This window comes from Rhinopithecus roxellana, chromosome 16 (assembly GCF_007565055.1).
Source record: "Rhinopithecus roxellana isolate Shanxi Qingling chromosome 16, ASM756505v1, whole genome shotgun sequence".
Taxonomy (NCBI): domain Eukaryota; kingdom Metazoa; phylum Chordata; class Mammalia; order Primates; family Cercopithecidae; genus Rhinopithecus; species Rhinopithecus roxellana.
This window is the reverse complement of record NC_044564.1, coordinates 32486227-32597808: the sequence shown is the minus strand read 5'-3', so window position 1 is coordinate 32597808 and position 111582 is coordinate 32486227. Positions and strand designations below refer to the sequence as shown.

Genomic DNA, 111582 nt, shown 5'->3' with positions numbered 1-111582 from the left:
TCCTCATGTCAGTGCTGCTGGGCCACTGACCACATTTTGAGGAGTGAGACTCTAAAGAGGGTGTTTTCCAAGATGGTGACCTTTGTTTTCTTCTTTTATCTCACAGCAATATCACTGTTAGGCTGATTATTAATGAGTCTATTTTCTAGTTCGGTCCTCTTTCTCATACTACAAAACCTTTATTTCTAACATTAGTGTCCATGTCTCTCTGGCTGTCTTGACAACCCTGTGAATTCTTAAAATGTCCAAATCTAAACTGATCTTCTCTCAAGAAGTAGCTCCTCCTTTCCTTTGTTTGTAATTGTCTCTTTTCAATCTTGCAATTATCTACAAACTCAAAACCTCCACTTTCTTTGATTTCTCTCTTCCTACCCACAATTAATCAATCAGTTGCCAAATTCTATAGATTCTGCATGCACATCATCTCTCAACCATGCTTTTTAAATTCCCCTGGCTGTCCCTTTAGGTCCGACTCATCATTACCTTTTACCTGGCCTACAGTTGAACTGTCAGTTTTTCCACTTCTAATTTCTGCTTCCCCTCACAGATAAATCAATAGCGCAAAGAAAAAAACCTCCTTTTCTTCCCCCAAACTTCTGAACAACGAAAACTCAAAATGCTGAATTAAATACAAATGCATCCATTTGGCATCTTAGGCCCCATACTCCTTTGTCTCTGCCACTTCTCAACATACCCTGGAGTCTTTCCTCTTTCCCCAACACAACTTCCACTGATTCGCCTTCATACATATTCTCGTGCTATCCCTTCTTGCTGTAAAACTCTCCCTGTCTCCTTCAAGGTCAATCCCAAATGCCTACTCCTTCATGCTGCCTTTCTTTCCTTATCCCCAAGACAGATATACACGGTTCTTTGATTCCTGGCAGTACTCTGCCACTTTTCACATGGAACCTATCATGGTTTGTCTTTTATTGTCTATTTTATCTTTGTTTTATGCCTTAGTTATTTGAAGGCAAAGGTATCTTCAACTCCCCTCTGTAACTCTGCAGCATCTTACTTGTGGGGCGTCTAATATTAGTTGAATCAGGGGGATTTATGGAGATAATGTGATGCGCTGCTAAGCTCACAGAATTGGAAGCCAGTACGGCTGGGCTCCGGCTCTCCCGTTTATCAGCTGTGAGGCTTTGGGTAAGTCACTTCACTTCGCCTGTAAAGTTAGACCACTACTACCTGATGGAGATAACGTTATAGCGCCCTGCAACTCTACAGGGAACGGAGAAATGTTAGTTATTTTCCTTACAGAGATCTGATGCAGTCTTGCTACTGGAATCTTGACTTGCAGGACCATCCCTACTTCACTGCCTGGAGGTCGAACCCCAAGTTGCAGGGAACCCGGGCTACCAAGGTCCCACCGCCCTTTCCACTCCAGGGCCCTCTAACTGCTCTCCGAGACGCAGGTGATCCTGCCTTGCTGTGGGGGAGTGGCCTGGAGTCTCATTCCCTCAGGAGGCCTCCCTCCTTCCACCAGCTCGAGGAGAGCCCTTCTCTTCCCTGTGACCCCGAAGACCGTGGCGCCGCCGCCTACGTGAGGCGTTTGGACCCTGCCCGGCCCCCGTAGCTCCCCTTCTCCAGCAGGTGGTTCTGGTCCTCTCCCCCAACTCGGGCGCGCACGTCACCGGCGAACCTCTAACCAGCGCCAGCGCCGCCACCAACCGCGAAAATAAACAAACCCCCGCGCACGGCGGACGCGCCAGGCCCCGCCCCCGCCCCGCCCCCGCCCCGAGGCTCTCACGCCGCCCCCTCCGCCCGGGCTTCCCTCCACCCTCCGCCCGCCCGCCTGCTCGCAGCCGCGCTCTCCCCGCCCCTCACCGCAGCCTGCAGCCGCGCTCACCGCCGCGGTCCGCCCCGGCGCCCCGGGACCCGTTAGTGACCAGCCCGCGGGCCGACCGCGACCCCAGTCGGGCGCGAGCCTGCCCCCAGCCCTGCCGACACTTGACCCAGACCAGTCTCAGCGCCCAGTGCGGCCGCCCAGGGAGCCGCGGGAGAGGCGGCGGCGGGGGGAGGAGGGAGAGGAGGGCCGAGCCGGCGGCCCGGGAGGCCCGGTGAGTACGCGGAGGCGGGCCCGCCTCGCGGGGGTCCGCTCCGGCGCCCCGGAGGCGTAGGCAGCTGCTCGACAGCGCTCCTCTCGGCGTCCCGGGCTCGGGTGGCGGGGACTCGGCCTGAGGCGACGGGCCCCACTGGCCGGAGCCGCTGGGCAGAGGGCACGGGAGGGCCGCTCCGCGGAAAGGGCCGCGGCCCGACGCTGGGCTCAAGGCTCGGGGCGGCGGAGAGGGACTCGCAGCAGACTCCCAGGCCGGCGGCCGCTGAGCCTCCTGAGACCCCGCGGGGGCCGCTCGAGTGACAGGTGCTACCGTCCCCTCCCCGCCGCTGGCGCCCGCGCTCCCTCTCGGGGAGCTGGGCGCTCGGAAATTTCTGGAGCAAAGACCTGACTCGTTTTCTCCCTTTCAGGTTTTGAAGCCGCACGAGTTAGGTTTCGCCCAGCGCAATTTCTTTCTCTATGTACTTTGCGAATAAGTTTCGGAGCATCGGTTAACAGCCTATGGGTGAAATTTGGCTTTCATTCATGAATGAGGTATAGTGAATTACTTTTTGAATATAGTGCTCCTCCTCCTCCCCCGCCAGCTATTGAAAAGTAAACGAACTTGATTTTTTTTCTTCTGTTGTTGTTTGGAACAGCCTTTGCGAATTTTTGTCAGATCGCGAGCATTAAGGTGCTTCATAAATATTGAACAGTAGTGACAAAAATAGTTTATCAAATTGATTGCCTTTTCTCTTCATCCTCTTTTTCACTCTTTTGCCAGATTTTTCAGAGTTGATGCTAATGCTTTAATTGGAAGGACTAATGAAAGATCATCTGTCTTACACTAAAAAGCCAGAGACAGTTTCCTTCACCATTTAGCATTGTCTGTTGTGTAGTAAATGTGCTTGGGATTGTAACTGGAATCATTTAATAAATGTGACTTGTAGTTATAAAAATATTTGAGAAGCTTTTTGGCTAATTAAAATATTAAAAATCTTCATAGAAATCTAGATCTCTTTTCTCAACAGATTTATAACACTACAGTAGCTTCAATTCTGGAGTAAGAGCAAAACCCAGAAGCTGACCAAAAGAACATTGTGGGCAAATGAAAATACATGTACTTTACTCGTGGGAGAATCCCTCAGGTCCTCACTCAGTACCTGCTTGTATTTTTTACTTAACTTTCTTGGCCTACAGAAAGTGGAAACTGCAGATTGGAGAGGGATGGCAGTACTTAACTATGAGGAGAAAATGGAGTTTGGGGCATACGCATTGGGTTTACTGTATTTACAATGTGTTTGGAGCAGAGCTTTAGTATGCACTTCACACTTGCTGATTGTGAACCCTTTTTTTTTCCCTCCTGAGGCGGAGTTTTGTTCTTGTTGCCCAGGCTGGAGTGCAATGGCGCTATCTCGGCTCACAGCACCTTCTGCCTTCCAGGTTCAAGCAACTCTCCTGCCTCAGCCTCCTGAGTAGCTGGAATTACAGACGCCCGGCTAATTGTGTGTGTGTGTGTGTGTGTGTGTGTAAGTGTGTGTGTGTGTTTAGTAGAAACAGGATTTTGCCTTGTTGGCCAGGCTGGTCTCGAACTCCTGACCTCGTGATCCGCCCACCTCGGCCTCCCAAAGTGCTGGGATTACAAGTGTGAGCCACCACACCCGGCCTGTGAACCCTAATTTTTAAGAAGCCAAAGTGAAAAATACTGTCTAGTTATTTGAAGAACAGAACATGAAATAACACAATTTTTTATTTCACCAGGTGTTAAATCAGTGATACTTGGTGCCATTTCATATTACGCTCAATTAATGTAGATCTAAGTTATGCCATTTCGTATTACGCTCAGTTAATGTAGATCTAAGTTATGCCATTTCGTATTACGCTCAGTTAATTTAGATTTAAGTTATGTTTCAGTGAGGCCACACTAATTGACATCTACATTGATACCTTTTTGGTCAGGCTAATTGGTAGTGTTAATATAAGATGGCTATCATTCATCTTATAAAAGTGATATATTTGGTTGTTCTTGATTTAAGGAGTTTATATATATAATTGTGTGTGTGTGTGTGTGTGTGTGCTGAAGTTCCCTAATTGTGGTCTTCTGGACTGAGATATGGCTGCTGCTGTCTGTCTTGATTCTAGTGAGGTCATAGTGTAGAGGGATAAGGTCATAATGGCAATGTGCCTCCAAACCTTGATAGAGGCCAAGACTACCAGCTACTTAGGAATTCTTCTGCTTAGTTCGGCGTAGTTGCATGTCTGTAATCCCAGCACTATGGAAGGTCGAGGCTGGAGGATTGCTTGAGCTCAGGAGTTTGAGATCAGCCTGGGCAACATAGTGAGACCCCATGTATACGGAAAGAGAAAAAAAAAAGAAATTCTCCTGCTTGTAGCTTAGGCTATTCATTTTTAGAAGCAGTTTACTTAAGCAACCAATGCATCCTAATTCTTTCAAATTAACACTTTTGTTTTTTGTTTTTTTGAGACTGTCTCTCACTCTGTTGCCAGGCTGGAGTACAGTGGCGCAATCTCAGCTCACTGCAACCTCTGCCTCCCAGGTTCAAGCGATTCTCCTGCCTCAGCCTACCAAGTAGCTCAGACTACAGGCACGCACCACCAAGCCCAGCTAGTTTTTGTATTTTTAGTAGAGATGGGGTTTCATTGCATTGACCAGGATGGTCTCGATCTCTTGACCTTGTGATCTACCCACCTTGGCCTCCCAAAGTGCTGGGATTACATGCATGAGCCACCATGCCCAGCTGGCATAAATCAACACTTTAAAACCATATATGTTTCCTAGACAAAATTGGTTGTGGCGATTAGTTTGTTAGAATGGTACTTACCATAATGAAACAACTTTGAACTGCTAATAATTGCTCATGCACATCTGCATTATGGGACTTGAGGATTGTCTATTGTGTACTTCATGTTTTTCTCTTTCTACTCGTAGAGCACGTCTTTCACTGCATAGATAGCTGTGTACTTGAAGAATGTAAACATGAAGAAAACACTAAGTTCAATAATGTGTCTTCTGTGTGTCAGGTCCTGTGGTGTTTGTAAGGGATAGAAACTCTTGTCTTTCAGGATCTTGAAACCAGGATCATAGGGGCTAGGCACAACAATAAAGAGATAATTTTTTGGAGTCCATTCAATAATAGTAAGTTTAAAATATGGAAATATGACAGAGGCGGGAATGTTTGACTTCAAGAACAGGTCAGAGAACGCTTCATAGATATGCTAGCACCTGAGCATGATTTTGAGGAATAAATGGAAGTTTTTCGTTTAAGAGATAGATGGCATCGTAGACTTTTGAGAACAGCAGAAAGATATGAGCAAGTAAACTAATTGTGTGTTCAAGAAATTTCAAGTTGTTTTTTCTTGGAGTACGTACAAAATCTGAAGAAAGAGAGTTGCTGTAGAAAGCGCTAACATATGCTGTTACATTTAATAAGTCAAATAATTGGCTTTTTGGGTATGAAGTATTTGGAAAATAGAGACTTTGTTATACTTTTGACATTGCTGTCATCTTTTTTTTTTTTTCTTTTTTGACAAAAGGTCTCAGGTTGTCACCCAAGCTGTAGTGCAGTGGCACCATCACTGCTCACTACAGCCTTGACCCCTAGGCTCAGGTGATCCTCCCACCTTAGCCTCCCAAGTAGCTGGGACCACAGGCATGCACTGCTATGCCTGCTAACTGTTGTACATTTTGTAGAGAAGGAGTTTTGCCATGTTTTCCTGACTGATCTTGAACTCCTGGGCTCAAGCAGTCTGCCCACCTCATCCCTTCCAGAGTACCAGGATTACAGGCATGAACCACCACGCCTGGCCTGCTGCCATCTTAAGTATAAATTAATAGTTTTTACTAGTGGTAGTCATTACATTGTGGAAGATAGTAGAATATATATTTATAAATGGTGAACTGCTTGCATATTGAGAATGTGTGTTTATTTCACATTTTACCCTGAAGCGTTTCTGTTTTTAAAATTATCTTGTAAATTTATTTTGTCTTCCTTCAACTATACATTATCCTTGAAATTAGTTTTATTATTTATTTTATGAGATAGGGTTTTGCTATGTTGCCTGGGCTGGTCCCAAACTCGTGAACTTAAGTGATCTCCTGCCTCGGTCTCCCAAGTTGCTGAAATTACAGGTGTGCACCACTGAGCCCAGATATCCTTGAAATTGGTTTTGAAAGAAACTCCAAGGGAAGAGGGGAAAAATATAAATAAAATAATCGTTAGAGTTCTGCACCAAAAACCTGATTTGTGTAGTATTTTAATAATATGCAAATGTTTAATATACAGTATTAGCCACCATATTCATAGACTAATGTATGTAACTTAATTGACAGTCCAGTGTATTTTCATTTGCATTGTATGCCTTAATTATTATGTGTATATAAATGACTGAGCATAGAAACATCTAACTTTTAAAGACCAAATGTATTTGAAGAAGTATAGAGAGGGAGGGAGAAGAGCTGTGTTTGAATCTGTTTATCCTAACATCTCTTAGATGTGACTGTATGTGGAGATGCAGAAGTTTAGGACACAAGACTGAAGGAATACTGACGTTACCTAGCCATGACCTGAAATATAGTATCTTTTAAAAACCTAATGTTTTCATGGTCTCCCTATTTATTTCTTTCTCATCAAGGTTAAAAAAAAAAGTTACAGAGGAATTCCTGGATTGCATAACATGACTATCTTTTTGAAAATTCTGAAAAATTAGTTAATGAGGGTAATGTTCTCTTAAAAGTATGCAACATATTAGTCTTCGATAGTTGCTCTCTGTCATTTGACTTCTGCATCACTGATATGAATGGCCAAAGGCGTCTTATTGTCAATTCTGGCCTTTAGTTGCCCTTTCTAAATGTTGACACAGGGCAAAAAAAATCAATATTGTATTGATTACATTGTGCTTAACTTTTTCAACTTGTATATAGATAACCATTTGTTCTTTTTGAGTTTTTTTTTTTTTTTTTTTTGGGAAGTAATATGATCATTGTAGAGCTGGGCATGGTGGCTCATTCCTGTAATCCCAGCACTTTGGGAGGCTGAGCTAGGGGGATTGCTTGAGCCTAGGAGTTCAAGACCAGTCTGGGCAACGTGGCAAAACCCTGACTCTGCAAAAAATTAGCCAGGCATGGTGTCACATGCCTGTAGTCCCAGCTACTTGGGAGGCAGAGGTGGGAGGATCACCTGAGACCAGGAAGTTGAGGGTGCAGTGAGCCATGATGACACCACTGCTCCAGCCTTGGTGTGGGAGTAAGACCCTGTCTCAGTTAAAAAAAAATATATATATATGTGTGTGTGTGTGTATATATGTATGTTATATGTATGTGTGTGTGTATATGTATATCGTCATTATAGAACATTTGGGGAAATAGTAAAAACTATAGAAAGGAAAATTAGTGAGTAATCCCATGTATTTCTTTCTTCTTTTTGGTATGTGTATAAATAATAGACGTATTTAGAAATTGGGGATTATTTTCATATTAAGTTTTAGTCCCTTCTTTCATTTAAAATTACATTTCCTTCTCTTCCACTTCTGAAGTGCTGGTCAGCGTACCTTTTGACATAGTATGTAGATTTCTGTCAAGGCTGTTGAGGTGGATGATGTGTTGATATGTTGGCTATTTTTTTTTAAATATAACATAGCACAGATGATTGAGCCCTTCCAGTTGTTTCATCTCCTATCCCCTCAGCTGCAGATTAAGTAGTAGTATTTTTTTTCTTTGATATTTACTGTTATGTAAAGTGTAATATAATGACAAGTGGCTGCCACTATCTTACTCTTTTTTTTGCACCTTACCCTGATCAAACAAGGGATCATTAAAGGAGCATTTCTCCCTTTCAGTTTTACCGTTTCAGAAGTTAAGACATGTTAACACATAGATTGCTGATGTGACATAGCATAGGTAGCTGCTTTACCAGAAAAATAATTTTGTCTTTTGAGTGTTTGTCATTGGTTCTTTTCTTGATTAACAGTATTTGTCATAATACTTTCTTTTTGCTTTGTCTTTCTTTTGTTCCTTTTCATTCATTCAAGAAACATTTAGTATCTGTTGTATGCCCACTATTTAAGATATAGTCTCAAATGTGACTCTTGGGTTTCTGGTAGATAGGTATTTTCCTTCTGTAGTATGTTATGTGTAATCTTTAGGTCTTTGACTCTTTTCAGTGGCTGACCACTCACCTACTACTCAATGCCTAAAAACTTTTTTCTTTTATTTCAAAGATTAAAGCCTTAGCTTGTATAGGGGCCACATGTTGTTTAAGTTTCAAAACACTTTGCAGTGGAGTCAGGCATGCTTAGTCAAATTTTTAAATAGTTTGTACCAATTCTATGTCTCATAGTGTCTCATGGCACATTTCAGTCTAATAATAATAGTAACACCCGTAAATGCTTATATAGTCATGTGCTGCGTTAACTATGTTTTGTTTTCGTCAATGATGGACATATAAAGCAGTATTTTTATTGTACCTTTTCTTTAGATACACAAATACTTACCATTGTGTTACAGTTGCCTCCAATACAGTCATATACTATACAGATTTGTAGCTTAGGAGCAATAGGCCATACCATGTAGCCTAGGTGGATAGTAGGCTGTACCAGTTAGGTTTGTGTAAGCACACTGTGTGATACTCACACAGTGATGAAATCACCTAATGATGCATTTCTCACAAGGTATCCCCACCTTAAGTGATGCATGACTGTATTGAGTGCTGCTGGCTACTGTTCTAAGTACTTTACATATATTAACTTTTTCAGTCTTTACAAAAACTCAGAGAGATCAAGTAGGTTGCTCAAGGACTTACAGTAAATAGCAGGTTGGGTGTGATGGGCATTCTGGCTCCAGGTCAGTGGTCTTGTGCTGATGTTCCCTGCCATTTGCTTTCTGCATTACTGACACAAAGAACCAGAGGCATCTCATTCTCCCAAAACTGGAAGAGATTTAAAGGTGTCTGTATTGAACTAGATGGAAAAAAATGTGAAAAACGTTCTTGTTATAGTATATGATTAGGATAAGTAAAACAATGTAAATTAATAGGAAAGATACTAAATGTTGAATTTCTATAAAACTTCAGACTCTTTTCAGGGTTTCTAATGAGAGAATTGTACTTGCTTCTGTGAACATTAACTTTTCATTTTTAAAATCAGTTTATCCACCAATGAAAATATTCAGTTCCTGATCTAGACTTTTAAATAATGATGTCTTAGGATTGAGTGTCCATTAAAGCTTCATTTGTATGAGGAGGTAATAAAAACAAACAATTTTTATCTAAGCATTCAGTAATTTGCAGCAGTTGGAATTCTTTTTAAATAATCTAACAGCTCTTTTCATCAAAAATGTAATAGAAAATTTCTTGTGATAAAGATGAAAAGATTTGGGGCAATTGCAGTGGCTCATGCCTGTAATCCCAGCACTTTGTGAGGCCAAGACAGTAGGATCACTTGAGCCCAGGAGTTCGAGACCAGCTTAAGCAACATAATCCCCATCTCTATAAAAAGTAGAAAAAATTAGCCAGGCATGGTGGCACACACCTGTAGTCCTAGCTACTCAGAAGGCTGATGTGGGAGAATCATTTCAGCCCAGGAAGTCAAGGCTGCAGTGAGCCATAATCAGGCTACTGCACTCCAGCCTGGGTGACAGAGCAAGACCCTGTCTCAAAAATAAACAAATGAATAAATAAGTGAATGACAGGATTTCAGATTCAATTGGCCTTTCTAATTTCAAGTGTTTAAAAGTAATGACAAAGTTCTGCGTGACAGAAAGCATATGCATTGTTTGAGCAGTCACCTTGCAGCTAGATTTGATGTTGCTGAAAATGGATGTCACTGGCAAATGGAGAAAAATATAATCAATACAGAGATTTAAGGCTGTTGCTTTAAGGAAACCTTGCTCACTAGATTTTGGGCTCCCCCGTTCTTGACTTCCTGCTTATTCTACTGTGTGCCTTGCTGTTTAGGCACCTTGAACATAATCTTCCAACAGTTTTACAAGCCTGTCTATAATAATGGGTAGCAGTGCATTCTGCAGTTGTCTGATGAGGTAGATTACTAGGACTTGGAGCACTTCCCTTTTCATAGTTGATGTAACTCCAGAGCGGCATGTGCAGGAGCTACCCACTGAGGAGCACCGGATGAGGTTGCTTGTTTCTGGAAGTGACTGGAACAGAGGCTCTTACTTTTTCAGGGGTTTCCGGCTGCCCCAAGGCCTAAGGGAAACTATCTAAGGATACCCTGGTAAGATAGCTCTGCCTTATGCTACAGAAATAAAATTTCTGTGAGCCTTGGAGAGATGTTTCAGAATAGAAATTTATGAACATTTAATGCATGCAAATAATCCATATATGAAATTCACAGTTTTCGTATCAGTCCTAGAATGGAAAGAAATTTCTTTGTGTAAGTTATAAGTCATGATAAGGCTTCAATAGCAATCTGAAAATATCAGTAGTTGAAAGCAGCAAAGTTGCTTTCTTGCTCAAGCTACATGTCCATCGCAGGTTAGTAAGGGGGCTTTGTTTATTGTGGTTGCAGACTTTATTAGATCTGGCTGATAGAGATTCCATCTCAGTATATGCTTCTACAATCACAGAAGCAGGGAAAAGAGGACACGTTGAACCACACACTGACTTGTAAAGCTTTTTGAAGTTTATATTTCACTGGCCAAAGTAAGTTACCTGGTTATGCCTGCCTTCAACAGAGAAGTGATGTATAGTATAATTCCCCTTCAGGGAGGGACAGTGAATATTTGCGAACAGTAATACAACTGCCACTTGCAATTAATAGCCCCAACATTTAAAATTGAATATAATGATAGTTGAACAGTTATATAGGATTATTGTACCTTGAGTGCTCAAGCAAGTAACATTTTATATAGGATTGTTATTATTTTTTTGAGAGAGAATCTGACTCCATTGCTCAGGCTGGAGTCAGTGGTGCAATCTCGGTTAACTGCAACCTCCACCTCCTGGGTTCAAGAGATTCTCATGCCTCAGCCTCTGGAGTAGCTGGGATTACAGGCGTGTGTCACCATGCCCAGCTAATTTTTTGTATTTGTAGTAGAGACAGGGTCTCACTATGTTGCCCAGGCTGGTCTCGAACTCCTGGCCTCCAGTGACCTGCCCACCTCAGCCTCCCAGAGTGCTGGGTTTACAGGTGTGAGCCACTGCACCCGGCCTATAGGATTATTTTAATAAAATATGTTGAGGTTGAAGCAGAATTCATCTTTTCCGTAATAAATCTGGAATTTCTTTTCCATTTTGAAACATTTTCTCCTTTGTCATAACTTATGAAACTTTCATTCCCATGCTTGCAGGAAAGATTGGAAGCAAAAATCTGTCACAATTTATCAATGTGGTATCATCTCTGTACATTGTGATATTTTGTCTTGATTTGCATATTTCTAGGCACAGAAACAATTTGTCTTGACATGATATTGTAATAAAAATGCTATGATTTAATGACGGCTAGACAGCATCTTCAGACATCAGTTCTTACTGTGATTTTTCTTCATTGTAGACCAAAAACTTGAAAGATTTCTAAATGTTTTTCTGGTTACTTAAGATGGAAGATTGAGTATGTGCTTCTCATTTTTCTTCCCTCCTGAAAACATACAAATGATAGTGTGTGGTTGGTTTTCAGAATGGATCTTAATAATCCTTACTTCTTAGTATTCACCTTTACAAAGCCCTTTCCCACAATGAGTAGGGTGGCCTGTGTGATAATGTGATGTACTAAGAAATATATATGTAACCAGTGGGATATTGTGGAAATGACAGCAGTTCATTCCGATATGAGCACTGTGAATCAAGACATAGGATAAAAACTATAAAGAAAAGCAAAGGAGTAAGTTATACGAAAATCAGGATACTTGTTACCTCTGGCTGTTGCAGTGGGGGAATGCAGTTGGAGAGAAGCATAGGAGTCAGTTAACATTTTGTTAACCTTTGTGCTGGCTACTTGGAGTGTTCATCTTAATTTTTTTCAAACTGAATGCTTTATTCAGTTTCTGTGTACCTGAAGCATTTCAAAATACAAATTTCTGAGTTGCCATTCTGTTAAGACAATCTGTGTCTTTTTTAATTGGAAGAGTGCTTAGTCTTCTGGTTGTTACAGGGCTTCTTAATTTGGACTTTCAGATTAAGGTTCAGCAAATCTAGGTCCAGGTGGAGACTCAGCCACTAACTTCTAGAAAGAACTGAGGGAAGTCACATAACCAACTTAAACTCCACTTACCTTAGCTGTATAACTAAAGGATTTGGATTAGGAGCTACTGGGGGACTTTTAAGATCCCTTCTAAGTCTAAACGGTTGTGGAAAAGCTGACAGCACACGGCATGAAGCTACACTCACCTATGCTTGCATGGAAGCTAGTGAACTAAAACATAATGCCGAAGGCATTTTGAAAAGTTTCCTTTGGTTGAGAGAATTTAAGCTCTTTATTTTTGCTGTCAGTTCTAAATCACAGTCTCCAGAATCAAACTTATGGTAGTATTTTATATATGATAAAGATGGTGTTCTGTCTTTACTCCTTTTTTTCTTGTATTGGAAGTTGGGAGTTAACATGTAGTTGGACTAAAGGTCTTTTTTTGTATATAATGAAAAAATGATACTCTTTTCCACTGTGAACCATATTGATTTAGGATATTCTTTATAAATATGTATATATTACAGAATTATTGAGAGAGGAAAACCATGCATTTTTCAAGTATACATGGAAAAATGAGCACATTATATCTGTGAAATCTTATATCATTTTTCTATTGTAAAATGTTACATTGTTTACTTAAATATAATAAAAATATACTGCTAATAGTGTTGTGGGTATTAATCCAAATTTACTAAAGCCAGTGTCAGAAGAAATTTACTTTATATACATATGGTTGTTTTAGAATCTACAACAGATTTTACTGAGTGTTTGTTTACCCATCTGCCTATTCTTCTCTCTCCCCACAGAAATTATTCTTGACAGAAGTATTTTAAAAGAAAAATCTTTACGATGGCCTCAGCAGTACTTAGTTCTGTTCCCACTACTGCTTCTCGTTTTGCCCTGTTACAAGTGGATAGTGGCAGTGGTTCTGATTCAGAACCTGGAAAAGGTAAAGGTCGAAATACTGGAAAGTCTCAAACTTTAGGAAGCAAGTCAACTACAAATGAGAAAAAAAGAGAGAAAAGAAGAAAAAAGAAGGAACAGCAACAGAGTGAAGCAAATGAGGTAACACTTAAAATTATTTGTGTTGTCTGCTTTCCCAATAGACAATAATCATCCTGAGAACAGATACTATCTTGTTCACCTGTGTATTCATTGTACCTGTTACACAGGTATTCTGTAAATATTCAATGAATAGATGTGAATTTGTGTATATTTAAAATCAAATGTAATGATCTTTTTTTTTTTTTTTTGAGACGATCTCACTCTGTCACCTAGGCTGGGGTGCAGTGGGATGATCACAGTTCACTGTAGCCTCAACCTCCTAGGCTCAAAGTATCCTCACAACTAGCCTCCTGAGTAGCTGGGACCACAGGCACACACTGCCATACCTGGCTAATTTTTGCATTTTTTGTAGAGATGGAGTTTTGCCATGTTGCATAGGCTGGTCTTGAACTTCTGGGCTCAAGCAATCTGCTTGCCTCAGCCTCCCAAAGGGCTGGGATTACAGGCATGAGCCACCACACCCTGCCTGAACATTTTTAAAATACATTTTTTTCTGACTGTGGAAGTTCGTGTGTTCATTGCATAAAGGTTAGGAAAGTCTTAAAAGGAAGCAAAGGTCACTTACAGATATAACCAGAAATATAACCAATTAATATTTTGGTATGTGTTTTCTGTACACATATATAAATTTATATGAATATATACGTGTATGTATATATCCGTGTTATACTTAAATGAAGATGGGATTATTTAATAGACTGTTTCATAACTGGCTTTTAAAAAATATTAGCCATGAGCGGTTTTCCATATTGGTAAATACAGATGTCTGTTATTTTAAATGAATCCACAGTTTACAATATTTAATTACATGGTTATTTCATACTTTATTTAATTGAACTCATGATAAGCATTTGGGTTGTTTCCTGTTTTCTACTGTTATAGGCAAAAATCATATGACTAGTTGTTTTTGTTTTTTTTTTTTTTTTTTTTTTTTTTTTTTTTTTTTTTTTTTTTTTGAGACGGAGTCTCATGTCGCCCACTGAGTGCATGCCGGATACCAACTCAAGCTCGCCTCCCGGTCACGCATTCCCTGCTCATCCCCAGTAGCGGGACTACAGGCCGCCACCTCGCTCTGTTTTGTATTTTTTATAAGACGGGGTTTCACGTGAGCCGATGGTCTCGTCCTCCGACCTCGTGATCCGTCTCGGCTCCCAAGTGCTGGGATACAGCTTGGCCACCACCGCCCGGCTGTTTTTTTTTGAGACGGTTCTCCCCAATTGGAATGCAGTGGTGCGTCTCGCTCCTACAACCTGCCCCGCGGCTCAAGGATCTCCACCTCACCTCCAAGCAACTGGACCCAGGACTCCACTACACCAGGCTAATTTTTTGTATTTTTGGTAGAGACAGGGTTCATCATGTTGCTCAGGTGATCTACCCACCTTGGCCTCCGAAAGTGCTGGGATTATAGGTGTGAGCCACCACGCCGGCCTCTCTCTGTTGCCCAGACTGTAGTTCAGTGGCATATAGCTCACTGTAGCCTCAAACTCCTGGGTTCAAGCAGTCCGCTTGCCTCAGCCTCCCAAGTAGCTAGGACTACAGGCAAGCACCACCACATGCAGCTAATTTTTTTTTTTTTGTAGAGACGGGGTCACAGTACGTTGCCCAGGCTGTTCTCAAACTCCCGGCCTCAAGCAATCCATCTGCCTCAGCTTCCCAAAGTGCTGAGATTACAGGTGTGCAACTGTCTTTCTGACCCTCTGTAACTCGCCTTGAATGTACATTTTTATGCATTCGATGGTCATTTTTTTTTTTTTTTCTGAGATGGAGTCTTGCGTTGTCACCCAAGCTGGAGTGCAGTGCCGCGATCTCAGCTCACTGCAACCTCCACCTCCTGGGTTCAAGTGATTCTTCTGCCTCCGCCTCCCAAGTAGCTGGGACTACAGGTGCCTGGCACCACGCCTGGCTAATTTTTATATTTTTAGTAGAGACGGGGTTTCACAGTGTTGGCCAGGCTGGTCTAGAACTCCTGACCTCGTGATCTACCCGCCTTGGCCTCCCAAAGTGCTGGGATTACAGGTGTGAGCCACTGCACCCGGCCTGTTTCTTTTCTTCAGAGTAAAAACTGTATAGAAGGCCGTTTTTTCCTAGACATCCTTAGCATTAGTTATATGACCAACATTTAATATGCCCATTGTTTTTAAAAGAAATGCTGAAATACAACTCTAGCATGTGTTTTGTTTTAATAGAAGGAGCAGTTGGGTATGTAAGGACCTTCCTTATTATTATTTAATGAAAGACGTAGTAAAAGTGTTTTATTCTCGTAGTAATGTCCCAAGACTTAGAAAAAAGCATTTTCACTTTATATTTTTCTATTAAATTTCCATCTCCATTGCTTTCTAAATATTCTTTAAAATGCTATCCACACAGTTACTTTAAAGGAAAGACATTTTCCTCACTGGATAATAACCTTTCAGAAGTCAGATCTTTCAGAACTTTTGATTGCCCACTATTTTCTTTTAGGAATTAAGATGATTTGGGGGAAACAGAAAATAAGGCAATAATGGAGTTTATATTAGAGAATAAGAAAATGTAAAACAGAATGAGTGTGAAGGATCCGCCCTTTGCACTTCAGCCATTTGCAGTTCTATCAGCCTTTACTTTCTGTAAAGCAAACAGCAGCCAACCTACCAGTGCTTCATTTCCAGCAGCATCTCCTCTTGAATGTCCTTTCCAAATCAGAAACCAGCTACTGGTGGTGTTTCTATCTTATTCCCTTTTGTAGAACAATGTACTTGGTAAAAACTGCAATTACTTTTGCACCAACCTAATATTACCGGTTAAAATTGTTAATCCACAATTGAAAGCCTCTTTATTAGTTTCTCAGGGCTGCCATAAAAAAATACAACAAACTTGGTGGCTTAAAACAACAGAAATTTATTTTTCACAGCTCTAGAGTCTAGTAGAGGTTCAAATCCACACGTCAACAGGGTAATTCTCTCTCTGAGACTCTGAGTAGAATATTTCCATGCCTCTTCTAGCTTCTGGGTGGCAGCTGTCAGTCCATGGCATTCCTTTGGCTTGCTGTGTCATCACCCCAGTCTCTACCTGTGTTGTTATGTGGCATTCTCTGTGTATCTGTGTCTTCACCTCTTTGTATAAGGACACCAGTCATATTGGATTAGGGCCCAACCTAATTCAGCATGACTTCATCTTAACTTGATTACGTCTGTAAAGACCCAAATTCCAAATAAGGTCACATTCACGGACACTGGGGGTTAGGGCTTCAAGGTATCTTTAGGGAGGATACAATTTGTTAAAAACTTCAGATAAATTAAATTGAACAGTACAAATACGCAAAGACCGATTCACAATTCAGCAGCCCCCAGAACCAGAATAGGTTCAGAGCTACTCCTGAGCTGTCAGATGGTCAGGTAGTATTTATGGACAGAAAACGGAAGTGAGGTACAGAAACAGCTGGACTGGTTACAGCTCCACCTTTGCCTCATTTCAACATGGTTTGACAGTTGGCCACCTGTGATTGGCTAAAACTGGGTGATTGGTACAAAAGTAGGTTATAGTTTGTTTATATATTGTTAGGTTACAGTTCACTATGTATGGAGAAACTTTCAAGTTGAACTTAAAATATGTAAGGAGGCAGTGGGGGCCAGGCGCGGTGGCTCATGCCTGTAATCCCAACACTTTGGGAGGCTGAGGCGGGCAGATCACCTGAGTCAGGAGTTCAAAAAGTAGCTGGGCGTGGTGGCATGCAACTGTAATCCCACCTGTTTGGGAGGCTGAGGCAGGAGAATTGCTTGAACCTGGGAGGTGGAGATTACAGTGAGCGAGGTCGCACCACTGCACTCCAACCTGGTGACAGAGCGAGACTCTGCCAAAAAAAAACAAAAAACAAAAAACAAAAAACAAAAAACATAAGGAGGCAGCTTTAAACTTTTTTTTTTTAACTGCTCATTGCAGAGCAGGGCTAGCTCATAGGCAGTATGCCCAGTCTGCTGGCTAAACTTAATTTAACAAATTCAGTTCATAACAGCCTCTCAGTATTTTTCTCTCTTGTTTCAACTACTTTGTCTCAGATTATTTTTATTGTTGGGAGTGGCTTGGCCCATACTGTTTTAGCTGATTATGTTACTTTGTGGACTAGGCCCTGTATTTTTCAGCACTAGCAAAGTAGTTGTCAGAGTTGTTTAGGCGATCTCTCACTCTTTAAACTTTTAAATGTGTATGCTTCTGAGCTATATTGTTTTGCATTTTATTTTATTTTTATTTTTGAGACAGGGTCTCACTCCGTCACCCAGGCTGGAGTGCAGTGGCATGATCACTGCTCACTGCAGCCTCAACCCCCCAGGCTCAGGTGATCCTCTCACCTCAGTCTCCTGGGTAGCTGGGACCACAGGTGCGTGTCACCACACCCGGCTAGTTTTTTGTTGTTGTATTTTTTGTAAAGACTGGGTTTTGCCACATTTCTGAGGCTGATCTCAATCTCCTGGACTCAAGCAGTCCACCAGCCTCAGCCTTCCAATAGGCTAAGATTACAGAGGTGAGCTGCTGAGCCCGGCTGTGTTTTGCATTTTAAGAGCACACTTGTTTTACTGTTTTCTACTCCTATGAACTTTTCTTTAGTAAAGAATGATTAAAATGGAGGTATAATAGAGGATAATACATTTTTCACTTAATCATTTCATATCTCTGCCAATATTATCTCAAATGCTGGCAAAATTAACATTCTACAAAGATTGTACAAAACACAAATAATAACTTTAGTTGTGTGAGTTAGCAAAATGAGTGGAGTAGAAGTATAAAAATACCTTTTTTTTAAATTAAAAAAATCATTAGTATTCCAGGATTGGTAAACTGAATTTAATATATTTTTTCTTTGTTTTATTATAGCTCAGGAATCTTGCTTTTAAGAAAATTCCCCAGAAATCCTCCCATGCTGTTTGTAACGCTCAACATGATCTTCCATTGTCAAACCCAGTACAGAAGGATTCACGAGAAGAAAATTGGCAAGAGTGGAGACAAAGAGATGAGCAGGTACAACTAAGTAAATAAAATTGCTGTTATTCATTGAATTTATGGATTTTTCAGATGGCAGTGCCTCTGAATTCATGTCACCACTGTTCTGAGAAGCAATTTGTATTGGATTAATTCACATTTGCTGCTTTTAATAAGGGGTTCTGTTTTTGATCTACTCAAAAACAAAATTGATACATTTGTTGTTTATGTTAGTTTTGGCAATACGAAGCAGTTATTTTGTGATTTTAAAAATCGTCTGCCTTTTACAAATCAAGGAGAGACAGGGAAGGTAGGGGAACAGTATTAAATTATTCTAAGTAAGAAAATCACGTTTGTAGGGCAGAGGTCTCTTGTTAAAAATACACAGTGACTAGGCTGGGAGTGGTGGCTCGCACCTGTAATCCCAGCAATTTGGGAGGCTGAGGCGGGTGGATCACTTGAGCCTAGGAGTTTGAGACCATCCTGGGCAACATAGCAAAACCCTTTGTCTGCAAAAAAATAGAAAAATTAGCTGGGCAGGGAGGCGCACGCTTGTGGTCCCAGCTTCTCAGGTGTCTGAGGTGGGAAGATCACCAGAGCTCAGGAGGTGGAGGCTGCAGTGAGCCATGATTTTGTCACTGCACTCCAGCCTGGGCAGCAGAATGAGACCCTGTCTCAAAACAAAAAACAAAACAAATAATACCCAGTGACAGTTAAAAAAGAAAGCTTTTGGGAAACTTTACTGTTGTTTCTTTAACCTGTTTACATGATATTTTGTTCTTCTATGTCTCTATTAAATGTCATTAAAAACCAAATAAAATAGATAACTCATTAAGACCAATACATATCTTTTTTGTGTGTGGAGTCCAGGAAAATAACATACTAAGCCTGGAATGTACTCTAGGAGATGCTGTGTGTATATAGTAAGTGATGAGTTATTTATTTGCCTGTCAGACTATCATTTGATACATTCACAATGAGTATCGTTCTAGCAGATACTAGGTCTAGTAGAGTGGCTATTTCTGTCATTCTTGGGTTATCAGTTTTAAAATAAATAGACTATTCTAAGTTATTCTCTTAACACAAACTATGCTAATTATAACATTTTCTTTAGGATTTTGCAGTGCCTCAGGCTCATCATTATGAGCATCAATTATTACTGTAGAGCCATGCAGTAGTGCTGTTCAAATGGCAGTTCCAGGCACTGGTATACTGGATAAATCATCTTGTACTGTTTCTAGGGGTTGATTCTTTTTTTCCTTATAAAATATTCATTATGACCAGTTCTTGTTTACAAATATAAATGTTTTAATGATATACTTGTTTAGTCAGTAATAGAATTTGCCAGTGTCTTCATTGGAGAGAATTTCTCCCAGTGGCCTAAAGTGCACTAGAGAACTAATGGAGGAAAACTACTCAAATTTGCACCAAAATAAATTTCATGCAACATGGGAACTTGATCACAGATATCTGATTGCCTTTTCTTCTGCTCCCACTGATTGCTGCTGAAATGAGCAGGTAATGATGAAAAGGAACTAGTCTAACTTGGCCCCGATCCTGTATAAGGATGCCATTGAAGTCCCAGGAACTTTGATGAATTTCTGCTGAGTATACTACTGATGGATCACTTAGGAAGACTTAGAAACTTATGTGGGAGCCTCACTTGGAAGAAAATAATGTGTGGAAGTAGAGCAGATCTTGGGATAATTACACTGAAAGGTGAGGAAGAGATAAGGGCAAGCCTTGCAACTGATGGACAATATACTGTTTGGAATCTATTTTATTATTATAAATAATAGATTTCAAAAGTAGCTACATTTCGAGGGATCAGGCAATGACTATATACTAGGCAGAAAGCACACAGTATGGTGGGTGTTCTTCCTGACACAGTATGAGAAATTTCGGGGATGGAGGGCTGAGCCAGACAGAAAGCTGGACATGGAAAACTTAGCTGTTATTTGGCTGCTTATGTCAAACACAAAAGAGAAATTATGCTAAGAACAAAGTTTCCTAATCCTACTTATTGATAATGCAAATTTACATCAACTAAGTCTCAGCATACAATCTGAGAGCTAGAATTAAACACCCAAGCAGATGAACAGTAGGAAAGCACCCAGTTCACCTGTTTATGAGCAAACACTAGATCTCAGTTCATCTCATGTCAATGGAAGAAAAGTTTCTGCCACATGAAGGAAAAGAATATTGTACTTAGTGTCTGGAGTGAAAGCACACCTTGAAAAAGATGTGCTGCAGGAAACGGAAGTTAATTTTAGATAGCACCTGTGTTTTGCTTTAATAAAAATCAAGAGGCTAGAACATTTTATAAAAGTTAAGGGGATAGTAACGTTATATAACAAGGTAAGATAAAATAATGAACTAAAATGAAAAAGTGACTGAGAGAAATTAAAAGGGAAATGGGTGAATTAAAAGTGAGACGGGACTGGGCACAGTGGCTCACACCTGTAATCCCAGCACTTTGGGAGGGAGGCCTAGGTGGGTAGATCACCTGAGGTCGGGAGTTCGAGACCAGCCTGACCAACAAGGAGAAGCCCTGTCTCTACTAAAAATACAAAATTAAGCTGGCGTGGTGGTGCATGCCTGTAATCCCAGCTACTTGGGGAGACTGAGGCAGGAGAATATCTTGAACCCAGGCGGCGGAGGTTGTGGTGAGCCAAGATCATGCCATTGCACTCCAGCCTGGGCAACAAGAGTGGAACTCCATCTCAAACAAAACAAAACAAAAGTGATATGGGTGAATTTTAAAATTTAGGAAATAAACTCATAGCAGATTAAAAACTTAATTAGAAGGACCAGAGTATCTACACAGCTGAGCCAATTGTGTGAAGGAAAATTTGAGATAAGTTTTGCTGATAAAATTGACATGATAGATTGGAACACTGAATTTAAATCCAATAGAAGCATAACTAATGTCCCTGAAACAAATAGAACAGAGGCAGATACTAAAGATTATGTTGATAGGCCGAGTGCAGTGGCTCATTCCTATAATCCCAGCACTTTGGGAGGTTGAGGCAGGAATATTGCTTGAGGCCAGGAGTTTGAGACTGGCCTGGGCAACATAGTGAGACCCCAGCTCTACAAAAAAGAAAAAAGATTATTTTGATAAAAATTTCCTTAAGCTTAAGACTTGAATCTAAGCTTGAAAAGAACACCAAATTTAAGTCTTTTAAGAATTAGATTCTAATTTTAAGAATGAGGAATAAGGAAATGGTAGTATAAATATATGCACAGGAGAAAACTTTGCCTACACAGGATGAAGAATCAGGCTGGCTACTTTAAATACCAGAACCAAAATGTTAGGACCAAGAATTCCACATCTAGCTTAGAAGTCATTTGTGTGAATGTGAAAGAAACGTACTCAGGCCCAGTGCAGCAGGTTATGCCTGTAATCCCAACACTTTAGGAGACCAAGGTAGGCAGATCACTTGAGCCCAGGAGTTCGAGACCAGTCTAGGCAATATGGCAAATCCCCATGTCCACAAAAAAATGCAAAAATTCACTGGATGTGGTAGCACATGCCTGTAGTCCCAGCTACTCAGGCTGCAGTGAGCCGTGATCATGCCAGTGCACTTCAGCCTGGGTGACAGAGCGAGACCCTATCTCAAAAAAAAAAAAGAAAAAAGACACTCTCAGACATAGCAATAACTGAGAGAGTATACCACCGTTATCCTTTGTGCAAATTTTTCTGAGATGTGCTCCTGCCAATTAAAAAGGAAATCTACATGAAGAGCACAAACAATAAAACACTAGTGGTGAGTAAGCTAGTTCAATAAATAATTAACTCTAAGTAGTAGCTAACTTGTATTTATCCCAGCACACTTCATTGTGGAAAAGTAGTCCACAATGAAGTAATTGGAATGGGTGTCATATGATATATGATGGATAAAATGACATGTAAATTATATCCCAGTAAAGCTGTTTTTCAAAAAAACATGTAAGGCATGGTTTTGACTTGGTTGTATGCATAATTTTCACTTAAAAAAATTTTTTTTTTGAGACAGAGTTTCGCTCTTGTCGCCCAGGCTGGAGTGCAGTGGCACAATCTTGGCTCACTGCAACCTCCACCTCCCGGGTTCAAGCGATTCTCCTGCCTCAGCTTCCCAGGTAGCTGGGATTACAGGCATGTGCCACCATGCCTGGCTAATTTTTTGTACTTTTTTTTTTTTTTAGTAGAGGCAGGATTTTACTGTCTTGGCCAGGCTGGTCTTGAACTCCTGACCTCAGGTGATCCCCCAGCCTCAGCCTCCCAAAGTGCTGGGATTACAGGCATGAGCCACCTTGCCCAGCCACTGTTTTTTAAATGATTAAATCAAGATCAAGAAACATATTGTTCACCGATAGCTATTGCCTATGAATAAATCTCTGTGTAAATTTTTTTAGGTATAATCTGTTTTATTCATGATGCACTGATATTATTGATTCCAGTGTACCTTTTTTTAAAAGTCATAACAAAAAATAAGTAGAAAAATCTCTTAAGGGTTTCAGTGATTAACAGACCAAATTTTATTGTGTATTTCTTCTGTTACTGTATTGATTCAAACTCTACACGTCACTGGTATTTTTCTCACTCTGATGTGAAATGTCTATTAGTATGTCCACAATAGCAAGTTCTCTCGTATGTGACATCCTTCAGTTCATTTGATAAAGGTTTTTTTCCAATAGCTTGTTCTGGTTTGTTTGTTCTTGTCATATTTATCATTAAGTGTGTGACTGGTGTAATAAATCCCTTGGCAGTAGTTTGACTACCTGGTTTCCTTATAAGGAGTATAAATTCAAATTAATCCATTGTATTTTTGGCTCTTTAGCAACAAAATTAATCACTTTTATGCTGGAAAGCATTACTTAGTAGTTGTTCTGGAAAGACTCCTACAGGTCCCTAGGCTTTGTTTGAAAGTGAAACAAAAACTGTGATATCTTCAGGCCACTGGTCTCCCCAGGTTTCTTTCTCTCTTTTTTTTTAAAATTTTCGTGTATTTTTTGAGACAGGGTCTCACTCCCATCGCCCAGGCTAGAATGCAGTGGTGCGATCATGGCTAACTGCAGCCTTGACTCCCGGGCTCAGATGATTCTCCCGCCTCAGCCTCCCAAGTAGCTGGGACTACAGGCACACTGCACCATGGCTGGCTAATTTTTTGTATTTTTAGTAGAGATGGGGTTTTGCCATGTTGCCCAGGCTGGTCTTGAACTCCTGGTCTCAAGCAGTCCACCTACCTCAGCTTCCCAAGGTGCTGGGATTATAGGCGTGAGCCACCACACCCAGTCTTCTGACCAGATTTCTTGACAGGTAGCTGGGAGCAAAAGATTGATGACTCAAATGAAAAATTTGTTCATTATCTTAATTTTCTATTTATAACTTTAAATTTGTGACTTTAAATTTAAAAATTTTAAATTTTATTTAACTTTATAAATTTAAAGTTACAAATTTAAATGTAAATTTCTGCTCCTTTTGTGACATCACTCTTGTCCTTACACATACACATTTATATTCTATGTTCACTGTATTGGAGTCCTGTTAATTTCAAAATTTATTGTGTTTTTATAGTTGCATTATTTACGGTTCTGTTTTCATTACTACTTTTAATTCTTTCTTGACTCATGAACCATTTTTATTGCTTGGAGGTATGATAAAGCATACAACAAAAATGCAGACTTAGTAAATGCAAACAGCACTCAGAAGACATAAAAATACATTAGCTGAGATGAACTGAATGTGGTAATGAATGTGAATGATATATGTCATTTTTGTGGAACTCTTGACAACCTTTGGAATAATTATGTTCAATAAGACTACTGTAAGATTTCTGGGAAAATAATGGAAAGATACGTAGTCTACACTTTGAAAATCGAATGGGTTAGAGGACCACTATGCACTACTGCTATTAAGTGTAATCAGTTGGCTATAAGTGTTAGATGTCTTCAGAATGGGGATCTTTTTTGTTTTATAATAACTGTATTTCCATGTTGCCTATGAGAATTGAAGACTGTTCATTTGGAATTTATTTTGTTTGGATTTAAATGGGTAAAATTGTAATGGTACTTAGACTTACAAATTAATTTTAAAAAAATGTTGGCACCAAAATATTTACTGTCCTTTAGGTTTTTCATTGGTTCTTCATACTCTTTAACTGATTGAGCTATAGGTTTGCTTAAATAGAAAAAAAAAATGTTTTACTACTAGATGGGGAGTAGGAGGCAATGAGGAAGTCAAGAGGAAGGGGATCTGAAGTACTCCATCTTGGGCACATGTAAGTATCTTCTTGAATTCTGTAGGCATTTTAGGCCTACTGTTTCCTCTTTTTCTTCCTTTCCTCCTCCTCCCATAAATAAAAAGAAAATAATAAGGAACTTACCATTTGCAAATTTAAACAAGGTACTTTTTTAAAAGTATGGTTTTATTTGCATTTTATTGCCTGGAGCCTGTCTTATAGGCCCAGTCTCTCTGTCTCCCTCTCTCTTTTACCTGTACATTTACTGATTAAGTAGATTGTCAGCTATATTTATAGCGGTCTTTGACAGAGAATAAAGATATGTTTAGAGAATTTCAAATCATGTTTTCTTTCTCTTTTCTGATATGTGTTGGTCTTGTGCTACCTTTCTCCCTATTATCTAAGGTCAAAAACCTTATCTTTGATTCTTTCACACTTTATATTGTCGGTGTTCCAAAACTTGATCAGTCTCTTCTTTATTTTCTGCACTGCTACATTTTGGTCCAGGTGCCCATATGCTGTCTGAGATTATAATGGCTTAGTTAGACACATTGATTCTAGGTTCTTGCTCTTCTAATATTCCAGTTTATGTCTTAAAAATTACTTTTATTTAATGTTAGCCTTCCTCTTTTGTCTGCCCTGTATCCTTAAATTTTAGGAAGTGTCTGGGACCTAATGCTGCCCTAACTAAGCAATCTTATTTTCTACTATTCTACAACATGGGAGGGTAATTCTAATTCATTTGGTACTGCTCTTATGCCAGGAACTGTGCTGGGTACTTCATACGTATTACAAGTTTAAATCCTCAAAACTACCTTGTACAGTTGATATCCCAATGTTCTTTTTAAATATTCTGAGATTCACAGAAGTTAATATAACTTGTTCAAAGTCACAACTAGCATGGATGGAATAGGAATTTAAATTATCCATTTCTGTGATCTCCCAAAGCCTGTGTTTTTTCCAAATCTTTTTCTTGTAATGTTTAAAATTCACTTTTTGTCAGAATGACTTTCCTTAGTATCCCATAGTATATCTTTTCTTGATATTGTAACATTAACATAATGTGGCTCTTCGTGCAGTTCTGTTTCTGCCTATCCAAATTGTATCTACATTTAAATACCAACGTAAAATTACGTTTGTTGTTGATCTTCTTTTTCTCAACTTCTGTGGCTCTTTTAATGTCTAATTCTATTTCCTGTAGCTCATACACGTTAATCTTACATCCTCAGCTGGGTAGAAATTCTTCAAGGGCAAAGACCAAATTTAAGCTGGTTCTTTAAGCCCCATAGGCAGGAGGGCACAGCCCCTAGAAGACGCTAAATGAATCCTTAGTGGCTCATTGATCATACAGTGACATTTTTGGAAGATTTGTTCTAGTTTCAAAAATTTAAATTTAAATCATTTTTGTCTACCTGCATTTTCTTGTATACTAGTTTATGTTAACAATTAAAAGGTAAATTTAAAGTCCAAACTACTATTAGAATCTGTTACTGGGAGGGCCATATTTTTTTACTTTAAAATTTCGGTGTCGTTCAGTTTTTATCAAGCTATTAGAATGAGCTGCCTTAATATTTAAATTCTGTGAGTTAATATGAAAAACAAAAATGACGTCTAACAAGACTTCCACTTCCTAACCTGTTCTGCTCAGTACCTTGTTTCTGGAATATCGTCAGACTATGTGACGTATAACAAATAATCTCAAATGCCCTTTCTATAATTAAATGCCATCAATAGGGATTAAAAGTTTAGTGGCAAGTTGAACCAACTTTGTTCAGAATAAACAAGTAGTTTTGTTACTCTTTCTTTTTTGAGATAGAGTCCCACTCTGCCACCCAGTCTGGAGTGCAGTGGTGTGATCTCAGCTCACTGCAACCTCCACCTCTGGGTTCAAGCGATTCTCCTGCCTCAGCCTCCTGAGTAGCTGGAACTACAGGCATGCACCACCATGCCAGGCTGATTTTTTTTTTTTTTTCAGTAGAGACAGGGTTTCACCCTGTTGGCCAGGCTGGTCTCAAACTCCTGACCTCAGGTGATCCCCCCATCTTGACCTCCTAAAGTACTGGGATTACAGGCATGAGCCACTGTGCTGGCCTAGTTTTGTTACTTTTTCTGTTAGGATGATTACTGTCCTTTAAGTGTAGTGAAACATTTTATATCAGTTTGCCATGAGGTTAGGTGGAGAAATTGATGTAAATTTCCTTTTACCTTATAACTGTTGAATACCCATGTACCTAAGTGTATATAATAAGCCTAAAAGATTAATTTATTACTTTTTCTTGCTAATTTCTAGTTTAGATTAATTTTTCACTTCTTTTCAGTTATTCCATAAAGTATGTATAATTCACAGTGGGCTTAATCTGATTTTCTAGTCCTATATATCCTTACTTACCATTTTAATTCTAATTGTATTTTTCTGAGTTAGATTGTTTTTCTGTGTGAGCTTAATCTTTTTTCCTCTCTTTTTATTGTATCAACATAGGATTAGATGAGATGCTTTCAAAGGGATGACTTTGTTTAGAAATGTTTAGTTCATAGTGTCCAGTATTAAGATTTTTCTAGTTTTTAAGGTGTCTCTTTGAAACAGATCACTTCTTTTTGGAGTTGGTTTCTAGTTTAGTTTAGATTTTTAAAAATTATTAAGCAACAGAAATAATTATGATTAACTTAGGTAAAAAAAACTTTTTTGAAGGATACTGAGTGATTCTCAGATTTGAATTAAAAACTAAATAATTAGGTCTTGGGAAAGCTGGAAACCAAGGAATTTGGGAGTGCTCAGAGGCATGAACTAGTAGATGTCATTTTTCAACGGTTATCATCAGATAATTAAACTCCACCTGCTTTTTCTTTGTTCTCAAAATTCCTGGGAGAAAAAAAAGGAATTGGATCACTTGCCCCCACCTTTTGTCATTGGTAATGATAGCTTGGGTGTTTGTGTGGTGTGGCAGTGCTTAGTGTACAGAATTATGTGACTGGCTGTCCTGCTGAGACCATGGGACTTTAGAATGAATTGCAGTTATTTAAAGGAATCGAGGAAGGGATTCTGGACTGATTAAAAAAAAAAAAAGAGATGCCCACTAAATTTATGCTTTTGTTACCCTGTACACATGGACACATACATGTATACAAATCCAGGATGTTTACACATGTCATGTTGCAACTGTCTTACATACAGCTGCAGACACACTCACTTTATGCCCAGCAGTGGACAACCCAAAGTTCCATCCAACTACTGCAGCATTCTGTTTGGCAATTAGGAAAAGTAAGTCCTGTAGAGATTAATTGGATTGGAGGGTGGTAAAAGCTAGATTTTAAAAAGTTAGGTGAGCTGGGCACGGTGGCTCACGCCTGTAATCCAGCACTTTGGGAGGCCGAGGCGGGTGGATCACGAGGTCAGGAGATCGAGACCATCCTGGCTAACACGGTGAAACCCCGTCGCTACTAAAAATGCAAAAAATTAGCCGGGCGTGGTGGCGGGTGCCTGTAGTCCCAGCTACTCGGGAGGCTGAGGCAGGAGAATGGCGTGAACCCGGGAGGCGGAGCTTGCAGTGAGCCGAGATCGTGCCACTGCACTCCAGCCTGGGCGACTGAGCGAGACTGTCTCAAAAAAAAAGAAAAAAGTTAGGTGAGATTGATTAGTGAAAATGAGGAACAAATGTATATCACAAAGAATCATTATTAGATGACTTAAAGCAACCATATAGTTTATCATTTGAGAGTGAAAAGATGCACTATGAACAATTATTCTGTAACGCCTGGCATATACCAGGACATATGGCAACCTAATTATGTACCTGTGGTTTTTTCTATATCCAGGAAGTGGTATACTGTGTTTAATAATGTTTATTGAGTTTTTTTTTTAGTATTCTTATATTTTTGAGTAATAATCACTCATAATTTTTGGTGTCCTAAACTGAATATTGCCTTTGACATCTATTATAGTGCCAATTATTTGGTAAGATTTTTTTTTTTATTAAGGTGAAAAGTAAGATTATATCATATACAACAGATAATTAACAATGAAGAGGAGAAATGAAAATCTCAAAATTGGAAGTGTGTGTTTTGATGTCTTCTATAGAATATAGGCTTCCTAGTTTGGCATGGTTAGATAACTTTGGAGAATCCATATTGTTTTTTAACGTATTTGCTTTCTTTTCCTCTCTATATAGTAATGTCTGTGGTTATTTTGCTCGTGTGATGTAATGATGTTGTCTGTTTATTGTGAAACTTTTTTTTTTTTAGCTGACATCTGAAATGTTTGAAGCAGATCTTGAGAAGGCATTGTTACTAAGTAAATTAGAATATGAAGAACACAAAAAGGTATTTACATACTTAATGATTTAGATATTTTAGAAGTTTAAGTGGTGAGGTTAAAATCAGCCTATTTGAATTTTACATAAAATTTCTTCTATAAAGTTTGTCCAAAAATTCATTACCGTAATAAAATATTACCAAGAAGTGTTTATAATAGGATTCCTTCTCAAGTTTTGAGATAGAACAGAAACAGTTGGACTAAAGCTTTGTCTGGCGACTTGGAACATTTAGTTAAGGAATTTCCCCACCCAAGATGAAGAGAGAGAATAAAATTCACAACAGATGATTTTAATTTATTTTTATTATTATTTATTCTTGGGACCGAGTCTCACTCTGTTGCCCAGGCTGGAGTGCAGTGGCATGATCTCACCTCACTGCAACCTCCGCCTCCCAGGTTCAAGCAATTCTCCTGCCTCAGCCTCCTGAGTAGCTGGGACTACAGGCGTGAGCCACCACACCCAGCTAAATTTTGTTTTTTAGTAGAGATGGGATTTCACCATATTGGCCAGGCTGGTCTCGAACTCCTGAGCTCTGCTGATTCACGTGCCTTGGCCTCCCAAAGTGCTGGGAGTACAGGCATGAGCCACCGTGCCCAGCTGATTATTTTAATTTTAAATGAACCTAGAAAATAAGTGGATTTAAAATTTTAATATGGGCTACTATAGTACATGGGCATTTTCTAGGAGACCTCTGCCAGAGATGCACTACATTCAAATAAAGTAGGAGGCCATTTCTGAAATTTTGGCCTTGAAAACTCAGCCTTTGTCACTGAGCTTTGATATTAGGTTGTGTGCTGAAATGCATTCTATAGCTTGTTATTGTAGGAGGATTTGAGTAAAAAGAAATGTTGTTTTCCAGTTTCTGTATTTAAGTTATGTGAGTATTCATTATATTAACATCACTTAACATTTTATTCGTTAACATTTATTGGGATTATTTTTTGGTTTATAAAATTTGTTCAAGCTGTGATTACTCAGTGGTTGACCTTAAATGGCCTCTGGTCATCCTTAAGACATTTTGGCCATGTCCTTGTACATTAGTGTCTTCATCCAAAATGAAAAGAAGCAAATAATTAAAATTCACAGCAGCTACTCAGGAGGCTGAGACAGGAGGATTGCTTGAGGCGAGGAGTTTGAGACTAGCTTGGGTTAACACAGCAAGACCCTGTCTCTAAATATATGTGTTTTTTTAATTAGCTGGGCATAGTGCTGTGAGCCTGTATTCCCAGCCACTTGGGAGGCTGAGGTGGAAGAATCCCTTGAGCCCAGGAGTTAGAGGATGCAGTGAGCTATGATCATCCCACTGTACTCCTCCTGCCTGGGCAACAAAGGGAGATCCCATCTTAACAAAAAAATTCACAGCATTGCTTTTGCTAGTTATTGAACTATAGTTCCAGGGAAAAGGAAAAAAGTTGCTAATAAAGTGGGCTGTGTATATTATATGTGTTTCATTTCCATATCCCTCTTTCCGTTACCCCAAATGACAAAGAATGAACTATAACCATTATTGTTACATAGCCATTTAGAGTCAAAGCAGGAAAATTACAAAAATTGATACAGCTAGTTTTACTATGATTTAATCATTTAAATGGACTGTCAGGTTACACTGGAGAAGTAATCCTGTTTTGCTCAATTAGGAGATAAAATTTATCAAATAGAATATTATACAAAGGTGACTTCTTGCTGTTAGATTTATGGCTATATGTCTAGATTCTAAAGCTAGAAGGATTACCTGTTTCCTTAGAGGAGAAATAAATAGTGTTGATAAAATGTCATACTGCCAGCCAGTGTTCTTTGCACAGTCATAGGTGTAATACTCAAAATCATTGATTTTAGCAGATAATAATGACTAAGAGAAGGGAGGAACTTCTTTTGTATGCAATGGGTAGTTTGATGGGATTGTATTGATGTGTAGTCATTGAGATAAAAGTCAATATTCAATAAAAAACTCTTAATACAATTGTTTTAGCCTAAGGATTTTTATAACAGATAACTAAAGTTTGGGATGGCATTTTCTTTTCTTTCTTTTTTTTTTTTTTGAGACAGAGTTTCACTCTTGTTGCCCAGGCTGGAGTGCAATGGTGCAATCTCGGCTCACCACAACCTCCGCCTCCCGTGTTCAAGCGATTCTTCTGCCTCAGCCTCCCGAGTAGCTGGGATTATAGGCATGCGCCATCACCCTGGCTAACTTTGTATTTTTAGTAGAGACAGGGTTTCTCCATGTTGGTCAGGCTGCTTGAACTCCTGACCTCAGGTGATCTACCCACCTCTGCCTCCCAAAGTGCTCGGATTACAGGAGTGAGCCACCATGTCTGACTGAGATGGCATTTTCTGTTCTTTCTGTCAGTTATTCACCAAATAATTATTGAATAGCCAAAATGTGCCCCTTGAGTGTAGTGGAGGGAGACATAGTGTATAGTATTGAAAGATGTATGTTCTCAGTGCAGTGGAAATTCAGAAAACTGGAAGGCTTTTCAGTGCCTTTAATGGGGATGGGTTTTAGGAAAGGATTCTTTAAAAAGAGTCTTATTAGATGTATTAGAAGTTCATGAGGTAGACAAGAGGAAAGTAGGCATTCTGAAGGAAGGAGTGGCAAGTATATAAGATGTATACATGTGAAAGAATATAGCATATTTGAAAACCTGTCATGTAAGGACCTAGAACTTCTGGAGATACAGCAAGAAGGATAGGACATAAATTACTTCATGTACTAGGCAAGGAGATTGGGTTTATACATCCATTGACAGAAAGCTGTTTAATCGGGTTTTTTTTGTTGTTTTTTTTTGTTTTTTGAGACGGAGTCTCACACTATTGCCCAGGCTGGAGTGCAGTGGTGTGATCTTGGCTCACTGCAAGCTCCGCCTCCCAGGTTCACGCCATTCTCCTGCCTCAGCTTCCCGAGTAGCTGGGACTATAGGCGCCTGCCATGACGCCTGGCTAATTTTTTGTATTTTTGGTAGAGACGGCGTTTCACTATGTTAGCCAGGAAGGTCTCGATCTCCTGAACTTGTGACCCGCCCACCTCGGCCTCCCAAAGTGCTGGGGTTACAGGCGTGAGCCACCATGCCCGGCCCTAATCATTTTAACTTTTAGATTGATTTTGGGTTTTCATTTTAGAAACTCATGTGTAGCAGTGTAGAAGATGGATTGAGGAGCTAAAATTAGAGACTGTTGCAGTATCCAAGCAAAAGGGAGTTGGGGAAATGACTGAGTGTACAAAGAACAGAGAATGAATTTAAGAGATCTTCAGGAGATAAGTTAAACAAGAGCTAGTAATTAATTGGCTGTAAGGTGTGTAGGAGAGTAGGCAAGGATACTCTGAGGTTTCCAACTTAGACAGATGTGCAGATGGTGGTGGCATAACAAGGTACTTCATAAAGGATCCAGTGGGGAAGGCAGGGTGGTGAGATGGAAAGATAGAATATATTTCATGTGGAGATGCTTATTGAACATTCCAGTTCAGTTGTCTGTCTGTAGAGAAATAGTTTATTGGTAGAACTTTAAACTTTGACATTGAAGAGCAGTGGGTATAAAGGTTAAATAGGTTAAGAGTGGGATAATGTGAACACCTGCTACACTTTTGAGGAGGTTGAGAAAAGAAGCCAGCAAAGGAAACTTAGCAGTAGTCAGAAATGTATTAAGAAAACCAAGAGATGCTTGAAAAAAAAAAGTGTTTTGGATTTGGTGATAAAGAGGAGGTTGACTTTAATTTTAGTGTCAGAGACCAGCAGAAGCCAGATTTCAGTGGGATGAGGCAGGAAATTGCTGATTATTGTCTTAAATTTGGTCTTGAAAGGAGGAAGGTAGCAACGAGGAGGGGGTTATAGACCAAGGTGTAACTTTTTTTGTTTTCATTTTAATGTTTAAGATGTAAGGGATTGAGTAAATGAATAAAGAGGTATCCCTTTATACAATTTGGCTAGCCTAAATTTTGGTTTTTTATTTGCCTTTTATTTTTTAAAAAAATAAACTTTAAGAAACATATTACCTATTGGTGAGTTTATTTTACAGTTTGTAAACTGAACTTAATTATTGTTGGTAATTCCTTTTAGGAGTATGAAAATGCTGAAAATACTTCAACTCAGTCCAAAGTTATGAATAAAAAAGATAAAAGAAAGAATCATCAGGGAAAAGACAAACCTCTCACAGTATCACTAAAAGATTTTCATTCGGAAGGTAATATATATACAGTGCTATCATGCTAAAAGAACTATTCTACATCTATTTTATATTTCAGTTGTAAATATCTTTATAATTTTTAAACAATAAGTAAAAGTTGTTCATGTATCATGTAGAATGTAAAAAATGTAAACCTGTGTCTTAGTTTGTTTTGTACTGCTGTAACAGAGTACCTGAGAATGGGTCATTTATAATGAATGGAAGTTTATTTCACAGTTCTGGAAGCTGGGAAGTCCAGTATCAAGATGCCAGCATCAGGTGAGGGCCTTCTTGACAAGTCATCACATGGCAAGAGTGAGAGCAAAAGGGGGCCAAATTTGCCCTTTTATTAACCAATCCCACCTGTGAGGGTGGAGCTCTGATGGCCTAATTCCCTGTTAAAGATCCCACCTCTTAATATTGTTACAATGGCAATTAAATTTCTTCTTCTTTTTTTTAGATGGATTCTCACTCTGTAGCCCAAGCTGGAGTGCAGTGGTGCACTGCAACCTCCGCCTCTGTGACTCAAGCAATTCTTATGCCTCAGTCTCCCGAGTAGCTGGGACTACAGGCCTGTGCCACCACGCCCAGCTAGTCTTTTGTATTTTTTAGTGGAGACGGGGTTTCACCATCTTCCACAGAGTGGTCTCAAACTCCTCAGCTCAGGAGATCCGCCCGCCTTGGCCTCCTGAAGTGCTGGGATTACAGGCGTGAACCACCACACCTGGTGACAATTAAATTTCAACATGAGTTTTGGAAGGAACAAAACTGTTGGGAAATAAACTAAAACCATTTGGGGTTTTAAAGTAATTTAAAATCAGTCATTAAAACCCCATAAAGCTTTAGTAAGAATTTATCTTTTTGTATTTTTGAGTTTGTCTCTTTTCTAAAACTTACTGAAAATAAAAATTGACATTTGTAGTTTGAGTCATCTTGAAACATATTATTTTCCTTATACATGAACTGAGTTGGCTTACACTAAGCCAGGAATAGTGTTTTCATATTTCAACCATTATTGGTCAATGTCTTCAAGTTACCTGGAACTGCATCTTAAAAAATGAAAATACAAATTTTAGAACAAGACTTATTACCAGAAAAGTGTTTGTAGTATCATTTGTATTTTTTATCAAATGGAGAAGACAAAAGAAATTTTTTTTTTTTGTTTTTGTTTTTTTTTTTTTTTTTTTTGAGACGGAGTCTCGCTCTGTCGCCCAGGCTGGAGTACAGTGGCCGGATCTCAGCTCACTGCAAGCTCTGCCTCCCGGGTTTACGCCATTCTCCTGCCTCAGCCTCCCGAGTAGCTGGGACTACAGGCGCCCGCCACCTCGCCTGGCTAGTTTTTTTTTTTGTATGTTTTAGTAGAGACGGGGTTTCACCGTGTTAGCCAGGATGGTCTCGATCTCCTGACCTCGTGATCCGCCCGTCTCAGCCTCCCAAAGTGCTGGGATTACAGGCTTGAGCCACCGCGCCCGGCCGACAAAAGAAATTTTACTATCCACTAAACTTTTGAAGAAAAACCACAAAGTACATTATTTTTAATGTGGGAAATGTTAAAAAATACTTAGCCTATGCTGTACAGTATGGTAGCTGCTATTCATGTGTGGCAATTTAAGTAAAAATTAAAATGAAAATGTAGCTTCTTAATTGCACTAGCCATATTTCAAGTGTTCAGTAGTCACATATGACTAGTGGCTTCCATGTTAGTCCAGCTATAGGACATTACTATCATCACAGAAAATTTTATTGAACAGCGCTTTGTCTATACCAGTCAGAATAGTTGTTCACCATATGGATAGCTGTTTGTTCATTGACAGAGCATTTTATTTGATTGATATGAATTCAGCCTTAGTACATTGGGCATTGTTCTGTGAGGATAAATATTACCTTAGCAATAATTTCAAAAAGAAAAAACTTAAAATACTGCTTTCGGAAATAAGCCTTTCTTTGAAAATCAGAGAATATGTTTAGAAGATTATATTGTTTTCCTTTGAGGATCAAGAAAGTTTTTCCCTGTAGGCTGCCAGTGATTAAGTTGCTTTGCTTTGGAGTTAAAAAAACAAATATGGCCGGGCGCGGTGGCTCACACCTGTAATCCCAGCACTTTGGGAGGCCAAGGTGGGCGGATCAGGAGGTTAGGAGTTCAAGACCATCCTGGCTAACACAGTGAAACCCCATCTCTACTAAGAATACAAAAAATTAGCAGGGCATGGTGGCACGTGCCTGTAGCCCCAGCTACTTGGGAGGCTGAGGCAGGAGAATCGCTTGAACCCAGGAGGCAGAGGTTGCAGTGAGCTGAGATCACGCCACTGCACTCCAGCCTGGGCGACAGAAGGAGACTCTGTCTCAGGAAAAAAAAAAAAAAAAAAAAAAAAGACATTTTATTAAAAACTAGGCAGAAACATGGAAATAATGGTTTCTAAAACTCCTGTTTTCCATATTTAATTTCTTAAGTAGTATGTAAATTTTAGAAAAACATCAGTATGGCCAGGCACGGTGGCTCACGCCTGTAATCCCACCACTTTGGGAGGCCGAGGTGGGGCGGATCACGAGGTCAGGAGATCGAGACCATCCTGACTAACACGGTGAAACCCCGTATCTACTAAAAATGCAAAAAATTAGCTGGGCGTGGTGGTGGGCACCTGTAGTCCCAGCTACTCAGGTGACTGAGGCAGGAGAATGGCGTGAACCCCGGAGGTGGAGCTTGCAGTGAGCCGAGATCCGCCAATGGCGTGAACCCGGGAGGTGGAGCTTGCAGTGAGCCGAGATCGCGCCACTGCACTCCAGCCTGGGCGACAGAGCGAGACTCTGTCTCAAAAAAAAAGAAAAGAAAAGAAAAGAAAAACATCAGTATGTTTTTGTTGTTGTTGTTGTTGTTTTTGAGACAGTCTCGCTCTGTCGCCCAGGGCTGGAGTGCAGTGGCGGGATCTCAGCTCACTGCAAGCTCCGCCTCCCGGGTTTACGCCATTCTCCTGCCTCAGCCTCCGGAGTTACCAGTATGTTATTAAAGAGAAGCTACACAACTTTTGCAAGTCATGATTAACACAGTTGAGGTTCTTCCTTAGGTTCTGGCTTCACATTGTATGCTAAATAGAACATGCTAGAAGAGTGACTGTAACTTACCAAGATTTGGTAGTTTGATCTGAAGTTGGTGATTTTGGCATTTACTGTGTTTATGGACACTGTTCTGATCAAGGAATTCTTTAGAGAACTGGACCAACTTTTAGATTCTGAGTCGTAAGAAAGTTGTATTATTTTTAGTCCTTGAGAATAGAAAACTTCTGCTGTAGACGAGAAGCACTGTTAAGTATTAGATATCCTGATCATCTCCAATTTAAATAAGAATACTTGCTCACTATTTGTACTTTATTTAGAGACAGAGTCTTGCTCTGTCGCCCAGGCCGGAGTGCAATAGCACGATCCTGGCTCTGTGCAGCTTCCGCCTCCTGTGTTTAAGCGATTCTCATGCCTCCGTCTCCCAAGTAGTTGGGATTACAAGCATGTACCACCATGCCTAGCTAATTTTTTTGTATTTTTAGTAGAGATGGGGTTTCACCATGTTGGCCAGCCTGGTCTCAAACTCCTGGCCTCAGGTGGTCTGCTTGCTTGGGCCTCCCAGAGTGCTGGGATTACAGGTGTGAGCCATCACCCCTGGCCTTATTTGTACTTTAAATTCCCTTACGCTTTCCTCATTCTGCTCTTGGTAATTGCTTTCCAGAAATGCTGTGTTGTTTCTAGGCCAGTAATTTCTTTCATCTAGATATATTTGTTATGGGTTATTTTTTGTGTTAATTGTATAAATATATATAAAGTTTTAGGTTTTTTTATAGTACTATTAAATCACCTTGATGTATGTTTTTAAAATAAAATAGCTAATAGTTTCAAAGGACATAAATTACTATTCTACCTTTTCGTTACACAAAAGCAGCAATCTGAACATTTTTTGTAGTTGTTGTAACCTGTGATTTGATTTTGGACATATTTGTGTCCCCTTAACTTGCTCCCCCCACCTCCCAAATTATGTGGAATCAAAAAACTAAATTATGTGGAACCTGTGGAACTCATATGCTTAAAATGCAATAATATCCCTTGATATGGGTGTCATTTACTAGGATAATAAGACTTGATCCTTAAGCTGAGTAAATTAGTAATTATATACTGAATTTTAACATCTTAAACCTAGAAAAGTAAATCAGATGAGAATCCTAGAAAACCCTTAAATGAATTCTGTAACTCATAGGAGATAATTTTGAAATTCTGTCCGTTTGGTGTTTTTTTTTTTTTTTACATGTTAAAACATTTTTATATGTTAAGTTCCTTCAATAAAGTTTCATCTTTATTTCTTTTTCATTTACAGATCACATTAGTAAAAAGACTGAGGTAAGTCTTATTGTAGCCATCTTGTAGAAAACTCTGATGATTTTAAGAATAATACTTTAATATTTAGCAGTAAGTCTTTTTTGAGACATAATCATTTGAAGGACAACCCATAGGTTTGTCTTGAGTGAACCCAATCATGTTTCTGCCATTATATAAGGATGTAAAATGCATTAGTGTAGAATAAAAACAAGATTATTTGCATGAAGCATGCTATCGTTTGGCTTTATCATCCTAATTTGTGTATATGTGTGTATGAGCCAAAGGTTACTTTGTGTGTGCCAAGCTTAAAATCTCAGAGAAAAGTAGTTTAATCTCCCACTTTGTATTTTAATCTTTATTAAAAACTTATCCTGAGAAGATGTCTCATAGTATTTTGGAATTATGGAAATTGGAAATGAACTGTGATTCTTTAAATGTACTCATGGGTAAGAGTAACCTGATTATATACTTCTCTTACCATTCACTGGTCGTGTAGCCTACACTTCCTGGTGTTGGGGATTTGGAATTTTTTGTTTCTGTTATTTAAATGCTGTAGTACAGCCTCTCCAAATCTTTTAGTTGGGAGATTGTGCTATTTAAAAAATCCTCTAACATTGAGGAAGATACTAATAAAATGTTGAAATTATTTTTAAGGTAATAATTTCAGAGTTTTATTCTTCTATTGCATATGTGTTCTTATTAGTAGTTCCATTGTTTAATTTTTTTTATGGTCAGATGGTCCTTGATTTCACTTATATATATGGCTTCTGACCGTTTTTTTGTTTATTTCAGACATTTGCTTGACAGGCTAGGAAAATGAAATCTCTCTCTTAAAAAAACACATCTAAATAATTCTGTAATTATATTATTAATTTGGTTCCTAACTACTATGCATGCAAACACAGAATTGATTTGTTGTTAAAACAGATGGTTGATTTTTTTTAAGTTATTTGCAAACCATTGTCATCGTTTCTTAGATTAAAATTTAAATGACTACATATATAGACTGAATATTAATTCCATGTTTGAAAGTGGCAAACATACTTTTGAACTGATTCCAATTCATTTTTGTACATTGATTGATTTGGAGGATAGTGTTATACAAATAAGAAAGCAGGTATATGTTGTGTAATGCATTATTCTACAATAGTGCAAGATAACTCTATAAACTGTTTGATGCTTGCCTTTTCTTCTTTCCTGATTTGAAAGAAGACAAAAAATGCAAACTGACAAGATCCTATTTAATTATTAAAGATGAGTTGTATTTAAACAAGCTTCTGTATGTAGAATAATATATTTTGTATTTCCTTATAATTTTAGAACTGTGTTCTGTCGTGTTAAATTATCTGATACATAACATTGATTTTGAAGATTTCTAATGATTAAGTTCCACATTTGTAAATACAGTCTAATTATAATTTATTTCCCTTATAACTAAATTAAGAAATTGGTTATAATAATATGTAATTCACATTACCTTTGTTTTTGTTTTTGTTTTTTAACTTTTAAGTTCAGGGGTACATGTGTAGGTTTGTTATATAGGTAAACTTGTGTCACAGTGGTTTGTTAATACAGATTATTTTGTCACCCAGATATTAAGTCTAGTACCTATTAGTTATTTTTCCTGATCCTCTCCCTCCTTCCACCCTTCATTCACCCTCTAGTAAGCCCCAGTGTGTCTTGTTCCCCTCTATGTGTCCATGTGTTCTCATTATTTGGTTCCCACTTATAAGTGAGAACATGCAGTATTTGGTTTTTGTTTCTGCATTAGTTTGTTAAGGATAATGGTATCCAGCTCTATCCATGTCCCTGCAGAGGACACAATCTCATTCTTTTTTATGGCAGCATAGTATTCCATGGTGTATATGTACCACATTTTCTTTATCCAGTCTACCACTGATGGGCATTTAGGTTGATTCTGTGTCTGCTATTGTGAACAGTGCTTCACTGAACATACACGTGCATGTGTCTTTATAATAGAACCATTTATATTCCTCTGGGTGTATACCCAGTAATAGGATTGCTGGATCAAATGGTATTTCTGTTTTTAGTTCTTCGAGGAATCGCCACACTGCTTTCCACAATGGTTGAACTAATTTACACTCCCACCAATGGTGTATAAGCATTTCTTTCTCTGTAACACTACCAGTATCTGTTATTTTTTGACTTTTTAATAATAGCTATTCTGACTGGTGTACTTTTTGATACTTGTTAAAAGTATGCCAAAATTATGTTCCATTTCCATTAGAGGTGTTACTTTCTGGGACTTAAATATTTAAATGTTACAATGGTTATACCATTGATCTAAGAATTTAGAAGATCTTTTTTTTCCACAGAGAATCCAAAAAACCCTAAAGAAAATTTCATTTGAACTCTTCAATAAAATGTTATTTGCTCCTACAAATGTACTGGTTTTGTTAACATTGTATGCTGAATGATTGACTTAATTCATTCCATCTTTAATACATTACTTAGGCCAAGGAATTTTTTTTCATGGCTACTCTAAAGTTCTTAACATCTGTGGAGAATAGTATGCTTCTTACTTACCTCCTCTTAAATCAGATATTTATTGGATAAAATTCAGGAGGGAAAAGATTTTACTTTATTGAGGATTGATGAGGTGTACTTGAACTGCATATATATTCCTCTGACTGTTAACTAAACTTATTCTCAGGTTAATTTCATTATTTCTTTTTTCTTCTGTCTAGAGTAGGTGCTTGTACATACCTCTTTATAAAATCTCAACAAATCATGCCTTTTCAGGAGTTTTATTTGATTCTTAGTCTTTTTCTGTTGGACTGAAGTTGTTTTGTTTTTTAATATGTTGCTTTTTAAATGCCAGAACTGTTAGGAAGGGAATCTCATAGATACTCATTTCTCTCTAGTCCTACTTTTATATGGCCTTCCAAACTCTGGTCCTTCTAGTATAGTTTTAGTTTTAAAAATCGTAGTGACCATCATATGTCTTGAAGTCTAAACGATCAAGTCTTCAATATGCTTGAATGTACTATCATTGGAAGAGTATCCAAGAAACTGTAACAGTGGTTGTCAAAGGCGACGGTGGGGTAGATATCGGACAGAGGGATATGAGAAGTAGCTTACTTTTTACAGTATAAGCTTCTGAATTTTCTGTCATGTCCGTGTACTACTTATGTAAAAATTATATTAAAAATAAAAAGGACTGTGTGAAGAAAGGAACCAGGGAACAAACCCAGTCCTATCTGTCTCTGCAACCTACTTCCTTCTTATAGCACTGTGCTTTAGCACTATGCTCCACATGTCTACCTTTAGCTGATTATGAGTGTGGACAGATAATTTATTCACTTTAGGCCCTAGTTATATTATGAAGAGTAATGTTGGATCTATTGATTTCTAAAATTATGATAAATGATTTGAGTGCAATTGAAAATAAAGAATAAAGAAAAATACGCTAAATAGTGAACCCTGTAGTTAATGCTACCAACACACAGGAGTGTGGCAGTAATAAAATTAGACTATTAATTTTTTTTTTTTTCTTTTTGAGATGGAGTCTTGCTCTGTTACTAAACTGGAGTGCTCACTGCAACCTCCGTCTCCCGGGTTCAAGTGATTCTCGTGCCTCAGCCTCCCAAGTAGCTGGGTCTACAGGCGTGCACCACCATGCCTAGCTAATTTTTGTTTTTAATAGAGGTGGGGTTTTACCATGTTGGCCAGGATGGTCTCCATCTCTTGACCTCGTGATCCACCCGCCTCAGCCTCCTAAAGTGTTGGGATTATAGGTGTGAGCCACTGCACCTGGCCTAAATTTTTTATTTTGTTTCTTGTTTTTTTTTAGACTGTTAAATTTTAAAAGCAAATAAATTTAATGTAGCTTTAAATGAATCTCACCTAGAATATGGTTTTACCTGAAGATTCAACCTATTTTCTGTTCTTCTCAGTGTGTTGAGCTCATTCTTGTTACTAAGCCTTTCCTTGTTTGTGTGTGTTATATTTGTTAGTTCTCTTTGGTTGTAAGCAACAGAAGGCCAACTAATTCAGCATAAAAAAAACAGAGACAGTTATTTGGTTCATATAACCACATCATGGAAGAATAGGGGGAGAGTTGACCTCATAGTTGACTGGATCCAAGCATTTAGACAGCTTTAGGATTTCACTCCCTACTCTCAGCTGCTATCTGTTCCTTCACTTCAAGCGAGATCACATGATTACTTGGGGATCTTGGGGTTATAGGTTTACAGAATTTCTTACAGACAATTAGCTGTTGAGGTTTGACAGATTCATTTCTTTTTTTTTTCTTTTCTTTTCTCTCTGTTTTTTTTTTTTGTTTGTTTTGTTTTTTTTTTTTTTTTTTTTTTTTGAGACAGAGTCTCTCTGTGTTGTCCTGGCTGGAATGCAGTGGCGCGATCTTGGCTCACTGCAACCTCTTCCTCCTGGGTTCAAGCGATTCTTGTGCCTCAGCTTCCCGAGTAGCTAGGATTACAGGTGCCCACCACCACACCCAGTTAATTTTTTATTTTTAGTAGAGATGGGGTTTCGCTGGATTGCCCACGCTAGTCTGAAACTCCTGGCCTCAAGTGGTCTGCCAGCCTTAGCCTCCCATAGTGTTGGGATTTCAGGAGTGAGCCACTGTGCCCAACTCAAGTTGTTTTCTTTAAAAAAAGAAATTTTTTTTTCTTTTTTTATCATGTCATCCATCAAGTTGTTTTCTTGAGGAGTTGAGTCAAGGGGCAAGAGTATTTCCTAGATGGTGTGATATGTTTCCTATCATATCACATCAGGGGTCGTAGAATGTGAGGTTATTTTTATGATGTTAAATTGATTACTGGTTCTAAAACCATTCTCCAATAAAAGGAACTAGGACCCCTTGGAGAAATAGCTGTATCTAGGGTGATGAGAGGGAATACACAAGATGAGCCCAGAGCCAGGCATGGTGGCTCTCGCCTGTAATGCCAGCTACTCCGGAGGCTGAGGTGAGAGGAATGCTCGAGGCCAGGAGATCCAGACCAGCCTAGGCAACATAGTGAGATCCCATCTCTTAAAAAGTTTTGTAAAAAACATTAGGCTCAGTGGTGCACACCTGTAGTCCCAGCTACTCTGGATGCTGAGGCAGGAAGATTGTTTGAGCCCAGGAATTCCAGGATGAGCTATGATAGCACCACTGCACTCTAGCATGGGCAACAGAGTGAGACCCCATGACTTAAAAAAAAAAAAAAAAGGGACTTGGCGTGGTGGGTCACCCCTGTAATCCCAGCACTTTGGGAAGCTGAGGCGGGCAGATCACGAGGTCAAGAGATCGAGACCATCCTGGCCAACATGGTGAAATCCCGTCTCTACTAAAAATACAAAAATTATCTGGGTGTGGTGATGTGCACCTGTAGTCCCAGCTACTCGGGAGCTGAGGCAGGAGAATCGCCTGAACCCGGGAAGTGGAGGTTGCAGTGAGCTGAGATCACGCCACTGCACTCCAACCTGGCAACAGAGCCAGACTCTGTCTCAAAAAAAAAAAAAAAAAATCCAACCTAGCCACAGAGCGAGAGCAAGACTCTCTCTCAAAAAAAAAAAAAAAAAAAAGAATTGTGTGGGTTGTCTGTTTACTGTGTTGATAATTTCTTTGCTGTGCAGAAGCTTTTTAGTTTAGCTAGGTCCCATTTTTCAATTTTTGTTTTTGTTACAATTGGCTTTTTTTTTGTTGTTTTTTTTTTGAGACAGGGTCTTGCTCTGTCACCCAGGCTGGAGTGCAATGGCACGGTCTCGGCATACTGCAACCTCTGCCTCCGAGGCTCAAGCAATCCTCCCACCACACCCTCCTGAGTAGCTGGGACTACAGGCACATGTCACCACTCCCAGCTAATTTTTTGTATTTTTGGTAGAGACAGAGTTTTGCCATGTTGTCCAGGCTGTTCTCGAACTCCGGGGCTCAAGTGATCCACCTACCTTGACCTCCCAAAGTGCTGGGACCACAGGCATGAGCCACCGTGCCTGACCTGCAGTTGCTTTTGAGGAGTTGTTCATAAACTCTTTCCCGAGGCCAGTGTCCGCATTGGTATTTCTTAGGTTTTATTCTAGGATTCTTGTAGTTTTAGGTCTTACATTTAAGTCTTGAATCCATCTCGAGTTAATCTTTGTATATGGTGATAGGTAGGGGTCCAGTTTCAATCTTCTGCATTTGGTTAGCCAGTGATCCTTGCACATTTTATTGAATAGGGAGTCCTTTTCCTTACTGCCTATTTTTGTTAACTTTGTCCCCAGTAGTCCTCATTTCTGGCATATAGTAGGTAATGTAAATGAATGTTGTTGATGAATAAATGTCCTGCCTTCTCACCAAAACCTTCCCTAGACTTTTTTGGTCTGTCTCCCCTGTACATTTTAATGATATTTATAACAGGCACATAGTAGGTTTCATTTTGTCTGCTAGTTGAAGTATATTGTTAGGGCTTTTATGGAGCTTTGCATTAAGAATTCTGATACTGTTGTTGCTCAGCAAGAAAAAATACAATTATCAGTTAATTATATTGCCATTTACGAAAGAAGAAGTTGGTGCATACTTTACAGATTCTTGCCATCCCTGATGTACAGAAGAGTGCTTAATTATTGTGTCTGTTACTATTTCATGTACTAGTTGTCTCTCTTAGTACACTGTGAATTCCTTGAGAGTAGCCCATGCAGAGCATAGTATTATTTGCATAGCAAGAGTTTAATAATACTTAATTATTTCAAGTCAAGTTCAAAATTTGAGTCCATCAGGTTCATCTTAGGGGTGAGAAAAAGTAAACTTAATTTGTATATAATGTTATACTTAATGTAATAGCTCATTGAAGAACACCGTGTTCTCTCTTTTTTTATTTTAAATTTCCAACTTCTATTTTAAGTTCAGGGGTACATGTGCAAGATTTACAGGTTTGTTACATAGGTAAATGTGTGCCATGGCAATTTGCTGCACAGATCATCCCATCACCTAAGTATCACGCCCAGCATCCATTGGCTGTGTTTCCTGATACTCTCCCTTCCCCCATCCCCCGCTCTTCCACAGGCCCCAGTGTGTGTTGTTCCCCCCTACCTTGTGTCTATATGTTCTCATCCATTCAGTTCTCACTTATAAGTGAGAACACCAACAGTATTTGGTTTTCTGTTCCTGAATTCGTTTCTGAGAATAATGGCTTCCAGCTCCATCCTTGTGCATGGCTGCACAGTATTCCATGGCATATATGTACCACATTTTCTTTATCCAGTCGATCATTGATGGGCATTTGGGTTGATCCCATGTCTTTGCTATTGTGAATAGTGCTGCAGTGAACATACGTATGCATGTATCTTTATAATAGAATGATTTACCCAGTAATGGGATTGCTGGGTTGAATCATATTTCTGCCTCTAGGTCTTTGAAATAATTTACACTCCCACCAAAAGTGTAAAAGCCTTTTCTCCACAACCTCATCAGCATCTGTTTTTTTTTTACTTTTAATAATAGCCATTCTGACTGGAAGAATACCATTTTCTTTTGAGACAGGGTCTTGCTCTGTCACTAAGGTTGGAGGGCAGTGGTGTGGTCACAGCTCACTGCAGCCTCAATCTCCTGAGCTCAAGTGATCCTCCTGCCTCATCCTCCTGAGTAGCTAGGACTACTGGTGCACACCACCATGCCCAGCTAATATTTTCTACTTTTTTTAGAGATGGGGTCTTGCTATGTTGCCCAGGCTGATCTTGAACTCCTAGACTTAAGCAACTCTCCTGCTTTCCACAGTGCTGGGATTATAGTTGTGAGCTAATACACCTGGCCAGAACATCATTATTTAGATTTCCTCTTGAAATAAGTTAAAAGCACTCAAGAGTGGTAAAAGAGAAATAGTACATATAGATGGATCATTTTGAAGTTTGTGTGTTACTGTATATTAAGGTATCTTAAAACTGTAAAGCTGAGAGGCTAGTCCTTGAGGAGGTGACTTTGGAGCCCTTGGAAATATGAAAGTATTGTAATGAAAGTGACAGTTTTTCCCAAATTGATCTATAGAGTCTTTGCTGTTGCAGTGGAAAAAAAAAAAAAATCCTGGAGTTTTAAGAACTCAACAAGTTTGCCGGGCATGGTGGCTCACGCCTGTAATCCCAGCACTTTGGGAGGCCTAGGCAGGTGGATCACAAGGTCAGGAGATCAAGACCATCCTGGCTAACACAGTGAAACCCTGTCTCTACTGAAAATATATATATAAAAAAATTACCTGGGCGTGGTGGCAGGCACCTGTAATCCCAGCTACTCGGGAGGTTGAGGCAGGAGAATGACGTGAACCTGGGAGGCGAAGCTCACAGTAAGCAGAGATCGCACCACTGCACTCTAGCCTGGGTGACAGAGCGAGACTCCATCTCAAAAAGAGAAAAAAAAACTCAACAAGTTACTAATATGGAAAAGCAATTGCCAAAAAGTAGCTAAGAACTCCTAAAGAAGGACCATATGTAATGTCACTCTGTCATTTATCAGTATTCCATATATGCATGTGTTTGTTTTTGAGCTATTTTGTTCTGCTGGTGAGTTTATTCCTGTGCTGATATTACACTATGTTAAATATTCTAACATCGTAATGTCTTATATATGAAAAAGCAAGGGACTCTTTCTTAGCCATATTAGAAAAAAATCCAAATTGGATCTCTGCCTTCTATCACACATTAAAATCAGTTCTATATAAATTAAATGCTTATATGAAAGGCAAATTTTATAACTTTTAGAACTATAAAATACAGTAAAATATATTTGTGGCATAGGGTTAGGGGAAAACTTAGCAAAAACACTAACCATAAAACAAAAGGTTGATAAAATAGATGTCACTCAAAATGAATAACTTATTTTCCACAACATACCAGAATGGATATATAAAGACAAGGCACAAATGGGGAAAAGCTATTTTCAAAACAGAAGTGATAAAGCATTAGTATTCAGATAAAGAACTCCAATCAAATGATTACTGTCTCATAAAAATATAAAAAATATACTAGTGACATTATGCATTTCACAAAATAGGAAATATGAATAGCAAAAACATACAAAATATTCGATTTTGCTGCTAACCAGAGAAATGCAGTTCTGATCACACTGAGATACTGTTTTTTTCCCACCCAACAGGCAGGCAGAAATTACGAAGTGTATAGATAACAAGATGCAGAGGTTATAGATCAAGCGAGTTTTGGATCAGTTTATATTGGTGGGAATGCAAATTATTACAAATATTTTGCATGAGTTTGATGTTCATATAAAGTCAAATATTCATTATAACCCAGGAGTCAGCAAGCTTTTTTTCTGTGAAGGACCAGGTAGCAAATATTTTAGGCTTTGAGGTATATCCAGTCTCTGCCACAACTACTTAGTTCTGCCACTATAGTATAAAAACAGCTATAGACAATACTTAAATGAATGAGCATGCATGGCTGTGTTCCAGTAAAACTTCATTTGCAAAAAAGAGGCAGCATTTTGGGCTGTAGTGTGTTCACCTGTGATACAAATTATGACTTAGCAGTTCACTTGTAGGTACACATGCCTTAGAGAAGATTGCATGTATTTCCTAGGAGCCACGTACAGAAATATTTATGTGTGCAGTGGCCCAGCATCATGACCTCCATACTACTCAGGAAACAAATTTGAAAAAATTCAAATGGTTATCTTCAGTAGAATGGATAAATTTTAGTATAATCACGCAATGGATTACGCAGTAGTGAAAGCAAATGAATATTTAAGTCCAGGTAGCAACATGGATGAATCCAAAAGAGAATGTTGAGTGAAGAACCAGTCTCAGAGGAATGAATGCATCAGAGTGATACCAATTTTATTAAACTTAAAATTCAGCAGAACTATTCCTGCTAAAAATGTTTAATCTATATGTAAATCAAACCTTAAGATCTGACTTCCATTTTACAGGAGATGTAGGAGTTAGAAGTGCAAGTTAAGTGATACCTAAAAGAAACAATCAGGCAAATTTAGAAGATAGATAACTTTGTAGGACAACTGACCTGGTCTCTTCAACAAGAAACTGTTATGGAGAAGAAAAGTTTGGGTGTGGATGAGGTTCTCTAGATTGAGGAAGATTTAAGAGATAACCAAATGGAGGCCAGGCGCGGTGGGTAGCGCCTGTAATCCCAGCACTTTGGGAGGCCGAGGTGGGCAGATCACGAGGTCAGGAGATCAAGACCATCCTGGCTAACGCAGTGAAACCCCATCGCTGCTACTAAAAAAAAAAAAAAAAAAAAAAAAAAAAAAATTAGCTGGGCGTGGTGGCAGGCATCTGTAGTCCCAGCAGCTACTCGGGAGGCTGAGGCAGGAGAATGGCGTGAACCCGGGAGGCGGAGCTTGCAGTGGATCACACCACTGCACTCCAGCCTGGGTGACAGAGCCAGACTCTGTCTCAAAAAAAAAAAGAAAAAAGAAAAAAGAAAAAGAGATATCAAATGCAATATATGTAGGTTTGTATTAGATTAGTAATAAAAGACATTTTTATACAATTGAAATTTAAATGTAAAGTAGGTATAGACTGGGCGCAGTTCCCAGCACTTCGGGAGGCCGAGGTAGGTGGATCACTTGAGGCCAGGAGGTTAGACGCCAGCCTGGCCAATGTGGTGAAACCCCATCTCTACTAAAAATAGAAAAATTAGCCAGGTGTGGTGGCACGTGCCTAGAGCAAAACTGTCTACAAAATAATAATAAAGTAGGAATAAGGTGATGTTAACAAATATGATTTTTGTTAGGTATGATAATGATAATATGGTTAAACTGGACAATTGTTTTATAGCTGCATGTGAAAGAATTTCAAGATGAATTATCATAATAACTGTACTTTAGTATAAAATACCTAGGCACAAAAAGGAGGGCCAAATATAGAATATCCTTAAATCTAAGTGTAGAATATATGGGTGAAAATTTTCATAATAAGAAGTTAAGAAACCAAACAAAATGAAATTATATTATTTAGTGATGCATCTGTAAAACAACAGAAACATGGAAATGATCAACACTAAGTTGAGGTAATGGTTCCTCGTGGAGGCACGAAGATGAGACTAAGGGAAGAATATACAGATGGGCCGCAAGGTCTATAGGTAATATTCTAGTTTTTAAGTAGAATGGTGTGGGATCAAGGGTGTTTTGTTTTGTTTTGTTTTAAAACAGCTGTATTGAGTTATAATTTAAGTACTGTAAAATTCACCCATTGCAAGTATGTAATTCACTCATAGTTGTGCAGCCATAAACACAGTCTAGTTTTGGAACTCAGAAAGTTCCCTCATAACGATTTGTAGTCAATCCCTACTCCCACCTTCAGTCCCTGGCAACCACAGATTTACTTTCTGTCTCTAGAGATTTGCAGTTTCTTGTAACCTGTAATGGACTCATAGAATGTGTAGTCTTTGTGTTGGGCTTCTTTCACTTAGCATAATGTTTTTGAGGTACATCCATGTTGTAGCATGTAGCAGCAGTATACCATTGTATAAATGTTGTTTATTCACCAGGTTATAGGCTTGCTGTGAACATTTGACATATGTCTTTGTGTGGATATGTTTTAGTTTCTCTTAGGTGGTTACTTAGGAGTGAAATTGCTGGGTTGTATGGTGAATTTTTGTCTAACTTTTAAAGAGTCTGTCAAATTGTTTTTCAAAATGACTACCATTTTTCACTCCCCCCAGCAATATATGAGAGTTCTAGTTCCTATGCATCCTTGTCAACACTTGATATTATCTCTTGTTTTGATTATAGCCATTCTAGTGGGTATGTAATGTATTTCATTGTAGTTTTGGTTTGCATGTTCATAATTGCTGATTTCAGACATCTTTTCATATGCTTATCAGCCATTCTTATATTTTCTTGAAATATCTATTCAAATTTTTTGCTCATTTTTGTGTATTTTCTTATTGATTTGTACGATTTCTTTATGTGTCTGGAAACAAATCCTCTGTTAGATACATGATTTGCAGATACTTTCTTCCGGGCTGTGCCTTGCCTTTTCTTTTTAATTTTTTATTGATACATAATAGACGTACATATTTTGGGGATGTCTTTTTGGTTTTTTAATTGTCTTTTGAAGCACAAAAATTTTAAATTGTTATCAAGTCTGGTTTTGTCACTTTATGAATTGTACTTTTGGTGTTCATTAAATAAATCTTTGCCTAACACAAGCCATGATGATTTATTCTAGAGGCTTTATGGTTTTAGTTCTTCCTTTAAAGTCTGTGATCCATATTTTGAATTAATTTTTATGAATTGTGAAGAAAGTTCAAATTTACCTTTTGTCATATGCATTGACACTTCTCCCAGCACAACACTCTTATATCCTTAATAAAATACCTTGACACCTTTTTAAAAAGTAAATTTGGTCATAGATATGAAGGCTCAGATCTAGATTCTCGATTCCGTTCCATTGATCTGTATGTCTATATTTACATAAGCACTGTAGTGTCTTATTCATTGTATGCTTGGTACCAAATAGGTATGCAGAATTTGAATTAAACTGAAATTGCATTGACTAGACTTATTAAGTTAAATATTCCATATTCTTATATTTGCCATATTTTAATCTTTTTATCTGATATATGTGGGATGTAGTAGTTGATTTATTTTTGCTTTTCTCCCCCCTATAGTTTTTTTATCAATATATCTTTTGAAAAAAATCCCATCTCTAGATCAGAAAGAAACTTCGTGCCTCACTCAAAAATACTTAAGGGACAGAATGCCCTTTGTGATAGGCATGATGGTAATAGGAGCAACTATCAACAGACAGGGACATTGGCTAGAATTATAATCTCTAGTGATATGACATCCAAAGGCTGATTAGTTGGTAGCAGTATGTTATTCCTTCCACAGAAGCTCAGCAGTGTTTTTAGCATTTCTGTATTTATTGCTGTAAAATAGAATATTACAAAAAGATACTAGAACTATTTTATGAAGCAGTAATCTTAGAGTTATACCTGTATCCCTTAGCAATTGCACATGCATTCTTAAGACTATAATTACTTGGTGGGGAAATAATACTTGCTCTATCAACTTCTCATGATGTTTATGAAATTCAAATAAGGTAATGTTTGTTTAAGTGCTTTGCAAAATATAAAGTGTCGTACAGACATTTTAAATGTCATTCATATAGTAAGCACTGATATACAAATAAATTTTTTTTCAAACACTTGACTTTCTAAGATAATATGAAGTGAAAAGTATGAACAATTATTGAACCTTGGGGTCATTTGCCCACAAATACAATTGAGATGGGTAAAATTGTGAAATTGTGAATAACTGTAGCTCAAGAATGTGGGGTCAGGCATGGTGGCTTACACCTGTAATCCCAGCACTTTGGGAGGCTGAGGAGGGTGGATCATCTGAGGTCAGGAATTTGAGACCCACTGGCCAACGTGGTGAAACTCCATCTCTACTGAAAAAAAAAAAAAAATAGCCAGGAGTGGTGGCATGTGCCTGTGATCCCAGCTACTTGGGAGGCTGAGGCACAAGAATCGCTTGAACCAGAGTGGTGAAGGTGTGAAGGTTGTAGTGAGCCGAGATTGGGCCACTGCACTCCAATCTGGGTGAGAGTGAGACTGTCAAAAAAAAAGAGAGAGAATGTGGGACATAGGTGAAACCAATGAGTGAAAGGAATATTTTCTTCAATCTCTGTCTTCATAACAGGATATTGAAGAGGAAATGCTCCTTCTCTTGGAGAATGTAAAATTTCTATTATATAATTGGATAGACAGTGATAAAAAATCTTATCTTTTACAAATCTTCTATTGGCATGTAGAATTTATATAAAAATTATTTTAAAATGCAATGTAAGGCTGGGCACAGTGACTCATGCCTGTAATCCCAGCACTTTGGGAGGCCAAGGCGGGCAGATCACCTGAGGTCAGGAGTTCGAGACCAACCTGGCCAACATGGTGAAACGCCATCTCTACTAAAAATACAAATTAGCTGGACGTACATGCCTGTAATACCACCTACTCAGGAGGCTGAGGTGGGAGAATTGCTTGAACCCAGGAGGTAGAGGTTGCAGTGAGCCAAGATCATGCCATTGCTCTCCAGCCTGGGCAACAAGAGTGAAAATCTGTCTCAAAAAAAAAAAAAAAGCAGTGTAAAAGATTGAGCAACATAAAGCTGTGATAATCAAGACGGTATGGTACTGGCATAAGAATAGACATTTACAGATTGATAGAATAGGATTAAGAGTTCAGAAATTGATTTTGGACAAGACTATTGATTTTGGACAAGAGTCCCAACACAGTTAAAAGGGCAAAAGAATAGTCTTCTCAACGCATGATGCTAGATATCATCATGCAGAAGAGTGAATTTCGACCCTTTCTTCACACCGTGTGCAAAAATTAACTCAAAATGGATCACAGAACTAAACACATGCGCTAAATCTATAAAACTTTTAGAAGAAAATATAGGAGTAAATTTTTGAGTTAGGCAGTGGTTTCTTGGATAAAATTGGACTTCATCAACTTTAAAAACTTCTGTGATACAAAGAATACCATCAAGAATATGCCAAGACAACCCACGAAATGAGAGTAAATGATTGCAGATCATATTCAATAAGATACAGACATGTAGAATATATAAAGAACTGTTACAACTCAAAAAAACAAGTAACCCAGTTAAAAATGGGCAAAGGATCTGAGAAGACATTTCTCCAAAAAGATATACAAATCTCCAATAAGCACACAAAAGGGATGTTCAGCACCATTCGCTGTCAGGGAAATGCAACTGAAAACCCCAGTGAGACAGCACTTCACACCCAGTGGCTATCATGAAAAAGGCAGAACAAGTGTTGATAAGAATGCGGATAAATTGCAACCCGCTTGACTGCTGATGGGATTGTAAAATGATGGACTGCTTTGGAAAATTATCTAGTGATATCTCAAAAGGTTAAACATAGAGTCACCAGCAGTTCTACTCTTAGGTATATACCCAAGAGAATTGAAAATATGTCCACGCAAAATCTTGTGCATGAATATTATAGCAGCATAATTCATAATAGCCAAAAAGTAGCAACAACCTGAATGTCTATCAACCAGTGAATGGAGAAATAAAATGTAGGATGAGATATTTGGCAATAAAAAGCAATGAAGTGCTGATACAAGCCATAATATGAATGAATCTTGAAAATATTTTGCTAAGTCAGAGAAACCAGTCAAAGGTTCACATATTGGGTTATTCCATATATACAAAATGTCCATAATAGGCAAATCTATAGAGACAGTAAATAGATTAGTGTTGCCTGGGGCAGGCAGCAGGTATTAGGAGGAAATGGGGAGTGACTGCTAATGGGTACAGTTTCTTTTTGGGGTGATGGAATTGTAATACAGTTGATTGGGGTGATGGTTGTTCAACTCTGAATATATTAAAAAACCACTGTCTTGTACACATTAAATGGGTGAGTTGTTCAGTATATAAATAACAGAAATTTAAAAAGCAATATCTAAGTCCAAAAAATACGAAGAAAGGAAATTTCCAAATGTGTCTCTACTGTTTTATCTTCTGGAGATGGAGAAGGACCAAGTGGTTGATTGTCTCTTAGCTGTCATTTTTCTTTTTTTTTTTTTATCCTTCTAGTGCTTGCCTAGGTGTACCAAATGCGTATCCCTTCTAGTGGTTGACTAGGTGTATTAAATGCATATCAATGCATGTTGAATGATAGTAAATCATAATTCATTTTTGACAGGAATTGAGTTCTTCTCAGACTTTATCACATGATGGAGGATTCTTCAATAGACTGGAAGATGATGTTCATAAAATTCTTATTAGAGAAAAACGAAGAGAACAGCTTACAGAATATAATGGAACAGATAATTGTACAGCTCATGAACACAACCAGGCATGTAAAGTAGAAAATTCTCTTAAAATCACAGTAAATTGAAATGTAATTTTTATTTTTTAAACAAGTAAGCAGTAGAATCAAATTATTGTGTAAAGTAGTAGTTTAGGATATGATCTTAGTAATTATCACTCAAATATTTATATTAGAAAGTATGAAGTATACTTATACTATATGAACTAGTTCATTCATTGATGACTGTTTGCTGAGCATGTGCCATAAGCCGTGTACTGTTAGGCACTCAGAGGAGGGAGTGGAAACACGAAGATGCGTAAGACCTCTCTTCCCTTAGACACTCCGAGTTGTGGGGATATGGAGAGGTAGACCTGTAAAAGGATCATCATTCAGCACAAATGAAGACTTTAAGGAAGATATGAACAATAAAAAAGAGGTTTTGGCCGGGCGTGGTGGCTCAAGCCTGTAATCCCAGCACTTTGGAAGGCCAAGACAGGCGGATCACGAGGTCAGGAGATCGAGACCATCCTAGCTAACGCGGTGAAACCCCGTCTCTACTAAAAAATACAAAAAAAAAAAAATAGCTGGGCGAGGTGGCAGGCGCCTGTAGTCCCAGCTACTCGGGAAGCTGAGGCAGGAGAATGGCGTCAACCCGGGAGGCGGAGCTTGCAGTGAGCTGAGATCTGGCCACTGCACTCCAGCCTGGGCGACAGAGCGAGACTCCATCTCAAAAAAAAAAAAGGAGATTTTGAATAGTGAAGGTAATTGATCACTGCTTGGGTGAATTGTGATGGTTATATAAAAAGTGACATTTGGGATGGAGTACGGATAGTGAGGAACTGTATAAGCTGAGAAACAGAGAAAGACTTTGGGTCTAAGGGAGCTACAAGAATAGACGTCCTGAAATATAAAAGGCCCTAGACTAAATATTTAGGAAACTGAAAAATTCTGCAACTAAAAAGTTTACGGTTAAGCAAGTCTGGGATGACATGACTGAAGAAATAGATTGGATTTATGTCAGAAATCTCTTTTCTGTGAAACTAAGAAGTTAGAATTTTATCCTATACAACAGAATAAGCTATAGCCCATGAATCAAATCTGGTCAGTGGTCTGTTATTACAAGGACTGTAAGCTAAGAATGGCATTCATATTTTCAAAATAGTATTTAAAAAAGAGAAAAGAGCCTGCCACGGTGGCTCACACCTGTAATCCCAGCAGCTTGGGAGGCTGAAGCAGACAGATCACTTGAGACCAGGAGTTCAAGACCAACCTGGCCAACACAGCAAAACCTCATCTCCACTAAAAATACAAAAATTAACCAAGCATGGTGGCACATGCCTAGAATCTCAGCTACTTGGTAGGCTGAGACATGAGAATTGCTTGAACCCAGGAGGTGGGGTTGCAGTGAGCCAAGATCGTGCCTCTGGACTCCAGCCTGAGTGACAGAGCAAGACTGTGTTTCAAAATTAAATAATTTTAAAAATTAAAAAAGAAAAGAGAGAATATGGCTGGGTGCTGTGGCTCATGCCTGTAATCCCAGCACTTTTGGGAGACTGAGACAGGCGGATCACTTGAGGTCAGGAGTTCGAGACCAGCCTGGCCAACATGGTGAAACCCTGTCTGTACTAAAAATAAAATAAAAAAAATCGAGTGTTGTGGTGGGCACCTGTAGTCCCAGCTACTTGGAAGGCTGAGGCAGGAGAATCATTTGAACCCAGGAGGCAGAGATTGCAGTGAGCCAAGATCGCACCACTGCGCTCTAGCCTGGATAACACAGCAAGACTCCATCTCAAAACAACAAAAAATATGTGACAGAGACTGTATAAAACCCATAAAGTCTAAGATGTTTGTTGTTGGACCCTTTACAGAAAAAGTTGCCAGCCTCTGCTACATACCAGTGTTACCCAAAATATATTATCTGAGGGAGAAAAAAATGCTTTCTCTCCTCATACCCTGGTCCTGGTTATATGGGACCAGGAAGAGGTGAGACATACTCCAAGATCCTCACTGCCACATCTTAAATTCCATCATACAGAGAAAGTGTGTTACCCCTCAGACCTCTATGTCTGCATTTATTTTTTTCACCATAACCACTAGTCTCTTACTTCGTCTTAACTATGAACCTGTTCTTTACTCTGTATTGACCTCCAATCCATCAATTCTCCCAGCTTGAAACTTGTAGTAATTTCAGTAATGTCCCCATGAACACTTTACCTTTACTTCCTTAATTTTCTGTGATTCCTTACTTGCCAGTATGTAGCATTGGCTCTCACAATATTGTCTACCTTGCCTGTTTTAATTCTCCGGCCACCAGGTGTTTAAAAAGTATTTTTTAAAACACTGCTAATGTTATCTGAAAATCAGTGCTATGTAACTTTTGCCATAGTCTAATTTCTTCTTAATGGTCCTTTGATTGATCTCTTTCTAACTTCGACAAATTCCTACAATAGCCATTCCAAATTTGGAATCTGGTTCCCATCTGTTTTCCATCTTTTCCTCTCTTCAATGGATGTTATCTCTTTGTTTACTGCAAAGACTGGTAAATTCAGTCATACAGCAAATTAACACCATCTATTAATGTTTGTGTTATATGGTATACAGGAGAAGCTTTAAGAACTTTTTACTCTAAAGCAGCAATAAGATTTATTTGTAAATAACACTATTTCTTATGGAAAATCTATTCTCAACTTAGTAGTGGGAAATCCTTGCCTACCCTGATGTACTCGCGAAGTTCTTTCTGGCACTGAATTAAATTTAATGTTTTCTTATCTTTCCTCGACTTCCAAATTTTATGTGCAATCCAAGCATATTAGTCCATTCTCATGCTGCTATGAAGAAATACCCAAGACTGGGTAATTTATAAAGGAAAGAGGTTTAATTGACTCACAGTTCATTTGGCTGGGGAGGCCTGAGGAAACTTACAATCATGGTAGAAAGCACCTCTTCACAGGGTGGCAGGATAGAATGAGTGCCAAGTGAAGGGGGAAGCGCCTTATAGACCATTAGGTCTCATGAGTCTTCACTCACTATCACAAGAACAGTATGAGGGAAACCATCCCCATAATTCAGTTATCTCTCACCTGGTCCCACCTTTGACACATGGGCCCAGCCAACCATATCATTCTGCCCCAGGCCCCTCCCAAGTCTCATGTCCTCACATTTCAAAACGCAATCATGCCTTCCCAAAAGTCTTCCAAAGTCTTAACTCATTCCAGGATTAACCCAAAAGTCTAACTCTAAAGTTTCATCTGAGACAAGGCAAGTCCCTTCTGCCTCTGAGCCTGTAAGTTAGTTACTTCCTAGATATAGTGGGAGTACGGGCGTTGGGTAAATACGCCCATTCCAAATTGGAGAAATTGGCCAAAAAGGGCTACAAGCCCCATGCAAGTCTGAAATCCAATAGGGCAGTCGTTAAACCTTAAAGTTCCGAAATGATCTCCTTTGACTCCACATCTCACATCCAGGTCTTGCTGATGCAAGAGATAGGCTCCCACGGCGTTGGGTAGCTCTGCCCCTGTGGCTTTGCAGGGTACAACCCCCACTAACTGACTGCTTTCATGGCTGGCATTGAGTGCCTGCGGTTTTTCCAGTGCAAACCGTGGATGGGGTCTGGAAGACAGTGGCCCTCTTCTCATAGCTCTGCTAGGCAGTGCCCCAGTAGGGACTCTGTGTGGGGGCTCTGACCCCACATTTCCCTTCCACACTGCCTTAGCAGAGGTTCTCCGTGAGGGCTCTGCCCCTGTACCATACCTCTACCTGGACATCCAGGAGTTTCCATACATCCTTTGAAATCTAGGCAGCGGTTCCCAAACCTCAGTTCTTCTCTTCTGTGCACAGGACCAACATCATGTAGAAGCTGCCTAGGCTTGGGGCTTGCACCTTCTGAAGCAAAAGCCTGAGCTGTACCTTGGCCCCATTTAGCCATGGCTGGAGCAGCTGGGACATAGGGCACCAAGTCCGTAGGCTGCACACAGCATAGGGGCCCTGGACCCAGCCCAGAAAACCAATTTTCCCTCCTAGGCTTCCAGGCCTGTGATGGAAGGGGCTTCTGTGAAGGTCTCTGACATGCCCTGGAGAAATTTTCCCCATTGTCTTGGTGATGAGCATTTGGCTCCTCCTCACTTGTGCAGTAGATTTGAATTTCTACCCAGAAAATAGATTTTTCTTTTCTTTTTTTTTTTTTTTTTTTTTTTTTTTTTTGAGACGGAGTCTCGCTCTGTCGCCCAGGCTGGAGTGCAGTGGCCGGATCTCAGCTCAATGTAAGCTCTGCCTCCCAGGTTCACGCCATTCTCCTGCCTCAGCCTCCCATGTAGCTGGGACTACAGGCGACCGCCACCTCGCCCGGCTAGTTTTTTGTGTGTTTTTTTTTAGTAGAAACGGGGTTTCACCGTGTTAGCCAGGATGGTCTCGATTTCCTGACCTCGTGATCCGCCCGTCTCGGCCTCCCAAAGTGCTGGGATTACAGGCTTGAGCCACCACGCCCGGCCAGGTTTTTCTTTTCTACTGCATTGTCAGGCTGCAAATTTTCTGAACTTTTATGCTCTGACACCTCTTGAATGCTTTGCTGCTTAGAAATTTCTTTCACCAGGTACCCTAAATCACCTCTCTGAAGCTCAAAGTTACACAGATCTCTAGGGCAGCAGCAAAAAGCCACCAGTTTCTTGGCTAAAGCGTAGCAAGAATGACCTTTACTCCATTTCCCAATAAGTTCCTCATCTCCATCTGAGACCACCTCAGCCTGGGCTTCGTTGTCATTCAAAAAGTCTCTAGGAAGTTCCAGATTTTCCCACATTTTCCTGTCTTCTAAACCCTCCAAAGTGTTCCAGCCTCTGCCTATTACCCAGTTCCAAAGTCACATCCACATTTTCAGGTATCTTTATAGCAGCCCCTGACTCTCTGTGGTACCAATTTACTGTATTAGTCCGTTCACATACTGCTGTGAAGAAATACCCGAGATTGGGTAATTTATAAAGAAAAGAGATTTGACTCACAGTTCTGTGTGGCTAGGGAGGCCTCAGGAGGCTTACAATCATGGTGTGAGGCACCTCTTCACAGGATGGCAAAAGAGAGAATGAGGGCTGAGCAAAGAGGGGAATCCCCTTATAAAACCATCAGCTCTTATGAGAACTCACTCACTAACCGAAGAACAGTATGGGGGAAACCGCCCTCTCCACCTGGTTCCACCTTGACACTTGGGGATGATTATAATTCAAGATGAGATTTGGGTGGGGGCAGAGCCAAACCATATCACCAAGCAACCATGTTAATTAACATTTACGGTTAGTGTATTCACTTCTTTTTCATTGATTATGGTTTTCCTTTTTCATTATGATTTTCCCCTTTGTAGTATCTTCTTAATTTTTAAAGCCACCTGAGATCATTTTTGGATAGAAGGAATGATATTTGTATATTTCAGCACATAATTAGGTTCCTCAAGGCCTTTATAGAACAAAGTTGGGTATATAACTTGATATTAACACGTTTAAATAATTAAGTAGCAGTATGATATAAAACCGAAGTGATAGTGTGACATAGTGGAAAGAGAACAGACTTTGAAATCAAACAGTTTTATCAATTTTATTACATTGGGATGAAATTACCTGCCATTCTTACACTATTAGGGAAGTTTTAGATTATGATTTAAAATGTTGAGCAGAACATGTTTTCCACCAGTATGTACTTAATAGATAATTATTTTTGTACAAGCAAAAAATGGTGAGCCCCAGAAAAGATACACTGTTAAAATGCTATAGTAATTCACAGGAAAGGGGATCAGAGATGGCTTTGTGAGGAGAAAATAGCATTTGAATTAGGAACTTAGAGTAGGATTTGGGTTTTCTTTGCGTTTTTTTTTTTTTTTTTTTAATTATTTTTTGTGGCTACATAGTAGGTGTATGTATTTATGGGTTCCAGGAGATATTTTGATACAGGCATGCAATGCTTACATAAGCACATATCCTTTGTGTTACAAACAATCCAATTATGCTATTTTAGTTATTTTTAAATGTACAATTAAATTATTGTCTAGTCACCCTGTTGTGCTATCACATATTAGGTCTTATTCATTCTTTCTAATTTTTTGGTACAGATTAACTATCCTTACCTCCTGCCCACCCCCTCACTGCCTTTCCCAGCCTCTAGAAACCATCCTTCTCCTTTGTAACTCCCATTAGTTCAGTTGTTCTGAATTGTAGCTCTCACAAATAAGTGAGAACATGTGATGTTTGCCTTTCTGTGCCTGGCTTATTTCACTTAGTGTATGACCTCCAGTTCCACCCATGTTGTTGCAAATAACAATTTTTTTATGGATAAAGAGTACTCCATCATGTATAAATACCACATTTTCTTTATTCATTCATGTGTTGATGTGCACTTAGGTTGCTTCCAAATCTTGGCTATTATAAACGGTGCTGTGATAAACATGGGAGTGCAGATATCTCTTAAGTATACTGATTTCCTTTCATTTGGGTATATATCCAGCAGGATTGTGGGATCATGTGGCAACTCCAGTTTTATTTGATTTTTGGAAGAGATAGGTGTCTAGTTTCATTCTTCTACATATGGATATCCAATTTTCCTAGCGCCATTTATTGAATAGACATTTTTCCCCAGTGTATGTTCTTGACACCTTTGCCAAAAATGAGTTCACTGTAGGTGTGTGGATTTGTTTCTGGGTTCTCTGTTCTGTTCCAGTGGTCTATGTGTGTGTGTGTGTGTATGCCAGTACCTTGATATTTGGTTACTATAGCTCTGTAGTATAATTTGAAGTCAGGTAACATGATTCATTCAGTTTTCTTCTTTTTGCTTAAGATATCTTTGGCTATTCTGTGTCTTTTGTGGTTTCATGTATATTTTAGGATTGTTTTTTCTATTTCTGTGAAGAATGTCATTGGTATTTTGATAGGGATTACATTGAATCTGTAGATTGCTTTGGGTGGTATGGACATTTTAACAATATTGATTCTTCTAACCCATGAACATGGAATATCTTTCCATTTTGTCATCTCTTCTTCAGTTTCATTCATCAGTGTTTTATAGTTTTCATTATAGAGATCTTGTTTGGTTAATTCCTAGGTATTTACTTTTATTTATGGCTATTGTAAATGGGATTACATTTTTTTATTTTTTTTCAGATTGTTCTCTGTGGCCTGTAGAAATGCTACTGATTTTTCAAGGTTGATTTTGTATCCTACCACTTTACTAAGTTTATCAGTTCTAATAATATCTTTGTGGAGCATTTAGGTTTTTCCAAATATAAAGTGATATCATCTGCAAACAAGAATAATTTGACTTCTTCCTTTCCAATTTAGATGCCCTTTCTTTCTCTTGTCTGATTGCGCTAGCTAGGACTTCCTGTACTACAATGAATAACAGGGTGAAAGTGGGCATCCTTGTCTTGTTCTAGATCTTAGAGGAAAGGCTTTCAGTTTTTCCCCATCCAGTATATTACTTGCTGTGGGTTTATTGTGTATGGCTTTTATTATGTTGAGATATGTTCCTTCTATACCCAGTTTTTTGACGGTTTTTATTGTGAAAGGATGTTGAATTTTATCAAATGCTTTTTCAGCATCAGTTGAAATGATCATGTGGTTTTTGCCCTTCATTCTGTTGATGCGATGTATTGATTTATATACGTTGAACCAGCCTTGCATTCCTGGGATAAATCCCAGTTGGTCATAATGAATGATCTTTTCAATCTGTTCTTGAATTCAGTATTTTTTTCAGGATTTTTTGCATCGATATTCATCAGATATTGGCCTCTAGTTTTCTTTTTTTGATATTTTTTTTTTTTTTTTTTTTTTTTTTTTTTTTTTTTGAGACGGAGTCTCGCTCTGTCCCCCAGGCTGGAGTGCAGTGGCCGGATCTCAGCTCACTGCAAGCTCCGCCTCCCGGGTTCACGCCATTCTCCTGCCTCAGCCTCCCGAGTAGCTGGGACTACAGGTGCCCGCCACCTCGCCCGGCTAGTTTTTTGTATTTTTTAGTAGAGACGGGGTTTCACCATGTTAGCCAGGATGGTCTCGATCTCCTGACCTCGTGATCCGCCCGTCTTGGCCTCCCAAAGTGCTGGGATTATAGGCTTGAGCCACCGCGCCCGGCCTTTTTTGATATTTCTTTGTCTGGTTTTGGTATCAGGGCCTCATAGAAGGAGTTTGGAAGTACTCTCTCCTCGTCTTTTCTCAAAATAGTTTGAGTAGGATTTGTATTAATTCCTTAAGTGTTTGGTAGAATTCAGCAGTAAAGCCATTGGATCCTGGGCTTTTCTTTATTGGAAGACTTTTTATTATGGCTTCAGTCTTATTATTGGTCTGTTCAGATTTTGGGTTTCTTCATGGTTCAATCTTGGTAGGTTGTATGTGTCTAGGAATTTGTCCATTCCCTCTAGATTTTTCAATTTATTGGCATATAGTTGCTCAGAGTAGCCACTAATGATCCTTTGAATTTCTGTAGTATTAGTTGTAATGTCCCTTTTTTAAATCTCTGTTTTATTTGGAACTTCTCTTTTTCTTGATGCGGTTAAAGGTTTGTCAATTTTAATTTTTCTTTTTTTTTGTTTTAATTTTTAAATTTTTTTTAATTTTGTTTAATTTTTCAAAAAATCAACTTTTGGATTCTTCATTTCAGTTTCATTTATTTCTTTTATATTGATTTCATTTTAGTTTCATTTATTTCTGCTCTGATGTTTATTTCTTTTCTTCAAATTTTGTGCTTGGTTTGTTCTTGCTTTTCTAGTTCTTTAACATTAATTGTTAGGTTATTTGAAGTTTTTCTTCTTTTTTGATGTAGGCACTTACAGCTTTAAATTTTCCTCTTAGTACTGCCTTTATTGTATCCCATAGCTTTTGGTGTGTTTTCCATTAGCATTTGTTTCAAGAAATGTTTCAGTTTCCTTCCTAATTTCTTTGTTGAGCCACTGATCGTTCAGGAGGATATTGTTTAATTTCCATGTATTTGTATAGTTTCTAAAATTCCTTTTGTCCTTGATTTGTAGTTTTATTTCATTGTGGTCAGAAAAGATGCTTGATATTATTTCAATTTTTTTGATGTTTTAGGACTTGTTTTGTGACCTAACATAGGGTCTGTCCTTGAGAATTATCTGTGTATTGAAGAAAAGAATGTGTATTCTGCAGCTGTTGGATGAAAAGTTCTGTCAATATCTATTGGTCCTTTTGGTTTATAGTGCAGGTTAAGTCCAGTGTTTCTTTGTTGATTTTGTTTCTAAAAGATCTGTCCAGTGCTGAAAGTGGAGTGTTGAAATCACCAGCTATTATTGTATTGGGGCCCATCTCTCTCTTTAGCTCTAATAAAATTTGCTTTATATATCTGAGTGCTCCAGTGTTGGGTGTATATGTATTTAAAATTGTTATATCCTCTTGCTGAACTGACCCCTTTATCTTTATATAGTGACCTTCTTTGTTTCTTCTTATAGTTCTTGTCTTGAAATCTATTTTGTCTGATATTAATATAGCTACTTCTGCTCTTTTTTGGTTTCCCTTGTCATGGAATATCTTTTTTCTTCCCTTTATTTTCAGTCTATGTATGTCTTCATAGGTGAAATGTGTTTCTTGTAGGCAACAGATCATTGGGTCTTATTTCTTAATCCATTCAGCCATTCTATGAAGACAATAGAATTTGAACATGCAGAGATGAAGAAGAAACTGGGATGCCTTGAGTAAAAGTATGGAGGTAATGAAGTATAAACCAGTTTCATTAAAATAGAAGGTTTATAGAGGAATGTAGTATAAATTTGGTAAGTTAAGTTGGAAAAGATTATAGCGAATTTAAAGGCTGGTTTATAATTTAGTCAGCAGACATTAAAGAATTTTTGAAGGTTTTTGAGCAGAAAGCAAAGTTTATTACAGTAATATTAATTTCACTGCAGGGCCTAGGAAAAAACCGAAGGAAGGTAAAGACTACTAATTATTAGTAAGGATATAGAACAGCATTAACATACCACTAGTGGGAATGTAAATTGGTATAACCATTTTGGAAAACAATTTGGCATTCACTTTTAAAGTTGAAGATAATGGGCATGACGTTATGTTCTAGAAATTCTATGCCTAGATTAAACCTTGAAGACATGTCCAAAAAAAGTGTTCAAAACTCAGTTGTTTGTAATAGCAAAAGAATAAGAGAAGTAAGTTGTAGTTATACATAGCAACATGGATGCATATCAAGAGCATAGCATTTAATGAAAAACACAGATCACCAAATAATAATTTGATGACATTCATATAAATTTTTTTAAATAGCCCTGTCTCTACAAAAAAAAAATTATCCAGGTGTGTTGGCATGCACCTATAGTCTCAGCTACTCAGAAGGCTGAGGTGGGAGGATTGATTGAACCTGTTAAGTCAAGGCTGCAGGGAGCTGTGATCATGCCACTGTCTTTCAACCTGGTCATTGAAGCAAGACCCTGTCTCAAAAAAATAAATAAAAATTAAAAATAGAAATGTAATACATTATTCAGGGCTTCATATACATGTAGTAAAAGACTTTAACAAAGGAAAAGAATGACAGAATCTGTAATCATGGATATCCTCAGGAGAGGAGGGAAAAGGGGTGTGATTGGAGAGAGACATATGGTATTGGTAAGGTATTGGTATTGTCAAATTCTTAATCTGCTTTTTGGTTTATTTTTCTTTTTACCTAATGTGTCATACATAAAATTCTTTTGCATATGTGAAGTTTTTCCTAAGTGAAAAAATTAGAATTTTTTCATAGCATTTCATTAAGTGTAAAGGAGAGAAAAGAGCATTCATGCCATTTAAAGAATTATCCACTTCTCTCTCCATGTATACCTCTTTCCTCTACCTATTGTGCTTCTTTCTCAAAGAAAACTCTTCTGCTTTCCAAGGTTAAAATCCTTTTTAACTGTGCATACATTGATATACTAGGCATTTTTAAAAGTGAAAAGTAAATCAACCCTAAGACTGTCATTCTTCACATGACATGTAATTTCTTTTTTTTTTTTTTTTTTGGAGATGGAGTCTCACTCTGTCACCTGGCGGGAGTTCTGTAGCATTCTTTTGGCTCAGTACAACCTTCACCTCCTGGGTTCAAGCAATGCTTCTGCCTCACCCTCCCAAGTAGCTGGGATTACTGGCATGCATCACCATGCCCAGCTAATTTTTGTGTTTTGTTTTTTGTTTTTTTTTTTTAAACTATAGACAGGGTTTTGCTATGTTGGCCAGGCTGGTCTCGAACTCCTGACCTCAAGTGATCTGCCCACCTCAGCCTCACAAATTGCTGAGATTATGGGCATGAGCCACCATGCCCAGCCTAGTTTCATTTGTTAATAGTGTTTTTCTAGGAAAATGCCTAGATGCATAGGTATTTTAAAATAATTTTAACAATAATGAATCTAGTTTTCTAACCCCTTTTGTAAACCAGGTGTTATATCCTGCCACATCAACATGCTGTAAGTTGCTTGGTACTTGCCCTATTATTGAACATTGTTTAGAATTGATGGCTTGATATTCACTGATCATACATTTAATATTTTGGTGAATTGTTTCCTTGGAGTAGATTGTTTTAGATAGTAATTGAATCAAAGGATATAAGCTTCTGTGTTGCTCTTGGTGCATTCAACATACTGTCTTCTAGCAGCAGGATGTGAGCTTACTAATTTCTCCACAACTGCACCAGTGCTAGGTGGATCAGTCATCCCTGATCCCGTCCCCTCTTGTGGCCTTTGGGGCTCTGTTTTATTAATTATCTTTGTGGCATATTCCATCCTGTTGTTTGATGCATACTTTACTCTCACTGTGTTCAAACCCAGGCTCATCATCTTCCTCTCCACACGAAGCATTTGGCTTGACTTCTGTCATTTCAGTTTTTGGTTTCCTCATTTTACCTAGGTATCCAGATTCTACAGTGTTTTTTTTTTTTTTGTTTTTTCACTTTTCTGTTTTTCAAGATTTTTGAAGTTTTAAATCTTTGAAATATTTTTCCGATCTATCTTTGTTTCCATTTTTACCAACATTCTCTAATTTAGGCTCTCATTATCTCTTACTGGCATTATTTCAGTAATCTAACCAATCTTTATGCTTCTTGCCTTTAATGCCAGATAATGTGTTACACCCTGCTAACAAATGCCTTTTTATAAATCTTTACTTCCATCATGCCATGCTGTGCCCTTAAACTTCAGTGTCTGTTGAATTAAGTACAGTGTCCTTGACCTGACACCTAAAGTCCTTAGGCTATGCTTTTCAAACTGAGTTTCCCAACCCATTCAGTAGGTCCTAAAATCAATTTAGTAGGTTGCTACCAAAAAATGGGAAAGGAGAAAATGTCAGAGTATGTGACACCTATTTATATTTTGTGAAAGTTGTTTCTATGTGTGCATGTGTCTGTGTGTCTGTGTAAAACATTCCTATCATAGGGCACTGTCAAATAAGTTTGAAAACCTTGTTATACAGGATATCCTTAATTATCTTTAGCTGTTTGTACTCTTCCAATTTTTCTTCTAGCTGGAGTAGACCATTCCTGTCACAGAATGCTGGGTGCGTCCCAGCTTTATTCAAGGTTCATTTCATTCATTTCACATGCCATCTCCTCCCAGAAGCTCTCTCTCACTGCCTCAGCCGAACCCCAAACCCGAGACACAGAAAACCTGGATATAATTTTCCTTTTTCTATACCCCATAGCATTTTGTTTTTCTTATGGCACATTTCACATCACACATTTTCCCTGTCATTTTTAATAGATTACAGATCCCTTGTAGGCATAGGCTTTATCTTGTACATCTTTTCATCCTCATTTTAGTATAATATTTTCTACTTAGAAGATACTTTTTAAAAGGTTTTTATTGAAATGTAGGACTTCATTAAAAATCAGTATACATTAAAACAATACGACTTTGTTTTAAAAAGTAATATCTCTTGTAGAAATTTTGGAAACTACTGATAAGTAAAATGAAGAAATGATAATGGCAAAAATAAATATTTGAGGGTTTGCTATGTATATTCCAGTCACTGTGTTAAGTACTTAAAGTGTATTATCTCATTTGATTATTAACAACTAACTATGAAGTTGGTAGGTATCATTATCATCCCCAATTTTCAGTTGTAGTGGGAGAAAAATGACCCTAATCTCATTCTCACCTAGAGAAAACAGCTAGGGTACTGATATTTTAGTGTGGTCTTACTTTTTCTATGGATATATACTTTTTCCCTCATCAGTGCAGAAACTGTTAGATGGACCACTTTTTCAGTTAAACGCAAATGGTGAGCATTTCAGGACATTGGGTTTTTTTTTTAATTTTTGTTTTTGAGATGGAGTCTCACTCTGTCGCCCAGGGTGGAGTGCAGTAGCGCAATCTCAGGGCACTGCAACCTTTGCCCTTCAGGTTCAAGCCGTCCCTGTGCCTCAGCCTCTCGAGTAGCTGGGATTATAGGCATGTGCCACCACCCCCAGCTAGTTTGTGTATTTTTAGTAGAGGGTCACCATGTTGGCCAGGCTGGTCTCAAACTCCCGACCTCAGGTGATCTGCTCACCTCTGCCTCCCAAAGTGCTGAGATTACAAGCGTGAGCCACTGTGCCTGGGACATTAATTCTTATACATGGAATAATTTCAGTTTATAGGTAAATTGCCTCTGATTACTTATACTAAGAAAAAAAAATTTTTTAATGTACCAGTTTGGCCTGGTGCGGTGGGTCACGCCTGTAATCCCAGCACCTTGGGAGGCTGAGGCAGGTGGATCGCCTGAGATCAGGAGTTCAAGACCAGCCTGGCCAACATGGTGAAACCCTGTATCTACTAAAAATACAAAAATCAGCCAGGAGTGGTGGCAGGCACCTGTAATCCCAGCTACTTGGGAGACTGAGGCAGGAAAATTGCTTGAACCCGGGAGGCAAGGTTGCAGTGAGCTGAGATCACACCACTGTATTCTAGCCTGGGAGATAAGATCGAGACTTTGTCTCAAGAAGAAGAAAAAAAAAAGTACTAGTTTGATAAAACCTGGATTTGCTTACTAGCGAGATTGTACTTTTTTTCATGTTTGTTGGTCATATGTCTATCATGTTGGTTGCATTTTCTGTTTTTCCTTTACCTTTTTATTTTGTTACAGTGTTTTTTTTTCTGAGATCTTTCATCAAATCACATCTATCAATCTTTTCCATTTTTCCTCTTTTTTATGTCAATTTCAGAAGGGCTTCTTATTCAAAGATAATCATATTCATCAAGATTTCTAAAAATACATAATGGTTTATTTTTATTCAAAAGTAAAACAGTATTATTCCATGATTATTTACTCAGTATAAAATAATTTTGATAAAAGGAAATTTTAAACAATAAAGTAAAATCTTTCATAATCCCATGTTCACACAGTTATAATTTAAAGTTTTGGTGTATATTCTTCCAGAATTTTTTCTTTGCACACACTACAATTTTGGAATCGTGCAGATATTATTTTATAGCTCTATATCAGCATTTTTAGTGACTTAGTTTTCAGTTTTTGAATTTACTATATATTTAACCTATATCCTATTGTTTGGCATTTAAATTGATGTCCAGTTTTGTGTTGTGATAAATCTACAATGAACACTTTTCATAGATACTTCGCTACCTCATTTATCTTTTGGAAATAAATTTGTAAAAGTGAGATTCTGGAACTTAATAGTAGTATATTTCTAATTTTGACCTACTCACCTCATTACTTAAACTAGAAACTTAGATTGCAGTGTCCATCTTCTTCCTCACCTGCCACATTCTTTCAACCTTTCATCAAATGCTACCTCCAAATTATTTCTCAGATATACTTCTCTGTATTTATACTGCTTTCACCCTAATCCAAAGCATAGTCTTATTTGACCTGGGGTTATAGTAGCAATTAAAGGATCTTTCTACCTGTCTTACCTCACTCCATTTCGTTTCCACACAGCATGAAAAGGGATCCTTTACAAACATAAGTCTCACACAGTCAAATCTAACCTAGCAGTCCTCCTTCACTGCTGTCTGTTTTATTCAGAATCATGTGCAGACTGTTCTTATGGCTTACAAGGTCCTCCAGGATCAGGTCTCTACTGGCTTTTCCAAAGTCATCTTGGACCATCTTCCCCCTCACTATCTTACCATACTGGCTTATTTTTTTCTTCAAATTCTCCAGGCCCTTCCTTCCTGCAAGGCCTTTAAACATACTGTTCTTTCTACCTGGAAAGCTCTCACTTCCCCTTTTTACTTAGCCAATTCCTACCCATCACACAAGGTTCAATTTAAGTGTCACCATTTGAAAGAGCTTTACTAATCTAGAAAAGAAGCACAGAATCTTTTCGGTTTGGTTCACCATGGTGTACCCAGCTCCTAGAAGTTAGATGCTCAGTGAGTATTTGTAGGGTACTACGTTGATGTTGCCACATTACTCCTTAGATAAACAGAACCATTTATATTCTCATCAAAAGTATGACTTTGGGGTGATTTTTTTTTACACTAAATTTGTTTATTTTGGTATATGGTGCAAGATGACAGCGATTTAACCTGATTTTTCCCAGTTAGCCATTTGTCCTATAACCTACCATTATTCTGTAATTCAGCATTTTCTCACTTTTTAAAAGTATCATCCTTACTTACAATAAACTCTTATATCTCAAGTCTCTTTCTGGACTTTGTTTTCTGGTACATTGTTCTGTCAACCTAGGTGCCATGATTTTATTTATTTTGCCTTATATAATTGATAGGCAAATCTTTCTTCATCAGATTAACTTTTTGTTTGCTTCCATCCTGAATTCTCCCAGATGAAGTCTTTACTATCTTTATAAGTTCCAAAGAACAACATCCTATTGGAATTTCTATTGAAATGTTAATTAACTTACAAAGTAACCTGTAGCCTTCCTATTTACAAACCATACTTTGTGTCATTTTCAAGATTTTATAATTTTCTTAGTGTTGGTCCTAATCACTTCTTAGTGTTATTCTTCTGGTTAGTTTTTCTTGCTGTTGTGAGGAAATTATTTTTCTAGTTATGCCTTCTACCTGTTAATTGCTAATATAGAGAAAAGCTATTTATTTTATTTTTTATATTTTTTATTTATTTTGTATTTTTAGTCATTTTTTGAATTTTTGAATTTTTAAGATAGACTAATAACAACAACTTGTCACAGAGCACTTTTAATATGTTTGTTCCAGGATAGAAATATCCTTTGAAAGCCCTGATATTGTTTGTCAGTATGTTTGGGTTAATTATAAATACTTCCTTGCTTGCACTGTATATATTAAGATTATATAATTGAGTGAAAATGGAAATGTAGTCAACAGCATAAGATGGCCTCAGAAAATTAAGGTCAGAATTTTTGCTCTTAAACTTTTCACAAAGGAATATTATAAACCAGGATTAGCAGAATAATCAAAGTCCTAAAATGTTGTTTCTCTCTTTTCAGGAAGTGGTTCTGAAAGACGGAAGAATTGAAAGACTAAAGTTAGAGCTAGAAAGGAAAGATGCTGAAATCCAGAAGCTGAAAAATGTAATCACTCAATGGGAGGTTTGTGTCCATTTACTGTTGCTAAAGAAAATAATTCTATACATTTTCGTATTTTGTTTTTCTTATATGTAAATATGTTTAATATGCAATTCATGGGAATAGTCATTCTATTTTTTATGTTCTTAAACTCTTTGATTAATGGTTTAAAATCTGAATGATTATTTATTTATTTATTTATTTATTTATTTGTTGTTGTTATTTTTTGAGTCTCACTCTGTTGCCCAGGCTGGAGTGCAATGGCATGATCTCAGCTCAGTGCAACCTCTGCCTTGGTTCAAGCGATTCTCCTGCCTCAGGCTCCTGAGTAGCTGGGATTACAGACATGAGCCACCATACCTGGTTAATTTTTGTGTTTTTAGTAGAGACAGGGTTTCACCGTGTTGGCCAGTCTGGTCACGAATTCCTGGCCTCAAGAGATCCACCCACCCCAGCTTCCTAAAGTGCTGGGATTACAGGCATGAGCCACCATGCCTAGTCGTATTTTGTTTTTTAAAAATGAACTTTATTGTGGTATAGTTTACACACAGTATAAAATGTATTTTTGTTGTTGTAAAATACATATAACCATTTAAACTGTATAATGCAGTGGGGCATTAAGTATCTTTACACAGCATTGTGTAACCATCACCACTGTCTATTTCCAGAACTTTTTCATCATCCCAGGCAGAAACTCTTACCCACCAAGAACTCCCTATTCTCATTTTCCACACCCTGGTAACCTCTAATTTCTATGAATTTGCCCATTCTAGGTACCTCATGTAAGTGGAATCATACAGTGTTTATCCTCTTATGTGTGGCATATTCACTTAGCATAATGTGTTTTTTGTTTGTCCTCTTATGTGTGGCATATTCACTTAGCATAATGTGTTTTTTGTTTGTTTTGTGAGACAGTCTTGCTCTGCTGCCCAGGCTGGAGTGCTGTGGCACAATCTTGGCTCACCACAACCTCTGCCTCCCAGGTTCAAGCAATTCTCCTGCCTCAGCCTCCTGAGTAGCTGGGACTACAGACATGCACCACCATGCCTGGCTAATTTTTGCATTTTCAGTAGAGACCGGGTTTCACTATGTTGACCAGGCTGGTGTCAAACTCGTGACCTCGTGATCCGCTCGCCTTGGCCTCTCAAGGTGTTGGGATTACGGGTGTGAGCCACTGTGCCTGGCCTGGCACAATGTTTTTAAGGTTCATCCACGTTGTAGCATGTGTCAGAATTTCATCCCTTATTATAGCTGAATAATTTTTCATTGTGTGTATATATTTTGTTTACTGGTGCATAAGTATCTGAGTCCTTGCTTTCAGTTCTTTTGGGTATGTACACACCTAAGAGTGGAATTGCTGGATTATATAATTCCACATTTAACTTTTCGAGGAACTGCCAAACTTTTCCATGGCACCCACGTCATTTTACCTTCCCACCAGGAGTGAACAGGGGTTCCAGTTTCTCCACATCCTTTCCAGCACTTGTGATGTATACAATGTATTTTTAACTACAAATATTACCTCTCCCCTTAGGTTTTTTTTAAAAAAAAAAAAACATTTTTTTTAAAATCTGTTATTCATATCAACTATCATTCTTTTTGACTAATATGAATTCACTCAACAATTATTTATTGAGTGCCTATAATATGCCAGATACTTTTTGCACCCTGTGTATGTGGTAGTGAAAAAAAATAAATCATGAAAAAAAATAAATCAAGTTCCAGCCCTGATGGTTCTTACATTTACCTTCTTCTTCTACTCATGCCTTTCAAGAATCATCCCTACTAAAACTTTTTTTGACTGCACCCACTCATTTACCTTAGCTTTTCATTTACATTTCCCTTCGTTTTTGTTGTACTAGGCACAGGGAATACAAAGATGAGTTGACAAGAAGCTTATAGATTAATGGGGGAAGATAAACATGTAAATAGTTGCAGTACAGTGTAGGATATGACAGAGTGCTTCAGAAGAACAGACAGAGGAATGAATGAGTTGCTGCTATCAAAAATTGGTAAGGATCTCATAGAAAAGATGATTTTTCCAGGTAGAGAGAATTGTGTGTACAAAGGCATGGGAATATGATGGAAAGTACATTGTGGCTGACATTCAGAGAAATGGGAAACTAGAAGTTGAGATTGCAGGTATGAGTTGGGGTCAGAATTCGAAGGCATTTGGATTTTAGAGAGGTTATTAGGCCGGGCACGGTGGCTCACACCTGTAATTCCAGCACTTTGGGAGGCCAGGGTGGGCGGATCACCAGGTCAGGAGATCAAGACCATCCTGGCTAACACGGTGAAACCTCATCTCTACTAAAAATGCAAAACATTAGCCGGGCGTGGTGGCACGCACCTGTAGTCCCAGCTACTTGGAAGGCTGAGGCAGGAGAATTGCTTGAACCTAGAAGGCGGAGGTTGCAGTGAGCTAAGATAACGCCATGCACTCCAGCCTGGGTGACACAGCAAGACTCCATCTCAATAAAATAAAATAGCATTAAAGATTTTTAGAAGGGAAGTGACATGATGATTATTAGGTACCTGGCACATTACAGGCATTGAATACGTAATTTTTATGTGAGTTAATATTAGTCAAAGAAGAATACTTGAGATGAATAATAGATTTTAAAATCGCTTTTTAAAAAAGCTTAAGGGAGGAGTTAAGATTTGTGGTTTAAAATAAAATGTATACATAACAAGTGCTGGCAAGGATGTCGAGAAATTGGAACCTGTCCACTGCTGGTAGGAATGTAAAATGACGGAGCTGCTGTGGGATGATATTGGGAAGATATTTGGGATGATAATGCATGTTGCTGAGGCTTGGAGTGAAGACAACCTGCTAAAACAATGGATAAGTATAGAGTGTAAGAGGAAGAGCACATCTTTAATTGGTTTGGGGAATGGGAACTAATAGATTTCATTTTGGACATGTTGCGTTTTAAATGGCTACTTTTTTTAGACACAGCGCAGCAACAGTACATGTGTATTTAATTTTATCAACTTTATATGCTCTCTGTCATGAAATTAAACATACTAGCAAAAATGTTATGTACTTCATATGTGCTTTTTATTATAAGCTATATGTTAGTGGTATTTTATACATTTATATTTTTATATATGCAGTTTTTAAGCAGTGCAAACAATTGTCACAGGTAATCATGCTGATTTAGAATTTTTGCTTTGTGAGATATTTTAGACCCTAAACCTTGAGTAAGAGGTACCTCCATGAAGACTGATCTGGACCTTGAACGAAGGCTTGAGCCAGAGATAGTTTGGTGAAATACTAACATAGGTTGAAGCCCTGAGGGTGGGAATTTCATAGTGAGTGTAGTTTCATATTCACAATGACTATTTCTATATTCATAGCAAATATAGTTGTAGTTGAGTATATGTGTTTTCCCCCGTTATATTTTTATGTTTCCATTTGACTGGTCTCCCTTGTTCATTTCTGAGCTACTCAGCAGTCCTCCTACCTTTATATTCAGCATGGCGCTTACTTTGTTTTATTGTGTTGACTGCAGTATTATTCAGTAAACATTATTTACTTATCATCAGTGATTTAAGGGACAGAGTAATATTTAGTAAAAGCCATCTTTATTGGACTTAAAACACTTTTTAATTTGTTTTTTAAAAAAGATTTGAATCTGGTAACTTCTATACATATCTATGTATATGTTGAGAGGAAAAAATGATTTTTCTTATATTAATGTTTTCTTTAGGTTTTTGTTTTTCTATATATGTTAAATGCATTGTTTTCTCTAATGTATTAAATCTTTATAAATGATTCAGGCCTGGGCGCAGTGTCCTCATGCCTGTAATCCCAGCACTTTGGGAGACCAAAGTGGGTGGATCACTTGAGGCCAGGAGTTCAAGACCAGCCTGGCCTACATGGTGAAACCCCATCTCTACTAAAAATACAAAAATCAGCCAGGCATGGTGGTGCACACCTGTAGTACCAGCTGCTAGGGAGGCTGAGGCAGGAAAATCGCTTGAACCCAGGAGGCGAAGGTTACAGTGAGCCGAGATAGTGCTATTGCACTCCAACGTGGGCGGCAGAGCAAGACTCCATCTCAAAAAAAAAAAAAAAAAGTAAATAAATAAGTGATACAGAGAGTGTTATAAGATGTGTTGAATAAGGGTAGCATGGGGTAAAATTGCCTAAAATATGGATGCGAATGTGGGAACACAATCCTTCTTGTTCATAAATGTATACTTGTATCATTATGTAATGTGAGAAGAAGCCATCTGGAAAAAGAAATTGAAAAAGAGTTGAAAGATATTTGGAATAAAGTACTAATTCATGCCAACCAAAAATTAAAACAGTGATTATTTAGTCAGTGAAGTAACAAACGATTAGTGAATCCTCAACTGAGAAGGTATAGAACTGCCCTATAAAATTCAGTATCCACTACAAGTCTATCGCCTTTTAAATTTAAAGTTTAAAGATTAATTTTTCTCAGTCACACCAGCCGCATTGCTAGTGTTCTTTCAGTAGTCGCATATTGGACGGCGGCAAATACAGAACAGATGTAGAAAGTCCTAGTATATTGCCGGACAGTACTGCTTTAGAACTGTGGCTCATTTTCCTTTTGGTTTTCATTTAAATTATTTTGAATTGTATAAGGGTTTTATCTGAGGAAGAAAAGAAGATTCTTTAGGAAAACTGAGTTTTCACCACTTTTATCCTTCTCTTCTTTAATTTTCAATCACATATAATATTGATACATATTATTGTGCCAGGGACTTAATTTAAGTTGTAGATAGTTCTGAATACATTTTCCTCCATCCTGTTTCAAAAAATAATTATATTTTTGAGCAAGACTAGAATTCAGAGCTCTGTAAGTTGACAGTAAGTAATTATTTTATCTCTTACTTTTAAAAAAACTAAATCTTTTTTCTTTGACTATTAGGCAAAGTATAAGGAAGTAAAGGCAAGAAATGCACAATTATTGAAAATGCTTCAGGAAGGTGAAAGTAAGTGGATTTTACATTTTTGTAATTAAAAGTTTATCTTAAATAATATCTGAAGGTACTTTTTCAAATGTGTGATTTACCAACTCAACAAAAGTGTTTGGTAGCACAATAGGGTTACTATAGTTAATAATTTGTATATTTCAAAATGCCTAGAAGATTTGAAGTGCCCTCAACACAAAGAAATGGTAAATGTTTGAATTACTGGATATCCTAAATACCTATTTGATCAGTACATTTTGTATGCCTGTATCAAAATATCACATGCACCCCATAAATATATATGATTATTATGTGCCAATAAAAAAAATTGAAAAAGGGACTCAACAAAGTAGAAAGGTTTCCCAGAGTGATATAAGCTAGATAGTTGGCCAGGCATGGTGGCTCATCTGTAATCCTAGCACTTTGGGAGGCCAAGGTGGGCAGATCACTTGAGGCCAAGAGTTTGAGACCAGACTGGCCAACATGGTGAAAGCCCGTCTCTACTAAAAATACAAAAAGTAGCCAGACGTGGTGGTGCACATCTGTAATCCCAGCTACTTGAGAAACTGAGGCACGAGAATTGTGAACCCGGGAGGCAGAGGTTGCAGTGAACCAAGATTGCGCCACTGTACTTGCAGCCTGGGGAGCAGAGTGAGACTGTCTAAAAGAAAAAAAAAAAAAGAAGAAGCTGGATAGTTGCTCATAAAGTTATTATTAGATCACTCTTACAGCACCTTAGTTTTATACCAGTTTATAACTATCTGGGTAAAAGAAACTCTTAAAATTCAACTCTTATAACTTACTGAAGTATATTTAGAGGGAAAACAAGCCTAACATTTGCTTAGGATTCTGCTTTTCAGCTCTTGAAGGAGGCAGCCTGTCATCACTTTAGGTTTTCTTTTTTGTTTCCTTCTTTCCTTCTCCCCTCGTCCCTGCTCTTCGTACTTTTGCTGCTACTCTGTAAACTTTTGACAAGAGGTTACCAGCAGGAAGCCAAGGAAATCAATCCAAAAAATGATTACAGGTTATGAGACTAGTAAAACTGATATACAAAAGCCCACCAAATCAGTTGCATTTCTCACTATGTATATGCCTAGTGACATTTATCCTGAAAGTTTTATGAAAATTTTCCATTCATAATAAAAAAGGAAATATATTTTAATTTTTTAATATGAGACTTAGGCAAAGGAAATTATCAACCATAAAAGAAACAGAGATTAAGACATAAAGGAGGAAATCTTTCTCTGAATAGGCAAAATGAAATGTAATCAACAATTTTCCTATTAATAAATGCTAATGAAACTCCAAAGATAGCTCCTGTGAATATTGTATAGCTCTTAAGAAATTGTGAAATTCACCTTGAAAAATGAAAAAATACCAAAAATTGTTTTCAGCTGTGAAGGTGCAGTCAGCCCTCCATATCCGTGGGTTCCCCATCTGTGGATCAGTCAGTTGTGGATCAAAAATATATTTTTTGAAATTGTGCATGTGCAGAATTTTTTCTTGTCATTACTCCCTAAACAATACAGTGTAACAGCTATTTATATAGCATTTATGCCATATTAGGTATTATAGGTAATCTAGAGATGATTTATTTTGTTTTATTTTTATTTATTTATTTTTTTGAGATGGAGTCTCACTCTGTCGCCCAGACTGGAGCACAGTGGCGCGATCTCAGCTCACTGCAAGCTTTGCCTCCCGGGTTCACGCCATTCTCCTGCCTCAGCCTCCCGAGTAGCTGGGACTACAGGAGCCCCCCACCACACCTGGCTAATTTTTTTGTATTTTTAGTAGAGATGGGGTTTCACCATGTTGGCCAGGATGGTCTTGATCTCCTGAACTCGTGATCCTCCTGCCTTGGCCTTCCAAAGTGCTGGGATTACAGGCGTGAGCCACTGCACCCAGCCGGTAATCTGGAGATGATTTAAAGCATATAGGAGGCTATTCATAGGTTTTATGCAGATATATACCATTTTATATCAGGGACTTGAGCATCTTTAGATTTTGGTATCCTTGGTAGGTCCTGAAAGCAATTGTTTACCAAGGGATGACTATACTTGGAATAGAACTGTCCAAACAAAATTTAAACTGTATTACAAAATAGTTGTCAAACAATGAGTAAAAATCAGAAATCATGTCCAGTTGAACAAAACATGAATACTCTTGAAGTAGATTCAACCTTATGTTTTTTATAACTTAATTATTATACAAATAGAAGTTAAAGAATTATGGGGAGAGGCCAGGCGCAGTGGCTTATGCCTGTAATCCCAGCACTTTGGGAGGCAGAGGTGTTCCTCACCTGAGGTTAGGAGTTCGAGACCACCCTGGCCAACATGGTGAAACCCTGTTTCTACTAAAAATACAAAAATTAGCCAGGTGTGGTGGTGCGTGCCTATAATCCAGCTACTTGGGAGGCTGAGGCACAAGAATCACTTGAACACAGGAGGCGGAGGTTGCAGTAAGCCAAGATCATGCCACTGTACTCCATCCTGGCTGACAGAGTGAGACTTTGTCTCAAAAAAAGAAAAAATTATGGGGAAAGACATTATTTGGACATTTAAATGTCTACATCCTGAGATTAATTTAGACCTGTGCATGTTATTGATCTCCATGTGGGTCTTCTAAAGAACAAAATTATGAAAATAAAAAAGTAAGTTATTTAGAAGATATATTTCTAAGTGCAGAAATGAAGAGTATCATTGTGTATTGGATGTATAAATTCTAAATATGTAAAAATAAAATAATATTTCCTCCTCATAAAACACTGTGGAAATTGAGATAGTTAACTGATAAAAACTAGCTCTCAAAAATAGATTAAGAATCTCTATCAGTAACAACAGTGTCCATAGTATAAGTAATCCAAGTAGAATTTTATATAGGATCATTACGTGAAAATACTTGTAACACTTATAATGTAAATGTAAATATGGTCAGTTCTGTAATAATGCAGCATGTGTTCCTAAAAATCACTAGTCTGCAAAAGCACACAAGATGGCCAGGCACGGTGGCTCACACCTGTAATCCCAGCTTTGGGAGGTTGAGACAGGTGGATTGCTTGAGCCCAAGAGTTTGAGACCAGCCTGGGCAACATGGCAAAACTTTGTCTCAAAAAACAAAACAAAAACAAAAAACAAAAATTAGCCTGGCATAGTGGTGCATGCCTGTGGTCCCAGCTACTTAGGAGGCTAAGGTGAGAGGATTGCATGAGCCCAGGAGGCTGAGACTGCTGTAATCATGCCACTGCACTCCAGCCTGGGCAACAGAGGGAGACCCTGTTGATAAGGTTTGGCTCTGTGTCTCCACCCAAATCTCGCCTTGAATTGTAATAATCCTCGCATGTCAAGGGTGGGGGGACGAGATGGAGATAATTGAATCATGGGGTGCTTCCCCCATGCTATTCTCATGATAGTGAGTTATCACAAGATCCGATGGTGTTATAAGAGGCTTCCCCCTTCGCTCAGCACTTACTCTCTCTCCTGCCACCCTGTGAAGCGGTGCCTTCTTCTGTGATTTAAGTTTCCTGAGGCCTCCCCAGCCATGTGGAACTACTAGTCAATTAAACCTTTTCTTTATAAATTACCCATTCTCAGGCAGTTGTTTATAGTAGTGTGAGAATGAACTAATACACCCGTCTCAAAAAAACAAAAAAACCCACAATACTTATGAGAAAAAGGGAGGTTCGAAGCACAACACTTAAAAACGTTGTCAGTGACACATGAAAAAAAGATGGGAAACTAATAAAAACAGTAACACAGTTTTACACATGTTAAAATGATTAAATACATAAATATTACATAAATACAGCACTTTACCTTGAAGAAAACCTAAAGTTTGCTTGTGGCGAAATAGGTCTCAGAAGGGTTACAGCTTGTGTGTTACTGCTACATGGTGGAAGGATGGAAAGTTGTCAGACCAGATGGGTGTGGTTCCTAACACACAGTGAACCAAGGTAGCTGGTAGATATTCAAGGAGTACATGTGGGTGTGGTTTTCTCTGTTCATAAAATTGTACTTAAGTGGATTGAAAATTTGTGGTATGTTCAGGTTGTTACCTAATACATCAACCTCATTGAAACAAATTTGTGTTTTCAAAACAAGCATTATAGGATAACTGACTGTAATTGAAATATTACATAACTATTTAAAATCACTGGTTTTTAGCAAGTGTTTATAATCCTGGGGATGGAGAAGTAGAAAGCATAATTTGTAAAAGTTCCCAAGTTGATTCTTGAGAGACTGAATTGATTCTTGATAGGTTGTTTCATCTCATCATACTAAACTATGAAAATAAATTTGAACTACAATCTTACATTGGCAGAGCTGTGGTGATATCAGTACTCATATATTTGAACATTTCCTCCTTTGCTAATGTTACTACAATTTTACCTCTCTAGTCTCTCCTAGTTTGTTTTCAAAGTGAGGAGTTAGTTTTTCATACATTAGCCATTACCATGAGTTAAGGAAGTTCTCAGCCATGTGAAACTTTCTGAAGCTTAGGAAACATAGGGCCAAACTATAGATATCTTGCTTCCACCAAGAGAGAAAAGCCCCTAAAAAAAAATGAATAGTTTTAAGAGACCACACATGTCATATGATCATTTATGATCATATGAGCTACATTTAGTTGACATTGCTTTATTGGTATGAAAAGTCAAGAGAATAATAATTTTGTTGGCATTATAGTATGCTCACCCCAACAATCCAACAAAAAAGCACTCTATGTTGTTTTTATTTATTTTGAGACGAGTCTCACTCTGTCACGCAGGCTGGAGTGCAGTGGCATGATGTTGGCTCACTGCAACCTCCTCCTCATGGGTTCAAGTGATTCTCCTGCCTCACCCTCCTGAGTAGCTGGGATTACAGGAATGCACCACCGTGCCCGGCTAATTTTTGTATTTTTACTAGAGACAGGATTTCACCATGTTTGCCAGGCTGATTTCGAACCCCTGACCTCAGGTAATCCGCCTGCCTCAGCCTCCCAAAGTGCTAGGATTACAGGCGAGAGCTACTGTAATTGTTTTTAAAATCTTGCTTTAAGATTAGTCAAGGTATTTAAAATGTTTTCTATGTGTGAATTTTTTTTCTTGTATCCTTGTCCTATTTAGAGTAGATGTAAAAATTAATCTTGCATCATATTTATGCAGTTAAAAAAATATATTTTTTTTATTGACAGAGTCTCACTCTGTCGCCCAGGCTGGAGTGCAGTGGCACCATCTCGGCTCACAGCAACCACCACATCCCCAGTTCAAGGGATCCTTATGCCTCAGCCTCCCAGGTAGCTGGGATTACAGGCATGTGCCACCACACCTGGCTAATTTTTGTATAATATTTTTTAGTAGAGACAGAGTTTCGCCATGTTGGCCAGGCTGGTCTCCAACTCCTGGCTTCAAGTGATCTGCCCACCTCAGCCTCCCAAAGTGCTGGGATTATAGGTGTGAGCCACCATGCCCAGCAATAAATATTTTAACACCACAGAAAATGTAAAATTTCTAAGAAAAAAATGCTGTGGTGATAATGATCAGAATTTACTGGTGAAAATGTAAAACAAACAAACAAAAAAGAATTTACCAGTGAAAAGTAAGAGCTATGCAAGGTCAAGAAGTACATTCTTTAAGTATGACAAGAAATCATTGTTCTAATTGCACTACTATGTCTTAGTTCCCTGAAGTACTGTTAAAGTATTTGAGTGACTGGGAAATCTAAACTGCTGTTTTTCCTTTTTTGTCAGTGAAAGATAAGGCAGAAATACTTCTTCAAGTTGATGAATCACAAAGTATCAAGAATGAGCTCACTATTCAGGTAAGGAACTGTGGAGCATACGTGGCTGGTTTTCTTAAGCTGTCTTTAGTCTTGAATTATTAAACTTGACTAAACAAATACAGCCCATCAGCACTGTAAGGAAGTAGTGTAAATTATACTTTATTATTATGTAATAGCACATGAATGACGATTCTGTTTACAACACTAAAGGAGGTAGGCATGTCCTTCCCACTGAAGAATGGGGGATGATGAGGTTGTATTTTAATGAACCATGAATTTGGAGACAGATAGAACTTACCCTGTATCTGGGCTTGATTTTTCTCGCCTTCACATCGTTATTGTCTTCTCTCAGGACAGTTTGCCCCATCTTTAATATAGAGCTGTGTACAATACCAAATGGAAATTATGAGGGGAGTTTCTCCTCTGTTACTCATCCATTTAGTTGTCAAAAACCTATCATTGTGAATATGTTAAGAATTAGAGTATTTGCCAAAAACCCTAAAATGTCTTTTTCTTATTGAATATTTGGTTACAGGTGACTTCACTTCATGCTGCATTAGAACAAGAAAGATCTAAAGTGAAAGTATTACAAGCAGAATTAGCCAAATACCAGGTATGCTTTTATATTTATAAGTGTTTTTATCTCAAATAATACACTTGGAGTAGATACTGTGTAGAATAAATGCAGTATTTTATTCATAGGCCAGAATTTATTCACTAAATATATTGATAATTTTGTTATTGGTCATATAATTTACAATGTAGAAGATGTTAAAGTTATTCTGGACATTGGTATATACAGCAATAACTAGCATAATTCAGGAAAATCTTTGGTACTACATAGATGATACAGCATGCATGCCATTGAATCATACTGGGGAAAGGCACAAAAGGACAGTTGTCCTGTTTATAAGGTTGATCACTTCGGTGCAGCGATATCTTCCAGATATCTCCATTGTAAATATATATTTTCCCTTTTATAATTAATATGTGAGGTGATACTTTGAGATTGTATGAATATCCTTTTCACCTAGTGGCTTTAGCATCCATTGATATTTGTGTCTTTTTTTTGTGATTGCAAAATAGTGATTTTCTAATGCTGTCATTTCTTCTGCATTTACAAGCTAGCATTGAGCAGTTTGTTCCAGGATGCAGCAATTAAAAATACCAGTGCTGTGTGTGTGTGTGTGTGTGTGTGTGTGTGTGTGTGTGTGTGATATATATTTATGTGTGTATATATATGTGTGTTTCTAAATCATAATATAAAATACATTAACTGGAATCATAGCCAAAAAAGCTCAAAAGCCACTGATGGTGTGGAGAACATAGCAGTTGATTAGCCCTGGCTTTAAAATTGAATCAGTCCCAGAAGGAGAATTCCCTTTACCTGGGAGACCTTGACAAGGATTCTTGTGTGTTTGCTGTTTTGGATTTTTAAGAAATCTCATCGAGAAGCATGGTAGGAGTTTTATGTATAGTGGGTATCTACTTCAAAAAATATTTTTGCTAAATTTATTTTCGTTTTTCTGCTAACAGGAAATAAATCTTGTTTTTGATACTTGTCATTACACATCTCATGTTCCAAAAAACCTATTCATACTGTTTTTCTCTGAATAAATCTTGCAAAATTTTTATGTGGTCACGAGTGAATGACAGCATTTTTATGCTCGAGTATTGTTTCATTTTCTTTTATAATGTTGATATAGAAATAGTTATAGTCAGAAAAAGAATGAAAGAAAGAGAAATTTCCATCATTATCAAATGAGCCTGGGCTCCATATGCCCCTGATACAACCACCTCTCTTTGAGAGATGCACTTCCACAGAAAAAATAGTTCCCGAACTTGGCTGATCATTGGGATCACTTGGAAACTTTGAATTAAAGATTGTTAGCCAATTAAATAGGTGTGGGGCAAAGCCTAGATGTCAGAATTCTAAAATATTACTGCTTAGGTAATTCTGATGATCAACTAAGTTTGGATACCATTGCCATAGTTTATAAAAATGGGAAAAACTGTACATACAACTATTCTAAGGTAAATACATCAAACCATTATTTATGGTTAAATTGAAGGGGGTAGAGTAGCTATTGATGATTTTAATTTTATTCTTTGCATGTTTGTACTTTCCATATTCCTACAATGAGTATTTGCTTTTTAAATCAGAATAAAACAGAAAATACTATGTTTATGTTATGTTAAAATATTTATGTAAAACTCTTCTTGTCCTTTATGCTGCCTTTTCTTTTCCTTGGCTCAAGTCAGATACCATAAGTGATGTTTCATATGGAGCAAATTAAATATAAATTTATATATGCAACTGAGAAATATGAAAACCATAACCTAGTTTTCAATCCACTAATGAACAAAATCAAATTTCTAATGCTAATATGAGCAAAACTCAACAGAACTTGAACTATAAATTAAATTACCCAAAAGGTAATGAACTGAATTACTAAATTTACTGATCATATGGAACAAATTAAGTGTATCATTTATTTTAGTATTGATCAAAAACTTTAATTCTGGAATAGTCAAAATGAGTTCTAAAAAAATAAAATATCGGTGACCTTACTAAGGCACGACTCTTATTCAAATAGAAGTAACTTTTCTAAAACTGACTTTAACCATTTATAAAAAATAACCATGTTAAAATAATGTAGCGGTATGTAGACTCAAATTTACAACAAAATCAAAAAAGGAATTGCTTCCTTCTCATACTCCAAGATGCCTTTGGTCTATATTTTTTAAATGAAGTGGCCCCAAAATGGTATGTCATAAATAATTTGCCCTATTTTTTTTTTTTTACAGGGTGGCAGAAAAGGGAAAAGAAACTCTGAATCCGACCAGTGTAGGTGATTAAATTAGCCTTTGAAGTCAACACAAAGTTTAAAACTTTCAGGATTTTGCAAAATTGTATATATTTAATGCCGTGCAACTGCTAAACTATGCAGTTTTTGTTGAAGGAACTAAAAGCAACTAGCTCACTAATGGTCTATAATTTTATTTCTTTTGGCTTAAAGTGAAAAAGAAGAAATAGAGAATTCCGGCAGAATTCAGTGGTTATTGTTTACTATCCATACTTCTTATTACTTTAGTTTTTCATCAGTCAATAAAATTAACTTACTCTTCCACTAATACGTTTGATTTGTTAAGTTTCAGAAACATGAAAGTATTTTTGCTTACAGCATAGCCAGTCAGTTGGGTCCTTTCAGTTTAGTGAATATTTTCTCAGTACTTTCTGCACACTAAACCCTACAGGACATGCAAGAGGAAATATGGCTGATACCCTCAAGTAGCTTATGCTTAGGGGAAATAGAAGGTGGGAGTGGGTAGGCCAGGTGCGGTGGCTAACACCTGTAATCCCAGCGCTTTGGGAGGCCTTGGTGGGCAGATCACTTGAGGCCAGGAGTTTGAGGCCAGCCTGGCCAACATGGTGAAACCCCATCTCTACTAAAAATATAAAAATTAACCAGGCATGGTGGTGCACACCTGTAATCCCAGCTACTCGGGAAGCTGAGGCAGGAGAATTGCTTGAACCTGGGAGGCGGAGGTTATAGTGAGCTGGGCGACACAGAGAGAATCTTATCTCAAAAAAAAAAAAAAAAAAAAAAGAAGGTGGGGGTGGGTAAAACAAGAGCAAAAAATAATTACCATAGATACTAGAGTATGAAATCACATTGTTTGGAGATTGAAAATAACTTGCATGAAATAACTTTTAGAGGGTAGATACTTTTTCTGTAAATTTATTGACAGGCATTCCAGGCAGGCAGAATTAAAAACAGTGTGTGGGCTGGGAATGGTGGCTCATGTCTGTAATCCCAGCACTTTAGGAGGCAGAGGTAGGAGGATCTCTTGAGCCCAGGAGTTCGAGACAAGCCTGGGCAACATGGTAAGACCCTGTCTCTAAAAACAAAAGTAGCCAGGCGTGGTGGCACGTGCCTATAGCCCCAGCTATGCACAGGAGGCACAGGTGAGAGCATCACTTGAGTCTGGGAGGTCAAGGCTGCAGTAAGCTGTGATCTTACCATTGAACCCTGGATGACAAAGAAAGAAAGAAAAGAATTAGGGCCGGTTGCGGTGGCTCACACCTGTAATCCCAGCACTTCGGGAGGCTGAGGCAGATGGATTGTTTGAGCCCAGGAGTTCGTAACTAGCCGGGCAACATGGCGAAACCCTGTCTCTATAAAACTAATAATAATAATGTCTGTGAATGCTTTCACCATAAGATAAGGGCTAAGCCAAGGTTGTCTAATCTCCACACTTCCCCCATGTCAGTATCGTATAGGTGATCCTACCTCATGCAGTAAAGCAAGAAAAAAAAAAAAAAGGTATACAGATTGCAAACAAACAAAAAATTTGGCTTGAGAGCAGTAACATGCCTCACTGGGAATAGAAAGAGTATTGGTAGCTGAGTTTGGTGGCTCATGCCTGTAATCCCAACACTAGGAAGCTGAGGTGGAAGGATCACTTGAGCCCAGAAGTTCAAGACCAGTCTGGGCAACATAGTGAGAACCCATTCCTACAAAGAATTTTTAAATAATCAGCCAGGTGTGGTGGCATGTGCCTGTCGTCCTAGCTACTTTGGAGGCAGAGGTGGGAGGATTGCTTCAGCCTGGAAGCTTGAGGCTGCAGTGAGCCATGATTGCAACACTGTACTTCAGCCTGAACAACAGAGCAAGAGACTGTCTTTCAAAAAAAAAAAAAAAAAAAAAAAGGGTGGAGGGCATTGGTGTGTAGGAGGAATAAATGAGATTTTTCACTGGTCTAATTAATTGCTATAATAATTAGTTTATGGGATTCAACTTTTTAGTAGAGGCAGCAAAATACAATTATGATTCATTAAAATACAGGATTTTAGGCCAGGCACAGTGGCTCATACCTGTAATCCTAGCACTTTGGGAGGCTGAAGCAGGTGGATCACTTGAGGCCAGGAGTTCCAGACCAGCCTGGGCAACATGGTGAAATCCTTTCTCTCCTAAAAATACAAAAATTAGCCAGTTGTGATGGTGCATGCGTATAGTCCCAGCTACTGGGGAGGCTGAGGCACAAGAATGGGTTGAACCCCAGAGGTGGAGGTTGCAGTGAGCTGAGATCACACTGCTGCATGCCAGCCTGGGCAGCAGAGCAAGACTCTGTCTCAAAAAAATAAAAATAAAGTACAGTTTTGTGTGTGTGATAACAAAGATGAACACATAAATGCTGGTCTTCAATTGAATAGGTAACCTAGAAATAATGCTGCATACCTCCAACTATCTAATATTTAACAAACCTGACAAAAATAAGCAATGAGGGAGGGATTCCCTATTTAATAAATAGTGCTGGGATAACTGGCTAACCATATGCAGAAAACAGAAACTGGACCCCTTCCTTATACAATATACAAAAATTAAGATGGATTGACGACTTAAATGTAAAACCCAAAACTGTAAAGACTCTGGAAGACAACCTAGGCAATACTATTCTGGACATAGAAATAGGCAGAGATGTCATGATGAATAAACCAAGAGCAATTGTAACAAAAGCAAAATTTGACAAACAAGATCTAATTAAAGAGCTTCTGCACAGCAAAGGAAACTACCAACAGAGTGAACAACCAGCCTACAGAATGGGAGAAAATTTTTGCAAACTATGCATCTGACAAAAAGTCTAATACCCAGCATCTATCTATAAGGAACTTAAATTTATAAGGAAAAAAACATTAAAAAGTGGGCAAAAGACATGAACAGACGCTTTTCAAAAGAAGACATACATGCAGCCAACAATCATATGAAAAAAAAACTTAACATCACCGATCATTAGAGAAAGGCAGATCAAAATCACAGATACCACATCACACCAGTAAGAATGGCTGCTATTAGTCAAAAAATAACAGATGCTGGCAAAGTTGTGGAGAAAAAAGGAATGCTTATACACTCTTGGTGAAAGTCTAAAATAGTTTAATCACTGAGGATGATAGTGTGGCGATTTCTCAAATAACTAAAAACAGAAATACGATTTGACCTAACAATCCCATTACTGGATATATATCCAGAGGAATATAGATCATTCTGTCATAAAGACACATGCACACATATGTTCATTGCAGCACTGTTCACAATAGCAAAGATGTGGAATCAACCTAAATGACTATCAATGGCAGACTGGATGAAGAAAATGTGGCATATATACATGATAAATACTATGCAACCATTTTTTTAAAAAAAGCAAAAATTTGCGGGAACATGGATGGAAGTGGAGGCCAGTATCCTTAGCTAACACAGAAACAGGAAACCAGATACCTCATGTTCTCATAAGTGAGGGCTAAATGAACGCATAGGGGGAACAACATGTACTGGTGCCTACCAGAGAGTGGAAAGTGGGAGGAGAGAGAGGATCAGGAGAAATAACCAGTGGGTACTAGGCTTAATACCTTGGTTATTTAATGATTTGTACAACAAACCCCTGTGACACAAGCTTACCTAGGTAACAAACCTGCACATGTATCCCTGAACTTAAAATTTTTTTAAATGCTGGGCTTGGCCTCCAAAACCAGCGTTATATGAAAAATTCCACTTCATGACAATCTTTGAAGAAAAAAACACAAAGGTAATGAAATTGTCCTCATTGCTTATATATGTCTGGCCTCTCCCATGAGTTTATATGAATATTGCAAAGGCATATAGCTATAAGACATACAGAAAACAGCAAAATGACAGCAGTCTTATCAGTAATTAAATGTAATGGACTAAATAATTCAATCAAAAGACAGATTAGCAAAATGGATGTAGATAAAAACCATGATCCAACTAAATGCTCTCCACGAGACACTTGCTTTAGATCCAAAGACACAAATAGGTTGAAAGTGAAAGGATAAAAATGGATATTCCACACAAATAGTAACCTAAAGAGAATAGAAGTGGCTACATAATATCAGACAAAACAGACTTTAAGTCAAAAATGGTTGCAAGAGACAAGACATTATATATTAATGTTCAATACAGCAAGATGTAATAAACATTTATGCATCTAATAAACTATTAAAATATATGTAGCAAAAACTAATAATATTGAATGGAGATACAGCTCTACAATGATGGTTGGAGATTTCAATATCCCACTCTCAATAATAAATAGAACAACCACACTGAAGATAAGGAAAATAGAGGACTTGGACCACAGAATAAACCAATTGAATCAGACATATACAGAACACTCTACCCAACAACAGAACACCTATTTTTTCTCAAGTGCATATGGAATATTTCCCAGGACAGACCATATATTAGGCCATAAGCTAAGTTTCAAAAGACTTTCCGTTTTTTTGTTTGTTTGTTTGTTTTGTCTTGTCTGACTCATCTTCTACCAATAGACTTTTAAAGATATTAAAGTATCTTCTCCAGCCACAAAGACAGGAAGTTAGATACCAGTAACAAAAGAAAAATGGGAAAATTCACAAATTTGTGGAAATTAACATCCTCTTAACCAATGGAATAAAGATGAAATTACAAAAGAAGTTGTAAAATACTTAGAGACAAATGAAAAAAACACAAAATACCAAAACATAAGGGACACAGTGAAAGTAGTGCTAAGGGAGAAATTACTATAATGTTTATATTAAAAAATAAATCTCAAATCAACAACCTAACTTTGCAAAGTAAGGAATTACAAAAAGAAGAACAAACTAAACCTAAAGCTAGTAGAAGGAAGGAAATAATAAAGACTAAAGCAGAGATAAATTAAATAAAAAACAAAAAGAGAAGATTAACAAAACCAAAAGTTGGTTTTTCAAAAAGATTAACAGAATTGACTTCAGATAGACTAAGAAATGAAGGAAGAAGTCTCAAGTTGCTAAAATGAGAAATCTAAGTGGGAACATTACTACAAATTCTAGAGAAATAAAACAGGATAAGAGTACTATGAACAATTGTACACCAACAAATTCGATCACCTAGATGAAATGGAAAAATTCCTAGAAACAGAAAATTCACCAAGATTAAACCACAAATAAATAGAAGATTGAATCAATAATAAAACTTTTGTTTTAAGAAAGAAAAGCCGTGGACCTGATGGGAGACGGATGGTGGTGATAATTGTACAGCAATATCAATGTACTTAATGTCACTAAACCGTACACCTAAAAATGGTGAAGATTATAAATTTTATGCTATGTGTACTTATGTTATATGTATTCCCTACAATAAAAAGTAGAGAAAAAAGAATATTAGGCTCTTCATATAAAGAAAAATCTAAATGGTCTGTAAGCCTGGCTTCTTGGGAGGCTAAGGCAGGACAATCGCTTGAACCCGGGAGGTGGAGGTTGCAGTGAGCTGAGATTGTGCCATTGCAGTCCAGCCTGGGCAACAAGAGTGAAATTCCATCTTAAAAAAAAAAAAAAAGAATATACACAGAAAGAATTTAAATGTTTCTGACAGTAATGCAGGAAATTAGAAATCAAAACGCTATGAGGCATATAGAAAACAAACAGCAAAATGACAGCAGTCTTTTCTTATCAGTAATTACTTTAAATGTAAATGGACTAAATAATCCAATCAAAAGAGACTGGCAAAATGGATGTAGATAAAAACCATGATCCACCTAAATGCTCCCCAGAAGACACTTGCTTTAGCTCCAAAGACACAAATAGGTTGAAAGCGAAAGGACAGAAATGGATATTCCGTGCAAGTAGTAACCTAAAGAGAATAGAAGTGGTTACATAATATCAGACAAAATAGACTTTAAGTCAAGAAAGGTTACAAGAGACAAGACATTATATATTAATAAAATGTTCAATACAGCAAGTGGATATAATGAACATTTATGCATTTAATAAACTATCAAAATTTATGAAGCAAAAACTAATAGAATTGAATGGAGAAATAGTTCTATAATGGTAGTTGGAGGTTTCAATATCCCACTCTCAATATTAAATAGAACTACCACACAGAAGATAAAGAAAATAGAACCACAGAATAAACCAGTTGGATCAAACAGACATATACAGAACACTCTATCCAACAACGGAATACCTCTACCAACATGGCAAAAATTTAAAAGTCTGATAATACCCAGGGTTGATGAAATTTGGTACCCACCAAAATTCTCTTACAGAATTGGCAGTAGTGTAAATTGTTACAACCATTTTGGAACATATTTTGGCATTACCTTGCAAAGCTGAAGATTCATGGATCCCATAACCCAGCAATTCCACCCTTAATTATATATACCCTGAAGAATCTTACGTATATATTCATAGAAGCGTCATTTGTTACAGTAAAAAACTGGGGAAAAGAAGTCCATCTGAAATAGATTAACAAGCCTCCCCTATATAGTAACAATATGGATGGATCTCAAACAATACTATGTGAAAGAAGAAAGAAAAGAATACAAATAGTATGATTTTAGACATATGAAATTTGAAAATAGGCAAAGTTAATTGCATATTGATATTTTACAGATGATAACATACAAAATCAAATACATGATTATCATGAAAGTCATTTTATTTTTTATCTCTAGGGACCGGGAGAGGATTATGATAGGAAGAGACACACTAGGGGGATATTCTGGGCTGCTGGTTCTATTCCTTGACCTTGGATACAATTACATACTTACGTATATCTTAATATATCTAAATTATATTTATATATAGATGTACTTTATGTACCATATAATGTATATCACAAAATTAATTCATGAAAGGGGGACTGTTTGCAAGCATCTCTCGTTTTAAATACTCTCCATAAGGCAGTTCCATGTTACGTTAGAAAACTAAAATAATCCTAGATCCTAGACCCTTAAATAAAATAAACTATTTAAATATTTCTAGGAAGAAACAATTAGGCTTTTTGCTCCCTCTTAAAAACGTATGGATGTGTCTGGGCCCTGGAAGACTCTAAAAGTCCATTTTGCCTTTTTTGTGATTTTAAAAATATTCTCAATTTTGCCCTTTTGATAATAATGAGCAAAAGGGAATTTTTGAACACCATGTAAATTTTAAAAGTATACTTTAAGAAGTATACATAACTGCAAATGGGAATACTATATGTTGAGTAGTAGTCTTTGATTTAAGATCAAAGTAATGCATTGGCCATAGCTCTTACTTGCTTTAGAGCATTGATTGTGTGCATCTTTTCCCAAGTTCATACTCAGTAATGTCATATCATATTGATATCTTGAAATTGAGTATGATGGAATATTTACATGGAAATTGGCAAATGATACAAGCTACAAACGCACCCCCATCCCCACCCCAGGCTTTTGTTCAACATTTATCAGCACACCACTGCTTAAGGACTAAGAGTTCTGAATATAAGTTTAAACTTTTTTCATTAGTTTTCATATCTTTGGAGAAGCTTAACCTACTTGACAACTCTGTCAAGGCAATCAAGTATTTCTTAGGACTAAAACAAAAATGCATCTCTACCAAGATAATTGATGTAAAACTCAGAAAAGAGTAAATTGAAATGTAGAAAAAATGGAAGAATAAACACAGTTTGGCATGCCTTAGACCATGCCCCTCCCATTTTGTTGCTAATATGAAAAGGAAAAATTACTGAAATAGTCTCCCTTGTAGGCAGTTTGCTCAGCAGTTGAGTTTTACTTTCAACTGCTCTGTTTAGGAAAAAATAAAACTATCCTCTGTTCTTTGGAGGTGAAAACATGGAGGCAGTTTCCATATTGGGAATATTACGAAATTTGGGGCGAATGTGTTTAGTATTTGATGTAAAGTTTTTTTGTCTTTGTCCCAGCTCCCTGAAGCTATGTAATAAGGCCTTTACAGTTTTACTGCCATTGTATTAATCAGGGATACGGAAGTATTATTTATCCAGCTTTTCCACCAAATAGAAAAAGTTATAATAGCCCTTCTGAAGTGAGATGTAGATACTAGATACTTGTGAGATGCAGTGGCCTTTAGTGAGTTAATATCTAATAAGAAGGAAAATGGGATGGAAATCCAGAAAACCCAGACTATGTTTTGACTGTGTTGACCATTTACCCGATGATAGCCATTTAGTTGTCCTTTGCCTCAGTCTCTTCATTCTAAGACTTAGACTTAAAATACTAATTATATAATTCATAAAGATTTGCATTTATCTTTTGGAGCATGTTGGGATAGAGGCAGTGTTGAAGCATAAAGTGGTAGAATAGATTTAATGATCCAACACTAAACAAGACAAAAATAACTTCTGCATTTCAATAAAGGCTATGTTTTCTTCCTCCTCTTCCTTTTTCTTCCCCTTCTCCTCTTTCTCCTTTCTCTCCACCTTGGTTCTTCTTCTTTTTTGTGGAGATGGCGGTCTTGTTTCGTTGATCAGGCTGGTCTCAAACTCCCAGGCTCAAGTAATTCTGCCTTGACCTCCTGAAGTACTGGGATGACAGGTGTGAGCCACTGTGCCCAGCCTCACCCACTTTTACTTTGGGTGCCATGTGATCTGTTTCTTTCTTTTTTTTTTAACTTTTATTTTAGGGTCAGGGGTACATGTGCAGGTTTGTTACATATGTAAATTGCATATCATGGGGATTTAGTATACAGATTATTTCTCCACCCAGGTAATAAGCATAGTACCGGATAGGTAGTTTTTTGATCTTCACACTTCTCCCTTCCTCCACCTTCGAGTAGGCATTGGTGTCTGTTGTTCCATTCTTTGTGTCCATATGTACTCAAAAGTTTAGCTCCCACTTGTAAGTGAGAACATGTGGTATTTGCTTTTGTGTTCCCATGTTAGTTCACTAGAACACTGGCCTCTGGCTCCATCTATGTATCTGTAAAGGACATGATCTTGTTCTTTTTTATAGCTGCATAGTATTCCATGGTGTTTGTGTACCACATTTTCTTTATCCAGTCTTCCGTTGTGGGCATTTCGGTTGGTTCTGTGTCTTTGTTTTTGTGAATAGTGCTGTAATGCTGTGATGAACATACACAAGCATGTGTCTTTATGGTAGAATGATTTATTTTCCTTTGGGTATATGTCCAGTAATGGAATTGCTGGGTTGAGAGCTAATTCTGCTTTGAGTTCCTTGAGAAATTGCCAAATTGCTTTTCACAGTGGCTGAACTTGTGTGTTTAGTACACTGAACCTAAGAGATTTGGCTTCTACTTTGCAGAAAAGCTACTCCTTTTGAAAGCATACTTTCCCTCCTGCTCTTCCTCCTCTTTCTCTTTCCTCTCTCCCTTCCTCCCTTGCGTTGTAGTGGCTTGCTTAGCAGTGAATTTTAAGATACAGCCTTCTTAAAAAAAATGGCTAGTTGTTGTGTAAGATATTTTACGGAGTCTAAACTCCTGCAAAAATAGGTCTAAGCCCAGTCTAGACTGCCTGTAATGTTTTCATTTAATTATCAAATTCAGCCTATATTTAGAATAACATTCTAATTACACTGTTCACTTAGATGTATTTTTACACTGATTTTCTTTTTAAATTCACAGTTTCTTAGGGGAAACCCAGCCTCTTTTTTAGGTTGAAAAAACAATATTTGTGCTGAAAAATTTTAGTTGTTTTTTTCTCCACCAAATTTTAAAGTGAGAACTATATTGGAGGTTGCCAGGCTCAGCCAATACAAGAATCCTTCTGTTACATCTGTAGTACTATATTTTCTTTTCTTTTCTGTTTTTTTTTTTTTGTTTTGTTTTGTTTTGTTTTGTTTTTTGTTTTTTTTTGTTTTTTTTTTTTTGAGACAGAGTCTCACTCTGTCTCCGGGCTGGAGTGCAGTGGTGTGATCTCGGCTCACTCCAACCTCTGCCTCCCAGGTTCAAGTGATTCTCTGCCTCTGCCTCCCAAGTAGCTGGGACTACAGGCGTGTGTGACCACGCCCAGCTAATTTTTGTATTTTTAGTAGAGACAGGGTTTCACCATGTTGGCCAGGATGGTCTTGATCTCTTGACCTCATGATCCACCCGCCTCGGCCTCCCAAAGTGCTGGGATTACAGGTGTGAGCCACCGCACCCAGCCAGTACTATATTTTCATTTGGCTTTCATGAACATTCACAAGCAAATTTAGTCAATTGTTGAGCACTTCTAATTATTAAAGCCTCCTCCTTTTAATGATATGGTTTGGCTGTGTCCCCACTCAGATGTCATCTTGAATTGTAGTTCCTGTAATCCCTACGTGTTGCTTGAGGGACCTGGTGGGAGGTGATTTAATCATGGGGCGATTACCCTCATGCTGTTCTTGTGGTGGTAGTGAGTGAGGTCTCATGAGATCTGATGGTTTTATAAGGGGCTTTTCCTCCTTTTGCTCATTCTTCTCCTTGCTGCTGCCATGTGAGGAGGAACATGTTTGCTTCCCCTTCTGCCACGACTGTAAGTTTCCCAAGGCTTCCCCAGCCATTATGAACTGTGAGTCAATTGAACCTCTTTTCTTTATAAATTACCCACTCTCAGGTATTCCTTCATAGCAGTGTAAGCACAAACAAATATACTTTGGGATGCACTGAACTGCCTCTTTTTAGTTTCCATTCAGTGATCATAATTCTGTGCTCAGGAGCCATATAATTGGTTGTAGTGTATTCAGAAACAATTACCGTGTTCACACTGAGACTTTTTTCTTGTCCAAGTTGAACTTTCCCAGCCTTTTGAAGGCAGTGTAGTAGGGTTTAAGAACACAGGCTTTAAAACCAAAACAAACCTGGGCTTATAGCCTAGGTACAGCATTTACTACTAGTCCTATGCTTTGACAAAAGACACCTAATTTCTCTAAGCATCAGTGATCTTACCTGTAAATTAAGCATAACAACACCCTCATAGGACCCTTGTGAGGAGATAAAATCAGATAATGGATGTAATGTATTTAGTACAGGACCTAGTCCATAGTAAACACCGAAAGAATAGCAACTTACATTTGGATGTCTCTCATGTAGTTTATAGATCTTTCATTGAAATCACTTTCCTCTGGGTACACTCTGGTGTGTCATTATTCCTCTTAATAAGTGGCTCCCAGAACTTAACTTAGTTGTTTTAATGTAGTTGGAATAGTTCATAGTACAAAAATCTTTCTTATCTTAGATGGCAAACCCATTTTAATGCAGCCTACACTTAAATTATTTTTGGTAGGTAGGCTACTTAAGTTTCTAGTCAACTAAAACCAAGTCTTTTTTTCGGTTGCAGTACCATCAAACCAGCTCTTTAGAATGTATTTGTTTATTTATAGTTATGTCTATTCACTATTCCTGAATTTGCTTTGGCCTATCATTACAGAAATTTTAAATGATTCTGTCATCTGCTATATTAGCTAGTCTTCTAAATGCCATCCTCTATACTTTTAAAAAAATTTTTGTGGATACATAATAGGTATACATATATCTGTGCATTTGATCAAGATCACTCATGTCTTCCACCTTGACAGTAATAGTGGACAGAATATAAAGCACAAGTACAAAGTCCTGGTGTATGCTGCTGGAGACTTCCTTTCAATTGAGAGAGAGGAAGTTCCAGGCAGATCTCACGTGAACTCACAGAATGAGAACTCACTCATTACTGTGAGAATAGCACCAAACCATTCATGAGGGATCTGCCCCTATGACCCAAACACCTCCCACTAGGCCCATCTCCAACAATGGAGGTCACATTTCAACACGAGATTTGGAGGAAACAAACCATCCAAACCATATCAGATATTGTATGAGGTTTTTGTCAAGTATCTTGCTGAAATCAGAGTTGCTGTGTTTATATGCCCAATTATCAGCCCAATTATTCTGTTAAAACTTGTGAATAAAGCTACTCCAACACACTACAATATTCTCACCAAATTCATTTGTCTTTTAGAGGTCACTGCTTCATTTTGTTAAGTTTTTGTTTGTTTGTTTGTTTTGAGACAGAGTTTTGCTCTGTCGCCCAGGCAGGAGCAGTGGCGTAATCTTGGCCACTGTATCTGGCCAATAATGTCTTTTATTACAAAATCATCCAGCTCAGAATCACATGTTACATTGTGTTGTCATGTCTCATTTGTTGTCCTCAGTCTGGAACAGTTTCTCAGTTTTCCTAGACTTTCATAAATTTGACACTTTTGGAGAACACAGGCCATTTATTTAGTGAAATGCCTCTCCGTTTGCATTTGTCTAATGTTTACTCATGATTAGACTTACATTACGCATTTTAGGCTGTAAAATCATAATAGTGGTGCCACATTGCTCTCACTGCATCCTATTAGGTGATGCATGAGACAGATTTGTCCCATTCCTGATGATGTTCACTTTGATGATTTGATTAAGGTGGTGTCTGCCTGGCCTTTCCCATATACTCTTTTTCCCTTTGTTTAATAACTTGTGTCAGTTCCTTTAAAACTATGTAAATATACTGTCTTAACCAAGTTTTCAATGTATTCATTTATTTATATCTTTGTGGACTCATGGTTTCTCATTCAGTGAGTTGTAATCTATTATTTTGTTGTTCGAATTGTCCTCAGTTTGGTTATTGGGAGCCTCCCTCAGCTGTTTTTGGTGCCCCTTAGACATGTCCCATAATTCTTTTAGCACTTTTTTGCTTTCTAGTACAACAAAAAAGATGTACTTTTACTAATCAGCCCCGTGAATGGGGCATTCTCCAGGGAACCCTGGTTTCTTTTATAAGAGAATGATATTTAAAAGCCAAGATCTGTGTGCTAGGTATGCTTATTGCTATTGTGATACTGCTGCTCCTAGGTCTTTTGGTGTACAGAGCTAAGAATATACACACATGTCTTTGTTTTTGTTCTTTTTCCAAGATGGCAGGTAGGAGGCTTTTAGTATGCCTTAGCCACTAGGAAATAGCAAGATAGTACATAAAGATCACCTCTGTGAGCTTTAATTCAAGAAGGAAAATGGGAATCTGCCAAAATCGTGATGGACACCCCAGATCCCAGGGAGGAGAACACAAGCAAATAGCCCCCCATGATGGCATCTGGCTGATAAAAGTGAGTGAAGCCCCATTATGTGAGACAGAGAATCTTCCTCTGTGACCTACCTTTTGTGTGTCTATTCTCATGCTGCTAATAAAGACATACCCGAGACTGGGTAATTTATAAAGAAAAGAAGTTTAATGGACTCACAGTTCCACATGGCTGAGGAGGCCTCACAATCATGGCTGAAGGCAAAGGAGGAGCAAAGGCACGTCTTACATGGTGGCAGGCAAGAGAGCGTGTGCAAGGGAACTGCCCTTTATTAGATCTCATGAGACTTATTCACTATCATGAGAACAGCATGGGGAAAACGCACCCCCATGATTCAGTTAGTTACCTCCCACTGGATCCCTGCCACAGCACATGGGGATTATGGGAGCTACAATTCAAGATGAGATTTGGGTGGGGACACAGCCAAACCATATTACCTTTCTACTAGGATCCAAGCAACCCAGGATGAAGGAGGGCATGTTGTTTGTCCCAGGCCCTGGAGCTAGCCTGGGGAAAGGCTTGGAGGCACTGAGAGGGAAAGAGACTGGGAAAAGCTACAGGCATTTTCTCAGAGCAAGGGCTGGGAGCAGGATGCCATTTTTTAATTCAGGCACATACAAAGTTAGTCATTCTTTGGTGACCTGGCAACATGGTCATGCAGGGATTTTAGTTTTAGGCCAGACATTGTAGCACCTGCTCTGGAGTGGGCTAGGGGCCTCTACAACCAGAATTTTAGAAAAGGCCTCAGCAGTAGGTGAAGGAATTGTGTTCTCTCCTGCCACAGGCTTAAGGCAGGAAAAGCTGCTACCACTGCAGTTTCTCCTGGGCAACAAGACTTGCAGCCAGCGCCAGATTGATGACCTAAACCTGGTCTGTATGTCATTGCTGGATGTATCAGCCTGCTCTTCAAAAATTGTGGTGCAGCAGGGCTCTCTCCACTCCACACCCAGGAAGATCTCTAGGCATTCAGAGCACCTGTTTGCATGGGTTAGCAGCCTGAGTTTCCCTACCATTCCTGTGCAGAGATCCTGGTGCAGGAGGGCCCTCTCTACTTCATGTCCAGGCAGATATCCAGGCATGCAGAGTACCCACTTTTCTGAATCAGTAGCCTGAGCTGGCCCATCCTTCCTGTGTTTAGACTGTGGTGAAACAGGGCCCTCTCTGCCCCACAGCCAGGCACATCTCCAGGAAGTTAAACCACCCATTGACCTGGATTAGCAGCCTGAGCTGCCCCACCTTGCCACTGCAGAGATTCTGGTGCAGCAGGGCCCTCTACATTCCAAAACCAGGCAGACCTCTAGGTATCTGGAGTACCTATTATCCTGGATGAGGAGTTTAGTCCCCTCTCTCACCCCTTGCAGAGAAATTGGGACTGAGGAATTTTCTCAGCTCCATTCCTAGGTACACCTCTGGGTGCCTGGTGGCCACTCACTGGATACTCCCTTGGTGCTGATGCTTGTGCCTGCCATGAAGGGACCTGTACATGGGCCTGCCTTGTCTGGCCCTGCCCATCTTGCCCCACCCCCTCAGGACTGAGCAGAGAGTTCAGACGATTGTGCACTCCACAGATCAGCCCATTGTCTGAGGCAACAGGGAGCATCTTCCAGTAAATAAGGATCAAGCATATACCCATCCATGTTGGCTGCAGATGACTCTTACCTATAAGTACCATCCGCCGGCTTGCAGGTCAAACTATACAATGCAATATAAAACCTGCCAAAAGAAGTATACAGGGCTATAGAAGCAAAGTCAAAAGACCCTACCCAGCATTCTCTACAGTCACACCCCCAGGGTTGGCAGTGGGAGTTGGAGAAGGGAATGGAGAAAAAAGCCCAATAATATTATAGGAAAATAATATACCTGCACACAAATACTTATGAAAATTAGAAGTGCCAGTGTCTCCAGATGAAAAGGAACTGTCATAAAAACTCTGGCACCATGAAAAATCTGAATATAGAGACACCATCACAGGATTGTATTAGCTGTCCAGCAATGGTCCCTAACCAAAATGGAAACTCAGAAATGACAGGTAAAGAATTCAAAGCAAGGCTTTGTGGTGGCTCACACCTGTAATCTCAGCACTTTGGGAGGTCAAAGCAGGAGGATTGCTTGGATCCAGGAGTTTGAGACCAGCCTGGATGACACAGCAAGACCCTGTTCCTAGAAAATTTTTAAAAATCAGCTGGGTGTGGGGGTGCCTGCCTATGGTCCCAGATACTCAAGGTGGGACCTTGAGTGGGAGGACTGCTTGAGCCCAGGAGTTCAAGGCTGTAGTGATCTGGTGACAGAGTGAGAACCTGTCTCCAAAAAAAAAAAAAAAAAAAAAAAAGAAAAGAAGAAAGAATTCAAAGAATGGATTAGAAGAGAGCTCAATGAGATCCAAGACAAGGTTGAAAATCAACACAAACTTCTAAAGCAATTCAGGAACTGAAAGAAGAGATGAACAGCTTAACATGAAACCAGTCAGAGCTTCTGGAATTAAAAAACTCACTTAAAAAATTTCAAAATGTAGTTGAGAGCTTTATTAGTTGACTGGACCAAGCTGAAGAAAGAATTTCAGAGCCTGAAGAATAGTCTTTTGAAATAATCCCAGTCAGACAAACATGAAGAAAAAATACTTTTTAAAAATGAACAATGTATTTGAGAAGTATGGGTGTGTAAAGAAACCAAACCTACAAATTATTGGCATTCCTGAGAAAGAAGGGGATAAAGTAAACAACCTGGAAAATGTATTTGAGGAAATAATTCAAGAAAATTTTCATAATCTTGCTAGAGAGGTAGATGTCCAGATATAAAAAATCCAGTGAACACTTGTGAGATATTATACAAAATTACCACCACCAAGGCAAATAGTCACCAGACTGTCCAAGGTCAACACTAAAGAAAAGAAGTCTTAAAGGCAGCTAGAGAAACAGGTCAGATCATATACAAAGATAACCCCATCAAGCTAACAGTGGACTTCTCAGCAGAAACCTCGCAAGCCAGGAGAGATTTGGGGCCTATTTTCAGCATTCTTAAAGAAAAGAAATTCCAGGCAAGAATTCCATATCCTGCTAAGCTAAGCTTTGTAAATGAAGGAGAAAGAAAATCTTCTCCAGACAAACAAGCACTAAGGGTATTTGTTACCACTAGACCAGCCTTACAAGAGATCCTTAAGGGAGTTCTAAACATGCTAATACTTACTATCAAAAAAACAGACCAGTACATAGCCCACACACCTTACAAAGCAGCCACACAACAGAAACCGTAAGGCAACCAGCTAACAACTTCACAGTAGGATTCTATTTCTAGGAAACCCTAAAGACTCCACCAAAAGGCTCCTAGAACTGATGAAAAGACTTCAGTAACATTTCAGAATACAAAACCAACGTACATAAATCAGTATCATTTCTTCTATATATTCATAACGTTAAAGCTGAGGGCAAATCAATAATAAATTCTTTTTACAATAGCCACAAAAAATATACCTACAAATACATCTAACCAGGGAGGTGAAAGATCACTATAAAGAGAACTACAAAACACTTCAGAAAGAAATTGTAGATGACACGTACCAATGGAAAAATGTTTTATGCTCATGGATTGGAAGAATCAATATCGTTAAAATGGCCAGACTGCCCAAAGCAGTCTACAGATTCAATGCTATTCCTATAAAACTTCCAATGTCATTTTTCACAGAACTAGAAAAAAACTATTCTAAAATTCATTTGGAACCAAAAAAGAACACAAGTAGCCAATGCAATCCTAAGCAAAAATAACAAATCTGGAAGTATAACATTACCCAACTTAAAACTATACTATAAGGCTACAGTAACCAAAACAGCATGGTACTGGTACAAAAACAGACATGTGGACCAATGGAATAGAATAGAGAACTCAGAAATAAAGCCACACACCTATAGCCATCCGATCTTTGACAATGTCAACAAAAATAAGCAATAAGAAAATGACTCCCTTTTGAATAAATGGTGCTGGCTAGCTATATACAGAAGAATGAAACTGGACCCCTACTGTTGGCAGTGGCAACCCATTTGGAGTGGCCACTGCCATCATGCTGGTTGCAGCAAGGAGGTGTGGCTGAGGTTGTACACTCTGTGGAGCCGGCAGGAGCCAGGGATAAGTGGGTACCTCACCCCTTCCAAGTTGGTGGGGCAGGAGCTTGCCAGCTGCAGTCACAGCTGCCCAAGTTGTGACTGTGGACATGGGCCTCCCACTGCCTAGAGCAGGCAGGATCCCTGCCTTGCCCCAGGTGCAACTGCTGCTGCCCAAACTGCAGCTGTGGACTCAGGTATCCCTGCACTCTTGGGGGCCTTGCCTACTGCCCCCACAGGCACAGAAATGCCTGCTCCCACTACCTGGCTTCTCCTTGCTATTGGTGCCTGCTCCAGTCTCAGAGCAAAGTTGGGATCAACCCCAGGTGCTGTCACAGCCTGGCCAGGTGTGCACATGCTTGGGGCAGTGTTGACATGCCAGTCTCTGCCACCTTGGCCCCCTCTAGATTTTGGGCACTAATGAGCATAGGAGGGAAGCCAATGGGGGTGCTGAGAGAAGCTTGACACTGGCCTAGAGGCACCCCTTGGCACCTACAGCCTGAGTGCCATGAATGGCAGCAGGAGGCAGACAGGTTCCTGGGTGGGATGGGGTGGGTCCCTGATGAGGCCCCACCTTCAGGTCAAGGAGGGCCTGAAGCCTGGGAGCCAGGCTGCCAGTCCCGCAGACCAGAGTAGAAACTTGTGGTGCCTTTTCAAGGCCTGCCCAAGGCCCACCCATGGACCAATCAGTGTGTACTTCCTCCCCTCTGAGGCCCATAAAAGCCCTGGGTTCAGCCACAGTTGAGCAGACTTTGGGATGAACAGCTACAAAGAGGAGCTACCCACTCCAGGGCCGCCTCTGAGCTATTCTGTCACTCAGTAAAGCTCCTCTTCACCTTGTTCACTCTCCACTTGTTTTCATACTTCATTCTTCCTGGACACAGGACAAGAACTTGGAACCTGCTGCATGGCAGGGGTGAAAGAGCTGCAACACGAACAGGGCTGAAACACACCCCTTGCTTCCTGGTGTTGAGAGTGAAGATAAGGAGAGAAGAGCTGTGGCCCTTCAGGGAGCCCAGACCTGGGAGCTCCCTGAGTCAGGGCTGTGACTCCCTCTTTGGGCCCCTATGAGTCTCCAAGCTTCCAGGCACCACTACGTTCCCCATTGGCAGCTGTGGAAGCTGCTTGTCATGTGCGTGGTCCAGCCGCACCCTTGCAGAGAACCAGCACCCATGCCAGCACCTGGAGCTTCCTGCCCCACTGCACCAGCCAGTGTGCCTGACTGTGCACAGTGGCTGGACCCCATGCTGTCTCAGTCACACAACACTTGCTGCTCCATCCTGGCTTGCCCTTGGCAGGCAGGGGACCTAGGCTGGTAGCATGAACTGAGGGCAGCTTTCTAGGTCTAGTGGGCAGAATGAGTCCAGCAGGCCCAGGCAAAATTCAAGCAAAGGCACCACCAGCCACAGAGGTTTCTGCCCAGAAAAGTGACACCTCAAGGATCCTGTAACACTACCTTTCACTATATACAAACATTAATTCTAGATGAATTAAAGATTTAAATGTAAGACCTCAAACTATATGAATCCTAGAAGAAAACCTAGGAGACATTATTTTGGACATAGGCTTAGGGAAATAATTTATTATTAAGTCCTCAAAAGCAAGTTCAACAAAAACAAAAATTGACAAGTGGGACCTAATTAAAGAGCTTCTGCACAGCAAAAGCAAGCATGAACAAAGTAAAGAGAGAACCTTCAAAATGGGAGAAAATATTGACAAACTATGCAGCCAACAAAGTAATTTCCAGAATTATAAGGAACTTAAACAATTCAACAAACAAAAACCAACCCCATTAAAAAGTGGGCAAAGAGCATGAAGACACCTCTCAAAAAAAAGACATATAAGTGGCCAAGAAACATATGAAAACATGCTCAACATCACTAATTATCAGAGAAATGTAAATTAAAACCACAGTGAGATACCATTTCATACCAGTCAGAATGGCTATTAAAAAGTCAAAAAACAGCAGGGGCTGGTGACGCTGCAGAGAAAAGGGACCACTTATACACTGTTGGTGGGAATGTAAATTAGTTCAGCCACTGTGGAAAGCAGTTTGGAGATTTTTCAAAGAACTAAAAATAGAATTACCATTCAACCCAACAATCCTATTACTGGGTGTATAACCAAAGGAAAATAAATTGCTCTACCAAAAAGACACATGCACGTGTATGTTCAATATAGCACTATTCACAATAGCAAAACATGGAATCAGCCTGTGTGCCCATTAACAATGGATTGGATAAAGAAAATGTGGTACATATTTCTGTATCGTATTCTGCTATATGAATACTACAGAGCTATAAAAAAATTTACTTGCTGTATCATATTCTGTTATATGAATACTACAGAGCTGTAAAAAAAAAAAAGAAAGAAAGAAATCGTGTCCTTTACAGCAACATGGATGCAGCTAGAGGCCATTAGCCTAAGCAAATTAACATACTGCATATTCTTACTTATAACTAGGAGCTAAACATTGAGTACTCATGGACATAAAGGTGGCAATGATAGACCCTGGGGACTACTAGAGAGGGGACGGAAGGAGGAGGGAAAGGGTTGAAAACTACCTGTTGGGTACTCTGCTCACTACCTGGGTGACAGGATCATTCATACCCTAAACCTCAGCATCATGTAATATACCCGTGTAACAAACCTGCACGTGTACCCCTGAATCTAAAATAAAGTTGAAATTATTATTATTATTATTTATTTATTTATTTTGAGACGGAGTCTCGCTCTGTCACCCAGGCTGGAGTGCAGTGGCACAATCTCGGCTCACTGCAAGCTCCGCCCCCTGGGTTCACGCCATTCTCCTGCCTCAGCCTCCTGAGTAGCTGGGACTACAGGTGCCCGCCACCACGCCCGGCTAATTTTTTTTTTGTATTTTTAATAGAGACGGGGTTTCACCGTGTTAGCCAGGATGGTCTCGATCTCCTGACCTCGTGATCCGCCTGTCTCGGCCTCCCAAACTGCTGGGATTACAGGCGTGAGCCACCGCGCCTGGCCTGAAATTATTTTAAGAAGAAGAATACATACACTCATAGATACATTTCCATCTATAGTTATATATCTATATCTATACTGAAAACCATGAGTTCAACTGATTCTAATCCAGTATTGTAAATTTCGTTCTAGTTTTCTCCCTTACGGTATTTGTAATTCCCTTCTCAGACAGTAAGAGACCTAGCTCCCATTATCCTTTATATCCATACAATTGAGTCCTATTACTCACAGTAGTTATACTGTATAAAGTCCGTGAGAACACCGAATTACTAAATACTGAACAACTTGTCAGAGCAGAAGCACAGGGTTTGGTTCCTGCAAGTCTCTGGTCACAACATTTCTATCCACTGATCAATACATAACCTTCTTTTATGTGTGTTTCTATTTAAGGACCCTTATTTAATATACGTTGTTCTTTCATTAAAATTGAACTCATGGCCCCAGCAGTGTAACTCATGCCTAGGTAAAGCTTATCTACATGTGTATTTTCTCCATAAGGCACATCACAGCCTTCTTGTGCTTAAGAACACTAGTCTGCACTTCAGCCCTATGCTTGGGGCCATTGTAAACAGTGAAATCCCCACAAAAGGCAAAAAAAAAAAAAAAGCCTTTAAAAAATTTTGGCACTAAATAAACGTGGAAAAGATACTTGTTTACAGTATGAGTGCTGAAATGAAACAAGAAGACCTCAGCTGGGAATGTGTACATCCAGCGATTTAAGTTTTTTGTTACTATGCACATGTCCGTGAATGGTCACGAAAGCATCGCAAGTATTGATTTTGAGGTTACAAATACGTTTTGCCAAGGAGGCAAATTCTCAAATATGGAATCCACAAGCAATGAGGATCAATTGTATTTATTTGATGAATGTCCTCATTTGTAACCCATCTCCTATTGGTGCTGCCTCCCCACTCCACTGTGGGAATGCCCTTCTCTCACCCTGCTCAGTCTCTGACACTCAGCTCTGGCTATAGTGCCTGCCACCATGTCCCCCACCTTCTTCTCCTCCACTCTTGAATCCACTTGTTGACTTTAGGACTGAATTAGGAAGAGAAAGGAGAAGGATACTACTTCACTTTGAAAGTTTAAAAAGAATCTGTCTAAATCAGTGAGGTATTTCAGAGGTAGGGAAGAAATAAAACATTTATGTATGTCTCACTGAGCTTAAGGAACAAAGTAATACAGATACAATTGAGGCCCCACTTTCCATATATTCTTCCCCAATTCCATTCCCTTTCTTTCAAAGGTGGTTACTGTCTTCATTTATTTGTTGTTATTCCTATGCATGTTTTTATACCATAATATATTATTTTGCATATTTTAAAACTTGATATAAATGATATACTATATGTAGTGATATACGACTTGCATTTCTTTTTGCTGAATATTTTTTAGATTTTACTAAATTGATACCTATATCTCTGATTTGCTTATTTTACTTGCTGTATCATATTCTGCTATATGAATACGTAAATATGTTATTTCCCATTTTAATTATTACAAACGGTGTGGCAATAAATATTCTTGTATATGTCTCTTGTGATACTATAAGGGAGTTTTCTAAGGCCTATACTTAGAAGTAGAATTGCTGGATTGTTGGATGTGAGTATCAGAAACTTTACTGGATACTGTCAGTATTATCTTCCGAAGTGGCTATACCAATTTACACTCCCAGCAGCAGTATGTGAAACTTCCCATTTCTTCGCATCCTTAACAACACTTACTATTGTCAGATTTGTTTTTGCCTGTAAGTATAATGGGTACGAAATAATATCTTTGTTTAAATTTGTATTTTTCCGTATAAACTATGAGATTGAGCATTTCTTAGGCATTTACGTTTGAGTGAAATGCCCATTTTTCTTTTAGATATTTTTTTCTTGTTTATATACAAGCATTCTTGATGTATTCTGGATACTAATTGTTGTTTATGTTTCCCACGTATACTTTGCAGCATATGGCTTATCTTTTCATTTTGTTTATAAAGTTTTTGATGTACAGAAAATTTCTATTTTTTATTTTATATTTATTTATTTATTTATTTATTTATTTATTTATTTTGAGACAAGGTCTCACTGTGTTGCCCAGGCTGGAGTGCAGTGGTGTGATCATGGCTCCCTGCAGCCTTGAAGACCTCTTGGGCTCGAGTGATCCTCCTGCCTCAGCCTCCTGAGTAGCTGGGACTACAAGGCATGCACCACCACACCTGGCTAATGTTTTTTGTTTTTTATTTTTGTAGAGATTAAGTCTCACTATGTTGCCCAGGCTGGTCTCAAACTCCTGAGCTCAAGTGATCCTTTTGCCTCAGTCTCCCTAAGTGTTGGGATTACAGCTATGAGCCATTGAACCCAGCCAGAAGTTGTTTTGTTTTGTTTTGTTTCGTTTTGTTTTGTTTTGTTTTTGAGATGGAGTCTCGGTTTGTTGCCCAGGCTGGAGTGCAGTGGCGTGATCTTCGCACACTGCAACCGCCTCCAAGGTTCAAGTGATTCTCCTGCCTCAGCCTCCCAAGTAGCGGGATTACAGACCCATGTCACTGTGCTTGGCTAATTTTTGTATTTTCAGTAGAGACAGGTTTTTTTTTTTATTTTGTTTTAATGTAATTATGTAAGTGTTTCTGTTATGATTTGTGCTTTTTGCATCTTTTTAAGAAATCCTTTGCTAGCTTCTAAAAGCTATTAAGTTTTGCTTTCCACATTTAGGTTACCAATCCCATACATAAACTTCTTGCTTACCCCAGTCAAGCTATGACACCGTCTTGCAGTGATGGTTTGGATGTGGTTTGTCCCCACCAAAAGCCATGTTGAAATTTGATTCCCAGTGTGGCAGTGTTGGGAGGTAGGGGTCTAGTGAGAGGTGTCTGGGTTATGGGTGGCAAATTTTTCATGAAATAATTAATGCCAAGTGAGTTTTCACCCTTGAGGAGTGGATTAGTTCTCTCAAAAGTGGGTCGTTACAAAGTGAGGTTCCTCCTGTTTGGCCCCCCTTTGTACATGTCCACTGCCCCCTGTGACCTTCTGCCATGTTATGACATAACTGAAAGACCCTCGCCAGAAGCCAGTGCCATTCTCTTGAACTTCCCAGCCTGCAGAGCTATGAGTGAAATAAACCTCTATTTAAACATGTCCCAGCCCTGGCTATTCTGTTATAGCAACACAAAACAGATTAAGATAGTCAATATGTATATTAATACAGTCATACTCTTCAGGGATTGCACCTTAATTATACACAATTGAGACAGAGTGTTTAATCTTTCATGAAACTTCAGAGTTTAGCTTATAAACAGTTGAGCATTTCACCCTGAACTTAATTGAAAACAATTAGGATGCCAGGCACAGTGGCTCACACCTGTAATCTCGGCACTTTGGGAAGCTGAGGCAGTGGATCACCTGAGGTCAGGAGTTTGAGAGCAGCCTGGCCAACATGGTGAAACCCCATCTCTACTAAAAATACAAAAATCAGCTGGGCATGGTGGCACCTGCCTGTAGTCCCAGCTACTCAGGAGGCTAAGGTAAGAGAATTGCTTGAACCCAGGAGGCAGAGGTAATTGCAGTGAGTCAAGATCACACCACTGCACTCTAGCCTGGGTAACAGACCGAGACTCCATCTCAAAAAAAAAAAAAAAAAGAAAAAGACTATTAGGGAGTTCTTACAATTAGCATTTTTGTAAACCTTAGTAATTAAGTGATTTTTCTTTTTTCTGTAACTCTAAATTCTCCTAGTGTGGGGAATGTACTTATAAATAATAAATTAATTAAAGTTTTGCCATTTCTTAACTGGATTAATGCTAATTTGAGGGTCTTATTCTTTAGAGTAGTATAGGCCAAATCACATCTGCTGCCTGTTTTCCTACAGTCTGTGAGTAATAATGGTTTTTACATTCTTTAATGGTTGAAAAAAACAAAACAAAAACATTTCATAACATATGAAAAGCATATGAAATCCCAATTTCAATATCCACAAGTGAAGTTTTATTGTAACATTGATTGCTACACTGATTCATTTACATATTGTCTATGGCTGCTTTAATGCTTACAACAGCTGAGTAATTGCAACAGAGACTGCATCGCATGCAAAGCTCAAAATACTTACAGTCTTACAAGATAGTGTTCCCTGTGAGAGCGAAGGGCAGGCAGGTTTACTGCCTATTATAAAAGATTTGGGTTCCCTAAGCTCAGAGTTCCTTTCTTGTAATGCAATCTACTACATGTACTGATGACATTTGGCCCTCTTTGAGTTGCCATCTGGCAACTAGGCCTTGGGGAACTGGCACACTAAAATGCTGATACTTTGCCTACTGTATTGCTGTGAGTAATAAAGTCCTTTGTTTCAGGAGTCTTGTGTCTTCTATCCACATCTATACAATTGTGGTAGACAAACTTGTTTGTTTGTTTGTTTGTTTGTTTGTTTTTTGAGATGGAGTCTCACTCTGTTGCCCAGGCTGGAGTGCAATGGCATGACCTGGGCTCACTGCAACCTCTGCCTCCCAGGTTCAAGTGATTTTCCTGCCTCAGCCTCCCCAGTAGCTGGGATTACAGGCACGTGCCACAACACCTGGCTAAGTTTTGTATTTTTAGCAGAGACAGGGTTTCACCATATTGGTCAGGCTGGTCTTAAACTCCTGACCTCCGATGATCTACCTGCCTCAGCCCTGCAAAGTACTGGGATTACAGGCATGAGCCACCATGCCTGGCCTTAGACTAACTTTTTAGTTGGCATGTAGAGTAAAACCTCAGATGCTTCACAGTTCTTGAAAGTTTTGATACCCAGGATAGGATGCTGTCAGAGATATGGCTTTTTGGAAGAGGAAAGATAGGGGTCTTGTGGCTTGGTCAATGGGATTTTAGGGAATCATCAGGAACCTATTGATTAAATTGTATTTTCAATCAGGCTACACATCGTTCTACATTTTACTGCCTCTTAATGAGGAGGAATTGGAAAGGTGGTCGCAGGCCAACTACTGGGAAATAGGTTTAATGACAGCTACCCAGATGGTGGCCTGGTTGTTGCTGACTCTCCTCTGGGTGAGAGAACTTCTTTGTCAATCTGCAAGTTACTCCATTGTAACTACAGCTAAATTTTGCCTTCTTTCAAACACCTACATTGAACATAAAAGGGAAATATGCAAACGCTATGGGCAGAAACCCAATAAATTTTTAGAACTTTGACTGGTTTACTTGGGAGATGAGGGAGTAGGTGTGTAATGCTTGATAAGAAAGGCAACAGCTACGCTATCTTACAGCTCAGACCTTCCTTTAGTCTGTCATACTAATCTTAGATCCATCTGGAGATGACAGTAAAAGGTCTTGGAATTTTTTGCAGTGCACATGGACTGGTACAAAAAGCTTTGGCCCTCTGAGAGAGATTTTCCTGAGACAGATAACTCCTGTGGGAAATGATAAATGAGGCATTCAGATTACTATTAAGGCTCTAAGAAACTGCCTTAGACTGAGATTACAATGTTGATGAGGTAACCAACTGAAGAATGAGAAACAAACCCAAAGAAATCTAGATAACTTCTTGTAATCAGCCCTGCCATCATGGAAAACTCCACCTATCATTTATGTTGAATTTAAGAGATGTTATTTTCATAACGGGGCAGTAGATATCCCAGATTAAGGTGGACTCCTCAAAAAGGTCACTTTTTTTTTTTTTTTTTTGAGACGGAGTCTCACTCTGTCGCGGCCCAGGCTGGAGCGAGGATCTCAGCTCACTGCAAGCTCCGCCTCCCGGGTTCACACCATTCTCCTGCCTCAGCCTCCTGAGTAGCTGGGACCACAGGCGCCCGCCACCGCGCCTGGCTAGTTTTTTGTATTTTTTTAGTAGAGACGGGGTTTCACTGTGTTAGCCAGGATGGTCTCACTCTCTTGACCTCGTGATCCGCCCGTCTCGGCCTCCCAAAGTGCTGGGATTACAGGCTTGAGCCACCGCGCCTGGCCAAAAAGGTCACATTTTGTGAGCCCAGCCCAAAGGGCACAAACCCCAGACATACTTGGAAAATGTGGCTCTGGCTGCCACAAAATTAAGACTTTGCAACCTTATATATGGCTTTCAGTGGACGGAAAATACTGGAAGTTTGGTTAAGCTGCGGTCAGCCACTGCATAGCTTAAAATGCACCTCGCTTACTGTACATAGTCACTCTCTCCTGTGCCTCTCAATCTCTCCCTCCCCCACTACCCCAACCTGCTTTAAGGAATAGATGATTAGGAGTTTCCTGGTCACCAAGGGGGACCAAAGGTCTAGGCACCTGTCAAGTGTGTTGGGGAACTTTGTGGACGGGAGGAACTCCAATTCTTATGGTCTTGCTGGATATAGGCGTCCGAGTCACTCTTCTACCCAGTTCCATGGGAGGCACTAGCATGTGGATTCAGCTAATAGAATCTGGGCAGAGTTCACCTGGTGAAGGAGAGCTAATAGGTAGGTGGGACCCATGGTTCAATCAGTGTATTGTGTATTGCTTTTACATATGAATGTGTAATAGGAATTGATGTATTCCCTCATCCTGTAAGTGCCATAGGAGAGTCTCCTGATTGGAAAAAGCTGCAGGTAGAAAAGTGCTAGTGTCTGAGGCTCCATCGTCATAACAACCCCTCTAAGTTACAAGTTTACGTAACTGATGATTTTGCTGATTGAAGTCTCTGACAAAGGGGGGCAGCTTCTATCTGGAGGTGCCCTTGGGGTTTAGGACTCATAGCCTCCCTGACATAGCAACCATATATATCCATTTTGAAAAGCACCTGGTAGTTTGCTACTGGGCTCTTGCTGAAATACAGTTCCTGACTGATAAAGGCCTTTTGACTTCTAGCCTGATATTCCCGTTTTGGGGGGCATCAGCTTGGACAGAATGACTAACAAGGTGGGAAGGGCTCAATAAGCCTTGTTTGTCAAATGGAAACAATATATTCAAGAATGCCACTGTTCTGGCCCTAGAAGCATCTTGGCTTTATAGGAGCAAGTGGCACCTATCTCTCCGGGGGAAACCTTATTTTCCCCTTTCCTCCTGACTTTTCTATCTGAACCAAAGCCACCAGCTCAGTGGTACCCTCAAGTCACAATTCATTATCCTAAATGCCTGTGTCTAATTCACTCATGGTTTGGCCAAACTGAAACCTGATGGGAGTTCTCTGAGCTGTGGTGGCTATTCGACCCCAGTGTTGACTATGTAGAACCAAAAATGGGTGTGGTTACTGTACTAGTAGGCAGAATTCAAGGCCAATGTCTTATCTCTGACCATAGTCCTCTTGATGAACCTTGTTATATTAATACTAACTCTTGGGCTGTTGCACTGGCCTAGCTCTTTGGTCCGCACTTGGAAACTACAAAGTAGCAGACTGAAAACTCTCCTCTTTGGGCCCATGAACTGTGGAAACAAATCACAGCTGCTGACTCGACTGTGTGGGTGCCTTAAGTAGATGTCCATTGTAAAAGCCCACTCTCTGATGAGGCTGATTGGAGTCAAGCACTGATCAAGCTTGGACTGCCCTGACACCATTGTTGCCTCTGTGCATCATTGAACTAGACATGGTACACACTCATCATCACAGACAGGGCAGAGTAATCTAAACACCTGATGCAAAGGCTACCATTGCATGCCAAACCTGTGACTCCTGACAAAAGTGGACACATTTGTCTCACGGTGAACAAGACCATGCTCCTGGCATATTAATTTCACTGGACTTTTGACCCACTCTCGTGGATATTGGTGGTGCCTAACTGCTGTTGACACTTTTTCACGTTATAGTGTAAGTAGTCCAGTCTAATCAGCTGACTTTAGCCACACTGCTGTGGTCCTTGAAACTAATTTACATCATGCCTTTGAGTTTCTGGACCATTTACAATCTAGTACTGCTGTGACTTTTAGGGCAAAAGCCACTCAGTGGGCTAACAATCAAGATACTTAATGACCTTCCATGCTCCCACTATCCACAGGCATTTGGTATTGGTGAGCATTGGAACAATTACCTCAAAAATTAACTCAAAAAGATCTCTCACTCTATCTCTCATATTTCTTCTTAGTCCACACATTTTGGTACTAGGTATTTTGGTCACTGAATGGGGCTGTCCCCAGAAAGGGATCATCTTTTCTTGGCCACTTCCTAGATAATGATCAGGACAAAAGGGATGGGATTGGGTGGGGCATGTGTTGCTTATAAATCTGCCTTGAAAATTCAGAATTCCACCCTGGGAATTCCTGGGCATGATGCTTCTCTCTTTCCCCTAATGGCAATCACAGGCTGACCCAGTTGGTACATCCTCTGGGTGGCGGCCAGCCAAAAGGGAGCCTAAGGGATTTAATTCTGGTTCAGCTACTTAGCTCTTGTTTAACAAGGTCCCAGGTCATAAGGATAATGACCATGTGGTTGGAAACATTGCTCCCTATAGTAACCCATGTGGACCAAAATGGAGGACACAATGGGACTCTATATGTTTTAGAAAAATGTCCTTTTGTTGTTGTTGTTGTTGTTGTTACACCTTACCTTTCTGGAT

The 111582-nt window shown here is 38.7% G+C and overlaps 1 protein-coding gene across 4 annotated transcripts; it reads left to right on the top strand.

Moving 5' to 3' along the window:
* The first annotated feature begins 1738 nt into the window (after positions 1 to 1738).
* Positions 1739 to 83304, top strand: GKAP1 (G kinase anchoring protein 1). Of its 4 annotated transcripts, XM_030920099.1 has the most exons (14): positions 1739 to 2060; positions 2467 to 2590; positions 12997 to 13255; positions 18101 to 18244; positions 28669 to 28746; positions 32792 to 32915; positions 33135 to 33176; positions 37252 to 37274; positions 52904 to 53056; positions 69386 to 69487; positions 74368 to 74431; positions 80138 to 80208; positions 80705 to 80782; positions 82978 to 83304. In XM_030920099.1, exons 3-14 carry the CDS (start codon positions 13040 to 13042, stop codon positions 83023 to 83025), a joined length of 1143 nt encoding a protein of 380 aa, XP_030775959.1. In that variant the 5' UTR covers positions 1739 to 2060; positions 2467 to 2590; positions 12997 to 13039; the 3' UTR covers positions 83026 to 83304. The 4 variants fall into 4 exon arrangements, with proteins under 4 accessions (XP_030775959.1, XP_010382325.2, XP_030775961.1 ...); XM_010384023.2 differs by lacking the exon at positions 33135 to 33176; XM_030920101.1 differs by lacking the exon at positions 52904 to 53056.
* The last annotated feature ends 28278 nt before the right edge of the window (positions 83305 to 111582 follow it).

Bases quoted from the DNA above. Each gene is read 5' to 3' on its own strand.
- GKAP1 (XM_030920099.1), top strand. From the start codon at position 13,040: ATGGCCTCAGCAGTACTTAGTTCTGTTCCCACTACTGCTTCTCGTTTT. The intron at 32,916-33,134 runs GTAATATATATA...TTTATTTCACAG, and splicing joins AAAAGATTTTCATTCGGAAG to TTCTGGAAGCTGGGAAGTCC. The intron at 80,783-82,977 runs GTATGCTTTTAT...TTTTTTTTACAG, and splicing joins CAGAATTAGCCAAATACCAG to GGTGGCAGAAAAGGGAAAAG.